Here is a 144,179-nt window from a genome sequence, read left to right on the forward strand (position 1 = left end):
AGACCGCTCCCCAGCATGTTCATACTCACCCTGGCCTCCTCCTCCCCACCTCTGGAGAGACGCCAAACCAGTAAACAAAAGAGTCGTGAGGAGAAAGGAAAAAGATTAAACACTTTAAAAATTAAATGGAGGTGAGGGAAGGGCGTGCATCTAGATGGAATGACCCAATGGGAGAGCAACTAGTGACCCTCTTTTCTACCTCTTGGGATCCTTTCACAGATCTACCCTGGAGACCACAATAAAGCAGTCTGAGAGAAAGAAGTAAGGGACCCATCCGGAAAGATGCTGCACTTCCTCAACTCCTATTGTTTTCAGAAAAAGCACATTAGCTTGTGTGAGGAAATCCTAATAAGTTAAGCAATGGATTACATTAGGAGAAAAGGCAACTAGTATGACACCAGCCTCAGCTAAATCCTGGAGTAGAGAATCTATAGGGGGACAGTTTGTGATGGAGGATCTAAACATTACCTTAGGTAAATGTATAGGACAGTAGAAAATCCCCAATTTTCCTGTCCTGGCCTTCCCCTCTGAATTTAAGCACAAGTGATATGTTTGCTCCTTTAGTGTCCATTCTGCAAGTTAACTACTGTAAGCACATTTCAGTCTAACTAGTTGTTTCTTTGAAAAATTTGATAATTAGCCAACCAAAATAAACTTGAAGTAAGTAATCTTATTGTTAATTCTCCATGGAGAATGTTTCCTTGAAGAAATCTCATGCCAAGATTAGTAGAATGTCAGCAATAAATAGGTAAAGATAGGGAGAGATTTTCTGATACTTAAAAAAATGTAAAATCCCCAGAGAGTATTTCTAACAGGAACTCTGTTCTGAAAAAGCTAAGAAGCTGCAAAACAAAGTAATTAAATCTTACCTTAATATGTGGGAAATCAGAATGAACAGCCCCCCCTTTGCTGTAAGTATAAACCCTGAAATCATCAGATAAAAATAGTCTATAAAAAGAGAATAAAAAATGTTTGCATTAAAAAATAAAGATTACACATCACTGCAAGTTTAAAGAGCACCCACACTATTTTCAACATGCTGCAGTGATTTGTATCACCCCTTAGTTTTGTTTCTTGAGTTACAATTTAATGTTTTATTGCTTCTTTCAGACTGGAAAATTGCTGAGCTAGATGAGATGCCAGTTATGTGCAGCCTTCAGATCACATAGATACAAACCCTTCTGAGGATTCCAAGTTCTTCTGCTGTTTGCCAGTCAGCTTCTCAATCTTCTGCTCAAGTCTTGAAACTGAAGAATACATGGATCTCTGAAAATACTTCCTACTACAGAATCTTAGATTCTCCCATTGTCAGTGCACAATACTAGTAATAACTGAGGCTACAGCAAAGAAGATAGAGAAGTATCAGCTTGGACTGTTACAGACTGAAAATTATAACCAATGATTGGAAAAGAAAGGGAAGTTGAAGACAAATTATCCAATATTTAATAAACCTTATTAGAACCTTTTTTGAGCCACATGACTGGCTTATAACAGATAAGAACCAAAGGGTTAGGAACAAAGTCAATCACTTACTGTTGCTTCAGGTGAAGAGTATACGGTGTCCCTCCTATTGTAATGACATAGGACACTTTGTCCTAAACCAGCCAGAATGACAGAGAAAAAAAGAATTCAGTAACACAATATTTTGCAAAGCATAGTAATTCTGCATTTATTAAACATGAACGTAAATTAAAAATGCACCACAAATGTTTCTTAACGGGAAATGGATGGACAGTAACATGGTTATCAGCGCAGTTTTGACATCTCGACAGCTACCAGAACAACTGCCCTGTATCGTTCCAATACTCTGTGCAATGATTGTCTGTGGTTTCCTAAAAAGGCTCATCCACCACTCTTCCTTTGACTGACATACACTGTATTCCACATGTTCAAGATGCGTGTCTGTGTTTTATGTCCAACACATAGGAGAAATAATTTAATAGCCAATTCCATCTCAAGATAGCCAGATGTGTGCAAAGGCAAAAAATGCCAGTGATAGTGACCAGGTGATGGACATTGCAGTAAATAAAATGGAAACTGATACATCATAGCTTCGACTGGTGAGGGAATTTGCTGAAAGTATTATAGACCGCTGGAATCTAGAACCTGGAATCCAGTGGACAAATAGGATGGAAGTAGAAATAACACATTTCATCTAATTCAGAAGAGCATCATTCTGAAGTCACATGAAGGAATTCATCATTTTAGAATCAGCTGCTGCTTCTTACTTTTGTGAACAAACACTTGAAGGCTCTTGTTAATTTGGAGGGAGAATTACTGAAGATTCTTGTTCAAGTATAACATGATTTAAGACCCCTTCCTTAAATCTCCAAGACATGTATGTAAATATAAGTTTTCATTGCCACTCTCCTATTGTTATTAATAAAAATAAAATGGTGTACGTCAACAGAACCTTTCATCCCAGGATCTCGTAACTGTTTATAAAAATTCAAATAGAAAAACTGAAGCACAGAGTTGACATGACTTGCCCCAAAACAGACTATACAAAGAGAATTTAGAGCCAGAAATAGAACCTGGGAGTTCTAGCCTGTCTCCTACTCTGACCTCCAGGAAGGGTGAATAAAAATCAATGATTTTTTAAAAAAAAAATTAAAAATCTGATTTTTTTATTTAAATCAGATTTTTTGATAAAATGCTTTTTGAGGAAAAAAGCTATCTAAAGATAGTTTTAATTAAGATACATTATAGCTCAAAGACATCATGGAATAGGGATTATACATTCTGATTCTATAGTATGAGACAATATATTCAAGTAAAGTCTAAGAAAAGTTTTGTAAATGAGTTCCAATAGTTCATGGATTAGGGACCCAATCCTATAGGGTTCCAGGGGCTTCTGTATAGATTATTTAGGTTAATCTTTCTATCTACCCAGTGGGACTCAGTGCTCAGTCTAGAAGATACCATCAGAAATGCTTAGTTTTGCAGTTCTCAAACTGTGCATTTGGGTCTCCAGAGATAACATGCTTGTTAACAGCAAAAATGTTTTAAAATAAAATAAATAAATAATATATAGACGTGAGAAATAACAGACCTCAACCCTACTGTCCCTCTGCAAATTTGTGTAGACAGAGTCAATCCCTTACCTCTCTCTAAAAATGCAATGTTTCAAAAAGTTCAATGAATAGAAGATTGTTGGGAGCAGAATAGACAAGAAGAAGTCTGGAGATAAATGTCAGAAGGGAGGGACAGGCAGTAGAAACAAAAGTGAAACTGTTGGAGCAGCATATTCCAGAAGTCTTGAGGTCTTTCTGAGTGTAGCCTTCATTGATTTGAGATCTACCATTCTCTCACTAGAAGGGAAAACCTATAAAGGCAGCAGGCCGTAAAAGAGACCCAGTTTGGGAATATTTTAATGAAGTTCCTCTTCCTGTAGCATGCATGCAAAATGCAAACCGTGCAACAAAGAAATGCCAGGCCTGACTGCCCAAATGAAACAACATCATAAGAAGTGTTCCTTCTCAGGAGGAAGCTGCACTGAAGATGATGAAGGAAACATGTCTGAACATGGTGATGCAGGATCTTCAGGTTGTGACTGAAGACTTTTTTATTTCATACTTCTTTCGAAGGACTGCCTGTCTTCCTTCTGGACTATTCTTGAATTCTCATGTTGGAGCAAAAAATATAGTTGTTACTCTCTGGTACTATCATTTTAGATGCAGCTGTGATAAAAAATAAATAGTTGAAATAGGCAGATCTTCCTTTTACAATTTCACGTTTAAAGTAGTACTGAGTGTCAGTGAATGCAATGAGTAATACTAAATGAGCAGTATGGTAATAATAATTAAATAACTGCATTGACTTATTTTGTTTAGGAGAATCCATCCTCAACATACAGGATTCTGAAGACTATCCACCTTCAAGATCACCATCATTTTCTGTAGTTTCAGAGTTATCTGCCAATGACAGTGTTTCAGTCACATCATGTATGTCACATAGCCATAGCATATCACTTGTAGCAAAAAGAAAAAAAACCACTCCATCATCCAGAAAGAACCATAGATAAATTTGTGATAAGAACCAGCAGATTACAAAAAGAGGTAATTGATGAAAAAATTGCCCGGTTTGTTTATGAAACAAACTCTCCTTTCCGTATGATTGAGAACCCACACTTTATTAACATGTTTCAGTCATTAAGACCAGGATACAGTCCACCCAACAGAGCAGATGTCGCAGGCAAATTGCTGGATAAAGTGTATGAAAGAGAAACTGAGCAGGGTGCAAGAAGTGTAGAGGATGAAATTGTTAACCTGAGTCTTGATGGGTGGAGCAATGTCCACAATCATCCTGTTGTATGTGCTTGTGTGACAACAGAAGAAGGGAATGTTTTCCTTACAGAAACAATTGACACATCAGGAAATGCACACACAGCAGAATACTTACAAGAAGTAGCAGTAAAAGCTATAACAAACTGTGAAAAAAAATTAAAATGTCTAGTATGCAGCTTGGTCACAGACAATGCTGCAAATGTATCCAAGATGAGAAGAAATTATTTAGAAGAGAGTGAAGAGCGTCCCAAGCTAATAACATACGGTTGCATTGCTCATTTGATGCACCTCCTAGCCAAAGACTTCGGTGTTCCAGAAATAAAGGCTAATGTTGTTGAAATTGCAAACTACTTCTGTAACAACTACTTTGCAGCAGCTGCTTTGAAAAAAGTGGGAGGAACCAAGATAACCCTCCCACAAGATGTGCGATGGAACTCAGTAGTGGACTGTTTTGAGCACTATATCAAGAACTGGCCTAATCTGATGACAGTTTGTGAACAAAATTGTGAAAAAACAGATTGCACGTCACAGCCAAAGTTCTCAACACTGGACTTAAGAGAAAAGTTTAAACACGTGCTGAGTACCCAGTAGCCTATTTCTGTAGCCTTGAACAAAATGCAGGGGAATAGCTGTTTTATGGCTTATGCTGTTGAAATTTGGAAGGAACTGAGTGAGATCTTAAAAAGGGAAATATGCAACGACAGAGATAAATTAGAAGCATTAAAACAAATGGGACAAACACTATCTCCAGCTCATTTTCTTGAAAATATTCTCAATACTTGGTACCAGGGTCAAACCTTAACTGCTGAAGAGGAGGAGTTGGCTATGACATGGACATCCAGCAATCATCCCTCCATAATGCCAACTATAATGAACTTCAGAGCTAAGGGTGAACCATTCAAGAAATACGTTTGCTGATGATGTTTTAAAGAAAGTCATATCAGTGAGCTGGTGGAAGTCACTTAAGCATTTGGATTCAGAGACTGTTGAAGCGATAATCTCACTTTTAACAGCAGTAGCTTCTTCTGCCGGTGTAGAAAGAATATTTTCTTTCTTTGGACTAATTCATTCCAAACTGAGAAATTGTTTGGGACCTGAAAAAGCAGGAAAGCTTGTTTTTCTTTTCCAGATTATGAGCAAACAGGAAAATGAAGGTGAAGATGACTGAGTTAGCTTCAAAAGCCAATATTTTAAGTTACTCATATTGACCTGGCTGACATAATCGGTTTAATTTTTTTTAAATTCATTGAACTATTTTAGTTAAAAACAATTTTAACAAAAACAAACCTGATTTTGAAAAACTTGAATGTTTAACTAAATTCAAAAATTCATATGCTTGTTTTGTTAAAATATTATATGTTTGCTGTCGAAGAAAAAAATCCAGAATACATAACGTTGTTGTTTTAGTTAAATAAAACAATTTAAATGTCTGTCTGGTGATGTTCTCCTCCTAATACAGAATGGCAAGAAAATCCCCCAAATATTAATGATTACCCTGTTGAATTAGAGATAGTTCACCTCCCAATGACTTCATAAATATCTGCTTCAATTACCTTTGGTAAATGAAATAACCAAACAATCATTCATTTTCTGATATAGTTGTAAAACTAATCTGAAAGGTTCTCAAAATAAATCACTTTAAAAATGTATAGTGTGTACCTTCTAAAAATGAAACCTACATCTATCTCTGAATTGTGAAGAATATGTATTAAGGTTATAAAAACCAACCAGAATGCACTTGTATGTAGAAATCCATGATTAAATCGAGTCTTCCTGACTTGCTTTCTGCAGAAAATGACCGAGGGGTTACAGTGGACGAGAAGCTGGACATGAGTCAACAGTGTGCCCTTGTTGCTAAGAAGGCCAATGGCATTTTGGGCTGTATAAGTAGGGACATTGCCAGCAGATCGAGGGACGTGATCGTTCCCCTCTATTCGGCATTGGTGAGGCCTCATCTGGAGTACTGTGTCCAGTTTTGCGCCCCACACTACAAGAAAGATGTGAAAAAATTGGAAAGCATCCAGTGGAGGGCAACAAAAATGATTAGGAGGGACAGGACTTATGAGGAGAGGCTGAGGGAACTGGGATTGTTTAGTCCGTGGAAGAGAAGAATGTGGGGGGATTTGATAGCTTTCAACTACCTGAAAGGAGGTTCCAAAGAGGATGGATCTAGACTATTCTCAATGGTAGCAGATGACAGAACGAGGAGTAATGGTCTCAAGTTGCAGTGGGGGAGGTTTAGGTTGCATATTAAAAAAAAAAAAATTCACTAGGAGTTTGAAAAGAAAAGGAGTACTTGTGGCACCTTAGAGACTAACAAATTTATTTGAGCATAAACTTTCGTGAGCTACAGCTCACTTTATCAGTTGCATTCAGTGGAAAATACTGTGGGGAGATTTATATACATAGAGAACATGAAACAATGGGTGTTACCATACACACTGTAACAAGAGAGTGATCACGTAAGGTGAACTATTACCAGCAGGAGAGGGGGGCAGGGAGGACCTTTTGTAGTGATAATCGAGGTGGGCCATTTCCAGCAGTTGACAAGAACGTCTGAGGAAAAGTGGGGGATGGGGGGGGAATAAACATGGGGAAATAGTTTTACTTTGTGTAATGACTCATCCACTCCCAGTCTCTATTCAAGCCTAAGTTAATTGTATCCAGTTGGCAAATTAATTCCAATTCAGCAGTCTCTCCTTGGAGTCTGTTTTTGAAGTTTTTTTGTTGAAGAATTGTGACTTTTAGGTCTGTAAGCGAGTGACCAAAGAGATTGAAGTGTTCTCCAGCTGGTTTTTGAATGTTGAAATTCTTGACATCTGATTTGTGTCCATTTATTCTTTTACACAGAGACTGTCCAGTTTGACCAATGTACATGGCAGAGGGGCATTGCTGGCCAATGATGGCATATATCACATTGGTAGATGTGCAGGTGAACGAGCCTCTGATAGTGTGGCTGATGTGATTAGGCTCTATGATGGTGTCCCCTGAATAGATATGTGGACACAGTTGGCAACGGGCTTTGTTGCAAGGATAATTTCTTGGGTTAGTGGTTTTGTTGTGTGGTGTGTGGCTGCTGGTGAGTATTTGCTTCAGGTTGGGGGGCTGTCTGGAAGCAAGGACTGGCCTGTCCCCCAAGATCTGTGAAGCACTGGAATGCATTACCTAGGGAGGTGGTGGAATCTCCTTTCTTTGAGGTTTTTAAGATCAGGCTTGACAAAGCCCTGGCTGGGATGATTTAGTTGGGGATTGGTCCTGCTTTGAGCAAGGGGTTGGACTAGATGACCTCCTGAGGTCCCTTCCAACCCTGATATTCTATGATTCTATGAAATCAAATCCACCCTGCCTGCAGGTATCACCACCTGTAACGTTTGGGGTATTGTGACTCATTACAGGAAAGACACAGAAACCCAAATTTAAGATTTAACAAACTTGAAGAAAAAACTATTTTCAAACCTTATGTAGCCCATGCTGCCAAGTTACATATTTGAAGCCTGAGCTAAAGCAAGTCAGTGAAGAGACTCCCATTGACTTCAATGGGCTTTAGAATGTGCAAAAAGTTATACACATTTAAGTCTTTGCAAGAGTGGTGCCTTAAATTGTACATTTATTTATCAATAGATTATAATAACTTGCCCTTTTATTTGTAGTTTTGAGTCCAAATGTTTTATTATTGATTTAGCAACCAAATTATTTTATAAAACATTTGTAGTTCCACTTTAAGGTTACTGCTCTGAGTGCCCAAGCACTTTGCCAAATATACATCTCTTCTCAAAGACTCATTGGCCCAACAAGGGACTGTAGGATGTTTCACTGCAACATTGGAAACACCTTATACACTATAGCCACAAATGTGCTACAAGGCTTGTAGCATTTAAAGGATTTTAACAGATTCTCACTGTACCTCCATCGGCACATATTTAGGTTATATAATTTAATATCTAATTATATATATAGGAACAACTGTATTCCTTAACTACAAGTACCAGATCTCCAGTTATATTTGAGGATATTCTCTGTGGATCTGTGATGTGCAAAAATATTTGAGAACCTAAAGGAGGGAAATATGTTAGTTATTATTTTTATGTAATAATACCATTACAAACATACCTAAATATTTGAATCAGACTCAAAGCTCCACTGTGCTAAGGGCTGTACAAGCACAGACATAAATAGATTCCTGCCCCCAAGGAATTTTTCAGCCTGCAAAGATTTACATGCATGCTTAACTTTAACAAAAATTAAGCACGTGTAAGTTTTGGTAGGATCAGGGCCTAAAAAGATAAATGATGGGTGTGGGAGAGATACATTCAAATACATCCACTTTGTAAATATATTTGCTTTGAAAAAGTATATCTATAACTCCGTAAACAGCTATCTATCCTCCACTGCCCCTCACTTTAGGCTATGTCTACACTACTGCCTATGTTGGCAAAATTTGTCACTCACGGGTGTGAATATTTCACCCCCTGAGCGACACAAGCTACACTGACATAAGCACTAGTGTGCACAGCACTAACGTGGCAGGAGAGCTTCTCTCCTGTCCACACAGCTTCTGCCGCTTGCAGGGGTGGTTTTTTCCTGCCGACGGAAGAGCTCTCTCCCATCAGAATAGAGTGTCTTTGCCAGATGTGCTGCAGCACCGCAGCTGCATCGTTACCGCTGCACATGTACATGTGACATTAGCTTCCCTTTTAATTTTACAGAAGTGCTTCTTTTACCTTTTTTCTTTCTAATAAAGTTCTGTTCCTTTTAAGAGCCTGAACGATTTCTCTATTGTCCTAAGACCCAGGCGTTTGGGTCTGTGATCACTTTGTAACCAATTGGTTAGGATATTATTCTCAAGCCTTCCCAGGAAAGGGGGTGTAAGGGCTTGGGGGGATATTTTGGGGGAATAAGAACTCCAAGTGGTCCTTTCCCTGATTCTTTGTTAAATCACTTGGTGGTGGCAGCTTACCCTCCAAGGGAAAAAGAGTTTGTGCCTTGGGGAAGTTTTATCCTAAGCTGGTAGAAATAAGCTTAGGGGGTCTTTCATGCGGGTCCCCACATCTGTACCCTAGAGTTCAGAGTGGGGCGGGAACCCTGATGGGGCGACTGTGGGGTAGTCTCACGTTAGGGGAGGCGGGGGTTCTCTCCCGTTGGAGGTAACTAGGGAGCATCTCTCCCAGTTTGGAGTGATTGTGAGAAGGGGCAGTGAAGCAGGTGACTATACGTCAGGGGTCAGTGACTGTGGAGGGGGTCTTTCCTCTTGGGGTGGCTGGAGGGTGGTGTGTGTCTGTGAAGGGTCTCTTCCTTAACGGATAATGTGGGGCAATGCAGGAGTTGATCAGGAGCTGTGGGGGTCAGCGCAGGGGGGGGTCTCTCCATTGGGGGGGATGGGGGATCAGTGCAGGGGACTGTGGAGTGCAGGGCTGTGGGGGGCAGTGCAGGGCTGGCTGGGGGGGTCTCTCCCTTGGGGAGGTGATGCAGGTCAGTGCGGGGTGTGATGGGGCTGTGGGGGATCAGCATAGGGGTGTCATGGTGTTGTGGGGGTCAACAGAGCGGGTGACAAGGGGCTGAAGGGGGTCAGGGAGCAGTCAGTGGAGGGGGATCTCTACCTAAGGAGGTGATGGGGTGTCAGGGAAGGGGATGATGAGGTGGGGGGGGTTAGGGGACTGTGGGGCAGGACAGGGGTGACGTGACGGGGGGGCCAGCACGGGGGGGGGTTGACAGTGGGCAGGTCGGGGGGGTGATGGGGCAGGAGGCAGCTGGGGGTGACATGGGGCAGGGCAGGGGGCAGCGGGGGGTGACGGGGGGCAGCGCGGGGGGTAACAGGGAGCAGGGCGGGGCGGGTCATGGGGCGGGGGGCAGCGGGGGGTGACGGGGGCAGCGCGGGGGAACAGGGAGCAGGGCGGGGCGGGGGCAGCGGGGGACAGCGGGGGGGGGGGGTAACGGGCCGTGGGGCAGGGCGAGGGGGGGTAGCTGGGGGGCAGCGCGGGGGGTAACAGGGAGCGGGGCGGGTGACAGGGCGGGGGGCAGCGGGGGGGGTGACGGGCCGTGGGGCAGGACGGGGGGGGTAGCTGGGGGGCAGCGCGGGTCCCCCCCCCTCACCGAGCCCGGCGAGCAGGGCCGCCAGCAGCGCCAGGCGCAGCCCCCGCCCCATGCTGCGCGCGGCCGGCGGGTAACGGCCACGGCCGGGGGGAAGGGGGGTCCCGAGCGCGAGGCGGACCCGCCCCGGGGCTCCTGGGCGGCGGGGGCCGGGGCCGGGCCCGGGCGGGAGCCGCCGGCTGCAGGGCTCCGGGGCGGCTGCGGGGGGCGCGGGCCGGGAGGGGACGCGGCGCCCTGGGGCGCTGCGGGGCAGCCAGGCCGGGCCGGGCGCGGGGAGCCCGAGAGAGGCAGGACAACGCGAGGCAGCGGTTTTACAAAACTGGCATCTTTAATTATTACTATTAAAAAACAAACAAAAGCCCCAGGCAAGAGAAGCCCCTTCCGTGTGGCTCGGGGGGGGGGGGTTTCTGTCACCCCGCCCAGCCAGCACGAGGTCCAAGCTCCCACCGCGCCCCGTGGGGTGCAAAGGGTTAGACAAGCACAATTTACCAACGAGACTAAGGCAGAAGTTCTGATGGTTCAAATAATATTCAGACACGAGGGCTGTTAGACTTACACATGACAGCAGTGGTCATCTTCAGTATTCACCGTGTGCTTAAAATGTGAGGAGCTACTTTATTCCCATAGACACAGCGATCTCAGAATGAGGCTTATTGCCTTACTGCCCTAGTCTGCACATAGTATTGCTAATGGTATGCTAGAAGTGTGAAAACGCTATTAATATTAAAGGCACACAATTTAACACAGCGATAGCATAGGCATTCACAAGTTTAAATACAATTAAGCAGGCCTTTCTCTGGGGATATTTTCATAACTTAGGTTCCCCTCCCACCCTGTACATTGAGTCATTCATGTCATGAACTGTCTACAAAAGACCTGGGAAGAAGTGTACCTTAGGCAGACAGAAAGCCTGGTTAACTTTAGATAAGCAACCCCCCATAAGAGAGAAGAGAAACAAGCCAATGGTAATCCTAAAAACAAACAACCCACCTTGCGCTATATTTTGATGAACTAGTACATATTTTAATAGCGTTTAAATCTTATTCTTTATGTTTATGGGGAACCACAGTAGTTCAAGTATTTTATTATTACAAATACAAACTTTATATATATTTATATAAGTATATATACAGACAGATTTTTTGGCAAATATGGGGAAATTTACAAAACGAGTTTGTGCTAAGTGGCTAAGACAAAACGAGAAAGCTTAGCATTATTTTTAACAGTAATTGTTTTTCACCTTCTGTAATTTGTGTAACACATCACCGTGGCAGTCCCGCATCTACGACACTGTGTCAACATAATCTAGTGGAACATAATCCAACTGCACCTGGGTTAACATACCTCAATTGACATCCAAGAGCATCTTTTTTCAGATACAGATTTAAATCGGATTTTAAAAATAACATGCTTTAGCCAGTGTCAACATCCTGACTGACACTAAAATCAAAATTTGAAAAGTAGGTTAAAATTATGTACATTGGGGTCAGTGGGGTGCTAGGGTATAAAGTGCTCAAACAATTTTCAAAGGGCCTACATAAACATATGCATCATTCCTCCTAATATTTTGCAATGGCTCTTGCTGTCAGACTGTCTATAACGTAATCAAAACTCAAGAGCACTCCCTTCCTAAAACAAGAAAAGGCTACCATTTTTCGTACCTTTATTTTAATATCCCATTTAAAGTATTAGTGGTAAATTAGTAGAGGTTTCTCGTCTAGCTACTTAAAACTGTGTATTTAAAAAACATTTAAATTAACTGCCCTAGTATCCTTTATTGTCTATAGCCTAGTGTCAGTCAGCATGAAGTTAAAATTTTCTTTGTTGTTTAAAAAGTGTGTTTATATTAAACACACCAGTAAAAACATATACACAAACATGTTTATAGGGTAGTTCATCTTCCTTTCAAAATATACTGACATCTTATTTCACTTGTGCTCTTAGTTGCATATACAGGAATAATGGTTTCTAGTCCAGGCAAAACAAGAACATGTAAACAATATTTTGTTAAATCAAGTGGCCTGATTTTCACGGTTCCATTTTTTGACACCTGCCCGGGTAATAGGTTTTTTACTTTTTATTATGCATATAGAAAGACAATACGCCACATGGAATATTTAATGATTGTGTCTCATCATAAGATGGGGGAAATAAAAAGGAACTCCCAAGTGCTGTACTTTAAACATTATTTTACTGCAGACTGATCCACTTCCAACTGGATAGTCCAACTTCAGTTTGCAAAGCCACAATACTCACACACGGAGCTAAGAACAGACTTGATGTATTCTGTTCCTGTGGCTTTCGTAGAGGTATCTTTGTTTAATATCTTACATTCCTTGTGTTTCCATCTCATTTTCCATATCCAGTACTGCAGAATGACGGCTCTCTGGGATAGCATGGGCCATTTGATACAAGAAGGATAAAGAATTTCAGCTTGGTTTTAGTGAACAGGTCATCTTGTGAGAGGGTAAAAGAGAAACTATATGGGAGGTAAAGGTGCAGGTCGAGAAGGAAAATAGTGTCCCTGAGGTACGTTTTTCTGTTGTGGTGGAGGCGGCCTGTACGGGGGATGAAGATGTCAGTTTAGATTATTACATCCATTATATGCAGATAGAGAATGATCCCTCTTCCTCCTGCTCTGTGTTAGCGTCATGTCTTTGATGGTCTCTCCCTGTGCCTCCTTCCCATAATTTCAGCTGCCACCTCTGCCCTAATGACTCCCATCTAACGCTCTCTCTCTGCACAGGGTTTTTTCTTCTATACTATATGAAGCCTCTAACATTTCCCAAGTCACACTGCTTTCCCTAATTAAGCATTCTGGAGTGAATTTTTCCTCTACCAAAACCAATTTAAAACACAAATTACTATACAGTACAAACTATTTTATATAATGACAGGTTTCAGAGTAACAGCCGTGTTAGTCTGTATTCGCAAAAAGAAAAGGAGTACTTGTGGCACCTTAGAGACTAACCAATTTATTTGAGCATGAGCTTTCGTGAGCTACAGCTCACTTCATGCATCCGATGAAGTGAGCTGTAGCTCACGAAAGCTCATGCTCAAATAAATTGGTTAGTCTCTAAGGTGCCACAAGTACTCCTTTTATTTTATATAAGTGTCTGTTTGTGCTTTATTAATTAGCACCTTAAGGACACAGGCATCAATACAACATTTTATACATTTAAATAAATGGTTAAACCAAAAAAGTTGTATATATATATTTTATATATTTTTAGAGTGAAACTAAACAGAAAGATACAACTGGTGCTCAAAGCTGATCGAAAGCACCCACACTTTTTGTAATAATGTACCTACCATCAAGAGTGTAAGAGGTGTCATCAGAGAACATACATGTTTTATAAATTTCATTGCACCCCTTTTTTATTATAGCCCTTTCATTCACATGTGTAGCTTTATTATTTGGCGTATACATGATATGAGAAAAGCCCTTACACACATGAACCCAAAGACAGGGTTAGAGTCAGAATGACAAGCTATGAGTTTCCCCAAATTGTGTGCTCAAGTTCTCAACTTTACATTTGATATGTATTATAAAGGATTTTCCCCAGTAACAAAATTGTCATTACAGACCTTGCAGGTATCTTATACTGCTGCTGCTCCTGGTGTGGCTGAGGATAATTGTAAGGCTGGTGATAAGCTGGTTGATGATGATTAACTGCATAAGATGGCACAGTGAATCTGTTTGTTGGCATGTCCTATGAGGAAATAAAGATCATCAGATATTAAAAAAAAAAAAATCACACAAACAGGAACTGGAGGAAGATTTGCTTCTTTAGTAATTTCACTGGAATGTTGGGCCACTCACTAGCAGATTTGGAGATATAATGGGGAAATACAGAAATGCTATTTCATGCTCATCAGCTAAATGGTATTACGTCAGTTCCAGACAGCTTAAAAGTGACAGAAGTTTAGAGTACTGTCGTTTGAAAATAGAGAAATGCTGATCAAGAACATGTGGCTCTCTATCTAAGAGACACTCTGATGACCCTATGTCATTTAACGGTGCTTTGATTTACCCCTCTCTGAAATGGAGATAATGCAGAAGGGGAAACCTGAGGTGCAGAAGAGTCTGCTCTTGGTATGGTGAGCCACAGTGTCCCTGATCAGCACTCTTTCATTTTCAAACTACAATACTTTCTAGACTGCTTGTGGTTTCAGAGAATGCACTTCCAGTTGGCTCTCAAAGACAGTTTAAGCAACATAAACCATAAGAGTCCCATTCCCCCTCCCTTAAATTTAATTACTAAGAAGTTAAGAAAATAATCCATTTCCTCACTGGCAACACCCCTTTCTATTACAGTTAGTAAGGTACTACATTCAATATGTAGTTGGCCTATCTATTGATATTACAAAATGGCAAATCCTGATGTGCTTTAGAAGGTTGCTGCTTGAGAAATGTTGAACGGATAAAACTAAATCATCTAATCCTAGTCCTTCCCACCACCCAAAAAAAGTTTTACTTTATTTAAAATAAAAGCCTCCTGATTAAAATAACCTCATTTCCTAGCAACAATCTGATGTGGTATGTAACAAAAAGGGAAAAACATTACTATATTTTGATTGAAGACTTTGCAGTCACCTTTAATAGTTTGTCACAATTAGATGTAGGAGTGCATTATAGGTCAGTAGAAAAATCTAGACAAGATGTTAGTATGTACCATCTCTATTTTAAAGCACATTTTATATATAGATCTTAAACATTTAATGAGACTGCAATCTCTCAGTTGTGCTTCCAAGATGGTATTTTTACTGTAGCTTTGCAATATCAATAATGCACTATACTTGGAATTACTTATATATTTTCTTCTTTGAAAACTTTTGGGCTTCAGAGGATATCTTCCTCATTAATATTATTGGTTGGTTCAACAGCACCATAAGGAGTACAGACAAATAAGAAAGGGATTCATCATGCATAGCCTATATATAATTTATAGGCTATTACTGTAAAATTTTAGATCCTACAGCAAGTGTAGTCATTAGCATTTCTTACAATGTATACATTACAAGTGGGGGCGGGGGGAAGAGCTGAGAAACGAGATTATATTGCTTTAAAAATCAAAACAAAAAACAAAACAAAGAACCCACCAACCAAACACAGGTAGTAATAGTTTTGGAGTAATTCTTGCTTTTATTATCCATTTACCAATTCAACCTTCTATCCACTCTGTTAATTTCAAAACAGACAATAATTGCTCTCCAAGATTGAAGTGAGAAAAAACAAGTCTCACCTACCATGGGTACACTCCTCGAAGTATAAGGCATGTTCTGCTGGAAGTTTCTTCGGTCCGTCTCTGTGCGAGGAGGAGGAGTTGGCATGCTTGTATGTGATCTGGAATTAGATTTGTATTGACATGGACTGGTCAAGCATCTTACTAGAATTCAATAGGATCATCATCAACATGTTATGACACTTCTTACAGATACATACTGGCTGGATTTAAGTGTGTGTTTAAAAACTATTATTTTATTCCCTAAATTCGTCAGTAAAATGTATGTCACTCTTTACAGGTGCATATGTCCAGACATATTGTGAGCCTCTCTCTTTCAAGGAATAGATAAACAATGTTCCTTTGTCCCAAAGAATGTGCCCAGAAAACAGAAACAGACAACATCAAATGACACTTAAAGAAATGGCCTGAGGTCCATTGATATCAGGTCACTTGCCTCCTGTACTGCAACTGCATGAAATAAACCTGCCTGATCTCCACTCGTGGGGATCTCAGGTTTACATCTCAGGACTACTGTCACTCAAGTCTTTGGAATCATCTTCTGTAGAGGACTCTGTGGTCAGTTCATGAAGTATCAGGGGTAGGGGTGGGAAATCTACTTACCGATGACAATGTGACAGCGTTCTCCTGAACCACTGCTTCAGCGCCTTTCTCTTTGCAAGTGCCACAGCAGCAGCTAAAAGGAGTGGAAGAACCAGGAAAAAGAATACCAGCAACCCATCTCTCAAGGAGGTGTCTTTGTCTGGTAGGGAGAGGGTGAGAAAGAAAATCCGACAGAATTAGTTTTCATAGTACTATCACTACTAAGCACTGCAATAGTGCTGGGTTTTGAAAGGACTGATTCTACAATTTTCCACCATTCTGTAGAAAAGAAAAGCTAAAGTTGAGTATAATTGCCAGGTGCATGCCCAATGTGTTATTTTGGTGGTCATTTCAAAAGGGACAACATGTCAAAGAAGAGTAAAGCGTACGTTCTCCAATATTCCTGTGCTATAATAGTGTAGCACAGTAATATAGTAGTAACAGACTCTCTTCCATGTATCATCCTGAAGGGCCTGTCACCAGCTCAAGTTAAATGGGGCTGATACAGAGCTCCCCTCTTCCCCCACTCCCCTCAAATCCTCTTCACATATTGCTGTGGGAAAGACCACTATCCTCCCTTAGCTCAGGTTCACAACCTTAGAGTCATCCTCCCCTTCTCCATTCATCCAGGCTGTCCCCAAGGCTTGTGGCATCTTTCTCCACAACATAGTGTATGAAAAGTCATAGAATCATACAAATGTGGGACTCAAAGGGATCTCAAGGAGGTCACTAGTCCATCCCTCTACACGGAGCTTTTATGCCCCTTCCTTTCTCTCCTGATAGTTCACACACTTTTCTATACTCTAGAGAGTGATTTTTCAGCTCAGTAACTACAACTGACTTCCCCTAGACCCCTATTACTCCATCCAAAAGAGCTGTCAGTGTTATCCTCCTGACCTATTGCAAACCATGTCACTCCTGTCCTCATCTCTATCTCTGCTGGCTCCCCATTGCTTACCATGTCAGGTCGCTCCTTGCCTTGAAGGTACTGCACCAGTCTGCCCCAGGCTACAACTTGGATCCTGTTTCCTACCACATCCCCCTTGCCCAGCCATGCAAGCAAGCAAGCTTCACAACTCTCTTCAGTTCCTTTTCCAATAGTCTCTTTTACACATGAAATGCCCTCCCAACCCCAGTGCACCAGACTATCACTCTCTCATCATCCATGTCCCTCCTAAAGACATACTTTTTCTGCTAGGCTCCAGACACTAACCCATGTCTGTCTAAAGCCTGAGATTTCACAAAACAATAACCAAAAAACATACTAAACTGACCAAAAGGTCTTTGAGGCAGGGACTGCGCTATATTTGTGTTTAGTGCAACATGAAGCACAATCTGCACACAGATAATAAATGCTAATTAAATGGTAATGTAGTAGTATGATGTTCATAGTACCCCAACTCCCCTTCATGACGCATAAGTCACACATTTACACTGCAGGTGTATATGCCTGCAGGAAAGAGAACACCCCCCTCCCTCCCCCAAGTATTATGGGTGTTTACTCAGACTGTGCATGCAATTGTACATAAAACAGCTGTTTCCATCTGCCGTTATTTCTAGAAACAGGCCTTCACATTTTGAATGTATAGATTGGAATCGACAGATTCAAACTGGCCCCGCCTTACAAATTTTAGTTCTAGGTTGGATTCAAAACTGGAATGGGTCCCCACTTCCAGTTTGGACACAACTACTCTTGAAAGGTTTTGGCCCAGGATGACAGAAGTCATCTAAAAACAGCTGGGACTGCAAGATTTCCAACATTCTGGAGGACAGAAGTCTCCAGTACTACAAGATCCAAAGCCTAAGCTCTTGTGCTCGAAAGAAATCTCACTGCAGTTTCAACCACCAGCACATCAGCCAGTCTCATTTCCCAGGACAGCCAGACAACTAGGCACTGTATTTGCACACTCTGTCCAAATAGCACCAACAGCAAGAAGGGCATGCTGCCCTGAAGTCACCTTGTCACTACTTGCCATTATAAGGAGGTCCACTGTCTATGCTTCCTCCATATCCTTTCGTGTCACAGTAGGGAGGGGCCCAACCTGAGTCACAGTGACAGTTCTTGTTGCTATTGCACACCTTTAAATTAAAAAAACAAAAACACCCACATATTACTGCCATTGTGACTGTAACTCCACATAAGACTGATCCAGCAACTGGCAGAGGAAATGTTGCAAGGTGTCTTCAAAGGTTACAGCCCAACTTCTGAAACAGAAGGTTCCAAAAGAACGGGAAATGATTGACTGAAAAACAGCTACTGCATCAAAAAGAAAGGATACTTAGCTTGCCGTTACTAGAGTTTTTTGAGATGCGTGGTCCCTATGTGTATTGCACGGTGGGGTCCACATGGGTTTCATGGGTCGGGGACTGGAAAAATTCTTGGTAGCAGTTCATTGGTCTGCACCTACACCCTGTGCAGCTTTGTGCTCCAAACAGAGGGTATAAGAGGAGGCACGGACCAACTACCTCTCCAGTTCCTTCTCTAATGCAAATCACTCTAGGAAAGGATATGAAGCAGAGGGGAAGGAGGGCAGGTAGAGAGGAACTGGAGGGTATCCCCTAATGCCCTTGGTTCAGAGCACATGGAGGCAGAGGCGCGGACCAATGCACACTACTAGTATAAAGTGTCTGGTCTCAAAGTGCATGTGTGCCCTACCGTGGAATACACACATAGGGGCCATCACTTGAAGAAGAACTAGTACTTCGTTTCTATACACAGAATCGTTCCCCACAATCTGCTCAATGTGATCTTAAAACCAGTTGTACTGGACTGAAAGCCGTCCTTGGTGCAGCAGTAGGTTGTGAAATGCTCCCACAGCCTCTAAGCCACCCCCTCCAAGACTATCATTCCAGCAGCAAATGACACTGTAGCAAAGGAAGGTTGTGAGATAAGTTATAAACATGTTATCTGTTTACTATACATTTGTGAAGCACGGGGACATAATTTGCTGATAAGCCAATGTTTCTGATTAACTAGAGAACGACTGAGAAGGCAAAAACAGTTGCAATGTATGAAAAAGAAGAGTTTAATTTAAAAAGAACTAAAAATCCCCAAACCCATGCCCTTCTGAAGCTTTAGCCACTGTTACAGTAACCCAGAGTACTAGAACTTCTCTTCCAACAATGTTGAAGTCCCTGCTTTCCAATCAGTTCTGCATGCTTATGCCTATTCTGAACCAGACAACTGCACTTTCAGCAGCAAGTGCTATGCTTCATCAATACAAAGGCAGCTTCCACTTCGACAACGAGGGTTATAGTTATGTAGCTCGTGAGATAGTGGCAGACATTTCTCAAAACTTTTTAAAAAATTCATTATAATGTTCATTTTTATACATACATTTATTTTTGTTCAGTAAGAGTGTATCTAAGTTGCAACAATTAGTCTCTGAGGTTTTCATAGATTTTAAGGCCAAATGGCATCGCTGTGATCATCTAGTCTGACCCTGTACATAACACATGCGAGAGAATGTCACCCAGTAATTCCTGCATCCAGCCCAATAACTTGTGGGTGAGCTACAGCATTTTTTAAAACCAAGATTGAGCATTTTTCTAAAAGATAAACTCCATTTTATAAACTCTGTTTAAACAAAATCATTTCTGGACTAGGCAGCCTATAAACAGTTGTATTAAAAAAACAGTTTTGTAAACAGTAATGCTTGGGTTATACTAGCCAGAAAAAACATTGTATTAAAACAGGTTTTAAAACCTGTTCAGCTCACATTATTTAATAGCCAGTGAAGATGGAACATCAAGGTGACTTTCATGTTAACTGCACAGAAAAGCAACTTCACATAATAAAGCCGGCCCTCTAGGGCTTTCAAACAAAAAGCAATGTTTCTACATTAAAGAGCTTTCTGTTAGTTCAGGGGTGGGCAAAATTTTTGGTCCGAGGGCCACATCTGGGTATGGAAATTGTATGGCGGGCCATAAATGCTCACAAAATTGTGGGTTGGGGTGCAGGAGGGGGTGAGGGCTCTGGCTGGGGGTGCAGGCTCTGGGATGGGGCTGGGCATGAGGGATCTGGGATGCAAGAGGGTGCTCCAGGCTGGGACCGATGGGTTTGGAGGGCAGGAGGGGGATCAGGGCTGGGACAGGTGTTTGGAGCACAGGAGGGGGTCAGGGGTGCCAGCTCTGGGCGGTGCTTATCTCAAGCAGCTCCCAGAAGCAGTGGCATGTCCCGCTCTGGCTCCTATGCGGAGGCACGGCTAGGCGGCTCTGCACACTGCCCTGTCTGCAGGCACCACCCCTGCAGCTCCCATTGGCCATAGTTCCCGGCCAATGAAAGCTGCAGGGGTTGTGTTTGGGGCGGGGGCAGCATGTGGAGCCCCCTGGCTGCCCCTACGCACAGGACCCAGAGGGGGAGACATGCCACTGCTTCTGGGAGCCACGCAAAGTGGGGCAAGTTATTTATTTTTAAGGTCAGGCTTGACAAAGCCCTGGCTGGGATGATTTAGTTGGGGATGGGCCTGCTTTGAGCAGGGGGTTGGACTAGATGACCTCCTGAGGTCCCTTCCAACCCTGATATTCTATGATTCTATGATTAAGTCCCCTACCCTGCTCCCCAGCTGAAGCGCCAGAGCAGGGCAAGCCCCAGACCCTGCTCCCCGGCGGAAGCTTGAGGGCCAGATTAAAACATCTGGAGGGCCGGATGCAGCCCCCGGGCCATAGTTTGCCCACCCGTGTTAGTTACATTCTTTAGGTAGAGAGCAATGAAAGGTTTGTAGCACTAAAACAGCTAATTATTAAACACAAGTTACTGGGCTGAATACAGAGGTGAGTGAAATTCCATAAAACAAAGTCAGACTCAATGATATAGTGGTCTGTTCACACCTTAAAGATCTATGAATCTGAGCTTTCTTACTGAAGAGCACCCCGAGAAAACGATATTGCCCAATATGAGAAACACCCAAGAAATACTGCAAGACTTTCAGACCAGGCTGGATCAGAACAGAAAGGGACTTTTATGCCTGACTTACCCCATGTCCGTGGCATTTTTTCTCCACATCGCAGTCATAGTTCAGAACAGAGACACTTACACACTGGAAGTGCCTACAGACCTAGGGAAGTAAAGAGACACAAGAGTACCCCCAATCCAAATAAGATGGTTTTGGACTAACTAATACTATCACCTCCCACACTTCCTCCCCTCCCGTTCTCCAACACCTGTTTTATCCCGGACTCTTGCTCAGTTTATGAGTTCACGGCCTGTGCTACTTCCACACTACCTTCAATTAGTGCTCCACGGCAAGCTCACACCACTTGAAGAATGCACATTCTTCTCTCACCCTGGAAGCTTTAAGACTGATATAAACTTGTTTGCTGTAATAAGGAATTTATAAGGTTTGTTGCAAATGAGCTGCATTTTCATCTAAAATCCTTCCCACAAGGCCTTAATACAGAGCAGTAGTATCAGAATCATCCATGGTACAAATGTACAGATAGCAAGGTACCAGACCACTGCCGGGGAAGAGTTAGGTGCAGCCCCTATGCTGAACTATAGGAAGGAAATAGTTCTCTCTCCTTTTCAGCCAGCTTGATAATTACAATGTATGGACGCAGACCTGAATTTCCACCCGAGGCCTGAAAAGCAGTTTTTGTATAGCTAGTTCTTCTTGATCACCGATTTCCAGAGATCCTTATCCAAACTTAACACTTGCTTTTGTTTCTTCTAAAAAGAACTTCCGTTCAAAGAAATTTATTCACAGAGTCCATTTCCAGGGAGAGTGTTACTCACTTAGTGTTGGGGAAGGAGGAGATGGGGAAGTAATGAATTGTTAAGTTTGGCATTAGTTGCATGCACCAACATGAATTAATATGTATGTGTATGCATGTAAACAAGGAGCTGCAAATGATATACACACATCTAACAACTCATTTAGGTTTTTCCTAGGAATCTTTTAAAGTTATTAATTTGTTATTGCTTACTTTTCCAGTATCACATTTTGTGCCTTCATTCACCATTCCAGGATCTGGAACATCTGATCCTAGCTGGAAATCCACACCCCAACACGTAGTGCCTCTGATGGGGGTTTGAATAATTGCAGGTTCAATCCCAAAAACAGGCATGGTTTTCACATTCTCACACTGCAGCTTCCCACACATGGCATTCCTACAACAATAGTATAATTTAAGGACTGTTATGATTCTGGTGTTTAATTCTTTCTGCCTTCCTTTCCTAATGGACGATTATTAAAGATCAGATGAGATACACTCCCAAATACTAACATCACACTGAAGTGAAGAGCAGAACAAAAGTGAGCTGTGCATCAGTCTAAAACCACAATGAGGATATGGATTTACCCCTGCTCTTGGCAAAAGTTTGTGATCCTCAAACAAAAGCAAATACACCCCTGCACCACCATTATGTAGCTAATGGAAAAAAAAAAAGTCAGCGAAAGAGCATGTCTACATGACACCATTATTCAAAGTGCAGGTTCGTTATTTCCAAGATGCCTCTTTTTATACATTAATTTATTAAACTTTACAGCAAGAACTGTTTGAAAAATTCATGCCCATTTAGATAAAGACTAATATTATAATAGAGCTATAAAGTAATTTGAAATTTTTTGTACATTTATGTATTTGTAACCTAAGCTCCAATAACGCAGATTCAAAATTTAAGGCTTTAAAAGAACTTTTCTAAGCTACTCTATTTTGGTTTTTGAAAGACACACACAGCATTTGTGAAGGCAGATGATGGGGCAGTGTGTGTCTATGACAAATCTCTATTATCAAGCTGTGCTATATATAAAGATTTGACCGCTGGATAATTCTAAGGCCTCTGAATGTGGATTTTTGGAGACTTTCTGAATGATACCTGTTATACATTCCCTCCCTCATTAAACCGAACTCACCAGCTGGAACACTTTTTGTAGTCATTGCCATGGTAACCACAGTTGCCAAACCTGTCACCTTTGGAATTCACTTCAGCAAAACAAATGTTAGGGGCAGCCTTTGCTCCTGCAAAGACAGAGGGGTAACTAGGTCAGCTAACAGAGAGTCAGAGAAGCATCTCACACTGTGCACGTACTTCTCTCTAGCCCCAAAACCCATGTCGCATCTGCAGCATGAATAGTTGGAAAGCTTGACCAAAATACACAAATGGGGTAAAACTGTTGGTCCGGACAGGTTCCAAGCTAACAGTACTGAGAGACAATACAGTCACTTAGAAAGAAATATTATTAGCTGGACATTAAGTCTTGATGAATAGATTTAGCCTTATAAATAGAATCTGACAAGGTGAGTATATCATAGCAAGGAAATTAGTAGTACTTGAATCCACAGCACAGCAACGAATTTTATGGGACAACAAAAGTTAATTTGTCATAAATGCCAGAAAGAGTTTAAAATCCTTTGCCAATTCCAGCTGGTCTTTTCTTATAGACTAAAATAACCTAAAATCCATATTCGTAAACAAATTGGGTGTTTTCTCTCTTTTAGCCATGGCCCTCCGAAACATTACAATCATCATCCTTACTTGAGCCGAAGATAGCCTGACACTGCGCATCGTAGTACTGGCAAACCCCATTGTAACAATAGGCTTCATCATTCTGGCACGGGTACCCATTCTGAACAGTGACGTCTTGCTGACAGAACTGGGAGGTCCCATTGCAGTACTCTGGGAGATCACATTCATTGGTACTTGCCCGGCACACAGTGCCTCCTGGAAGAAACTGGAAGGGGAGGAAAAAGGAAAAATAAAATCCCAAGTGAAGATGTAAAAAGCCATACATCAATATACATTCTGAAAATAAATCCAAAAACAGCCTAACAACACTGAACATGCACTTTGCTGAAGTCACACTTTTGTGCTGGACACATGCAAAAGTCTTCCCAGCTCAACAGAGACTACTTCCCTCCTGGACCCACTAATCAAGCCTGGCACTCCTTTTTCCTCAGAGTCAGTGGAGAATGCTTTAAGCCATGAGATTCTTCCAACACCATCCTGGGATCCCTTACCTGACATTTTTTACAGCAGTCGCCATACGCACATTCAGCCCCTGCTCGGAGTTTGCAAGTATCTGATTCACAGCAAGGATCACTTTCACATTCCTGTAAATTAAAGAAATAAGAGTAATTTAGTTAATGATAAACAAATCATATCTGCACCCGTGCAGAAATGCAGGCAGACTGCATTTAACATAGAGTCACGTGAGCAACATTGGTGAACTGAACCAGTTACTAACCTTTGGTGAACCGCAGTCACACTCCTCCCCAGCATCCACCAACTTGTTGCCACAAAATGGGATGCTATAGGTTTCATCAGGGTTGGGAACATTAAGCAGGCAGCTTCCACCTTTGTTCAGAGTTAACTTCTCAAAGTCTTCTGCACTGCAGCTGCTGAAATTTCTGGACCCTCTGCAACAGAATATATTAGCAATTCTTTACACTATGTTTACTTATGAGTTATTCTTAACCAGCATTCTTGTGCTATAAAGAGTCAGTCTAGCAAAAATTAGAGCCAACAGCTAGAGACAGATGAGGACAATATAGTAAGATACCTCTAAATGTGAAATGAGGCATAAATCTTTCTGCTACATTCATAAAGCAAAAATCTTTACTTAAAGGAAAACTGACCACCCATTAAGAAAATATTTAAATAGTACCATGAGTTCAATTATATAACCTCCTGATGACAAAATAACGAACAGAGTCAAAATCAGAAAAATAATACAAGGGAACAAGTGTCATCTAAACAAAGGTCTGGGATCCATGAACTCCTGAGTTAAGTCATGTAACCTTTCAGTTCCCAAACACAAGGATAATATAGGGTTGTCCACAGAGCAAGCTAATGAAAATAAGCTAGGGTGTGAATTTAAAGTGTAGTAGCTATTCCACACTAGCTCCCCCTGTGGACATTTCTTATTCTGCACTAAAAGTGCCTTTGTGCAGTTTTACTCCTGGTGGAATTCTGCGCCACTGCACATGTGCAGAATTTATGTCCCGTACAGATTTCTTTGCTTCCCCACAGAAAAATTACTTTCTGACGGGGAGGCAAAGGGAAGCCACAAGAGCAGTCATATGACCCTTTCCAGCAGTATGCTTTGGGTACCCAGGGCAGCCGGCAGAGAGACAGACCACTGTGGGGCTGGGAACGGGACTAGTAAAGACCCAGCTGGTGCCTCCTACCCTGCACTGGGCTCAGCTGCTTGTCCCAGCTGGGCTGGGGAGGACTGGACTTCCTCTTCCCCTACACAGCATCTGGGGCTGTGTCAGACCCACCCCCAGATTTCTCCCCCACTGCAGGAGCTTCCTGCACCCACTGCTCCTAAGCTGCAGCAGGAGGGATCATTCTACAGGGAGCTGCTCCCGCATCTGCCCCCACCTCATACTCAGACCCTCCCGCTGAGCCCCAAACACACCCCACACCCAGAACCCCTCCGACAAGCCCCACTCCCCCTGCACCTGGACCATCCCAACGAGCCACTCGCACCCAGATCCCCACCCTACCGAGTCCCAACCAGCTGCACCTGGATCCCCACCCCATTGAGCCCTACTCCCCCAGCATCTGGACCTCCCCCACTGAGCTCCCCACACCCCAACCTCCCTGCCGAGCTCTGTCTCCCCCCCCCCACAGACCTCCCCATTGAGCCCCAACCACCTTCACCTGGACCCCCCTGCAGAGTCCCATTACTGTTGTACCCAGAACCCCTCCACAAGCCCCTGAGAATCCAGATCCCCCCCAACAACTGCATCCCCCACTGAGCCACCCACACCCAGATTGCCCCACACAGAACCCTCTCAACCCACACCTGGATCCCCCCACACTAAGCTCCTCCACACTTGGATCCTGCCTTGCTGATCCTGCCTGCCCACTCCTGGTGCACCTGGCACAGAAGAGCAGGGCCTGGGGTGTTTCTGGGGCAGGCCCAGTCTTTGCGCCGTGTCAGGATTGGGTGCAGCCTCACCGTTAAGTCCATGTCCTGGGGGCGGGGGGAGCTGCACAGTGATCTCCCACCAGCACCAGTGGCCTGTGCTCCCCAATGCCATGCTGGAGCCTCCACATTTATTTGACAAATAAAATTTGCAGAATTTTAAAATACTGTGTGCAGAATTATTAATTTTTTGGTGCAGAATGGCATCAGGAGTAGCAGTTGAGCTTAGTCCACTTTAAGTGGACATCTTAGTTTATTCTGCATTAACTTCATGTGTAGATAACCCCTAATATTTGCCTTTCTCCTAAGCATGTTGTGAAAATTAATTAGCTGTTTATAAGAATGTTTTCAATAGTAACGGTGTCCTATAAATCTTTGTTCATCGTCTATGAACATATCCTCCAACCTGGCATAAAGGAAAGTTACTTACGATGCTCCAGAGTTCATAATACAGTTTTCTGCTCCACATTGACAAACTCTTTCATCATCATGGTTCATTCCCAGGTTATGACCCAGCTCGTGAGCAACAATTGATGCAAACATCTGCACACTGATTTGCCCAAACTACACAAGACCAAAACAAAAAGAGTGAATTACCGTCGTGTCTGTACTAGGACGAAGCCCATGTTCCCCCAGCCCCTTCAGAAACTTAGTACCAGGCTTAGTCACTGCATTAACGTGATCTTCAGAGTCAGGTACCTAGACGGTTTATGCTTTCTAACTTATACAAGTACATAGTTGACCGTAGATTGGTAATAGAATATAGAGGCTTGTGTCTCTAGCTTAATTGTTCTCCAGCTCTGGTCCAGGACCCCTGGTGGCCTGTGGAGCACCTACTTGTCTGTCATGCGGTGTTCTCTCTTCTCTGTTTCTAGCTGCTACACAGCATACAGAAGTTGAACTATGTCGAATAACTTACTATTACTTTTCCATATACACCATTCCCAGAGATGTCATGTGATCATGGATGGGCAGAGTCATCTTCACTCTATTAGATCTGGTGCATATTATGGGAACGTTTGAGAATCTCTGCTCCAATTCAACAGTTTGAAAGGCAACTCTGGCTAATTTAGTTGCCTACTGAAATAAATTGGGAGATCCCAGTTCAATTTCCACTGGGTAGGTATCCACATTACAAAAACCTCAAGGCTGTCACTTAGTGCCAATTGTGATCGTTAGTAGAGAAGCTACCTGAATGTAGAGCTCACAGTGACTAAGTGCATGAGCAACAACAGAGGAACTGAACACTACTGCAGCTACAAGGCTGTTCTATAAATCCAGGAGTGACATCAGTTAGACTAAAAACACATGTGGTATCCATCTGCCACCAAGTCTGCACTATGGCACAGCTAAAGTTCCAGAACACCGGGCATTGCTGTTTACACCAGTGGGGCATCACACCTACCCATGCAGAATTAGACAGATCATCAGCCACTGCATTACTAGCCCAGGAACTAAACAACTGCCTTTTCTTCACCCCCAGACCAATGCACACCTCCTTTCATAACCACGCAAGCAGCAATTTGAGTATCTCTGGTGCAAGTTTTCTGTAACTATTCCAAGGAAGTGAGATTGCACAGTGATGATTTTGGTGCTGGCAAACGGTCTAAATGAGGAGTTCTGTTAATTGACTCCTTATTGAAATCTGCTCCTGCTGCTGCTTGTGGAGTGGCTGAAAAGCCCACCTGCATATCGCTTTAGTTTCTCACAGTCATAGCGCTGTGAATCTCTAATTTTCACAACAGTGATACTGAAGTTACACTGCAGTTTCATGCAACAGGACAGTTGCCTAGCTAAATCCTTGCCCTCTGATTTGGGAGTGCTCTTTGTGAATCCAAAAGTCATGCACAGACTTGGGGATAGATTTCTAGAGGAGCACTTTGCTGTATTAATTTAGATGGGATATATGGGTCCAAAGAGTGAAAGGTGTTAAAACAAACCAGGCACTGTCCAACATGAAAAGGTATTAAACAAGGTTCAGAGTGTGGTACACAGAGACCTCAGCCTGCTTAGTACCATGGCAGAAGTCCTTTTAATTTTTTATTAAAGATACAGAAAGGAAGGAAAAACAGTTAAAGCACTTGAAATGTGAAGTATTAAATAAGACATTCATTTTAACATCATTCCTTTTTCTTCTTCCTTTAAGCTGGGTAAAGTTTTTAGAAAGAGAAAAAAAAAACCCTTGTTTGACAGTCTTTCAGATCGTAATGGTAATAACTACTTGTCCTTTTGGGGGGAAAAAAGAAGTTAATTTAGATGGGCTGGAGCGGTCATTGTTGCTGTTGTTGTTAAAGTCCAGTCCCATTTCCTAGAAGGAAAAACAAGACATAACAAAGGGAGAGAAAAGAACAGCGAAGATAGAAAATGCAGTTTCTGTCTTTGGTATCGTCTTTCACTTGCAACTTCACAGCTGGAAAAAAACACAGGCCCAGCGCACAATTTTATTAGCCACTCTGAGACCTGGCAATTTTGTACCTGCATTGGGTTGTTTACAGCACTGCTTTTAGCTGCTTCTTTCTGGTTACTGGCTTACAGCAGTATTGCAAAATATAGTTTTGGCAACCTAAGCTGGACTTATTAAACAAAAGAGGAAAGAGACAGAAAAGAGAAGGCATAATGTGGGGAAGGAAAAGAACACACACGGGGAGGGATCAATGACAAACTTTCACATCCCAGGTGATGTTGGGGATTCAGCCAGAGCTGAAGGAGGTGGCCAAGTCATCTGGCTACTTTTTTCTGGCCCAGGCTGGTCAGGACATCTTTCAGGATTGGGAAAAAGAAGGTCTGGGGCCCTAGGATACAGTTGAGTTGGCAGTCATGATGGCGAAGCTCGCTCCTTCCTCTTCTCTTTCAGTCAGCCCAGTCTTTCCCTAGCAGCCTCTCACTCTCTCTCTCTCCCCCTCTCTTTTTTTTTTTTTAAGGCCCCCACCAATTAGGTCTAGTTTCTGACACACCAATTTTGGTGAATTGATTTCCGGTCTCATACTGTTGTTGTTTACCAGACACGATCTAACAATGTCCTTGAATTATACCGAAATACCATTTTTTTTTTGGACTGATTCAGTCTGTCCCTTTTTTGCACCTTTTCCCCATCAGCATGTTAGTACAAGTTATCGTGACATTTTCTGAACTTTCACTTTTTACAGTTGAGCTCACAAGTAGGGTAAATGTGTAGATCCAATTATCACAACAACCCATAGCTCCCACTGACTTCAACCAGAGATATGGGTGTTCAGCACCTCTCAGAAAGGAGCAAGGCCTTTGACACTCAATGCTGCCTGCAGAGGAAGGGCACTGACAGCTCCTAAGGTCTTAGAACGTGACCCAATCTGGGACTCTGAGTTGCAGTACGTATACAAAGGGGAGAGTTAAAGGAGGCAGAAAGCAGCAGCTAGTAAGAATTCTCTTGCTTCTAGAGGTTAAGTCAGATCCTTAATATTGTCTCCTTTGATATTAAAGACACAGAGTTCACATAAAAGTTTTATTTAAAGGGGTATTAAAGATATCCTACCACATTAATCCCTCCTGCATGGCTTTTGGAGCATACTGTTCCAACATAGGCCATTCCTGCAGTTCCACCAAACCCCTTCTTCCTAGAGCACATTAGACAGAAAAAAAATTAAAGAAGAGTCAACATAACTGTGCTGGAGGCACGACAGCCTAGAATACCACGACCAGCTGTGCCGCTGCTCAGGGCATCTTTCTGTGCCACATAAAAGCAGTCGTGGTTCTGCTTCTGCTTTTCAGTTACCTGACAGGAAGTACAGTGCCACGAGAGCACGACGGATATTAACACCATGCTTTTATTTAGACACTGGTTTGTTTTTTAAAACTGGGACCATATAATTTAGAGAGAGTCAATGCCCACTCCACCCCAAAATATAAATGTAAGTAATATACCAACCCTATTTTTTTCTTTAAGTTTCTATTGTAGTGGTTTCTTTGTTATTCTCCATTAACTTCCCTTTCCTCAGCTTCCCCTTTAAATTTTGTTTCTCCAATATTCTTATAGAAAGTCTGAGTGTAATACTACAACATGTACGGTGTTCAACCTTGCATAACAGGCAAGAGTACAGCGAAGTCTTAATATCAAACTTTATAATATCAAGCTTTTTTTGTGTGAAATAAATCTGCTGGAAGGAGCTACCTGCCAAACTGCCCTCTGACACATTGTAAGTTACCAAGCCTACATCGTGTGATCTCAGTACAGTATGCTACAGATTATTTTAGTAACAAGAATGTCCCACATGTGGCTTCCAAATATTAAACAAACTCCAGCTTAAGAAAGGGATGCTAATAGTGCAATGATGCAAAAGTGCCAGTGACATGGAGAAACAAGCTAATTCTACACAGTAAGGCTCAAACCATGTAACTTGCTTCTGGACATTGATGACAGAAACAGCTTGTGCTCCATTAAACCACAACATTCAACACTCCACAGCTGTGATAATTATGGACTTCAAGGGAAAAGCCCTAGATCTACAAGTCTATCCAATAAATGATGTGACAAAGGCTTATCTGTGAAGTCACCCACAGCTGTGAGCTTTGTAATAAGAGAAATTAAGCAGCATCAAGTTTGGAACAATCCAAAAATTGTTCTAATTTTAGGAAAAAGAACAGGAGGACTTGTGGCACCTTAGAGACTAACCAATTTATTTGAGCATACAGCTCACTTCATCGAATGCTCATGAAAGCTTATGCTCAAATAAATTGGTTAGTCTCTAACGTGCCAAAAGTCCTCCTTTTCTTTTTGCGAATACAGACTAACATGGCTGCTACTCTGAAACCTCTAATTTTAGTGATATCCCCATTTGTCAGGAACAAGTTGGTGCTGAATGTTCCCACTGCTTCAGTAAACAGCACGTGCAGCAGATTGTTTCCGACCGCTCATAGTAAAGCCGTTACCATGGAATCTTCATTTAATGTAACCTTTATGTCTGCAGTTACATGTTAATACAAATAAGCAAACTCTCCTGGCAAAGCCCTTTCTTAAAATTATTTCTGGATGGGGAAAAAGATTCCCAGCACTTACAGAACAAACTGGGCACTGTCATGTCGTCGACGCGTGACAAGATTCTTCTCTCGCCACTGTACAAAGTTCCCCAGCACATCGCCTGCACTTCCGTCTGTGCTAATTAAGTTTTCATACTTCCAAATCTCCAAGCCAACCAGCACGATGCGAATATTCAGCATAATGTACATCTGAAAAGGCAAAGAAAAGGGGAATGTAGAGCAAAGCTGAGAATGGCCAGATCTGAGCATGCCATAGGATAAATTGTTTTTTAATATTATATATAATCACAGCACCAAAATCTAATTTTTCAGTTTTCCGATGTAATACGAATGTCAGTTTTCCAAATCATATATGTCCTGCTAATAAATTTTAGTAGGCTAAAGGACTAGTGCCTATATACCACAGCGATAGGGTGCTATAGAAAAAACAAAAAGATAGACAAATAGAAAGGATCCTGAACATGAACCAATAGTGTCCCCAGCAAACCAAAGTCAAATTAAAACAGAACACAACAGATCCATAGTTCTTAAGGCCTGAAGAGACAACTGTGATCATCTAGTCTGACCTCACCTGGATAATACAGGTCATCACACTTCCCTGAATTAATTCCTGCTTCAAAACCAATAGTTGTGGTTGAACTCAAGAATATCTTTTATAAAAACAAACAATCTTGATTTCAAGATTTCCAGTTATGGAGAATCCACCTCAATCCTTGGTAAATAAATACTACCACCACCTTACAGCTCCCTCTAGCTCCATGGTGAGATGTTGTCAGTTCAACAGTGTCATAAACAATACAGCTAAGGGTAGCATAAAATCCCTCCTTTACCTGTAAGGGATTAAGAAGCTCAAATAAGCTGGTTGGCACCTGACCAAAAGGACCAAATAAGGGAAGAAGATACTTTCAAATCTGGGGGGCCAGGAGGTGGGTTGTTTGTGCTCTCTCTGTTGCACTCTCTTGGGACAGAGAGAGGGACCAGGCAGGAAAAAAACATCTCCTAAACCCGTACCTGAAATAAGCATCTAAGATTACAAAATTTGTAAGTAAAGGCAAGGAAATGCATTAGATTATCTTTTGTTTTAGCCTGTGAATTTTCCCTATGCTAAGAGGGAGGTTTATTCCGGTTTTAGTAACTTTGAAGTTGAGCCTAGAGGGGAAATCTTTTTATAACCCTGTAAAATTACCTTCCATCCTGATTTTACAGAGGTGCTTCTTTTACTTTTTTCTTTATAATAAAGTTCTTCTTTTAAAAACCTGGTTGATTTTAGTGTCCTAAAAATAAAGGGTCTGGTCTGTACTTTTATTAAAGGCAATTGGTTGGTATATTATTCTCAAGCCTCCCCAGGAAAGCGAGTGAAAGGGGTTGAGGGGATATTTTGGGGAAATCGGAACTCCAAGTGGTCCTTTTCCTGAATCTTTGTCTAAATCACTTGGTGGTGGCAGCAATACCGTCCAAAGACAAGAAAGGGATTTGTGCCTTGTGGAAGTTTTTAACCTAAGCTGCCAGAAATGAGCTTAGGGGGTCTTTCATGCAGGTCCCCACATCTGTACTCCAGAGTTCAAAGGGGGGGGAACCCTGACAAACGGTAACTCCAAGGGAGGAGTGCTTCCCACTGAATCATCAACATCACTTCCAATAGGACACTGGATTTCCCTTGTTCATTCACTTACTAACCAGGTCCTGACCCTGCTTAGCAGGATTCTGACAAGATAACAGACCAAGGTGGTCAGTTTATAAAATTAAATACTTAAGTTGCAAGGCTACAACATTCAATAATATTGCCAATTTAGACACAGTATAGCTTTAACTTACACTATCCAGGTAATTTGCTAGATGCACCATCTCTTCTCTCACAGCAGTTTCACTCCTACCCAACAGTTCATACTGCAATATAAAGAGATTTATTAATGGAAATAAGACGTGATTGACATGATTATAAGACACAAGAGGAAGAACAACATATTTTAAGTATTATTGTCAGGCTCCAAGTTTCATGTTTGGAAGATAAAGCCTGGAACTGCTGTCAGAAAAAAAGCACCAGAAGAGGGCAAACTAGTAGGCAGCACATTTACAGATGGAGTCAGATCATCATCTGTTCAAGAGAGGCAGAACAGGAAGGGAAATATTCTCCTTTGACCATTAGGATCCTTGACTGTAAAGCTCTGACCCGCTGAGGTTTTACTGTATATCCTATTTTGCAATGGTAGTAACATTGTATATATTTGAATTGTCTAGGTTATGTCTGGTATTGTCCTTTAATAAATCCATTTGTAATAATGAGGGCTGAAAGAACGTTTTAGTACAAAAAGGTACATTATTACTCTGCCTTAAAACGTTTTATAATTATTTGGGGTGTGGGTGTTTAAGTTACTTCTGAGCCCTCCACCATAAGCAAAGAACTAAGGAAAAACCAATATATAATCCTACCCTTTCTTTGTCCACAACTATGAACAGCTCCACATATCTTGTCTGGGGCAGTATAGCTCTTTTCCTCTGCAAACAGGAAGAAAAAAAACACATTTTCTTTGTAGTCAACAAATTCATCTGTATAAACAAAGTGAGCTCATCCTAATCCATGCTCATATTTCACACTCAGTAAAACAAGTGCTTTACGAATGTAATCATAGAATCATAGAAGATTAGGGTTGGAAGAGACCTCAGAAGGTCAACAAGTCCCACCTGCTGCTCAAAGCAGGACCAACCCCTACTAAACCATCCCAGCCAGGGCTTTGTCAAGCCAGGGCTTAAAAACCTCGAAGGATGGAGATTCCACCACCTTCCTAAGTAACCCATTCCAGTGCTTCACCACCCTTCTAGTGAAATAGTTTTTCCTAATATCCAACCTAGACCTCCCCCACTGCAACTTGAGACCATTGCTCCTTGTTCCGTCATCTACTACCACTGAGAACAGCCGAGCTCCATCCTCTTTGGAACCCCCCCTTCAGGTAGTTGAAGGCTGTTATCAAATCCCCCCTCATGCTTCTTTTCTGCAGACTAAATAATCCCAGTTCCCTCAGCCTCTCCTCGTAAGTCATGTGCCCCAGCCCCCTAATCATTTTCGTTGCCCTCTGCTGGACTCTCTCCAATTTGTCCACATCCTTTCTGTACTGAAGGGCCCAAAACTGGGTGCAATACTCCAGATGTGGCCTCAAATCTCTTCCCTTGATCTGCTGGCAATGCTCCTATTAATGCAGCCCAATATGCCGTTAGCCTTCTTAGCAACAAGGGCACACTGTTGACTCATATCCAGCTTCTCATCCACTGTAATCCCCATGTCCCTTTCTGCAGAACTGCCGCTTAGCCAGTCGGTCCCCAGCCTGTGGCAGAGCATGGAATTCTTCCGTCGTAAGTGCAGATCTCTGCACTTGTCCTTGTTGAACCTCATCAGATTTCTTTTGGCCCAATCCAATTTGTCTAGGTCACTCTGGACCCTATCCCTACCCTCCAGCGTATCTACCTCTCCCCGAAGCTTAGCGTCATCCGCGAACTTGCGGAGGGTGTAATCCATCCCATCATCTAGATCATTAATGAAAATGTTGGCCCCAGGACCAACCCCAGGGCATTCCACTTGATACCAGCTGCCAACTAACATCAAGCCATTGATTGCTACCCATTGAGCCTGCTGATCTAGCCAGCTTTCTATCCACCTTATAGTCCATTCATCCAATCCATACTTTTTTAACTTGCTGGCAAGAATACTGTGGGAGACTGTATCAAAAGCTTCGCTAAAGTCAAGATAGATCATGTCCACCGCTTTCCACATATCCACAGAGCCAGTTATCTCATCATAGAAGGCAATCAGGTTGGTCAGCCATAACTTGCCCTGGGTGAATCCATGCTGACTGTTCCTGATCACCTTCTTCTCCTCCAAGTGCTTCAAAATGGATTCCTTGAGGACCTGCCCCATGATTTTTCCAGGGACTGAGGCTGTAGTTCCCCAGATTCTCCTCCTTCCCTTTTTTTAAAGATGGGCACTATATTTGCCTTTTTCCAATCATCCGGGACCTCCCCCGATCACCACGAGTTTTCAAAGATAATGGCCAACGGCTCCGCAATCACATCAGCCTACTCCCTCAGCATCCTCGGATGCATGCATCCAGCCCAATGGACTTGTGCATGTCCATCTTTTCTAAATAGTCCTTAACCTGTTCTTTCACCGCTGAGGGCTGCTCACCCCTCCCCATACTGTGCTGCCCAGTACAGCAGTCTGGGATCTGAACTTGGCAGATGTGGTCACTAAGTTGCCTCTCCCATTCAGTAAGAGTCCCACACTTTCCCTGACCTTCTTCTTGTTGCTAACATACCTGTAGAAACCCTTGTTACCCTTCACATCCCTTGTTAGCTGCAACTCCAATTGTGCTTTGGCCTTCCTGATTACACCCCTGCATGCTCAAGCAATATTTTTATACTCCTCCCTAGTCATCTGTCCAAGTTTCCACTTCTTGTAAGCTTCCTTTCCGTGTTTAAGCTCACCAAAGATTTCTTTGTTAAGCCAAGCTGGTCACCTGCCATGTTTGCTATTCTTTCTGCACATCCAAAACACACCCAAAAGACAAAGCCAACTAAAAAAACATCATGCAAAGTAATAATTGCTCTGCACATGTTTTTGACTAAAGACTGGCCACATAACCAGTAAGTCCTGCTAAATTTTTAAAGTAAGGGGTTTTTTTTATTCCCATTCATGTTTTTTTAGAAAGGCAACACATATTTCTCTGCAGATTAAGCAGGGAAAATGGCAGTAGCTGTGATAAATACTAACTGTTAGTAGCTGCTAACAAATGCTGTAAAGAGAACAAACATACATGTTTTTCACATGCCTCACACATTTTATCGCTCCCATCTTTTTAGTCAAATTTAAACTAAGTGAAACAAGAAACCCCGAACAAACTTTGTTACACCATTCTCATAACCATCAAAGTAACAGTCCCAGTTTCAGCAAGGCCAATGCCGTTCTAGCTTCTGACACAGAACTCTGTTGATGAGCCTCAATCCGGACAGCCGCATTCCTGCCCTCATCATCCCGTCATGCAGCTCTGTCAACAAACCTCAATCTCTCCTACAGCAACCTTGCTACTTCTTTTGTACGAATACAACCTGGAGGAAACTGTAACCGTTTTGTTCAGATATGAAAGAGCTATGGAGTTCTTACAGCAGGTAGAAAAATGCCTGTCAGAATCCTCAACTGTAGTCACCTCTGAGAGAAACCTGATACACCATTTCTGTCTTATTAGTTGAACAGTCATAAAAGCAATTCCAAATTGCAGTGTAGAGAGGACACTAGAATACTCACTCGCAGCAACTGAGTCATGCTGGGAGGGTGCTCATCCTCTGTGTGTTCTCTTTCAGGGTCTGTGTTGTTAACTCCACACATCATGGGCTCCTTCTTCACATTCTCCATTCGATATATAATGTGTTTGAGGCCAGAGGAGGACTCCATCGGCTCAATTCCATACGTGACATTTTCCACTTGCAGCAGTCCCCTAACAATCGGATGAATACACATTACTGCCAAGCAACTACTAGACTAAATGCAGAGGCTGCCGTTATCCAGACGTTTGGGAAGGATGGAGGAGGGAACAACAAACATATTACAGAAAGAAATATAGAATAAAAGCTTGGCCCCACTCCTATAGACGCTTGTGTGCTGTGCTTAACTTTAAGCATGCAAGCAGCCTCATGACTTCAGTGGAACAACCCACGTGTGTCATATTAAGCATATTCATAAGAGTTTGCAGTATCGGGGCCTGAATCACAGACTCTGAAAACAGAAATGTTTCAGTTCAGTTAATGTTGCCAAAGCAGTAAAGAGCAGTGATGTGAATGTCAATAATAGACAAATCAAGAAAATCCGAAGGGTGCTGAAATTACCTCAAGTCAAAGATTTTTTCAAATTAAAGTTGATCATAAAACACTTTAAGTGTCAAGTCTCAGTAAAATTGCTAATCAAGATTTTATTTAAAAACTCCCTAACACTAAATAATTGCATACAATACAAAAATGATCATTTAAATTAACTTTCTATACAAGGTTGTAAAAATACTAAGAACAGATGCAACAATTCCTGTTGGATTTACTGATGGCTGAACAGTGAAGTCAGTTGTTTTGGAGGGGTGGGGAGAAATTCTGGATTGGAATTTTTGAGGACAAACGGTTATAGTCCCACCAATCAAATAATTTTGTCCTAATCAAAGTATTTGTTCGTTTTGTATCAACAAAAGACTGCAAAAACATGATGGTATTAATTAAACACAATACTCTCATGCAGCCCAGCACCAACAGATGAAATACAGTTTGGCTCAAAACTAATTAAGTCAAAGGGAGAATAATATTCTGTTTCAGAGAACTGAATTATAACAATGCATAGTTGTGATAACTACATACACAAGAAGAGTTCTGTTACCTGAGTCCAAAGCAAGTGCTGACAGTTACGATGGAATCTGGTATCCCCTCCACATATCCCTGATAATGGCAGTGATCCTAAGGGAAAAAATAAAGAAATGAATTATGTATTATTTCTATACATACACAATGCAACTGACTACAACTGCTGCTGCTATTGTTCACCTTGCTGCACTAATGGTAGGAAGAGATCTCCTTCCCTAGCCTGAAGAAATGCGTGCATGGGATGGTACCATACATGTGTTTATCCTCCACATAGGTAAACATGGGGAGTTATTAATCTAAATACCAGGCACTCTAGGACTCTTGTATTATTATTAAACACAATGAAAGCCAGCCTCCTTGTACCATAACTGCAGGTCCATTTCACAGCCCAACAGGACCAGCAATTCAGCACTACTGAATTGTCTAAGGGCACATGTACACTTAAAACACTACAGCAGTGTAGTGACACCACGGTAGCACCTCAGTGTAGACACCACGTACAATTCTCCTGTCAGTGTAGGCAGGGCTTAAATTCATCTGGAGCCATGTGGAGCAGAGCTCCGGTAAAGATTTTCAGCCCCCCTGGAGTTTTCATGGCATGGGGAGGGCTCTGGGAAATACTCTATGAGAATTTAAGCCCTGGGTGTAGGTAATCTACCTCCGCAAGAGGCAGCAGCAGCTAGGTTGATGGAAGAATTCTTCCATCGACCTAGCGCAATCTCCACAGGGACTTTGGTCAGCTTAAATACGCCACTCAGCCGTGTGGATTTTTCACACCCCTGAGCAACATAGTTATGGCAATCTAATTTTCTAGTGCAGACCAGGCTAAATCCCACCCTATTCGCTCGCTTACCTGAACAGTAGCAAATATACTCTTAGGCCTGGCGGCCTCCACTAGAAAATTACATCAGCATAACTACATCACTATGGGGTGCGAAAAATCCATCCTCTAAGCGGAGTGGTTAAGCCAACCTAAGTCCCTGTGTAGACAGCGCTAGGTTGACAGAAGAATTCTTCTGTCAAACTAGATACCACACCTCAAAGAAGTGGATTAGCTACACTGATGGGAGAATCCTACCTGTCAGTGTAAGTAGTGTCTACACCAGTGGTTTTCCATCTATGTCCTCTAGACTCCTTGGGGTCTGCAGATGAGGTCTAACATCTCCACAGGGGCCCGCGTCTCCATCTGAAATTTTTTAGGAGTGTGCAAACGAAAAAAGATTGAAAACCACCTGAAACACTACAGAGGCACAATCACAGTGGCACAGCTGTGCTGCTGTGGAGTTTTAAGATTTTACAGGTCTGTCTACACTGAAGTCTACTCTCCTAATGTATGTTCTAGTATTACTCAACCAGGCTCAGATAAACCGTCTGTGAACAGTCTCTGGACTTGAAGCTGAGTTGTCCAACTTCAACGTTGTTTGTTCTCCCCTTCCCACCCTACCCCCCATAAATATTTTAAGCTCAACCCAGTGAGCAGGGCTTAAATTCTCCCCGAGTATTTCCTGGAGCCCCAGGGCACCGAGACTCCTGCAGGTTTGAAAATATTTACTGGAGCTCCGCTCTGGTCAGCTCCAGCTGAATTTAAGCCCTGCCAGTGAGCCATTCAGCCTTCCAGGAATGAATTTTGCATGATACACCCTTTGGCTTGTTTATAGCTTCTCTCTGGCTAGAGCGAGGTAAACATCTGCTATTACTGCCAATGGACAGACACTCTGTGCTGCCTAAACACGCCTCAACCAGCCCTGACGAGGCACTGTCAGGAAAACAGAACAATGCCAGATGAAAGCCATTATCCACTCAAGCTTGACTTCCAAAGAGATCCCAGGACAAGACACAAAACGATCCATTCTAATGCAGCAATTCCATCCCCTGGGAGTGAAACATGTGGTTTCATAGCCCACTAAATACACAAGATTTACATCACACCCCCATCACAAAAACCCATACAGAAGCATGTCCAACATGCTCTGTACTCTACCTGGCCCGGTTTTGTAAATTATCCTCGGGGGCAAGTACAAGGCAAATGCATTTCATTCTGTGCCACACAGAATGTTCACTGCATTGCAGCTGTAGCTCTAAGGTTCTCTAGCAGACATATTTTTGGAGATCACTGTAGTTGTCAGGCAGCTGAAATCATTTGTTCTTTGGCCTGGTGCCTTACAAAGTTCTTAAAGCATGTAATAATCCCCCAGAGCAACAGGGCTTGTCATAGCCGCTGGCTGAACTAAAGCCTCGCTATAAGCACAAACTGTGTTCCTTCTCAGATTCAAGTACCTGCCTTTCCATAGAAAGGAAAAGGGGGGGAAAAAACCCTAAACACTCAGTTGCTCCATTTCCAAGCAAGAGATACTGTGCATTACACCAGACACACAAACAACAGAGCAGACTTATTTTAAACAAGGGGAGGGTGGAGAAAGTAAAATGTGCATATATTTGTTATGACATGAGGCACCATTTGTGTTTGTTCCATGAAACCAGTTAATCATTCTTTGAAAATGTAATGTCTAATGGCCATGTGGTGAAGCAAGGGGGGTGGAAGCTGTCGCAGCAGCAGCTTGCCCGTATGGGGAGAAGAGTTGTGCACACTTTTTCTAGTTAAGCAGTTCTGATTATAATCCAGGGACCACTAGTGCTATAGGATCCCAAACATTTAATGATCCAAGCAGTTGGGGGAGGAGTATGGCTAAGAGGGAGACGGTCCATGGAAGTCATTATATTCTATATCTGGTTTTATACTGCGTCAAAATGCCATAAAGAGTTGTATCTGAGAGTCACTAAAGTGAACCCCCAACAGGGTGTTTTGCCCCCCTTGATTGCTCTGACACCTGACAGACAGGACTAGCGCCCTGCAAGGGGAGGTGGCATTCAGCGAACAATAGAAATATTACGTTGCTCTTGTATTTACAGTTTTGAAACACCAGTATAACCAGAATATAATCAGAAAAGACGCTCAGTGGCTAATCAAAACAACTATTTCCTTTTTTAATTAAAAAAATTAAGATTTAAAAAAAAAACCCACACACAAACAGGAAAAATTCAGTTTTTTAAATAAAACATGAGCGCACACCCACCCACCCGCCTACCCTCCCGCCCATCACAGAAAAGTGTGATTTTTCTACTGTTACGTGCAAGCGGCCAAATTCAAGGCATCTTCCCAGATGAGGAGTGAAATGCGTTGTGCATTTTACAGATTAGAACCTACTCCTTTAGAAGACGCTCCAGTCAGTTTCGTAATACATTACTCTTTAGTAATGCAGCTGTATGAAGTTCTAATCGCCCTGCTTCAACAAGGACACAAAAGAAAGAAAACCCACCTGCATGTCCGGATTTTCAGACTGCAACTTCCCTTCCTCGCTGTAGGTATACACTGTGAAATCTTTGGGTAAAAATTCTCTGAAAAAAGGAGGGGAGGGGAGAAATACAAAAATGTTGATGCAACAAGAAAACAAAGATCCTCATCAATAGTGGCAGTATTGAAAAATCTGTATTGAAATAAGGAAACTGATATAAAAAAAAACAAACCCACGAACCATTGAGGAATTATGCAGTTACTAGGATCTATTCCTCTATGTAACTATACTATGGCAAAACTCAAGGTACTGAAATAGGATATTTAATGCAAGAATCTACCACCTCCTCAGGGATGAAACACAAAAAGACAAGAGGAAACATCAAAACAGAGCTAAATGCTCACTAGCTGGAAGGCAGGGAATAGAAAAGTGCAGCAGTCAGAGGCCAACTGGCTGCAGCTGGCTTCTCTATCTCCAGTTTTGGAGGAAAGCATATTGGGAAATATTTTTTTAAAGGGTGACCCAGTACTGAATTCAGAGATGGCCAAGCAGCCAGAAAGCAGAGAAGTCAAATTCCCATGCTTCTGAGGACCAGGGATCTGATGAATGACAGCCCGAGACCCCACAGCCTAGTGAATTTGACCACATTGTCTCTTTTGTTTATTATTACAACATGTTGATTATGAGGAAGATCAACTTTAAAAAAAACACACTTTTGACTGATTTTAACCTATTGTTATTACTAGTAACCCTTAAAAATCACTGTACAAGGACTAGAGAAAAAAAAATCTCTATGTTCAGTGTGTGTTTACTCTGAACATTATAGCATTGTGTGTATAGCCAGATTCCTCATTTGTGTGGACCTTTAGCACAGCAACTAGGGAGAGAATTTAAAAATAAAACTGCAGAAGTCACAAGCCAGCAGCTAAAAAAGGTAGGTGTTTTGTTTGTTTCTTTGAAGTGAGATCATGTCCTTTTAATCCCTGCCCAGATCCCTTTTGGGCAAGTCACTTCCTGTACTTGAGACTGATCATCAAAGCAGCTCAGAAAAATGTTTAGTTGGTACCCTACTGTGGGGAGATGGGAGGGAGGGAGAGTTAGTCCACTTTCAACTGTTTTCCTTTACAGGTTTAACAGAGCCAGTGTGCAAACACCACCTCCAGGACTGAAAACAGCATGTTACCTGGAAACAGCATCCAGAACTGGAAACAGCATGTACAAATCTAATGCAGTTGATAGGAAGTGAATAATCCCAGGGCAGAGTTACCAGAAGTCAGAGGGAAAGACGAGTCACTTACTTGTTTTTTTCTAGGTGAATTATATGTTTCCTTCCCTCTACGTGAATGACATATGACACCTTGTCCTGAGCACAAAAAAGAGAACACTTACACATTGTACTAACAAAAACACTCTCTCAGCCATCATCCAAACCCTGGGGTAAACATCACCCACATGCCCAGTTACTCTATATGTGCCACTAATGTCACCGCCATCAGCCCTGCCATTAAGACCTTATATTCAACTGCTATAACTCAGCCGTGAGGGTTTACTTAAGGTCATCACTATGCACGTTCATTCTTAGTTCAGATACATTTAGTTCCCAAACACCCGTGAGGCAAATTACTGCCTGCCTTGGCCATTTCTACACCCACAAAACCCAAGGGACTAAGCTAATAAAGAAATTCCCATTCTTTTTCATTTTGCTGATTTCAGACTGCAGGCATAAACAAAATACCGGTGATCCTATTATGTCACATGACACTCCAGACACAAATCCCAGCGTGGTTCTAACTCACTCATTTCAAAATTAGCTTTCTGCGTTTAATTATTCCACCAATAGCATGATCCTAAGTCTCCTGGAAAGAAGCTTAGTGCTTTTCATATAATCTCCTCAGCTGGGAAAGGACAATGTGGTTTTTATTACTGCATCCTTCCGCATGTATGTTCTGGTCATTCATGGCCTATTCTCTCCACTGCCTGGTACTATCCCAGTAGGTTTGGATTTGTTTATTTAAAGGGACAGTTCAAATTCACTTGTGACTACATTAATTATCTCAACATGAGCAAGCACTGGCTTACCACCGCAGTCAGCTGCAAGTCATCTGTGATACAGCATCATGCTGTGGTCACAGAAATCCTGTTAATCCCAACAAAGTGACAGTCAGTTTAAGCCTCGAGTGCCTTAAAGTGCACAGACTCTGTCCTACTCTGGGCAAGTTACATGGCTTGATGGGTCTACAACACACTAACCACCATCATCTGAAAGCCAGCACAATGTCTTCCATATGTTGTGGGAGGCTGAATACTTGAAATCATTTGCAGTTACATTGTTCAGGGGATGGACTAACTGAATTTAGAGCCAACTTTAGACGAACCTGATTCAGAAGCAGAGAATGATTTTAAACACTTCCAAGTACCTGTACTGAGGAGGAATTGGAGGCCGCTCGCTGCTCTCTTGTTAACCTCTGTGGATGTATAATTTCATAGGAAGACAAATGAGAGGTCTGCTGGAAACCTAAAAAAGAAAAAGCAAATGCCACCACATTCATGTCACTAAGGAAATAAAACAGACAGACCATGCTCGTGGAACAAAACAACTTCTCTTTGAAAGAATGGTCCACGGGTTAAGGTGCAAGTTTGGGATTTGAGAGACCCAGATTCAATTCCCTACTCTGCCACAGACTCCCAGAGTGACCTAATACAAGTCACTTAGCCTCTCTGTGCCTCAGTTATCCATTGGTAGAATTAGGACAATAGCACTGCCCTACCTCTCCTGGGTGTTAAGAGGATAGACACATTGTTAGGTGTTCAGATACTACAGTAATGGGAGCCATATAAGTACTGTAATAAATGAAGTGGGGGATAGCTCCCTTTTATGAACACCCAGCCAGCCAGTTAGCTGTAAAATCCCTCTTGATGTCTGTTCTCTGCTTGCTTTACCTGTAAAAGGTTAACAAACCCACAGGTAAAAGAAAAGGAGTGGGCACCTGACCAAAAGAGCCAATGGGAAGGCTAGAATTTTTTAAAATGGGGAAAGAAACTTGTCATGTTAAAAGAACAGGAGTACCTGTGGCACCTTAGAGACTAACAAATTTATCTGAGCATAAGCTTTCATGAGCTACAGCTCACTTCATTGGATGCATGCAGTGGAAAATACAGTGGGGAGATTTTATATACATAGAGAACATGAAACAATGGGCGTTACCATGCACTCTGTAACAAGAGTGATCAAGTAAGGTGAGCTATTACCAGCAGGAGAGCGGATGGGGGGGCGGGGGGAGGAGGAGAACCTTTTGTAGTGATAATCAAGGTGCGCCATTTCCAGCAGTTGACAAGAACGTCTGAGGAAGAGCGGGGGGTGGGGGAGGGACACATGGGGAAATAGGTTTCAGAGTAGCAGCCATGTTAGTCTGTATCCGCAAAAAGAAAAGGAGTACTTGTGGCACCCTAGCAAAATACCAAATTTATTTTAGCATAAGCTTTCCTGAGCTACAGCTCACTTCATCGGACGCTCAAAAAAATTTGTTAGTCTCTAAGGTGCCAAAAGTACTCCTTTTCTTTTTTCATGGGGAAATAGTTTTACTTTGTGTAATGACCCATCCACTCCCAGTCTCTATTCAAGCCTAAGTTAATTGTATCCAGTTTGCAAATTAATTCCAATTGAGCAGTCTCTCCTTGGAGTCTGGTTTTGAAGTTTTTTTGTTGAAGAATTGCCGCTTTTAGGTCTGTAATCAAGTGACCAGAGAGATTGAAGTGTTCTCCAACTGGTTTTTGAATGTTATCATTCTTGACATCTGATTTGTGTCCATTTAGTCTTTTACATAGAGACTGTCTGATTTGGCCAATGTACATGGCAGAGGGGCATTGCTGGCACATGATGGCATAGATCACATTGGTAGATGTGCAGGTGAACGAGCCCCTGATAGTGTGGCTGATGTGATTAGGCCCTATGATGGTGTCTCCTGAATAGATATGTGGACACAGTTGGCAACGGGCTTTGTTGCAAGGATAGGTTCCTGGGTTAGTGGTTCTGTTGTGTGGCGTGTGGTTGCTGGTGAGTATTTGCTTCACGTTGGGGGGCTGTCTGTAAGCAAGGACTGCCCTGTCTCCCAAGATCTGTGAGACTGATGGGTCGTCCTTCAGGATAGGTTGTAGATCCTTGATGATATATTGGAAAGGTTTTAGTTGGGGGCTGAAGGTGATGGCTAGTTGCGTTCTGTTATTTTCTTTGTTGGGCCTGTCCTGTAGTAGGTAACTTCTGGGTACTCTTCTGGCTCTGTCAATCTGTTTCTTCACTTCAGCAGGTGGGTACTGTAGTTGTAAGAATGCTTGATAGAGATCTTGTAGGTGTTTGTCTCTGTCTGAGGGGTTGGAGCAAATGCGGTTGTATCGCAGAGCTTGGCTGTAGACGATGGATCGTGTGGTGTGGTCTGGATGAAAGCTGGAGGCATGTAGGTAGGCATAGCGGTCAGTAGGTTTCCGGTATAGGGTGGTGTTTATGTGACCATCGCTTATTAGCACCGTAGTGTCCAGGAAAGTGGATCTCTTGTGTGGACTGGTCCAGGCTGAGGTTGATGGTGGGATGGAAATTGTTGAAATCATGGTGGAATTCCTCAAGGGCTTCTTTTCCATGGGGCCAGATGATGATGATGTCATCAATATAGCGCAAGTAGAGTAGGGGCATTAGGGGACGAGAGCTGAGGAAGCATTGTTCTAAGTCAGCCATAAAAATGTTGGCATACTGTGGGGCCATGCGGGTACCCATAGCAGTGCCGCTGATTTGAAGGTATACATTGTCTCCAAATGTGAAATAGTTATGGGTGAGGACAAAGTCACAAAGTTCAGCCACCAGGTTAGCCGTGACATTATCGGGGATAGTGTTCTTGACGGCTTGTAGTCCATCTTTGTGTGGAATGTTGGTGTCGAGGGCTTCTACATCCATAGTGGCCAGGATGGTGTTTTCAGGAAGATCACCGATGGATTGTAGTTTCCTCAGGAAGTCAGTGGTGTCTCGAAGATAGCTGGGAGTGCTGGTAGTGAAGGACCTCAGGAGGGAGTCTACATAGCCAGACAATCCTGCTGTCAGGGTGCCAACTGCTGGAAATGGCCCACCTTGATTATCATTACAAAAGGTCCGTCCGTCCGTCCCCCCGCTCTCCTGCTGGTAATAGCTCACCTTACCTGATCACTCTCATTACCGTGTATATGGTGACACCCTTTGTTTCATGTTCTCTGTGTATATAAATCTCCCCACTGTATTTTCCACTGAATGCATCCGATGAAGTGAGCTGTAGCTCACGAAAGCTTATGCTCAAATAAATTTGTTCGTCTCTAAGGTGCCACAAGTCCTCCTTTTCTTTTTGCGGATACAGACTAACAGGGCTGCTACTCTGAAACTTGTCATGTTAAGTATCCTCACACCTTTTTGTCAACTGTCTAAATGGGCCATCTTGATTATCACTACAAAAGTTTTTTTCTCCTGTTGATAATAGCTCATCTTAATTAATTAGCCTCTTACAGTTGGTATGGCTAATTCCACCTTTTCATGTTCTCTGTATGTATATTTATATCTTCTTACTATATATTCCATTCTATGCATCCGATGAAGTGGGCTGTAGCCCACGAAAGCTTATGCTCAAATAAATTTGTTAAGTCTCTGAGGTCTCCAAGGTGCCACAAGTTCTCCTTTTCTTTTTAAGGTGCCACAAGTACTCCTGTTCTTTTTGTCCTTTCTCCGTTGTTCTCTGGAGAAGCAGGGACAGTGCAGCAACGCCATAAGCAGTAATGCTGTGTAAAGTTCGAACCAGGTATGAAAAATTATCTTCCATACCTAGAAGGAATCATTTGGATAGGTCACGTTTAGATAAACGCGATCAGGTTTATTCTGGCTTGTGGATCTCCTCTGTGCTAATCCCAGATGCTTTTGTTTGCTTGTAACCTTGAAGCTGAACCCCCAAGAAAGCTATTTTGGGTTCTTAATTTTGGGGATTGCTCTTTTAAAATCTAGCAACAGTCTAAGTTCCAGATGTATTTTTTTTCTTTTTGTTTTAATAAAATTTATCTTTTTTAAGAAGGATTTGGATTTTTGTGTCCTAAGAGGTTTGTGCATATGCTGTTTGATTAGCTGGTGGCCACAGCTAATTTCCTTTGTTTTCTTTCACAGCTCTTCCCCTGAAGGGGCATGAAAGGGCTTGAGGGTTCCCCACAGGGAGGAATTCCCAAGTGTTCCGGATCCAAGGAGGGGTTTTTTTGCATTTGGATGGTGGCAGCATTTACCAAGCCCAGGTCAGAGAGAAGCTGTAACCTTGGGAGTTTAATACAAGCCTGGAGTGGCAAGTATTAATTTTTAGAATCCTTGCTGGCCCCCACTTTCTGCACTTGGAGTGACAGAGTGGGTATTCAGCCTTGACAAGTACCTATGATAAATCTGGAACCAGATTGACTCTTATAACTGGCTTTCTATCTAAGACCCTTTATTTTTAAATTGATACAAAGGTATCAACAACTGACAGCATACTTAATATCAGGTATGGTATCTTCTTCATACAGATATAGGATACTATCCAACCTTATGCATCAAAGAGGGACAAACTAGGAAGCTTATACTCAGCATTTAATGGAGAGGAAGAAAATAAATTCTGCCAACCAGCCTATTGTTCATGAAAGTATTGTACTACCAAGGCAGCAACATATCTTTAAAGAGATCAACCCCCTTCTGAAGAGGGTGCTTCTGACAAGTGCAGGGGAGCACAGGTCAGAACACCACCCAGCCAGATAAAAACTTTCAGGCCACAAAATGACTTCCAAATACGCAACTGCCACAAAATACAGTGATCACCTGAGAAGTGGACAGTAATAAACTAAGTTATCCAGACTGTTTCAAATAAGAAGCTCATTCAAGACTTGACAATCCGCGATAGTCTCTTAAAATACAAACAACACCTTACACCTTTCATCATGTTTCAAAGCACTATACAGAGGCATCAGTATCATTAGCCCCATTATGACATGTGGGGAAAATGAGGCACAAAGAGGGGTAGGAACTTGCCCAAGGTCACCCAGCAGACCAGTGGCAGAGCTGGGAATGGAACCCCCCCCAACTCCTGAATCCACGTCCAATGGTCTTTCCACTAGGCCACACTGCCTCCCTAGATTATACTAGAGAGGCTCCTAAAACCTACTTTTCTCCCTCCCCATGGTGTAGCAGCAGCAAACCCAGGCAACAAGTCCTACAAAATTCAGCAATGCCAGTCAAAGCTTTTACATGTTAAAGGCTGTTAAAGCACAGTAAGTCACGAAAGGGCATTTTAAGGACTTACTGAATGCATGCAATATATAATGAAGACGTAGTCTCTTTCATAAGAGAGTCTAGCATAGAATATTGTTGTTACATACAGGATTTATACCAAAAAAAAAAAAAAAAGGAGTACTTGTGGCACCTTAGAGACTAATTTATTTGCGCATAAGCTTTCGTGAGCTACAGCTCACTTCAGCATCCGATGAAGTGAGCTGTAGCTCACGAAAGCTTATGCTCAAATAAATTTGTAAGTCTCTAAGGTCCCACAAGTCCTCCTTTTCTTTTTGCGGATACAGACTAACATGGCTGCTACTCTCAAACCAGGATTTATACAGGCCCGCCAGCAACATGATGCAGATGCTTCCTGATAAGGACTGCTGGACAACTGAGCTGTTTAAGGAGAATCAGTTACACACCAGTTGTGGGATAAAATGCTTCTAATGCATTTACACTATAAAATAAGGTAGCACATGTGGGTTTATGATCAGCCAAAAAAAAAAAACAGGGTCTGTGCTTAAGCCAATAGCCACTCCCCTTGGAAAAAGAAAAGGAGTACTTGTGGCACCTTAGAGACTAACCAATTTATTTGTGCATAAGCTTTCGTGAGCTACAGCTCACTTCAGCATCCGATGAAGTGAGCTGTAGCTCACGAAAGCTCATGCTCAAATAAATTGGTTAGTCTCTGAGGTGCCACAAGTACTCCTTTTCTTTTTGCGAATACAGACTAACACGGCTGTTACTCTGAAACCTCCCCTTGGAAAGATGGTTATGGGAGCTACAAAGGGTTTTAAGTACAACAGATTTTACTGGCATATAACGGTGGAATCAATGAGCTCACCAGAAGGGCACAAGCTTTAAAACCTAAAATAAAGAGGGAGGGAAATACTTCTATTTCCTGTAACAATTTCCAAAACTACATTGCAGTTCTTGTAGTTTATCATCACTGAGGATATTCCACAAGCTACAGTCCAACTGGAGCTCACACTAGCTGTTTGCCACAATGGGAGGAAAAGGGATAGAGCAGCTATTTACCAATACACAGCACTTATTTTAAAGCAGCAGCTCAGCTTTGAAGAACAACTCCACTTTCTACGACAGATGTATTTACTGCTTTGTACGTCACACTTTGGGTCATCACCATGACTTAAGCACTCTCCCACTGGAGGCCTGCTCCATCACTTGAGAGTAGGCTGGAATTTTCAAAAGGCATCTAACAGAGTTTGAAATTCAATGGGACTTGGGTCACCAACTCTTTAGGCTCCTTTAAAAATACCATCCCTCATCGTCGTCAGTGCAAGCAAACTGCACTGAAATTTAAACATCTGGGGGCGCTCTTTGCTTGGCCACTTGCTGCAGGGATTTTGAGGAAGCTGGGTGAGACAGTCTCTCCAACAGGGATTTGCATTAAAATAAGCCAAAACATGTCAAGTTATTAAAGCACCATGCCAGTTTAACAGTGCCTCTCCATGCTAATACTGCACACACGTCCCAAAAAAACCTTTTATTCCAAGCACTGCTGTCCTGTGGTCCAGCTGATGGAGCTCAGCAGGTACGGTCCTTTAAGAGGACAGCAAATTTTTAACTCTGGAGTACCTTTCCAGTTCAAGTATTTGGCTCTGAACAAATAACAGTCAGTTTGGGGGGTCAGGGTCCATGTGTGTTATACACAGACTAGTAACATTTTGCATTGACAACACTGCCTTGTGTCACCATGGCTACTCTCTAGATCTAAGTTGGGTTCCCCTGAGACTGCTCTTGATTCAGCACAAGTGTCCCTGTAGAATTATGAGGCCCTTCACACTTGAGCTATGTCTTCACTGACAAACAAGTTGTGGTTTTATCATGGCAGCAGCAATCCTGCTGTCAAAGCATACTGGAGACAAGGCTCTGTAGTTTTACCATGAAGTAAACTAGGTGAAATCCATCACAGACAAAGGATATAGGGTTCAGCCTCCCTAAGTACTTTACAGTAAAAGCTACAGGTGCCTTGTCTCCACTTGGTTATCTCATTATAAAATCCTAAGGCATGTCAGTTCTCATTAAAACCAAGAAGGCTTTTTGTCAGTGAAGAAAAAAGTTTGTGAGAGTTTTTCTTAATAGTAGATTCCTGCACCAGTCCTGCTGTTCTCTGACTGCTCAGAGCACTCCGCACTATACAGACAGAGAAGGACATGGATCTCTCCTTCAGGGAGCTCTGTCTATATTAACTTATGCACCACAGTTCAGACATTTCCGACACAAGACAGGGGGGAAATCAACTTACCCATGGTGCAGCTTTGTGCTTCTCTCTAGTGTATCGTTGTTGAAAGGGTTGACAAAAAGGAGGGCACCCTTACTATGAGATACTTAGCTCTGCCTTGCAAACCTAGAAAGGAACTGTACCATATGTTTAATAATGGATACTTCACTGAGAAGAAAGACACGAACATAAACCACCCCCAGTTTTAAACCAGAGAGTTTATCCAAGTCTGTTTTGCCCACACAAAATGATACTCTGCATGTCTTTGGCCTTTTTAAAGTGCTCTCAGATAGATGGGTTCTTGCCTCTCTGTACAATGGCAACTAGTTAAGTGCTAAATTAAACTTTGGCTTCCATGGCCCAGCCCATCTTGTACTCCTCTCAGTGTGTTGACGGAGTTTGGCTTCAGGCAGAGAATAGCTGAATACATCTCTCAGTGGACTGTCTGCAGTTGGCTCGGCCCCTCATGAGAGAAGAGATCTGAATATGAGGGACTAATCTCAGAACCAGGACTCCAGTCCCCACAATGCAACACCTCAAACTGCCACTAGACTGACAGGCCAATCCAAATCACATTTGTGATACTGCCATTAATAATAAAATCTAGCTCATATATAGCACCTCTCATCAGCAGATCTCAAAGCCCTTTCAAAAGAGGTCAGTATCATTATCCCCATTCTACAGATGGGGAAACTGAGGCACAGAGAATTGAAGTGACTTGCTCAAGGTCACCCAGCAGGTCAGTGGCAGAGCGAGGAACAGAACCAGGTCTCTCAAGTCTCAATTCAGAGGTTTTAAACATTACCAGAATCCCATCTTATTCTACAATACTGTATTCTGGAAGCTAACTCTCCACTGTACTGTGATCTTGTGAACAAAGTGCTGGTTAAATTTGCCATCAGTAAGACCCTACATAACTCCAGCCCTGGCTATGTATTTGTCTACAGCACCATTCACCCTCTCTGCTGTCAGCAATGCCAATCTAGATACCCCCATTCATCTACTTTTCCCCACAGACTCGTCCATGCATTCTTTTACTGCTCTCCCTAAGCCAGAGACACCCTCCCAGCTCCAATCCACTGAGCCACCCTTTCACATCTCTCCTTAAGATTCAGTTTTTCTCCAGTGCTCATGAGAGGGGACCCAATAAATCAGCAGTATATTTATTGGTTTATAAAGTCTTCAAATGTGCACACATCTAAACTGAGCCACCACATGATCCTGATACAGTAGCCCTTATGGAAATACAGCTACACTTCCTCATCCCCTCCTCTTTTCCTATATTTATAGGCTTGCTCATGTCTAGATGTATTGGCTTTAAGCTCTCTGGTTTTGTTTCCGCAAGGCATCTCGCACATCTTTGGGCACAGTTACAAAACTAAAACTTACAGTGATCTACAGAGGTACTGAAAAACAAGTCCACACAAAAGAAGACCTGCTTTGCCTATCTTAGGTGGCAAACAGCATCTGGAAGACTCTTCATAGCCCTGAAAAGCTAATCATTTTACTCACCAATAACTGGGCTTATGCCCAGAATTAGTTTTAAGGACCAGACAGGTTCTGTATTGACACTGCTGCAGTGACAAATAAAGACTGGAGCCCCAGGCACTTTTCCACCAACAATATCTAACGAAAAGCAACTAGAGTATTTTCAGTTCCGGTCTCCCACACCCTGCTATCCACTCAGAGAGTATCAAATCACGCTAGCGAAGTGTAGCCACTCACAGAGCTACACCACTTCTTGGGGAAAAGGAAGGTGTAATGCATGTACTGCAGTAAAACACTCTTTAGTTACTCTGATTTATTGATTGGAGGATATGCCAGAAGACTACAACCCAAGCTCACAATAGCCCTTGTTCATAAAGTCTAGAGAGGGTAAAGAACATCTGACAGTCACATCCTCAGGCAGAAGATAACAGAGGGAAGGGCCACTTCCTTCCCTGGGATAAGCCACCACAATCTACGCTCTCACAAGTGACAACTCCCCACTTGCCATTTCTAGCACTTCCATTTGCAATTGCAGAGGGATTCTTCTTCACATCCTGTCCCAGATTTTTGTAAATAATTACTGTCCACTGTTAAACAGCTTCCATATCCCACACGAAGAGGTGGCTGCATTTGAGTGGTGGGTGAAGGGAACCCCATATACTTTGTGGAACATTTTCGGACTCCTTCAGGATAAAACATTAAGATTCCATTAAACATGGCAGATTTCACAAAGCTGCATGCTATGCTGAAGGCACACAGAACTGAAAGATGAGGGATTGAAACAACGAGCAGAGCTAGAGTAACTGAAGGACGTAGGTGGACATCCGACTCTCGTGGGAAGCTGCATCTCAATGGATCTGGAAGACGAGGAGGCAGCGATAAGAAAAGGATGATATAATTTTCTACTACATATCCCAACAGGCACTTCTCTCCCCTCACCTTCTGTTCTCCTTCCTCCCCACGTCACTCCCCAATTTGGAAACGTACCTTACATACACTGCACTAACCTTCTCTCCCCTTTCTACTTTGAAAGGCGTGTATTTTCTGTACAGTCTGTCATAAGAAGTTACGTTCTCTCATTCCTGTCTAGCAGAATGCTTACTATCAAAATGTAAAATTAAAAAAGCAAAAAACTGTTTTCAAACAATTGTCCAAAAATAAATAAATTGAAAATCTCTTAGAAAAGACATATTATAGGTGTTATGATGATACTCTCTAATATAGCCCACGAAAGCTTATGCTCAAATAAATTTGTTAGTCTCTAAGGTGCCACAAGTACTCCTGGTCTTTTTTCTCTAATATGGTAACACCCTGTTACATAGAAAGATATGATTACTGTATTCCTGTATGTCTCTTTAAACAAAAGAACAGTTGTAACTATTGTTTTGTTTCTGATATTTACACAGCAAAGATATGTAAACTCGTTAAAAACTTTCTAAATTTAAAAAAAGTTAAAAAGATAAAATATTGATGTTTAATTAAATCAAAGGATCCTACTTTTTGGAGGACAGCTTGACATGAACTTTACATAAATTTGCATTAGACTGCTTCTACGCTCCTCCTTCAATATGCATTTCCTCCCACCACCCCCCACCCCAAACCCAGTTTACTCAGTATTCCCCATTTGGTTTTAAAGGCTCAATCCAATAAGAGACAAAAAAATACACATATCCACCACTATGTACAAGATTACCAGAGTTTATATGGCAGGAATCTCCTCAGGAAACAAAAACCAACTCTGGACTTGCTGAAAAAGTGAAGCATTTAATCCCGAGGCAACCCCTGAACAAAAGAGTTGATTCTAGCACATACAGCCATCGCATTTACTCAAATACTTATAAAGAGTCTGACTAGCTACTATCTGAATTCCCCATACAACATTTCATCCACATTTAACAGTCCTAGACTGGGCACTAGATTCCAGGGATTTAAAATTCAGTCAGGAAAATAAATTAAGAAAGCAACTGTTTCATATATAAGAGGACTGTGAAAGGGTAGAACTACGTTTATACTCTCTCCAATGTAAGTGATTTTACGGATAATTTTCTTATTTTTTTATAAAGCATCATAATTTGATTGTCTGCAGCACATTTTGCAGTCATCTGCAGCACTGCCTCTGTATTCTTCTAATGATGTTGCTTCCTGCCATTGGATCAGGCTGTTCTCTCTAGTCCAGGGGAGGGCAAACTATGGCCCGCAGGCCAAATCCAGCCCATCAGGGCTTCCAATCTTGCTCCCAGGATTGCCAGCCCTTCCTGCCCTGGCCCCGCGCCGCTCCCGGAAGTGGCCAGCATGTCTGGCAGTGGCTCCTGGGGGTGGGGCGGGGCAGGCAGCTCTGCCGCACGCTGCCATCGCCTGTGGGTACCATCCCCGAAGCTCCCATTGGCGGCGGTTCCCCATTCCTGGCCAATGGGAGCTGTGGGGGGCAGTGCCCGAGGGCTGTGCACGGAGCCCTCTATCCCCCGCTCCCCAGGGGACGCAAGGACGTGGTGCTGGCTGTTTCCAAGAGCAGCGCGGGGCAAGGGCAGGCAGGGAGCCCCGCTCTGCTCCACTGCCACCCCGGAGCCGCTCAAGGTAAGCGGCGTCAGGCTGGAGCCCACACCCCCCCTGCAACCCAACCCCCTTCCCTGAGACCCCTAGCCCCCCTGCACCCCAATCCCCTCCCACACTCTGCACCCCCTTCTGCACCCCAACCCCCTGCCCTGAGCCCCCTGCTGCACCCCAACCCCCTGCCCTGAGCCCCTTCCTGCACACCACACCCCCTCCGACAGCCTGCACTCCCTCCCGCACCCCAACCCCATGCCCCAGACCTACATTCATGGCCCTTCATACAATTTCCCCACCCAGATGTGGCCCTCGGACCAAAACATTTCCCCACCCCGGTCTAGTCATTTGTACCACACTCCTCCTCATATCTAACCACCTGTTTTGGTCATTCTTTCTTAAGTGTAATTTCAGTTGTGACCACATTCACAAGCAGCTGCACCCATTGCAATTATTTTGTCTCATTAATATTATCCTAATGACTTTTTCAATTAACCCGGCTCCAATTGCCAAGTGGAAGGTGTGGGAGGGGAAGGTGAGTCACAAGAGGAACTTTGCAAGTGGTCCACTGTGTGTGAAAGTCTGAGAACCATTAAAATATAGCACACAATCACAGAAGCCCTGTACAGTTTTAAGGCAGCATTTTAAGTAGTTAGGGCCCTTTCTGCTCCAGCAAGAGGATCTGTAGATGATAACTAGTATCATATGACTTCTCCCACCCCAGCCTTTACAACCTAAACACATTTACAGATCTTTCCATGGTTTAATTGCAATCAGAACTACAACACAGCATCATATAGTCTGTGTCTACATTAGAAGATATGCCCTGATTGTGATACATTGCCAGTGACTCCCAACTCCTCCCCCGTTCCCTTCAAGTGGTGTTAAAGACCCTGGTGTGAACAAAAAGTCAGCTCAAGCTTTGTTACGATGGGCAACAAACTAGCAGTTAAAACCAGATCGTTTTCCTAGCATAGGTCACACCAACTGTGTGATCCATTAGTTCAGGCTGCTGCTAGCCAAATCAGAGCAATAAAGGCACGTAAAAAACTCACCCCACCTCTCTAAACAAAGAGATCAATGGATGCAGAGATTCTGTCACTGAGAGAAGACCCTACTCCTGGCAGCATCCCTGGATCCAGCAATGCAGCGGAAGGACCAGCAATAACTGTACTGCGTGACTCATGCACAGGGCTCCCCTTTTCCTGGGAACTTTTGGCTCTTGCTGTGTGGATTTATGTATTTAACTCTGGGTGGGTATATCACCACCTCTTAAAGGGAGAGAAGAGACTAGACTTTGACTCCAGCTGATTTTGCTTGCTCCTTCGCATGGTTATTATGAACTTTACTACACAGAAGACTTCCATTAATACTGCAGCAACTGGGTTTCCCTACTTCAAAGTATCCTACTGAATTTCCAATTCACAATACTGAGCCTTCTGGGAGAAAAAAATGTCACATGGAAGCACATGGAAAAAACAAACAGCGTTGTTCAGGTGTGCATTGGACTTGCTGTGGGAGTACCTCCAACCCAGGAATTAGCTCATTTACCATAAACTTGAATGACTCAGATGCACAATAAATTAAACCTAGCAACTCAGAAAACATCACAATTAGCAATAATAATGAGTTCTAACCTACTCATGATTATTAAAACATTTATAAAAAGATACCTATTACTGTAGTATCTGGGTGCATTAAATACTTAGAAATATAATTAATTACAGTGAGTAACAGGAAAGGTGAACTGCACAATTCATTTTATGCTCATGCACAACAATCTTTTCGGTCAACAACATTAAAGCACTGTGGGGGCGGGGAAGGGGAGAGACCTTAGAATTTTACTGCATTCGAGGCCTTCTATGGGATTAGAATACAAAGAGTGTACTTCACGGCAGAAGCAAGTTTTCATCTTTCATGGCTTTGGGGAAATTAAGATGTTTCAGCTTTGTTTTGAAGATATTGCTTGGGCTCACTTATGTATTATTTAGAGATTAATACAAACCACGTCCTCCTTAATGCAAATGCCAAGCTGTGTGGGAGAGCTGTACACAATCTAGGATGCAGACCCAGAATGCTGAGAGTTTAACCAGTGTTGTTGAGGAGCCTACGTGTCTCTTGGTCTTCAGCAAATGTGCGATCAGTCTACAGAAATGCACGTAGCATGCAGGACGGTGGTTTGTGCGGAACAAGTCTACCACCAAAGATCCGCCCGTTTCATTTAAAGTCACCATTTCCTGCAGCCATTCTGATCCTCAAAGCTCATACTTCATAGGCTAGACTGTGCCTAACACTTATGCTGTGCTGCTCTATCTTCAAAGCACCATAGAAACAAGTCAGGCTCTCCCCGTGCCAGAAAGAGATTCCTCATTGTCCCGCCCTCAAACTTTAATTTTTTTTATCCTAGACCAGAAATCTAGGGAGTCTTCCCTGACCCGAAACTTTCTTATTTCTTGCAGTATTTTCCCTGGTCTACTCATGTCTTCCTCCTTCAGAAATAATGCTAGAATCCATCTTTACCTCACTCCTGCTGAAATCCTGATCCATGCCTTAAATGGTAATAGTCTAGATGGTGTACCATGCCTGCTTCTGGCCTTTCTTAATTCCTACGCTAATGTCCAGAAGGCACCAGATGACTACTCTCTTGTACAGGAAGTGGGACTCTTTGCCACCTTCCCTGGCTACCAAGCCACCTCTAAATCCAATTTTTTTTTTAAGTTTTCATCCTGGTTTTCATAACATACCAAGTACCTGCTCCACTGTCTCTGACCTTAGACAGTCAGTCTCCAAGCTACCTAACTTAGACTCTCATCTCCCCCAAGCCCATCATACTAGTATCTCAGACAAATTAAGTATGGTGGCCATTTTTGGTTACCAAAACAAACTAGACTTCATACAAGTTGAACCACAAGAGAGGATATATTCCAAGATATTTAATGTTAACCACAGGTTTCAGAGTAACAGCCGTGTTAGTCTGTATTCGCAAAAAGAAAAGGAGTACTTGTGGCACCTTAGAGACTAACCAATTTATCTGAGCATAAGCTTTCATGAACTACAGCTCACTTCATCGGATGCATACTATGGAAAGTGTAGAAGATCTTTTTATATACACACAAAGCATGAAAAAATACATCCTCCCACCCCACTCTCCCGCTGGTAATAGCTTATCTAAAGCGATCACTCTCCTTACAATGTGTATGATAATCAAGTTGGGCCATTTCCAGCACAAATCCAGGTTTTCTCACCCACCCCCCCCCACACACACACACAAACTCACTCTCCTGCTGAGTTAACCACATAACTCAAAGTCCCATACAGCTCAGGTAAAGCTGGCAGTTAACGTTTTTCCAATGTCAAGCTACCATAAAGTAAATTTTCAAAGTTTTTTTTTTTTTTTTAAATAAGCACTGAAAGAACCAATCTTAGCTATTTTTAAGTTTATTCTTCCTCCTTTTATTCCACTACAGGGGAAAACAACTTCCTATGCCCTGACTCTTCTGCTGAGTTCTGTCCCCATATGTGTTGCTGAGATGGAGGAAGCTCTCTAAGGCAGCTCAGCAATTTTCAAGGATTAAACAAGAGAATTCTCAGAACTGAAGATTGCAACTGCCAGGAAAATTCAGAGCATAAATGTTGAGATGCGCTTTGAAAATAACTTTTTAAATTGATAAAATATGTAGTTAGAAAGTCAGAATTGGTATAAGACTCTAAATATCAGGGAAAAAACTAAACCCTGAAAGTCAGAAACTCTAGTAAGCACAAGGCATAGCTCCTCTCCCACGCAATGTTAGAACATTTTATTACTATATTAGACTAATACTTGATCTTTCTAGGGGTATAGGTAGGGAAAATAATGCCCAACATACATAACTGATGGCATTTACTAATTAATGTACATCTTTTTGTGATAATGGCTTCCTCAGTGACTTATCAGTTTCCAAGTGACGCTCCAACTTCTATCTATTTATTGGGGTGTTTTCAAAATAATCATAGAATATCAGGGTTGGAAGGGACCTCAAGAGGTCATCTAGTCCATCCCCCTGCTCAAAGGAGCACCAATCCCCAATATTTGCTCCAGATCCATAATTGGGCCCCTCAAGGATTGAACTCACAACCGTTGGCAGCTGTGCCCCAGGAGTCCCCATGGTAGGGGTGCTTCTATCACAGAAAGCTCCCCCTTGACCAAAGTTTTAGGCATCTACATGAAGCTCGGGGTGTGGAGGGGAGCTTGCTTTACAAAATGCTCCCCTAGCCAGAGATTGGGGAGTGCCAACTGTGGGATTCTGATACAGAGTGCTCCCCTAGCTGAGGATTTAGAGGTCTGGATACTAGGGTTTCCCTGAAGAGGGGAACTCCTGTCACTGAGGTTTCCCCTTTGCCTGAAGTCTGCATGCCGAAAGCACCTCCAGGTTGGGTGATGTGACTGTAACAATTCAGTTCAATTTTATTAGACCACATATGACATTATGTCTTTTGCAAATACAAAAAAAACCATACACAAACTAAAAAGGTGACATCCATGTCATACTATTAAAATATCAATCAGAATGCAATAAAAACCTCTCTTCTTCAGCACAATGCTAAAAGGGCAAAAAACTGCCACCTATTTAATTACTAACAGGGACTAAAATACTAGAAACATTACCTTTTGAGAGGGTGATAAAGATTCTTTTTCATACAGAAGAAGAGGTAAAACCCAGCATACTCTCAAAAGTCAGAAAACTCTATAATCCAGAAGATAATGAGGTAGATCAGCAGTTCCCAAACTGTAGGTTGCGACCAACGTTCCCTCTAATTTTTGACAGGCCGTGTGTGCAAAAAATTTCTTCTGTGCAAATTGTTGTGCTTCTGTGCAAATTTTTGTGTGCAGTGTTTCGCCGTGTGCGCAGGGTTTAGGATTTGTGTGCACACACACACGCGCACTGCTTAGAGGGAACAGTGGTTGCAACTCTGTTTTAATGGGGTCACCAGGGCTGGCATTAGACTTGCTGGGGACCAGGGCTTCACCCCTGTGTCACGGGGCTCAGGTTACAAGCCCCCCGCCTGGGGCTGAAGCCCTTGGGCTTCGGCTTTGCTCCCCACACACACCCGGGGAGCTTTGGCTTTGACTCACACACACACACACACCTGTCCAGGGCGGCGCAGGCAGGATCAGGCTTCAGTGCCCACTCCTGGAGACACATTAAGTAATTTTTGTTGTCGTGGTGCAATGAAGTTTGAGAACCCCAAGACAGAGCTTCCAACACTCCAGGTTTACATGGGAAAAAATGTAGATGTGAAGGATCTTTTCCATATCTGCCTTTAAGGGCACCAGTTTCCCTGGTTTGAAAACTTAACTGAGTACCTGCCTTCCCTAAATGAGATTTTGACAACTCGTTCAAATTCGGTTCAAAAACAAGGGCCACTTTCAAAGCAGAAAACCAGAAGGCAAACTGGGAATCACGAATCACAGCTAGATCTTTTGGTTAGGTATATCCCAAAGGCCTCCCCCCTGTCCCAGCTCCTGGGGTCCCCACATTTATTGCGAGCGCTCTCTGGGCTCGGGCCCTGCTGCCACAGGCCGCCCCGGGAGTCAGGACCTCGGCGAGATGCCCTAAGCCCTGGGAAGAGGAGGCAGGGGCAGGCGGCTGCCACACGGCGCTGGCCCGCGGTTTGGGAGCCCATGAGCTCCGTGGGGTCCCTCCCCTGAAGCTTGGGGTCTGTGCTGGGTTCAGGACCTCCCTGGGCTGGGAGCCCGGCGGCGTGGGGGGGCCGCTGCCCCTTACCCAGGCTGGGGACTCGATGCTGCGACCCCCACGGGGTCGGGACCCCTGTGGGCGGGGAGGCGCGGCCAGGGGCCCCCGCCAGCCCCGCCGCGGGCCCTTCCCGGGAGCCGCACTCACCTGGCCGCTCCGCCGGCAGGCCCGGCCCCGCGAGGAGCAGGAGGACGAGGCCGCTCCCCGCGGCCCGGGCCCAGGCCATGCCCGTCCCCATCCCCGGCTCCAGCTCGGGCGGCTGCGGGCCTGGGGCAGCGGCCGCTCTGCGTCCTCTGGAGCCTGCGCGCCGCGGCCTCCTCCGCCCGCCGCCCGCCAGGGGTGGAGCTGGGGCGGGGACACCCCAGGGCCGGGGGCGGGCCGCTGGGGGCGGGAACCGGGGGGGCTGCTGCCCCCCCCCCCGCTTGAAGTGGCTCCCCTCACACAGGGGTCGCCGCTTGGTTCAGGGGCTCCCCCACTGCGCACATGGTTCCCGCCCCCCTGCCGGGGCAGCGACCGGCGGGGGCCAGGCACAAGGAGCTGGGGTGGGGACACCCCAGGGGCAGGGATCCAGGGGTGGGGGAGGCACCAGGAGCTGGGGGAGGGCACATCCTGGGGGCAGGGTGGATTACACTTGGGAATTTCGGAAACAAATTCACACATAAGGTGTTGCACGTTTACCTGTGTATCTGTTGAAATTCAGACCGGTGAACTCCGGATAAGAGAAAATCAAAGAAAACTACAGTAGCTCTCGAAGTGTCAGGAACTTTGTTATCCAAAATTAAATCGAGGCTCCTTGCTCACCTCTGCAAAACAATGCCTACAACAAGTGGTTTGCTCGACACAGGTAGAAGAACGGATGAATGAGTCTTCCTATGGCTCAGACTTTGGTATTATAACAAAACAAAAATCAAGGGATATGAGAAAAGCATTGAAGATGAAGACTTTGCGGGAAATTCGTAAATATGAAACTAGGACATGTTTAATTTCTGGGTTCTGGGATTTAAATACAGGTTGTCTGATGCCCTCGAAAGGGTGGGAGTCAGAAGCTGGAAATGTCTCAGGGAAGTGACGTTACGAAGGAAATATGTATGTTAAGAAAAGTGCAGTGTGCATGTTGGAAATATCATTCCCCCTCACCCCACAGGAAACCATAGCCGGTGATAATATGAAACTAAACCACACGGCACAGTGACTCCTCTACACAGGCAGGTTTTACCATGCCATAAACAGGAGCTGTACCTTGCACTATAACCTAGTATGTTTGCTAGCTTTCCTGGACCTTATGTAAGACCCTGACTAACGGCTTAATGTTAAACATTTCTTCTTGGTTATGTTTTCTCCCAAAGTGGCTACTATAATTGATTTATTTGGGGGATATTATCTGACACCTTTGAGAGAAAACAATAGCCCCAGTCTGCTTTACTATAGTGGGTAACATCCTGGTTAATGGTCGTAGAGCAAGAGACTCCAGCCTTAAAACCTAAGTGATGGCCCAGGAGACCTGAGGGTCCAGTGAGGGCACAAGGATGAAAGCATTATCAGATAACTGGATCCTTCACATGCCGCAATTGTGATTTTATAAATACTTTAAAGAAAACCTAAGGAAAAAAGACATTTGTATTTCAAATCCCCATTACTGGGTAAAGTGGGGTACTCTCCTGTATGTTCTTAAAAATATTTTTTTAAATGAAATGTTAGGTCTTTGGTTTTCTTGGAAGGCCAGAAATCAATTAAATCCCTCGCAGAAGCTGTTGCTGGGAAACACCATCAAGGCATGAAGAACATCTATGACAGAAGATCAGACAGCAGCATATAGTCACGAACATTGGCCCTGATGCTGCAGTCATTAATGTGTAATTTAATTGATAAAATAACACAGGAGGGGGGGGACTAAGGCTTGCCTCTGCACATTCCTTAATCAGAGGGATCCTGGCTTTTATTAGATAAACAGTTCTCCATGAGGCAGCCTAGGGAAACTTAGGCGCAAGTATGTTTTAAAACCAGTATGACCTCTCATCATCCTCAAAAAGTGGCGATCCATCAGCTAGGTTCAGCTGAGGGATTGAAGTAGGGAGAGGTAGGGCAGGGAGGAAATTAGGGTCCTCTCTACTTTGACACCTCTTGTAAGAAAGCTGTAGAAATAGTAAGAAAAGTAAGTAAGTTCCCATGATTATAGCTAAGCATTAAAGCTATTTTATTTTCTGATGAACAGATGGTTCAATGGGAAGCATGCTTCTTCTGGAGTCACTATCTCAACATGGTAGCAGGGGTGCTGTAAGGTGGTGGTAGTATTTATTTACCAACAGTTGCAGTGAAGGATTTGCCTTCACTGGAAATCTTTCCATCACTATTGGTTGTTTGTATAAAAAATATTCTTGAGTTCAACCACAACTACTGGACTTGAAGCAAGAATTAATTCAGGGAAGTCCTATAGCTAATGTTATGTAGGGAGTCAGACTTGTCAGGGGTTCTTGCAACAAATTTTTTGGTGGCCTCAAAGTGCGGCCACCAACTCTTCCGGGTGGCCACACTGACACTTTTTCCTACAATTATTTATTTTACCTAAAGTTAATAAAATAATATGCACACATATATACATCCAAATCATTGTAATTAATTAATGTAAGGGGTTTTTTTGCGGGGTGGTGGTGGTGGCAGACAATAATAAAAATCACACACAGTTCTCTCTATTCTTTACTGGACCTAACAGAATAGAAACACAAATCAGGTGCTTTGCACGTTCTTGTCTTTATTATTATTGTTTCTTTTGCTTTATGGTAAAAGAAGTGGTCTGTATAACAATTCTGAAGTAAATTTAAAAATGCTTTGACATAATAGAAGTCCATATAATAATGAAAAACACATCTGGGTGGCTTAGGTCTGGGCAGGGGACAGACAGCTGTGGCTGGCCCGGGGCTCCTCTGGGCAGGTGGCGGGGGGCTCAGGGCTTCGGCTGGCCCAGAGCTCCTCTGAACAAGCGGGGGGCGCAGGGGAAGCACTCCGGGTTTTGGCCAGCCTGGGGCTCCTCCAGGCAGGTGGGGGGTGGGGGTCCATGGGGCTACAGCCAGCCCGGGGCTCCTCCGGCCACAGGGGTGGGGTGCTCGGGGATTCTCTGGGCCGGGGGCTTGTGGCTCCAGGCGCAGGGGGTCTTGGGGGTCCAGCTGCTGGGAGGGGAGCATGGGCAGAAGGGGTGGAGTGGGGGTAGCCTCCCCAAAGGGGGGCTCCACCTGCTGCCCATGCCCCCACTGCTCACCTCCTCACCCCCCGCCCGCCTCCTGTGTCCCTCCTCACTCCACCCCACTCCCCTGCCACAGACACCCCCCTGCCCGCCTTGTCTCTCCCCTGCTTGCAGCCAGACCCACCCTGCCCACCTCATCACCCTGCTGCTGGCTCGCTGCTTGCCTCCTCACCCCCTCAGCCTCCCCGCTGCTCGCCTCCTCACTCCCCCACTCACAGCCAGCCCACCTGCCCATCTCCTCACCCTGCTGCTGGCTTGCCACTCACCTCTTCAGTCCCCCGCCAGACCCCTCCGCCTGCTGCTCACCTCGCCACTCGCCTTCTCATCCCCTTCCTCACCGCCTCACCTTGCTCCTTAAGCGTTGTGTGTCCCACCTGTGTCTCCAGAGAGGCCGCACATGCAGGAACAACAGGGGCGAAGGGGACGGGATGAGGGAAACCCCTGGTGTCCGCATTTGAGAAACCGTGCACTAGTTCACATCCGATGAAGTGAGCTGTAGCTCACGAAAGCTCATGCTCAAATAAATTGGTGAGTCTCTAAGGTGCCACAAGTCCTCCTTTTCTTTTTGCGAATACAGACTAACACGGCTGTTACTCTGAAACCAGTGCACTAGCTGATCACAATAGTCTTCTGGCCTTAACATCTATGACTCTGTACTTGAATATCTTGGGTACCAGCCTAGAAGAGATACCAAGGACCCGCTGAAAGCCCCAAGTCACAGCAGGACTTGGGCTCTGAACACCCCAGCTGGGCCCTAGGATCAGGGTCCTGGGTGAATGCTACTGACCCAAGTCAAGCTGCTTTGCTTTGTGTGTGGATGGAAGGAGCTTGGGGCTGAAACCTGGATCACTGTACAGTGTAGACACATCCTCAGGCAACAACCACTCCATTCACCCAGAGCTTGTGGCCTTTCCCCGCCCCCTCCTCACCCATTGGTCGCCAGGGCCGGGGGAGGAACCAATCTTGTTACCGTGTGCAGTAGTACCGCCCCTCTCCGCCAGCCAACCCAGCTTGCTTCATGCCTGTCGCTGATTGGCCGGTAATGTGCGGATCTATTGGTGGAGTGGGCTATTCGTCTCGAGATCCCGCCTCCTCGGAAACATTCAGGACTCCCATTGGCCGGGAGGAGGTAGGTTGCGCTCTCGCCGGTGTGGCCTAGCTGGCGTGGTTTCTGGCGGTGTTTCCTAGCAGCGCAGGCCGGGTGGGGGCGCCGGGGAGGCGGGCAGGGCGGGCACGATGGTGCCGGGGGTCGGGTGGCCGGTGAGTTACGTGCTGCTGTGCGGGCAAGCAGCGCTGCTGCTGGGGAACCTGCTGCTGCTGCAGGGCGTGTCCCGGAGCCACCAGCACAACGCGACCGGGGACCCCGGGGAGGCCGAGCCCGAGCAGCCCGCGGGCAGCCCGGCCCCGGCCTGTGACTACGGGGACCCGCAGGCGCCGCTTGTGCTCTGCACCTACCTGTGAGCGGGGGCAGGGGCTGCTGGGGGACTGATGGGGGGGGGGGGGGGCAAAGTGGGGGGCGGGAGGAGTGGAGGGGCTGGGGGCGGAGGAGAAGGAGGAGGTTGGGGGGCAGAGGAAGAACAATGTGGGGTAAGGAGAGGGCTGGGGAATGATGTGGTGCTAAGGCAGGGAGCTGGGGCACAGCGGAAAGGGCAATGCGAGGAGCTGGTCTGGTGCTGAGAACAGGGTTATACTGGGCAAAGAGACTCCTGCATAGTGGTCAGCAGAAGGGGGCATTCAGAAAGGGATGACAAGTGACCGACTGGGATAGATGGGGTGATAACAGGAAATGGGGCACCTACAAGAACGGGTGACAGGGCTAGGTGAAGGGGAAGATAGAGGACCTCAACGTGATGTTTTCTCTTATAAATTACCTTATTCTCCCTCTCCCCCCACTTTTAACTGTGTGAACATGATGGGTTTTGATCATTTACAGGCCAGAGGAGTTCATTGAATGTGAGGATCCAGTAGACCATGTTGGAAATATTACTGCACAGCGAGAATTGGGTTACGGATGTGTTAAGGTGGGGTGAAAAAAGATGATTTTGTAACTTCTCAGAGAATATTCACACACTGGGGTGGTCTTGGATATCCATGGACCTTTAGCCTGAATGGAACTTCTCCTTAGAAGCAGCGGGTGGTTTGTAATAATTGCACACCAAAAGTGCTATGCCAGCATAAGGGAATAGAATACCTCCCCCAAGAGCTTTCTGCTGCAGCTCTGCAGCCAGTAGATTTGCGGATGTGCTTCTCCCTCACCCACAGAAGTTTATGGATTGTGGAAGTTCCCTCTCCTGGCAGAAGCAATATTCAGGACGTGAAAGGAAAAGGTTTCCAAGGCACTTGCTCCTCCTGATCATGGAACTCTTAGGGAAGACGTAAAGGTGCAGGGTCCACTTTTCTATCCCAAAAGCAGTTTTGTGAGGGTGAAAACTACTCTTTTCTTTCTCATCCCTCCACGGTAATCTGCTGTGCTTCCTATGGGGAAAGCAACAGCATTGAAGCACTTGAGGTTTTTCAGTTAGCTGATGTACAAGGTGATATATTGTGGACTGCTAGCCACTAGGGCACAGTTAAATCTTTAAAAAAGGAGTACTTGTGGCACCTTAGAGACTAACCAATTTATTTGAGCATGAGCTTTCGTGAGCTACAGCTCACTTCATCGGATGCATACCGTGGAAACTGCAGCAGACTTTATATACACACAGAGAGCATGAAACAATACCTCCTCCCACCCCACTGTCCTGCTGGTAATAGCTTATCTAAAATGATCATCAAGTTGGGCCATTTCCAGCACAAATCCAGGTTTTCTCACCCTCCATGCCCCCACACACAAACTCACTCTCCTGCTGGTAATAGCCCATCCAAAGTGACAACTCTCTACACAATGTGCATGATAATCAAGGTGGGCCATTTCCTGCACAAATCCAGGTTCTCTCACCCCCCTCCAAAAAACACACACACACAAACTCACTCTCCTGCTGGTAATCGCTCATCCAAAGTGACCACTCTCTTTACAATGTGCATGGTAATCAAGGTGGGCCATGTCCAGCACAAATCCAGGCTTTCTCACCCCCCCCCCCCTTTTTTTAAATCTTTGTCCACTGACAGAGAATTCACAGCGATATGAGTGTGTGGGGAGAAGCATAGAGTGTATGTTAATGAAACTTGCAGATCATACTAAACTCGGAGTTATAAACACCAGGGAGGACAAAAATAATGTAGTGACTGAACAAGACTGCAGGCATTTACTGAACCAACAATAAGTATTAGACACTTAGTACTGAGGGCCCTCTCCCCTTTTACTTTGTGATAAGAAAATATCCTTTTAACTGTCCTTTTTCTCCCTCCCTCAGGTAAATAATTTCTCAATTGTGTGTGTGATTTGTTTCCCCTCTGACAGTTTGGTGGCCAAGCCTATAGCGATGTAGACCACACTCCAGTGCAGTGCAAAGCACTAGATGGTATTGAGTGTGCAGATCCTCGGACTTTCCTACGAGGGAATAAACCATGTATAAAGTAAGGTTTATTTCCTTCAGAAATGTATTACATTTTGGAAGATAGGGTTGGTAGCTAAGACATCATTGTAACTTGCTGCTTCAACTATTGGCTGGGTTGTTGTAACTTTGTATGTATTTTTATCCTTCCTTTGCTTAATGGATTTTCTGCCTGCCTCAAGATACCGTGGGAACTCCTTTGTGTTTTATTAGATTGCATTGTTCATTGGCCCATAGTTTCATAAGAGTTATAATATGTAAATTCCCCAAAGTCCATTAGAGGGAGCTATACTGTAAAAATTGAGGCAGTTGACACAGCAAAGGCTCAAGTTTATGAAAGGGTGTCTTCTCCTTTCCTCAAATGAAACTGTATTTGAAGTTTTAATTTATTCATTCTTCATTTATTGTAGGTATACTGGCCATTACTTTATAACCACTTTACTCTACTCCTTCTTCCTGGGTTGTTTTGGAGTGGATCGATTCTGCCTGGGCCATACAGGGACAGCAGTGGGAAAACTACTAACTCTTGGAGGACTTGGTATCTGGTGGTTTGTTGACCTTATTCTCCTTATTACTGGAGGGTTGATGCCTAGTGATGGCAGCAACTGGTGCACGACTTACTGAACAAAAAAATACTATTTGAGAATTGACAGCGGGAGAAGTTCATGTGGCATCTGTCCCTATACGACTGGTTACAATTGTTCTGCAGAGTCAGAACAGCCTGTTTTTCTGCATTTTTTTTATTTTGTATAAATACATTCTGGATTTGCAAAGTGAATGCAGTTGCAGAACAATGCTATGCCTAACTTCTTTGTACATCCCCCAAATTTCATTTACAAAGAAAACTACTCACTGTATATTCTTCCTATTCATGGGGCAATTTTTTCTCCAGAATAACAGATTTGACACTGCAGTTAAGTATTGTACCTTTCCTTTGGATGTTCACTTTCATGCTAATGTTTCAAGATAGCATGCGCCAAAGTGCTCTTTTTAGCCTCTCCACTATAAAGTGTAGCTATTCCCATTACAGTAGATTTCAGAGGTTCATTGAATTATAGAAGTACACATGATGAAATTTTCCTTAAATGACAAACATCAGTGTGCTGTGGAAGTGATCATTTACTTAACGCAGTGATGTGCATAAATGGGAGAAGCTTTGAGCAGCACAACTTTGTAACTTTTTGAACATTGGTTCCTAGGTCTTATACACTGCATTGTACAAGAATACTTTAGAGCCCTGAACCTTCTCGCCTTCGTAAAAGGCGCAGCATCTACAAGCACAGAAAGTCAAGCAAATGTCTTAAAATAAAAAGTATGTGGAAAAACAGGTGCTGCTGCACTATCTTAGTTGCTGTAGTGGGTGTCAGTCTGTTCAACCTTCTCTGCAAAGCTCCACTCGCCATAGTTTGTTTCATTAGCTGTAGGGTAAAAATAGCTAAGGAGACTGTGTGTGGGTAGTTGGACTGAAATTAACTATTAAAGCTACTGGAATTCAAGGGAGGAAGTGAGGTCATTGGTATATGTGAATGAATTTGCTGTGCTTTTGACTTGTGCTAAACAAGGTGAAGGAAAGGTAGAACAACTGTAAAGTAAGTTATAGAAATCTACTGCACAAATACAAGCACTGATTTGTAAATTTTGGCTAGGGTCACATTCACCAACTGCAGTGGTAACAGGAACTTTTGGCAGTGATTTCTCGGGGAAGCTGAAGCAGGTTTTCTAGGCAAGTGTGTGTTCCGAAGACAGCTGTAGAATTCCACTTATTTTCCAGGAGTGGAGGGGAAGGGGAGGAATATACTAGGGCCAAAAAGAAAAGGAGTATTTGTGGCACCTTAGAGGCTAACATTTTTTTGAGCATAAGCTTTCGTGAGCTACAGCTTATTTATCTGATGCTCAAATAAATTTGTTAGTTTCTAAGATGCCACAAGTACTCCTTTTCTTTTTGCAAATACAGACTAACATGGCTGCTACTCTGAATACTAGGGACAGTATAGCTAAGGGCCAAGTCCAGGTTTCTCTTCAGGATATTTGTAAGATAGTGCAAGTGGAAAAGAACATATCTTCCCCGCTGTAGCTCTGTTCTAAAAGGCAGTATCTCTAGCAACCTGTATGCTTAGTTAAAAACATGTATGTTAAAGGTTCACAGCAGTGTAATACACAAATATACCACAAGTGTAATTTTGAGGAGGAATGGGGAGGAGGGTACAACTGGTGGAGGAGTAACGGTAAGGCAGGGGTGGTAGGAGGACCACCACAGCAGAAACTAAGAACACAAAAACAAGCGAGGGAGACGTGAGGTAGCATTAAAGAATGTATGTAAATGGAATCTGGGCATTTTAGTAGTACAGGAACCACTGGTCCAGTCTCTGAAAAGCATTCCCACATCTGTGTTTTTACGATAGTCCACCATTATGACCTCACACAGAGTAGCTGATATTTTCAAACGTCCATTCACACCTTGGGAGTCAAACATTTTTCCCTCATGCTTTATCAAGGGAGCGTGGTCACAGTTTCCAAGAGTGACAGTAACTTGAGGCTGCCTGTGGTTTTGATAGAGAGTGAAGGGGCCTGACTGCCAGGGAGCATGTGCCCAGCACTTTCTGAAAATCAGGCTGTTTCTGAGCACCCAAAAAATTAAAGCACCTAAAAATTTCAGCTCAGTCTTAAAGCTTCAGAAACAAGGAAACAGCTAAACTCTTAGCTATGGATGCACTATACATGTGGAAAACTTATCTCCTGGAAAGTGCTATTTTTCCAAAGTCAGTTTTTTATATCCACAAAATGCTACAGAAAAGCAGATCTAGAACAAGTGGTAGCTAACTTTCAGCAAAAGCTCCAAAATTCATTCAAGTCCCTTTGACTTCAGCCAGAATTTGACCAGGCCCCACATTCTCAGTAATAGGCGATCTGCACTTAACTTCAATAGTATTTCAAGTTTAGACAATAGAGTTAGCTTTGTCCACATTCTGGACTAAAACCCAGTATTTTTTGGCTAGCTTTAAATATGGAAAAGGAGGGGGGAAAAAAAACATACTTCAGTAGTCACTTTCAAAAATTGTTTGAAGTAAAATACACTGGAAAAAATCAGTTTGCTTTCTCTTAGAATTTAAAAAAAATCCTACTTATGTCTAAATACTGCTTTCTGGACCACCTGTGAAAGTTTTCCCTACATTATACTAGAAAAAACTGCGTACAGCATAAGCTTTGTCTTAAGCCACATAGTGCAGGTCTGACTTTGTTTAATTAAACTATTTCTGATGGAAGTCAGCCTTTAATCAATTTCATCTGGAATTATATTCAAGATCACATCTTCATTTCCTCGATGAACCACAATTGAAAGAACATCATTGTTTTTAACAGCTTCACTTACATCCTCTGTCGAGGTGACTGTTTTTCCATTAATGCTGATAATCACATCACCATCTCTCATGCCAGAGCTGCAACAAAGAAACCAGAGGACTTTGAATCAGATGATAAAGCAGGGAGTAAGCTCCAGAACCTAATCACCTCCTGCCTTCATCACAATGCTGAAATCTATGTAAAAGGCCAGTGCTGTCTGTGTAAAGATACGCCTCAAAATAGGTCTTGAATACAGGTGGTGTCTACATAATTAAGGACTTTAAAATTCAACAAGGGCAACTTAAGTCAGTCCACTACTCTAGAGGTAGCCACTGTAAATTAATTCAGATAATCTAGTTATTAGAATTACACACAAACAGTATCACTATGTAACTAACGCAGTCATCAACTTCTGCATACAAGAGAAGAGGGAGAAGAAAACACCTGTAATAGAAAACTCTCCATGCAAGGAGAATCTGCTATGTGCTGATTCTTGCTTGTGCAGATTGCCCACACTTATCTCAGGGACTCCAAAATTCCTCCCTTCTAGAGTGTATGCAGCATTCACAGGCTTGCATAGTTCACACCCCAGCTTCTAACCATCTATATCCAAATGTCAGCGTTATTGTCTCAGAACTACAGCATATTTCCTTGAATGATCATTTATCTTTTTAGCATACACATTGGGGATGGGTTTATTAGAGTCACTGGGCTAGCCCCAAGCTGCTAGATATGATGCAATACAACCCTCAGAAAAGGCCCTACTACATAGAAACAAGGCATGCAAAGAGCTGTTGGTTGTTAACTAGGTACCTATTCAGTGTACTCAGCAGGACTCAAAACAATAGAGAGCTGCATTGTGGTATTAAGTACCACTATGCAGGGGGACAAGAAATTTTAACCAAGGTTCCAATTTTTACTAATTAAGTTAATGGAAGTTTTGACAGACGTGTACACCCAAAGAGGTACCTGCTGGAAAGGGAAGCAAGAGGGGGAGCAGTCCTTTTAGTTATAGGTGATCTGAATTGTCTACCATGGAGCATGACTCCACTGTAGGACCACCCATGCCCCAGTTCAGTGATAGACGTCAGAAAACAAAGCTGGTTCACTTGAGCTCGGCCTTCTTATGAAGAGGTAGAATGCTCAGCTCCACAGTCAGACTCATTAGCTCTGGGCATCAGCCTTCACTGGAGTCACAGGACCAGGGGGAAGTGGAGAAGGATGCATAGGAAACACTATCAAACTGGGACTGTGGATGAACTTCTTAAACAAAAACAAAAAAACCACACACACCCCCAACAGATGGCTGGGTTTATTCTCTTGAGTTTTAGCATGGGACAGGTCTGGTGTCTAATATTCTCCCTTCCTTCACCCCCAGCACTGTTCTAATATAAACATAGTCTTAGAGAAAAGACTAAAATTGTAATGTGACATACACACAAAATGGGGAAGCTTTCTGACACATATGCTGTAAACACTCTCAGTCAAGTAAAAATGGGAAAGGAAACTACAGTACAAATCACACAGATCCCAAAAGTCAGACATCAATACACATGCAAGAAGTTCAGCAATTTTTAATGTGAAATAAAACACTACAAACCTTGGAAGAGTTCCAAATTGCAGACCTTATTGTTTAGCAGGCTAAATTCTGCATTAGCTACTACTGTTGACTTAAATGGGAATACACATGGAATCTTAATCAGCCTAGAATTTTGCCCATCATATTTAAATCCTGTGGTTTCCTGTACTAACTTAATATTTCTGGGGAAGTGGGTTCAAATCTCATTTAGGTCATAGGTGATCTGAGCTTGGCAGTCTTGAACTAGTCCCCTGGTGGTAGGGTAGATGTTCACATCATAAAACCACCACACGGTTTAGTCCAGTGGAACAACTGGACTCACCAAAGACTTGTACTGAAGTAAATCATGTTGCAAGCCAAAAAACTAGGATATTGATAATGCAGATGGACCTATGCACACAGCTCTAACACCTGCCCACATTCAGGCTATAGCTGCTGCGAACAGAAAACCTGATCTTGCAAGCCTGCCTTATATGAGACTCCCATGGATTTCACTGGGATTTCTGGCATGTGGTGCAGACTCACCTCTCTCACTTACCTTCACAGACTATACCTGTTCTACAGTCAGAGGTATGATTGCAGCAAATATGCATACCATGCTGGCTTTCATTTAGCTAGATCAAAGCCAGTTTGAGTAACAGCAACAATGTGGCCATGGCAGTAAAGGCAGCCACAGAGGCTAGCTTCTCAATACATATCCAGGGTCCTGGGGCAGGTTGTTCTCAGGCTAGTTGGAGCTGGGCAACTACACTGCTATTGTTACTCGTATTCTAGATCAAAGCTAACACAGGTGTGCCGACACATGTTGTAATCACACCTCCCAATTGCAGTGTAGACGTGCCCAAAGAGGAAAGCAGTAGCATTCATGTGTTTTTTCTCCCCATTGTATATGGTATCAGTCTGCATGTGACTGATTCAGCACTCCCTTAGCAATTCTTCTTGAACTGAAACTTTGGAAGTCATTCTGCATTTCTGGTTTAAAGTACAACAGAATCTACTAGCCTTGACATCTAGACACTTAAGACTGGAAATAAGGCATGAATGGTGAGAGTAATTAACCATTGGAACAGTTTACAAAAGGTCATGGTAGATCTTCCATCACTGGCAACTTTTAAATCAAGTCTGTAAGTTTTTATAAATGATCTGCTCTAGGAATTATTTTGGGGAAGTTCCCTGGCCTGGGTTATACAGGAAATCAGACTAGATTATCATAATGGTCCCATCTGGCCTTAGAATCTATGAATTTATATGATTCTACTCTTCTGGTCTCAGCAATGCCCTGAACGCTGGCAGCATTCTGTAGTCAGGGTATACATGTATACATACAATATATAATTATAGCTCCAACGTGTTTGTTTTATGACTTACTGCTAGTGAGCACCACCCTCAGTCTGCTGGAGATTATAAGGATGAAAAAAGCTATGAAGAGTTAAACTATATAAATTCAACCCTTTTCTACTCAAGAACACGTTATACAAGTCTCAGTATTTCTAACAAAAATACAAAAAACCAATACATTTGATAAATCTGTCCTGATTTAAGGCACAATCCTCTACTCAGGCAAGTCTCCCATAGACAACAGCCAGAATTTTGCCCAAGTACAGAAAGCACAACAGGACCTTTCATCCCAAACACACCAAAATCATTTGGTCTTTCAGATTTGAAAATGCTCTAGGTATTTTTAGAACAAGGAGAGGGGGGAAGGAGAAATGGATTCTGACTTGAACTGATCTTGTACTTGTGATGGCCCCTCACAGAAAGCCATCCTGGTGTGGACTGTGTGAGTGAGCAAAATATCAGCCTCCATTTAGAGACCATAGCATTAAAGAAGGTTGTATAGATCTCTTACATGAACACTGCAACAGGAGCATTTGAGAGGCCCCTGCAATGCCCATGAAGAGGCAGACGGTGCAGCCTTCATCTTTAGGTTCTTACCTTGCAGCAGCAGTTCCTTGAATCACTTCAAAAACATAGACTCCGGAGTTCAGGTCCGGGAAATCTTTATCATAGATTTAAAGTTCACGGATGAGACTGAGAAAAGAAATCATGGTGGTAAAACTCTTCAAGTGAAATACTAATCAGCCCATTACTGCCTAATCCATTAGCTCGCAGAAGGCCGAGGAAAAACAGTGTCTTTTTTAATATTGCCAATTCAGAAATGGATCTTATTCTCTCCTGGTATTGGGACAAGACGACCCAACAGATTTTAAACTGGCATAGCTATAAATGCACAAACATTCCTGTTTGTCCAGAAATGCAGACACTTAAAAAAATTCATCCTACAGCAAGGCTGTCAACATTCAGGGATGTTTTTTGAAAGCATAATTAATTGACGCAATGGCTTGCTGTCAGCAAGTCTCAATGCAAAGTCCTAAATACAAACAAACATTCACAATAACAACTGGATTCTTATGCTCGAAACAGTTTTTTTAACCCCTTTCAGACATACTATTTTTAAAGTTGTTTTAATAACAACCAGCACAGCATGGGGAAGAGATGGCCAGCCCTCTGTGGAGAAAGAAGTGGTTCGGGACTATTTAGAAATGCTGGACGAGCACAAGTCCATGGGGCTGGATGAGCTGCATCCAAGAGTACTAAAGGAGTTGGCGGATGTGACTGCAGAGCCATTGGCCATTATCTTTGAAAATTCATGGCGATTGGGGGAAGTCCCGGACGACTGGAAAAAGGCTAATGTAGTGCCCATCTTTAAAAAAGGGAAGAAGGAGGATTCTGGGAACTACAGGCCAGTCAGCCTCACCTCAGTCCCTGGAAAAATCATGGAGCAGGTCCTCAAGGAATCCATTCTGAAGCACTTAGAGGAGAGGAAAGTGATCAGGAACAGTCAGCATGGATTCACGAAGGGAAGGTCATGCCTGACTAATCTAATCGCCTTCTATGATGAGATTACTGGTTCTGTGGATGAAGGGAAAGCAGTGGATGTATTGTTTCTTGACTTTAGCAAGGGCTCCATGGGTAGTGATCAATGGCTCCATGTCTAGTTGGCAGCTGGTATCAAGCGGAGTGCCTCAAGGGTCGGTCCTGGGGCCGGTTTTGTTCAATATCTTCCTTAATGATCTGGAGGATGGTGTGGATTGCACCCTCAGCAAGTTTGCAGATGACACTGAACTGGGAGGAGAGGTAGATACGCTGGAGGGGAGGGATAGGATACAAAGGGCTCGACAAATTAGAGGATTGGGCCAAAAGAAATCTGATGAGGTTCAATAAGGACAAGTGCAGAGTCCTGCACTTAGGATGGAAGAATCCAATGCACAGCTACAGACTAGGGACCGAATGGCTAGGCAGCAGTTCTGCGGAAAAGGACCTAGGGGTGACAGTGGACGAGAAGCTGGATATGAGTCAGCAGTGTGCCCTTGTTGCCAAGAAGGCCAATGGCATTTTGGGATGTATAAGTAGGGACATAGCGAGCAGATCGAGGGGCACGATCGTTCCCCTCTATTCGACATTGGTTAGGCCTCATCTGGAGTACTGTGTCCAGTTTTGAGCCCCACACTACAAGAAGGATGTGGATAAATTGGAGAGAGTCCAGCGAAGGGCAACAAAAATGATTAGGGGTCTGGAACACATTAGTTATGAGGAGAGGCTGAGGGAACTGGGATTGTTTAGTCTGCGGAAGAGAAGAATGAGATGGGATTTGATAGCTGCTTTCAACTACCTGAGAGGTGGTTCCAAAGAGGATGGCTCTAGACTGTTCTCAGTGGTAGCAGATGACAGAACAAGGAATAATGGTCTCAAGTTGCAGTGGGGGAGATTTAGGTTGGATATTAGGAAAAACCTTTTCACTAGGAGGGTGGTGAAACACTGGAATGCGTTACCTAAGGAGGTGGTGGAATCTCCTTCCTTAGACGTTTTTAAGGTCAGGCTTGATAAAGTCCTGGCTGGGATGATTTAGTTGGGGATTGGTCCTGCTTTGAGCAGGGGGTTGGACTAGATGACCTCCTGAGGTCCCTTCCAATCCTGATATTCTATGAAACTTATTATTTGGTGTCACTTTCCCCTCAGAGGTATGTTTGCAGTTTTCTAAACTGAATATCATGCTACTATTTCTTGCTGACGTTTGAAAGTTCCTTAGGACCCCGGTATCCCTCTGGATTCCCTTGTCACCTGCATAATCGCCATTATTATTAATACTGCTGCAGAACTCAGAGGCTCCAATCTAGATCATGACCTCATCTTTGGCATTGTACAGATGCCTGTGAGAACAGTGCCTGCCCCCAAAAGCTTGCCAACTAAGTGACTGAGGGTGTGGCTCAATCAATACATATACATACACACAAAGCAATTATATCTGTTCTATTATAAATAGATGAGGTGTTGGCTTAGCCTACCTGCATAGCACTGCATTGGAGCAAATTCCACTCTGTTAGAGGAAGTTCTATAAATGCACCAGAATCTCTCCAGCTCCCAGGAAGAGAGTTATGGCTGAACTACTTATTGACTATCTGCTAGGCTGTCTTGAGCCCTCTGTCCTTATAGTGAGGCTATGTCTTTGGGCTGGGGGGCGGGGTGGCGGGATGACACACCTGCACTAGTTTTGATTGAGCTAGCACAATAGCGTCTAGCTATGGTGGCGTGAGCAGTGGGAGGGGCTAGCCGCCCCTAGAATGTAGCTGGCCAAGTAGCTAGGCACAGACTCAGGGCTGTTAACCCATCCGGCTGCTTGTGTCACCAGAGCTACGTTCTGTTTTTATTATGTTGGCTCAATCAAAGCTGGTGCAGGTACGTCTCCTCGAGCTGGGAACACCCCCCCACCTCAAACAATAGACAGTGTGAGAGACTGCATGAAAGCTGGTGACAAGTGCAGAAAATAAAGCTTACTTAAAAGTCAGGGGAAGCATTCGGAATCCCATGTATTTCTTCTTGGGTCGAATCGTCCCTAGAAGGACAGAGTCAACATTCATGAAATCAAGTAAGACACAGCACAACCGTACCTCCAGAAACATCAGGCATTTGCTTGGAATGTCCAAGGGGAAAAGGGGGTTTTAGGAGCTGACAAAACAGCTCCAATTTTAAAATTCTGTGGGGTGATTGTTATCCTTCTAAAAGTTACTCTCACAATGTTAAATAGAAAAGCCACATTTATGGTATAGTTTAAGTTTGCTCAAATGTTTACATCAGAAAATGGAACTATGGGCCCACTGACGCCACGAGAACGGGGAACAGCTATGTTCTTCCACGGACTTCAATGGGCTTTGGATCAGAGCCTTCAACAGCAAACCTCACCCTGACGGGCCTCGGGAACAGGGCTGTGACTGGACATGCACATATGTGTCGGTCACAGGAGATGCACAGTAGTAGAGGCTGCTTATAGGGACAGAGAGCGGGATTCTGACATCTCTTTACAAGTCTCTGTGAAGGCTGTCACTGTCCACCTGTGAATGGACTGATGGAAGGAGGTTTCTGGCAGTTCCAGCTGTGACTCACTCATACACTCACACAGTGAGAAATTTTATCCATGTAGATGAGTCAATGAGCTAATAAAAAAATATAAATCCTAGAACTAGCAAGTGAGGTTGCTCTTTGCATGTTACATGAGATGGAAACTCCTCAAGAATGGGACAGAGGCACAGAGCATAAGTGGAGGGAGTGGCTTGGTCGGGTGACTCTAAACTAACATGCTTGTGAGGAACCTGCAGAATTCAGCGTGCAAAAGGTGCCTAATTCTACTAGAATGAGGGCCAGGTTAAACACCAGCCACTAAGAGAGCATCATATCTCACTGCAGCACAGAGAGTACCCAACAGGCAGTAGGGGGTTGCAATTTTACCTTTATTCCCATTTCCCACAGATGTCCCGCACGGCGATCTCTCCAGAAAGAGTCCTCACTTAGCCCCCTCTCCTTCATTCCCCTAATGCAGCTGCCTCCTCCTTACCATTCCCAATGCTGAATACAGACTGATATGCATCTGAGGAAGTGAGCTGTAGCTCACGAAAGCTTATGCTCTAATAAATTGGTTAGTCTCTAAGGTGCCACAAGTCCTCCTTTTCTTTTTGCGAATACAGACTAACACGGCTGTTACTCTGAAACCTGTGAAGAGAGGGGTTCCCTCCCTGCCTCCACCTGTAGGGCACAGCATGATGTCTAAGCAGCCTGGGAGCACTGTATAGAAGGGAGGTATCCAAACACCCCTCAGTACGTTGTGTCAATTACCAAGCTGAGCTGGGAGCTCAGCTCCACGGTGGCAGCACAGCATGCTATCCCGTCACTCCACCCCAGACTCTGATCGTAAGTTAGCAGGTTTGTGAACAGTGACCCGAGTGCTTTTATTCCAAGGTCTCCATTCCCAAGGAGATTAGACAGCATCACAAAAGGTCTCATCATCTGCTGAACACAACACTCCTACCTTTCATCTGCTGGTCGTGAGATTCTTCTAGGAACTGACGGACTCGGTCAGAGGGGATTGCAAAGGAAATGCAAGCCATTACCTTCAGTGTATTTATCCCTACAACTTCACCATCCTGTTACAGAGAACGTAGCAAGAGTAACCAGGCCTGGCTTATACAACACCTCTTACTGGGACACTTTTGGTGCAAGGTTTGCAAGAGCCAACAATGCACCATGCTACAGGGGTGGCAAACACTTTCACAGCAAAATTGACTCAGTGCTGGCCAGAATGGCATTGGAAAATTAGTTGATCATATGACCATAGGGACATATAAAGGGACCAGAGTAAAGCTATCTACACTGCTGAGTTTGTTAACACTACTGACAGTGACACAAGTGCAAGGGAAGAGTAACTAACCCCGTTTCCCCCACCATTTAATTCCAATTAGTGAATACAAATGTACAATTATAAAGACTCCAACCTGAAAATAAAGTGAGGAGAGACTCAGATCCAAGGACCCCGGAACACCTAAACACTGGGCTTTGGGAAGTCTGAATACAGATCGTTAGGGTAAGTGGAAACCATGGTATTAGCAAGTTCAGAATGGTATAACCAGAGTCCAGACCCCCAGCAAAGTGTTTGATGCAGCCTAGCTGGAATCTTACGCTAGCAAACCATGTGGCTGCAGTAAGAACGCAGTGGAGTGCTAATCCTTTCCATGTCTTCGCCCTGCCGTTTACAGGGGAGCCATTCTTTCTGCCTTATTAGCACCCAGGATCTCATCCTGCAGAGTGACAGACAAGTTCTACTCAGTTAATGGGAGTTGTGGGTGCTCAGCATCTGGCAGGACCGAACGCATGTGGAGTACCACAACAGCATCCTGCCATTGCTTGTACACACCAAGAAAGGTGACGGTATTTGAAGCGGAAAGTTTGCAGGTTGTGTTAGTTACAAAGGCTGCCATGGTTCAGAGGGTGCAGTCTGTCAGCTGTGTATTAAGCACATTCAGGGCCAGATTTTCTAAACAGCTCAGCACATGGCCGCAGTTGTCACAATCAACCTCAGCCTGGACCAGTCCACACAAGAGATCCACTTCCTGGACACTACGGTACTAATAAACGATGGTCATATAAACACCACCCTATACGGGAAACCTACTGACCACTATGCCTACGTACATGCCTCCAGGTTTCATCCAGACCACACCACACAATCCATCGTCTACAGCCAAGCTCTATGATACAACCGCATTTGCTCCAACCCCTCAGACAGAGGCAAACACCTACAAGATCTCTATCAAGTACTCTTACAACTACAGTACCCACCTGCTGAAGTGAAGAAACAGATTGACAGAGCCAGAAGAGTACCCGGAAGTCACCTACTACAGGACAGACCCAACAAAGAAAATAACAGAACGCCACTAGCCATCACCTTCAGCCCCCAACTAAAACCTCTCCAACGCATCATCAAGGATCTATCCTGAAGGATGACCCATCACTCTCACAAATCTTGGGAGACAGGCCAGTCCTTGCCTACAGACAGCCCCCCAACCTGAAGCAAATACTCACCAGCAACCACACAACAGAACCACTAACCCAGGCACCTATCCTTGCAACAAAGCCCGTTGCCAACTGTGTCCACATATTTATTCAGGGGACACCATCACAGGGCCTAATCACATCAGCCACGCTATCAGAGGCTCGTTCACCTGCACATCCACCAATGTGATATATGCATCATGTGCCAGCAATGCCCCTCCGCCATGTACATTGGCCAAACTGGACCATCTCTACGTAAAAGAATAAATGGACACAAATCAGACGTCAAGAATTATAACATTCAAAAACCAGTCGGAGAACACTTCAATCTCTCTGGTCACTCCATTACAGACCTAAAAGTCACAATATTACAACAAAAAGACTTCAAAAACAGACTCCAATGAGAGACTGCTGAATTGGAATTAATTTGCAAACTGGATACAATTAACTTAGGCTTGAAAAGAGACTGGGAGTGGATGAGTCATTACACAAAGTAAAACTACTGCCCCATGTTTATTTCGCCCCCCTCCCCCCCACACACTGTTCCTCAGACGTTCTTGTCAGCTGCTGGAAATGGCCCACCTCGATTATCTCTACAAAAGGTTTTCTCCCCCTTCTCCCCCCGGCTCTTCTGCTGGTATTAGCTCATCTTAAATGATCACTCTCCTTACAGTGTGTATGGTAACCCCCATTTTTTCATGTTCTGTGTGTATATAAATCTCCTCACTGTATTTTCCACTGAATGCATCCGTTGAAGTGAGCTGTAGCTCATGAAAGCTTATGCTCAAATAAATTGGTTAGTCTCTAAGGTGCCACAAGTACTCCTTTTCTTTTTGCGAATACAGACTAACACAGCTGCTACTCTGAAAGTTGTCACAATGGTCACTTCTGGGGGCTGAGCTCTTTAGTGTCCACTCTGTAGTGGGGATGGTGACAATGGAACAAATGAGGTACAGTAGTCAGATTCTGCTTTCTCACACTCTTCTGCCCATCGGTTCCCACAGGTGCTCCTTGAGTTTAGATGCAGAGAGTCTCCCCGGGATAGAATAATGTTTGTGATGGGTAGCTACATTTTCAAAAGCATTCCCAGATTAAGACAAGGGCTTTCTCAATATTTCAAATAGCAATAGCTCAGTTCAGTTCACTTAACTCCAGGGTGAAATAGACGCATCATGTGTGTTAGACTGTAAACTACAACACTAAATAAATGTAGAATCAAAAGGGGAATTTAAATTAGAATGGGCGGGGGGAGGTGGAAACCTGATTCTCTTCTTGCTTGCCACGTAATCCCACTAGATTAAATGGAGCTATTCCTGATTTATGACACTGTAGGTAGGGCTGGTGGAAAGTTTTCTGTTGAAACTGTTCTTCAAAACAGAAAATTGGATTTTCAATGAAACAAAGATTTTTCACAGAAGAGTCTATTTTCTGTGGAAAAAAAATCTTTTCACAAAGATTTTAGTCAAAATCTTTTGGTTTCCAGTTTATCAGTTACAATTCAGAAAGTTCTTTGGAACTTTTTGATGTAAATGAATAGGGGTTTTTTGGTCCAAACTTTTTGTAAAAAAAAAGTGAGACCAGGTTTAACTGTAAGTGAAAAGAGAATTCAGCCTTTATGGGGTTAACGACTTTGGGCTTTACTTCACATAATAATGCCATCATTTAAGTTACTTTATTCTACTAGCAGCTACAGTAAATAAAATAAAAGCCCACATAGGACGCTTGGCAATAAATAGGAAATTGAAAGGAACTTTAGAAATAGGCAAAGATTGGCAGCGAGGAGGAAAACTTACCAAGTTCACCAAGGGCCCACCTGAATTTCCATACTGCAAGAGAACACAATTGGAGAGGACATTAGTCACATTAAGGCCACCACTCCCTGACAAAATTTGCTGGAGTCTGAGGAAGGCACTTTTGTATTGAAATAACCCCGATACCCATAATTTGCTGGGGGATTATTAGGGAGAGTTCTAGACATCAGTGAGAAAATACCCCAGTGTGTAAGGGTGCAGAATAGTTTAGGAACTACAAGGCATACGAACATGAGCCTTCCCTTCTTGCAAGAAACTCCTCCCCCTTGGCAGCTGCACATAGGAACAGTCAGGCCAAAGGCCCTTCTGGGCATCCTTGCCAGGAAGCATAACCCCTTATCCACAGGTAAATGAGTCCTGAAGGCATCAGACCCTTTAGCAAGGTCATTGTGCAGGTCGAGTCTCTTTACTGATGAAAAGATCTCACAGAACTGACAGGCTATGGGAGGGCCTTGGTCAAATTTGCTGCACAAAGATGGTTGCATCTAACTCCCATTCATGTCAGTCACTCATGAGCCATCCCCCAATGAGAAGCACAGACTATAGCTCCAAGACACATTTAGGGGGATAATGGAGTCTGTGTGCATTGCAGCAGTTGCGTGGCCTGGACTCCACTTAATGGCAGTGAGGGAAGCGAAAGCCACACTCAACACTTCCCTAATGCTCCTTTCCCCCATAAGCCACTGTTGTGGTTAGCACAGAGGTGGGCAGACTACGGCCCGCAAGACCCTCCTGCCCGGCTCCTGACCCTAGGGGCTGGCCCCCAGCCCCTCCCCTTCTGTTTCCCCCTCCCCCGCAGCCAGCGCAAGGCTCTGGGCGGCAGGGCTGCAAGCTCTTGCTGGGCCGCGCAGCTGCAGAGCTGCAGCCTGTCCTGGTGCTCTGGGCAGCGCGGTGGGTGGCTGGCTCCAGCTGAGCGCGCGGCTGCCTGACCTGGTGCTCTGGGCAGCCCGGTGGGTGGCTGGCTCCAGCCGAGCGCGCGGCTGCCTGACCTGGTGCTCTGGACAGCACAGCTGTAGCGATGCCAGCCACTAGTGCTCCAGGCAGCAGGGGGCGTTAGATAGAGGGCAGGGGAATTTGGGGTGGTGGGCAGGGGTGTGGATAGGGGTTGGGGTGGTCAGACAGCAGGGAACAGGTGGGGTTGAACTGGGGCAGAGGTCCCGGGGTGGGGGCAGTCAGGAATGAGAGGAGGGGTTAGATGGGGCCATCAGGAGCAGGGGTTCCAGGGGCAGTCAGGGGACAGGGAGGGGTGGAGGGGCCAAGCCACACCTGGCTGTTTGGGGCAGCACAGCCTCCCCTAACCGGCCCTCCATACAATTTTGGAAACCCAATGTGGCATCTGTCTGAATGTATGCCATGTCAGAGTCCTTCAGGCCAAGCTCCTTGCTGCCTCTCTGAGTGCTGCTGACAATTGCTGTCGTTACGGTGTTTTGTAAGGAGAAGGGACTACCCAGCGCCACCACAAACTCCCCAGGCCGGAGGTCAGAGGATCTTCCCAGCAGTAGTACAGAGAGGGTAGTCTGGGGAGGAGGCAGAACAATGAAACTGGTCACCTACTGCTAGACACTGATTCCTTAGACTAGTACAGAAGCCCACAGGCTCCAGGAGAGGGAGTTTGCTCTGCTGCCTACAGAGTAGATACTCAAGTGTTATTAAACACTCTGAAGTTCAGGATTCCTAGGTTTAATCACTGAATGCTGACATGAAGGAGAGGTCTTCATACGGCAGGGTTCATTCAGATCAGCACATACTTTGAATCCTTGAGGGCATGTTATCTAAGGGCTAATTGCTCCTGGCACATGAGTGTATAGGAGGCAGCAAATAGCGATTGGATACCAGGATGTCAAAAGAAACTCTGAAACCTATTCGGTTGAAATCTAACAGCCGTGTTAGTCTGTATTCGCTAAAAGAAAAGGAGGACTTATGGCACCTTAGAGACTAACAAATTTATTTGAGCATAAGCTTTCGTGAGCTACAGCTCACTTCATCGGATGCAGGGAATCTGTCACTCTCACCTAGGGAGCATTAGGAAATTCTTTCAAAGACTTCCCGCTAGCAAAATATGTGAGGTGGGGCCTAATGGAGGAAATGGAGCAATGGGATTGGACCCATTGAGGGTCACAATTTTTTGGAAATTGTCCACAGAATGTCTTTTTACCCATCTAAACCTATGTTTGTACTTGCGAATTGAGTAGACCTGCCTCTGATCCGTGCTGTCCTATAGGTACGTGTGCTAGGAGTATTTCCATGTTATTAGTGAGAAGGCAAGTATTTGGTTGAAAAAAGAAAAGGAGTACTTGTGGCACCTTAGAGACTAACCAATTTATTTGAGCATAAGCTTTCGTGAGCTACAGCTCACTTCATCGGATGCTGTAGCTCATGAAAGCTTATGCTCAAATAAATTGGTTAGTCTCTAAGATGCCACAAGTACCCCTGTTCTTTCTAGTAAGACCTGTGTACTGCCTCCCATGGCCCTGCCAGAAATATTAGCCATTCTCTTCTTTTCACAGTTTGGAAAGAAACTCTGCCCTGCTGTCATTAATGGGATGGCTGTAAATCATTGCACTGCATGCATCACCTCTCTTCTTCACTTTACCAGTATTTCAGTGTGACATGCTGTGGCCATATTGACTCTCCTTTCAATTCAAAGGGGCATTCAGCTTAAAACAATCAAGGTCACAATGACTCAAACCAGCCAACAATTCGGGATCAGGAATTTTTAAATACAGCTCCAAAGATAGTTCTCTTATGAAAAGAACATGAACAATTCCTTGGGGTAGATTTACTTCCCCCCTGTGGCTTTGCAAAGAAGATGGTTCCTATTTTTTTTCCTTTTAAGTAAAGAACAAACAAAACACCCCCAACTAATTCCCACAGAGAGACACAGAATCCCTTACAGACACACAGCTCATACAGAAATACCAACTGGGCAGCAAAATGAAAGTTTACTCCAAGCAGGTGGAAGGTTTGGAGTGTTTTGTTGTTGTTGTTGTTTTTAAATACCTATTTGGAGTAGAACTAATTCTTTTATTAGTGTAACTAAAAGTTATTTGGGAAAAAAAACAACAGTATCTTCCTGCAGCTACTAAATGAGAGCCACTTGTAAACAGAGAAATAAGGCATGTACTCGAACTGGGCAAGACCAACCTCTCTGCGTTGGGGCAGCTCCTAAACCCTGTGCCCAGAAAGGTTATAACTATGCTTTTTCCAATACCACTATCAGTCTTATGGAGAAAAGACCACTACATACCGAACACATAAATACACCTGTTTTGAGTTTACACCCGAGTTTATTTTCTGCTTCCCTGCCTGATGGTCCTCTCCAGAGAGCTGTCATACTCACATCAGGATATATTTTGATGAGGGCTATGTCCAACTTGTGGTCGACGTCTTTGACTTTAGCTTCGTACTGCTCCCCGCTCTTGAGCTCCACTCTGATTCTCTGCTTATTGGTGAGGACGTGCGCATTGGTGACAATCAGTCCTTCCTCTGACACTATGAATCCGGAGCCACTGGACACAAGAACTTCTTGGCTTGAGTAGGACACCCTGTGCAATGAACGAGTTATGTTGTTGCTGTAAGTGAGTTTGTACCAAGTTTCACACTGAAGAGGTGTGCTTTCTGATATAAGCCTCACAATAGTAGCAGAATGTTAATCTTCATCCTAATCCTCCCCCCCCCTTTTTTTAAAAAAAAAAAAAAAGAAGGAACAGTACTGGGAATATTTTAAAAGCTACAGCACAGGTTGCCAACATGAATGTCCCTTGTTCAACCAGGACCCTGGGGGAGCAAAAATTCTGTGTCACTAAAACTATATTAGATTACTAAAATGGAAAGTTTTAAAATAATGTGTATTTCTTTATAGTTTTTTCCATCACCCTCAGCTTGGTCAATGAAACTGATCGACAACACTTTTTAAAAGTCCATTTCTAATCAATTTTACTTTCTGGTTCTCATGCTGTGACCCAGTGCTGCAAAAGTTGGACTGGAGATGCTGCAGGGGAATCTTTGGGTTTCGGTTTTTTTCTTAAAGTCATAAAAACATTTATAAAAAGAAAAGGAGTACTTGTGGCACCTTAGACATTAGCAAATTTATTTGAGCATAAGCTTTCGACGCATCCGATGAAGTGAGCTGTAGCTCATGAAAGCTTATGCTCAAATAAATTTGTTCGTCTCTAAGGTGCCACAAGTACTCCTTTTCTTTTTGCGAATACAGACTAACACAGCTGCTACTCAGAAACATTTATATTTGTTTTAGGTTTCACAAGTGCTTGTTTATATAAAACCTAACTTTTGGGCCAGATTTGACAGGAGCATCCCTATTAATCAAATAGTAAACAAAATGGCATTGCTTACAAGCATCAGGCTTTCTGATCTTGCATTTTAAGCCTCTCCGGTGACATTTCTATAGGATTGTTTTACTGTCCACAGCAACAGCCCAGGACAGTCTACTCCCCTCTCAGTTTAAATGGTGTTTACATACCTAACTATAATTAATCCTGATGGGAGTTCCCTGTGCCAATCTCAGGCACATCCAGAGGAAGACAATTTTATGGATTTCTTCCTCCACACAGTGGTCTATTTTTTCAAATGTTCATGAATAAGAGCTTGCTTATACCATAGTTCAGAGATATTTGCAAAAAGGGCTCCCAACCACCTCTACCAGCAAATTCATTAGGAAACAGTTTAAAACCAACAGCCTTAATTTGGCATCCATACCTGCGAAAAAGCTCAAGATGGACAACAGCTGGAGCAATCTTCTCCACAACATCAGCAATAAAATTAAACGTGTACCTCAGGCTGTCAGGATGGAAGGAGCCTAGGGGCAAAGGTTTTAATTCCTGTTTATCATTTTCCACTACACATGGAGATCATTACAGTAAGGAGCAGCCACTGACTTGCTTCTCAAACTCTCACCATATAAATCACCATCTGCTCACTTTCAAACAGAACTAGAGATCAGACTGCAAGCTCTTTAAGAGAGACTTTGTCTTCATTTACCTAGCAAAATGGCTCTAGATCTCGACTGGGGCTTTGGGCACAATCACAATTTTAATATTCAACAACAACAAGTTCACAGGTTGTATCTCATGCACAAAGGCTTTTGGGAACCATCTGATCACCAAGACCACCCACTCTCCTCACCCTTCAATATTCTGCCCCGTATTAGTCCTTTATTCCCAGCCACTGACCAGTGTTTATCGGCTTGTTCCCCATGGACCTTTTTGTGCTAGAACAGACACCTTAGCTGCACAGATCACTGCTCTATCTGCTTAGTCTGTGACTAGTTCTCTGCACCTTCTTAAGGAAGATCTGCTTCATGATTTTTATATAGGGTTGATCTTGTTAAATACGGAAATATTCTGAATAGCAGAAAATAAATCAGGTAGACAATTACTTGGACATAAGCAGAAGTTTGTAGCATAGACAGGCTAACATGCCAAGGGTGTGGTTTTTTCCCCAGGCATGTGGTTGTACTGGTCATTATGTTTGAGGTCTGGATGGAATTTTCCCTCTCAAGGGAATGCTGGCAAAGACCCTAGGGATTTTTCACCTTCCCCTGAGGCAGTGGGTGGAAGTATCCGGTGTTATTATTAGATGGATCATATATGGAGAATACAGCATTCAGTTACTCACTTCCACTATATTTATTTTAATATTAAGTCATAGCTGGCAGTGAAGCATAGAGGGATCCTACCGACTGGATTCCATTCAATGCACTATTGAAGTAGAATAACTGTTTAGTTGAACTGGCCCACCTTCAGGCTCTGGGAGATGCAATCTGGATTCCTCCCACACAGCATCTTAATCTTCAGGGAGAAGTGGAGCAAAACATGTATACCGAGAGAGACTAGACCCCAAAGAATTCAATTAAAACTTGGCTTTCCTTATTTGCCATGCAAGAACTCATTGCCAAAGACATAGAAAACGGTTTTCCATCCCACTAGTTTAATCAGCACCATCGTGTTAGGCTTTTAACTCTCCAAATCCTGCATTTACAGATTAAATAGGTAGTCTCTCATACGGTTAAACCTAAAAGTGTCTACCCTTGGAACTTTGTTCCATAATAGCTATTTCAGTATAAGTTCCCATTTGGACACACTTATTCCAGAATAGCTGTTTCATTAAGTATCCAAATGTAGACTAGTCCTGGAGGAAAAGAAAAGAAAAGAAAAAAGAAAAACAAAAACACCCTTTGGATAACCCTGCCGCTGAGCTCAAAACCCCGTGCTGATAAAGTCAAGCCTCTGGTCCTGCACCTGGCTGAATCCTTCGCTCTGGACTTGGCCAGTTACAACCTTAGGGAGAAATAGCATTTACACACCCTCTGTGAAACTGCATTCATTCAGTCATTCCAAAAGTAGCTGCATGATCCCTGCCTCACCCAGGAACAAAGGGAAATGAAAAACAAACCTGATCTCACAGAGAAGGAAGAGACTAGACGAGATTAAAACCGAGAAAGTGACAGGTATTGAACTCTGGGAAGAAAGGAGGGAGAAGGCACCTAGCAGACAGCGAGTGCAGGAGAGAAAGCAAGGAGAAGGGATGAGAAGAGTCAGGTGGCAATAGAGAGCAAGACCAAGGAGAGGAAGAGAGTGAGCAGGAGAAGGGGGCAGGCAGATGGACGCTGCGTTTGATAGGACGGGCTGGCTGCTTGGATGGGGGGCAGGTTTGCTGGTAAGATAACAGGCTAGGTAGCGGAGGAAGGAGCTGACTGGTTACGGCAGCTGGCCGGACTCGGCGTTTCCCTGACCCAACTCCCCGCAGCCGCCCCTGTGCTCGGGGGCAGGCATCTGGGGGGCGCAAGGAGCAGGGCGCAGAGCCAGCAGCAGCCGCAGCGGTCGGGCTGGAGCAGCCCCCCGGCGGCCAGGCAGGGCTGGGGGGCCCGCGGGCGGCAGCGCGCCGGCTCACACACCGCCGGGCAGGGCACCGCCGGGGGCGACCGCGGCTCCCCCAGGGGGGCGGCGAGCAGCAGCAAGGGCCAGCGGAGCCCACAGGGGGGCGGCCCCATGGCTGCACCGGGGAGAGGCGCACCCGGGCTGGGGGCTGCCCCAAGGCTGTCCCGCCGCCTGGCGCGGCCCGGCTCCCTTTAAGGGCTGCCCGGTCGGCAGCGCCTCCCGTCGGGGAGGAGCCCCAGGCGCGGCCCCGGCCAAGCCCAGCGGGCGGGCTCCTGCCGCCGGCCCGGACTGGGCACCTTCCCCAGCGCGGCTGGGCCCGGGCGAGCCTTGGCCATCAGCCCCGCGGCAGAGCGGCTGGCGGTCGGGGCGCTCCTGCCCCCCTCCCGGGCAGGGGTTCCCGGTTACAGGCGGCGCCAGGGCTCTCAGCACCCGCCCCTGGCAGGGGTCCCCCCGTCCCCGTCCGGGCTTGCGGGCTCCTGCCTCGGGGGAGCGGCTCCGGGAGCTAAGGCCCCGGCCAGGCTGCTCCGTTAGCCCTCGCTGGGCTCCCACCCACATCAGCGCGTCTCCGGGCCCATTAGTAACCGCACGGGCCCCAGCGGGGGGGAGTCACGGGGGATGTCCTTAGGTCGGGGCAGTGTTACTGTAGACGCCCTGTTACTTACATCGCCTGTTAGCGGCTTTCAGGAGCCAGGTCCCAGGCTGACAGTTCTATGGAGACACGCACTGGTGAGGTCCACGTGGGGAGCCAAGCCTGGGCACACACACACAAGCGATGTAATAACCGCAGTGGATGCAGCGCAGACATGGCCTAAGCTCGTGCTGGTCCCTGCAAGGTCAGCGTAGGAGTCCTGTGCTCCAGGCCTGTCCTGCCCTGTGGGCAATGACCCAGCGCCCACCTCGCCCAGGGGTTGTTACCTCAGTGAGCAATGTCTGTAAAATGCTTTGAGACCCCTGGCTGAAAGTCTCTGACTGGACATGGTCATGTGCCAGTATAATAATGCCTGCATCTGTAATTTTCACTCCATGCATCTGAAGAAGTGGGTTTTTACCCACAAAAGCTTATGCCCAAATAAATCTGTTAGTCTTTAAGTCGCCACCAGTCTCCTTGTTATGACTGGAGTGGTACTGGGAACATGTGTGGGTTGTAACCCCCTAGTGAGCGGAGTGCCGGTACCAGGTGTGCATACTTTAGGCTAACAGCGGCCTCAGAGAAGCAGTTACGACTTAATTGTGCACTGCACTACCCCATTGTGTCAGGAAGCTCCCTGGAGGCTGTGTGAGATGTGATTTGATCATAGGATCCTGAAGTCTCATTCTTGCAGAGCTACTGCCTTGAGTCTCTGGGAGTTGGGTAAATCACTTGGCTCTCTTCTGCCTTGAATAAAAACCAGGAACTATGCTGTAAAACCAACAGAGCCTGAGATTTTGCAGCATAGTTCCCGGTTTTTATTCAAGGCAGGAGAGAGCCAAGTGATTTACCCAATTCCCAGTGACTCAAGTCAGTGGCTCTCATCTGAACCTTCTTCAATTTATCAACATCCTTCTTGAATTGTGAGCACCAGACTAGATACAGTATTCCATTAGCAGTCACACTAGTACTAAATACAGTGGTATTCCTACTCCAGATTCCCGTCTATACATCCAAGGGATGGCATTCGCCCTTTTGGCCTCAGCGTTGCCCTGGGAGCATATGTTCAGCTGATTTTTCAACATGGCCCCCAAGTCTTTTTCAGACTTGTCACTTCCCAAGATAGAGTCCCCTGTCCTGTAAGTATGGCCTACATTCTTTTATTCTAGATATATACATTTACATTTGGCATTATTAAAATGCATATTGGTTGCTTGGGCCAAGCTTACCATGTGATCTAGTTTTCCCTGTATCAGTGACCTGTCCTACTCATTATTTACCACTCCTCCAATCTTTATCATCTGCAAACTTTATCAGTAGTGCTCTTGTTTACTTCCAGGTCAATTGCCAAAAAAGATAAATAGCTTAGAGTCAAGAACTGATCCCTGCAGGACTCCATTAGAAACACACCTGCTGACTGATGATTTGCTGTATACAGTTACATTGAGATCTATCAGGTAGCCAGTTTTTAATCCATTTAAAGTGTGCCATCTTGATTGTGTATCATATAGTTTCTTAAAGTATAGTGCAGTACTAAGCCAAATGCCTTGCAGAAGTCTATTATATCAATACTGTTACCTTTATCATCCAGCCTTAAACTGTCTTTTTTGATGAGATTACAAGACCTATTTTCCACAGATCTACATTGATTGGCATTAATTATTACTTTCCTTTAATTCTTTATTAATAGAGTCCTGTGTCAGCACTTCCATTATTTTCCGTGGGATCAATATCAGGCTGACAGACTTATAATTACCTGGGTTGTCCCATTTACCCTTTTTAAATATTGGCACAACATTAGCTTTCTTTCAGTCCTCTGGAACTTCCCCAGTGTTCCAAGAATTACTGAAAAAAATCAATATTAATTGTTCAGAGAGGTCCTTGACTAGTTCTTTTAAAACTGTTGGATGCACATTATATGGACCTGCTGATTTTTAAAATGTCTAATTTTAGTAACAGCGGTTTGACATCCTCATTACTGTTGGATTAGAAAATATTTCATAATTATGATATACCTGCACCATCTAGCTTTTTCCCAAATCCAGAAAAATATTTATTGAATACTTCTGCCTCATTATTGACAGTTCTTCATGGATGGTGTTCCATGAAGGAGGAGTGCTGGGCAGAGACGGGCTCCATCTTACAAATAGAGGGAAGAGCATCTTTGCGAGCAGGCTGGCTAACTTAATGAGGAGGCTTTAAACTAGGTTCACCGGGGCAAGGAGACCAAAGCCCTGAGGTAAGTGGGAAAGCGGGATACCGGGAGGAAGCACAGGCAGGAATGTCTGTGAGGGGAGGGCTCCTGCCTCATACTGAGAATGAGGGGCGATCAGCAGGTTCTCTCAAGTGCTTATATACGAATGCACAAAGCCTTGGAAACAAGCAGGGAGAACAGGAGGTCCTGGTGATGTCAAGGAATTATGACGTGATTGGAATAACAGAGACTTGGTGGGATAACTCACATGACTGGAGTACGGTCATGGATGGTTATAAACTGTTCAGGAAGGACAGGCAGGACAGAAAAGGTGGGGGAGTTGCACTGTATGTAAGGGAGCAGTATGACTGCTCAGAGCTCCGGTACGAAACTGCAGGAAAACCTGAGTGTCTCTGGATTAAGTTTAGAAGTGTGAGCAAGAGGAGTGATATAGTGGTGGAAGTCTGCTATAGACCACCGGACCAGGGGGATGAGGTGGATGAGGCTTTCTTCCGGCAACTCGCAGAAGCTACTAGATCGCACGCCCTGGTTCTCATGGGTGACTTTAATTTTCCTGATATCTGCTGGGAGAGCAATACAGCGGTGCACAGACAATCCAGGAAGTTTTTGGAAAGCGTAGGGGACAATTTCCTGGTGCAAGTGCTAGAGGAGCCAACTGGGGGGGGGAGCTTTTCTTGACCTACTGCTCACAAACCGGGAAGAATTAGTGGGGGAAGCAAAAGTGGATGGGAATCTGGGAGGCAGTGACCATGAGTTGCTTGAGTTCAGGATCCTGACACAGGGAAGAAAGGTAAGCAGCAGGATACGGACCCTGGACTTCAGGAAAGCAGACTTCGACTCCCTCAGGGAACGGATGGGTAGGATCCCCTGGGGGACTAACATGAAGGGGAAAGGAGTCCAGGAGAGCTGGCTGTATTTCAAGGAATCCCTGTTGAGGTTACAGGGACAAACCATCCCGATGAGTCGAAAGAATAGTAAATATGGCAGGCGACCAGCTTGGCTTAACAGTGAAATCCTAGCGGATCTTAAACATAAAAAAGAAGCTTACAAGAAGTGGAAGGTTGGACATATGACCAGGGAAGAGTATAAAAATATTGCTCGGGCATGTAGGAATGAAATCAAGAGGGCCAAATCGCACCTGGAGCTGCAGCTAGCAAGAGATGTCAAGAGTAACAAGAAGGGTTTCTTCAGGTATGTTGGCAACAAGAAGAAAGTCAAGGAAAGTGTGGGCCCCTTACTGAATGAGGGAGGCAACCTAGTGACAGAGGATGTGGAAAAAGCTAATGTACTCAATGCTTTTTTTGCCTCTGTCTTCACTAACAAGGTCAGCTCCCAGACTGCTGCGCTGGGCATCACAAAATGGGGAAGAGATGGCCAGCCCTCTGTGGAGATAGAGGTGGTTAGGGACTATTTAGAAAAGCTGGACGTGCACAAGTCCATGGGGCCGGATGAGTTGCATCCAAGAGCGCTAAAGGAATTGGTGGCTGTGATTGCAGAGCCATTGGCCATTATCTTTGAAAACTCGTGGCGAATGGGGGAAGTCCCGGATGACTGGAAAAAGCCTAATGTAGTGCCCATCTTTAAAAAAGGGAAGGAGGAGGATCCTGGGAACTACAGGCCAGTCAGCCTCACCTCAGTCCCTGGAAAAATCATGGAGCAGGTCCTCAAGGAATCAATCCTGAAGCACTTACATGAGAGGAAAGTGATCAGGAACAGTAAGCATGGATTCACGAAGGGAAGGTCATGCCTGACTAATCTAATCGCCTTCTATGATGAGATTACTGGTTCTGTGGATGAAGGGAAAACAGTGGATGTATTGTTTCTTGACTTTAGCAAAGCTTTTGACACGGTCTCCCACAGTATTCTTGTCAGCAAGTTAAAAGAAGTATGGGCTGGATGAATGCACTATAAGGTGGGTAGAAAGTTGGCTAGATTGTCGGGCTCAACGGGTAGTGATCAATGGCTCCATGTCTAGTTGGCAGCCGGTGTCAAGTGGAGTGCCCCAGGGGTCGGTTCTGGGGCCGGTTTTGTTCAATATCTTCATAAATGATCTGGAGGATGGTGTGGATTGCACTCTCAGCAAATTTGCGGATGATACTAAACTGGGAGGAGTGGTAGATACGCTGGAGGGGAGGGATAGGATACAGAGGGACCTAGACAAATTGGAGGATTGAGCCAAAAGAAATCTGATGAGGTTCAGTAAGGATAAGTGCAGGGTCCTGCACTTAGGACGGAAGAACCCAATGCACCGCTACAGACTAGGGGCCGAATGGCTAGGCAGCAGTTCTGCAGAAAAGGACCTAGGGGTGACAGTGGACGAGAAGCTGGATATGAGTCAGCAGTGTGCCCTTGTTGCCAAGAAGGCCAATGGCATTTTGGGATGTATAAGTAGGGGCATAGCGAGCAGATCGAGGGACGTGATCGTTCCCCTCTATTCGACATTGGAGAGGCCTCATCTGGAGTACTGTGTCCAGTTTTGGGCCCCACACTACAAGAAGGATGTGGATAAATTGGAGAGAGTCCAGCGAAGGGCAACAAAAATGATTCGGGGTCTGGAACACATGACTTATGAGGAGAGGCTGAGGGAACTGGGATTGTTTAGTCTGCAGAAGAGAAGAATGAGGGGGGATTTGATAGCTGCTTTCAACTACCTGAGAGGTGGTTCCAGAGAGGATGGTTCTAGACTATTCTCAGTGGTAGAAGAGAACAGGACAAGGAGTAATGGTCTCAAGTTGCAGTGGGGGAGGTTTAGGTTGGATATTAGGAAAAACTTTTTCACTAGGAGGGTGGTGAAACACTGGAATGCGTTACCTAGGGAGGTGGTGGAATCTCCTTCCTTAGAAGTTTTTAAGGTCAGGCTTGACAAAGCCCTGGCTGGGATGGTTTAGAGTTGGGGATTGGTCCTGCTTTGAGCAGGGGGTTGGACTAGATGACCTCCTGAGGTCCCTTCCAATCCTGATATTCTATGATTCTATTTCCATCTAGTAATGGACACATACCATTGTTAGGATTCCTTTTGTTCCTAATATTCTTAAATTCCTTCTTATTGTCCTTAACTCTAGTGGCCATAGCTTTCTCCTTGTATTCTTTTTCTTCCCTTACCAATTTTCTACAATTCTTCATTTAGAGAGAGAGAGAGGCATATTTTATATCTATCCACCTATATCTCTCGATATATGCTTTCACTTCTCTTCTACACCAGGTTGGGTTGTTTTTTTTAACTAGTGTGGCCCTCTCTCTCATTTGTAAAAAGAAAAGGAGGACTTGTGGCACCTTAGAGTCTAACCAATTTATTTGAGCATAAGCTTTCGTGAGCTACAGCTCACTTCATCGGATGCATACTGTGGAAAGTACAGAAGATCTTTTTACACACACAAACCATGAAAAATGGGTGTTTACCACTACAAAAGGTTTTCTCTCCCCCCACCCCACTCTCCTGCTGGCAATAGCTTGTCTAAAGTGATCACTCTCCTTACAATTTTAAATTGGTTAGTCTCTAAAGTGCCACAAGTACTCCTTTTCTTTTTGCAAATACAGACTAACACGGCTGTTACTTTGAAATCTCTCATTTGTGGCTTTTTATGCATCTAGTAAGACGTTCTTAAACAGTTCCCAATCATTATTCACATTTTTGTGTTTAATTTTTTTCTCCCTGATCTGACCCAATTGTTTTCAACTTCGTAAAACTGGCCCTTTCGAAAAGCACCAGCTGTATCTGTTATTGGTTTGGACTTTATTCTTTTTCACATAACACATGTAATCAAGTCAGTCACTTGCACCTAAGCTACTTTTAGTTCTGTGATCAATTACTATTTATCAGTTAAGATGAGGTCTAATACAGAATTATCCCATGCTGGATGTAATACTTTTTGAGTTAGGAAATTGACATCTCTAAAACTTTTAGAAATTCCAAGGACACTTTAATGAGACCTCCAGCATACATCACTCAGATTGAAGTCACTTATGATAACTCTGCTTTTTTTCCTACACATTATGGATGGGTGCTTACATATGTTAGCCATTGCATTTATCTGCAAAAGAGTTTAAAAAGTGATAATGGTAAAATACAAAAACACAAAGCACATTCTTTAAAGATTTCACACAAGTTTTTTTACTACAAAACAAGCAACAAAAATTTTTCACTACAAGTAAAGTGAGAAGCATTGTATCATTAGAAGATTTTTCACGGACCCAAAAGTCATCTTTACACAAGTGCAATTCACAGCTGAGAATTATTGGTGCAAATATCACAATCAAATGCACAAGCAGCTCACAAAAGAATTAAACAAAAGTCCAAATTCTAATGATGTATTGTTTGTTTTCCAAACTTCCACTTCATTCTATCTTACCACATCTGTAACTCAAAACTTCACTCTAAGCAACTGCTTGGGGACTGCTAGGAAAGAGGGAAAAATCTGCAGAAAATATTATAGGCTCTTTACTAATTCTGTCTTCCTGTATTGTCTGTTACCCCAAAATATCTTCAACATCCCAAGCTATGCACCACCTGCTAGCCTGAAAAAATGACTGGAATGTCACATGGAAACTTATTGTTCACACTTTCCTTTGGAAAAAAACCAGTCATTTCATCCCACATTTGTTAATATCAACATGTCACATGATCAAGAGGTCTAGTCTCTAGTCTAGGTGTGGGTACCTCTAAGTAGAGGGACCCTCATCTAAGGGCACTTGAAATACATGGCAAATATTTACAAAAATGGCTGAAGCCGTTTTGGTGCCTTCATATAAAATACAAACAGAAGAAAAACGACGAACATTTTCTCACACCATTCTTTCCATTCAAGTTACCTTAACTCTGCACCCATTTGTCTACTAAATCTGGAGAAACTAATCTTTGTGGTCCACACTTCATTTCCCAGGTGGTCCTTGCAAGACCCCGGTGGTAAATAGCACGACTATGCATCTGTACAAAAGCAAGACTCCGCATAGGGGGCAAACGCACATTTTAAAATATATTAGTTATTAAAAAGTGCTGCAAAGCTCCACGTTGATCAAGCTGTTTGGCCTCTACCAAGTCGTCCACTGCATTTTGTGGGAATTCACTGTATACAAGGGAAGGATACCAGAGCTGGGGTGAATAACATGAATGATGGTGGCACTATTTTAGCACAGTGAACCAGGAATTAGTTTCCAAGACACATTTTCGTCTGCCACTATCCTGTGGCCTCGGAACCAGTCTCAATGCCATTTTGAAGTTATGGGTGGGGGAGAGGACAGAGAAAAGGGGACGTAGCAGGAGTACTAAAGCCGCTGGTAGCTTCTTCCTTGGAGAATCAATCATACCTGTGCAATAAACTCAGACTTTGCCATTCCAGGCCCTTGGACCCCTTTCAGCAATAATTCATTAGAAATACTTAGCATCTTTATGGCAGTTTACATCTTCAGCGCTTTGCACAACCTTAACTATGGTTCACCCTGTAATTAATGTTCTCAGACACAGGGCTCCCTCACGGCAGTAAGTCTGAGTCATGCCACTCAAGGCTTTATATTCACAATCACGTCAAATGGTTACATATAGTCAAAACCGGATGTTTTATTAGCTAAACAGGAGGTCAGCTGAAAAAACAAAACAAAACCCACAACAATATAAAAGAGAAAATCTAGTGCAAATAAAGCCAAAGGGGAAAAAAACCCAATCTAAATGTAGACTCCTACAATTCAATAATATAACTTTTGCTGTACCATTTACATTGATTCCAATTCATATTCATTGTTTCAACATTTCCCACAGTCTCCCATAGAACTAGTTTGAACGGATTGGCATGAAGTGGGGGACTCCATTCAGTATTTTAAATAGGTTGACAGGAAATATAAAAGTATACATTTAGTTGTTTTGACTAGAACGGAAATATAAAAAAAGTAAAAGAATTCGGCATGGATTCCTGAAATCTGTCACCCCAAGCATGTAACATTATTAAAACATGCTCTGGCCAACTGTGTCCACAAAGACAAAAAGGTACAACTACATTCAGGCTGCATTACAGTCGTGTTGACCTATCTGCATTCACCAGATATTACTTTAAAAATTCTAAAACTGGCCTCTCTCTCCAAAAGCAGGGCATCCTCAACACGACTAGAATCTGAAAATATGGGGCTTAAGCAATGCATGTAAGCGCTACTTTCATTTCATTCTGTGCTGAGTCAGTACGTACGGATTTTCAAGCTATCCTCCCTTCTTATTAGGCAAGCCCTCATTTGTCTTTTAAATGTTCATTACAACTCTGAAGAATATGGTGGACGGAGCCAGGGATATGTGTCTGACGTCCATTGTTTTTTTGATTCCCCTCCCCTGCTCCGGTCATAAAAATTGTAGCCTATGATTCTAGTGGTCACTTTTGTTAGTATTACTGTTCCCATCACAGTAGCACACATTATGCACACACCTGATTCTGAACCGTCAGGGCAAAGGGGGGATATGACTGACGTGTATACAATCATGATTGGTGCGGAGAAAGTAAATAAGGAAGTGTTATTTACTCCTCATGACACAAGGTCTAGGGGTCACCAAATGAACTTAATAGGGAGTAGGTTTAAAACAAACAAAAGGAAGTACTTCTTCACACAACTCACAATCAACCTGTGGAACTCCTTGCCAAAGGATGTTGTGAAGACCCAGACTATAACAGGGTTCAAAAAAGAACTAGATAAATTCATGGAGGATAGGTCCATCAATGGCTATTAGCCAGGATGGGCAGGGATGGTGTCCCTAGCCTCTATTTGCCAGAAGCTGGGAATGGGTGACAGGGGATGGATCACTTGAAGATTACCTGTTCTGTTCATTCCTTCTGGGGTACCTGGCATTGGCCACTGTCGGAAGACAGGACACTGGGCTACATGGACCTTGGGTCTGACCCAGTATGGCCATTCTTATGATAAGAGTCAGGGAAATAGGTCTGCAGACTGTGGCAAAGGTTCCAAGTTAATCTTTGAGCCCTCACCTCCAATCCTGGCTCTCAGCATAACATCGATCAGAGCCTAAACACCACAGCGATGGGTGCCCTATGGAAACCTGAGATGACAGATACTGTTGTTCTACACAAGGGTTTTCAGTCTTATTTAACAGCTGTGCTCAAGTATGGTTGAAATGTGGTTTTAGCCAGGGCTGAAATGGATTTTGGCTGGCCAGTGTGGGTTACAAAAAAACTCTTTGGTACAGGTAGAAATGGAAGCAAGAACATATTATTTCAGTTTAGTTATAACATGATTGGCTTCATCCATACTTATGGGCCAAATCATGATAAAGCTCCATATGGCCCCAAACTGAGTTTGGGCCAAGCTTCCATATAGTTCTCAAAACAGCTAAATCCTGTGCAGGCCAGGACAAAACAAGGGATTTTCTCCAGTGGAGTAATATTAAGCAGAGTTTGTAGGGCACACGGCATTGCTTCATGCAGCCAATGACAACCGTCAGACAATAAAAAGAAGTAGAAATCTTTGCTATCTCAAGACCACTCCAAGAGATCCCAAACCTACAGCTGCTGCAGTATGACTGGAACATTTCAGACAGAGGTTTCAACTTCAATTTATTAGAGACGGCAAGAGCATGCACACGTCTGCTTTAGGGCATGAAATTCCATTTGGAGTCTTCGGCAGGGTTTACACTAGCCCTTTTTCCCCTTAAAGATCTCTCACGCTTGCTAACAGGAAGCGGCTAGCCTAGGCAGAGTTCTGGGTCCCCACCAGCTTTTAACCATCTCATCTAACCCGCCTCAGAGCAAGTCTACAGCCCATGGCAACAGTGCTAGTAAGGCTTCACTGGGGGCCATTCTCTACAGCAGCTGCCTTCTGTTCACAACGGTCAGCTTCTTGGAGTGGAGGCAGCACTGAAGCTACAAATAGCTGGAACTTGCAACCCATTCAGCAATGTCTTAGTAATAAAGCAAGGGATGCTTTTAATTACTTACGATGGTTTGAACTTGCTTTAGCCTTGGATATGGGTTTCTAGCTAGATGTGCTGCTTTTTAGATAAGCAGCACCTCATCCTTTGTGCTTACTCAGACAAAATTCCCAAGGAAGTCACTGGTGGGTTTGTCTGAGTAAGGGTGGGAGGAGAGGCGGCTCGGTGCAGAAGCAGCTGGACACACAAGTGGAAAGAATGGAAACTCCCCCCTACGCAGAGGCTGGCAAAAGGCCTGTGAACCACTGAAGCCCTGGAAATAGCGATGTAAGAGGTGCACCTGCCTTGTACAGGCTTTACAGAGTCTTCAAAAAAATCACAGAACAACCTGAGCCACTATTAAAACCCCCCACAGGAAATAAAGAGACAGGAAAGAGAGTTGTGTGATGTCTATCTGAGAGTGATTACTTACCCACTTCTTAGGTGAAAAAGATCAAACACTCTCTGCTGTAAATTGCTTTATACCCTTTGTGCATCAGCTTGTTTTGTTATGGGTTAATGCCACGTTTGCACTGCTTAAAAAGAGTTCTGCTTATTTCTGTGTAAAGGTCGAGAGTGCATGCTGGTTGGATGGCCAAATCATCCAAATTTCATTGTAAATATTCTGCTTTCACTACATATTAATTAATACTTCAAGATTCAGGCATTTTAATTAAATCTTTGTGCCCAAGTGTATGCAATACAAGATTGGATACATACCTGAGAATATTCTTGCCACAGATATTCAGTTACACCTAGTCTGCAAAGAAGTGGTGCTATCCTTGACTCACATTTAAAATATATATATATATATATATAATATATATATATATATATATATATATATATATATATATACACCAAGAAACATGTTTGTTATCATCAACGCATGAAGCGTTACATAAGTCTGAACAAGGAGCTTTCTCCAGAGTCTGACATCATGTAAAGGCCACGGACAGAAAGGAGTTACTACAAAGAAAATAGATTTGTTAATACATTGTTAGTTGGCCACTGTGAAGAGCTGGTCTCCTAGAAAACTGTTTTCAAGTTGCAGTGTTCTTTCTTTTTATAAACACAGCAGATTTCCTAGTGTGACCCACTAATTCCTTTTTGGCCTGTATGGGGGAGACTTTCAAAGGCACAAATGGGAAAGAGTTAAGCATCCATCTCCTACTGAAAGTCCATGAGAACTGGGCACCTAACTGCCCTCTGTGCCCTTGACAATATCTTGTCCTATATTTCCTGCATGATTCCCAAGAATTCAGAACCACGGTATTTGCTAAAGGTAGTGCTGTTTTGTCAGATTAGGCACCGGGGGCTGATGCTTCCCAATTTACACCCTGTGCGGTCATCATTTATGCCTGCACAAAGTGAGCACAAAATGGGTTTAAGATCACCAAGTCACAGGGATGTCCTCCTAAAAAAACAAAGAGCTGCCTTTGCTACTGACAGTTCTCACTGCCTTCCGCCAGCAGCTGCTTCACCACTCTGGCAGCGTGGTTGTACACAAAGAAACCTAATGGGCTGTTAAAGGTGGGCTTTCGGCGACCGACGGGTGAGGAGAGGGGAACTGTCACAAATATGTGACCTCCACTTCCTTTTCTGGGAAAGCAACACTGTCAAGGGAAGTGGTTCTCCTAAAGCTCGTATCACTGGAGAGAGTTGGCAAAAACAGGACAAATTCATCCCGGGCAATTAAATGGAGTTTCACCAGCGATTAATCCGGCCCAATGTGCTTAGCACATGTATCCACACTTGTACTGAGGAGACCAGCTCTTTCAGTCCAAAATCTGATCTGTTTCAGCAGACCGAGTACATCACATTGCAATGGTTATTACACAAGTGGAGTGCTAGGCTGGCTCGGGCTAGCTGATACCACGACACGTGCCTGGGGTAGAATCAAGGTACCTTTGCATTAAACTGCTATCAACAGAGTTCATCATTTAAAAAAAACCTGAAGACGAAAAGAGCCTGGGTTTGGTTACACATCAGAGGTCCGGATGTTCTCGTCGTCCAGGTTAAACACAAATGGCTTCTCTTTAATGTGCTGGGGTTCAGATCTGTGCCGTACACGCCTCTGCTGCATGGCTCCAGCGTCACTCTCTGTGAAGGAGGGCACAAACACCGAGTCTCTCATATACCCGGGCATCTCCTCGATCACGGGCTGCTTCCCTCCTGGCTGCGGCACTGGTGTCCAAGGCTGCCAGGACGGGGTGGAAGGGGTTTTGCAGAGTGCTTTCCTCTCCTCCCCTGGGTGTCTCATTCGGGGCAAGGAGGGGATCAAGGAGCTTGAAAGATTGGAGCCCCCAGGCCTGCTCATAGAAGAAATGGATCTCACGAAAGACATTTCCTGCAAAAAGACAGGCAGAGCAGAGGGGGAAAGGTGGGGGTTAGTTCCTGTAAAAATTGCTCTAAGCATCCTGGAGGACGATTCTAGAGATCAGGACTTTAGCACTGTATATGCTTCAGGCTTCAAGGCAAGGACAAGAGAATTAAGTGAACTATGCAAATCTGAATTCAATTAGCTTTTGCTGTTGCTGAATCTTTTGCCCAGGCTTCAGGGAGCATTGCTGATATCATAGCCAAGCTCGACTGAATGATTTCTCCTAACTTGTTGTTTTTAAAACTTTTTTTGGATGAGTGGTAGACAAATCCAGAGACAGCATGGTCTCATCCTGGAAACTGACTAATTCACTGAACGTTTGCACGAGCCACTAAATAAATCATATCAGCTTAAAAATAATGGATCTTTAGTTGATGCTAAATGTGAAAAGGAAAGGATATAACCTACCCTTGGGCGGCTTTTCAGGGCCTGCATCGCCTCTGTGATTGCTTTGATCCAGCTGTGCATATCCTCAGGGCTGTCTGCCTGCAAAACATACCAGACAAAAATGAGATTTCTGCCTGCATTTTACAAGTCACTTAGAGCAGAAACAGTTCAACCACGCTATCCAGGGGGTCTGGCCAGTGCATCTCTGATGTTAACAAGTACCACATATAGAGCATGGGACGAGCTTTCCTTAGGTCATAGATCTTATGACCTTCTAGTTCAGCCCAGATCTATTTTATAACTAAAAACCCAGTTCAATTTCTGTGAAATTGCTTCACGTGTGTCATTAGGATTTCACCCACTTGGAAAGTCCAGAATGGCTGAAATGTACCAAAAACAGCTTTTTGTTTACATTTATGAGACAATCTTCAGGGGTGAGTAAATCATGCTTAGCCTGACTTCTAAGGTATCCAAACCCAAAAGCTCAGGAAATCAACACATACTGGGCCCTCAGGATGCACTCAACATGCTGCAGGATCAGACCCATTATTAGCAGCTCGTTCCTGTAATTCTTCTGCAGGGTGATTTTTGTCTGATGAGACAACACCATATGGCCAACCTCTTTAAAAACCAAAACAGGGCTACCCCCCCACAAAAAACACAAAATGTAAGTTACAAACCAACTCCACCAGGGGGCAAGAGCTATACAAAGAATGCGGGGAGCAGAGACGTTTCAGTGAGCCTGGCCTCCTCACCAGCGCCTTCCCGCCCCCGCGCTAACCGAGGGAAACAGTTTTTAAAAACATGAGAACCCCCTCTGCCCCCAGCCATCCTGCACCGCCCCTGAAGGAGGGACATGAAGAGACCAAACAGGCCTTTTCCATCTCCAATTGTTGTGGTCCCACGGCAGTCCCGATCTGGGCCAGAGGACAAGTGGCACAGTGCTGTATTTGGCTGTCTTGCAGGAGACCGGCAGTCAGGTCCCACGCTCCCAAGTCAGCAGGGGTTTGGGGCTTTGCAGATGTAGTTTATTCAGTCCCTGCGTGGCAGGAGGCACCTTACATTGCTTTCAGGGAGCAGCTGGAGACCACACTGGAGCCAAAACACACCCACATATAAACCAAGGCTGAGCCTGTCAGCTGAAGCAGAAGCTGATAAAGCCCAGTGATTTTCCAGGCCAAACTGAATTCTGTGCTGCAGAACCTCCCCCATGGCTCTGCACAGGCAGAGGACCTTCCAGGGGGCCCCGAGACCAGGCACTCTCCTGATTACAGTGGTTCCCCCTCTGCCAGGTAAACTCCTTTCTCCCACATACACAAACAATTCCCAGGCGCCCACAGAACAAAATCCTGCACAGCAGCCACAGGAAAGAGCTTTGCATGCTCAGGCCTTCTGGGTTCCCTGGATGCTAGCCCGGCTATGAACAAGGTGGGATCTGGAAGGGCATTTTGGATACCGACGTGTGCACAGAAGGCCGAGGTGGAGAAGGAGGGTGATGTGAACTGGAGAGGCTGAGCAATAGCCTTTGCTGGGCCTTGCCGAGCTCCTGCTTTGCCAAGCCTCGTATTTGGACTCTGGGATAAAAGGATGGTTTGTGAGCCTGCACTTTATGCTTCAGAAACAGAGAGGCTACAGCTGCCAGTCCTCTGGCATTTGGCTTTACAAGCTGAAGCAACAACCAGTCTGCAGAGCAAAATCAGGCAGCTTGTTACATGAGTCCGTGACCTTGTCTATGGGAGGAAACTGCTTGTCACAGCTATTGCAGAACAAGCTATTCTGCAATAGCTCCCAACTGGAGACTATTCTGGAGCAACAGTGGTTTTTGTTCCAGAGTAATCAGCCTGCTTCCAAAACACTTACTTCCAAAGCAGAGTAATAATTCTGGAATAAAAGTGACATTTATTCCAGAATACAGTGTCCACACAGGGAGCCACTGCAGAATAGCTATTGCAGAATAGTTTATTTTGCAATAGGTATGCAAGTCAATTTCCCAATGTAGACAAGGCCAGAGAGAGGGTTTGATGCTCTGTTCACCATGGCAGCCTGCTCTCCACACGTAAGCGTTTCCTGTGGAAGGGTTCACGCAGGGAGAAAACAGAAGATAAAGATGTGCTCTTCTCCAACAAGCGCTAGGGATGATTCCCCTCTTGGTAATCCCCACCATCCAGTACTGCAGAGGGATGCTGGCCAGTGAAAACAAGCCGTGGGTGGTGCTTTCCTGCAGGGAGTTGGCTGCCTGTTTGCTTCTCACATGTAGCTAAACACATTCATACATCAAGAAGGCAACACCAAGGGGTCTCCAGGGAGCCCACAGGATATTTTCTTTTAAAGATGTCACTTGCTTGGTGCGGCAAACACATATACTTATCCACTGCCCTAATCCCCGACATCACGAGCCCACACTCTGCCCCAGCCTTGGGCTGTAGGGAGCACGAACCAATTGTCCCTGCAGTCAGAGGGGAATGGAGTCTCTCCAGCCCTTGGGCTCTCTGCCAAGGTGTCCCACGCGGGGCTGGGTGGAGGTGGTGATTTCTCTGACAGAGTTGCCTGTCTGACCAGAAATGGGGCTGAGACACATCCTGACTCACCTCACCCAGAGGCCCCCGCACAAAGATTTCAGGGTGATGGACATTTATCCCTGGGCTGGACGAGGCAAGGAGAAGCTGGTGGGCACCTCTAGGGGGAGACAGAAGCTCCACAGGACACCCAGCTCTGAACGGAGCAAAGACCACGGGGCGTCTATTCACAGGGCCCTCAGCAGCATCTCACATGAGTCGTTCCAGGCAGCGAGATTCCTTGGGGCATGGAAAGCTTCCCTCAGTAGCTTCTTCTCCCACTGCCCCGAGACCTCTGGGGACTCAGCTCTCCTCTCAGTGCCCCTCCTTCACCCAGCCAGAGGGGGCACTAGATAGCAACGTGGGGCACTTCCTCTCCCCACAGGCTGAGAGCAGCCACTGACCCCATACCAGCCCAGCAGCAAAGTGCTGAGCAGACACCGGGCTCCCGAACTGGCCAGGCGTAGCGTGGGATTTCCTGTCCTCTTGCAGGGGTGAGTGATCTGGATTTCGTCCAAGAGGCAGCTGCAGCTGGCTCAGACCCGCCTGGCTTACACAGGCATTTGCAGTGCTCAGGCCAGATACTGCTCAGTTTGAATTATTTTGTTTTGGGTACTAACTCAGCAAATAAACTAAATACACCCAAAGCCTCAGAGCCCTGAGTCGGGGACAGGAGGCAAGCTGGGGCACAAGCTCTCAGAGGTGCACAGATGGGGGCTGTGGAGCATGTGTCCCCAAGGGCTGCTGCATCTCTTGAACTGTTGTAGTGAAAGAAGACAGCTGGCTGTAACTGCTTGGTGGGTGTGCAGTACACACTGCTTTGCATGGTCTCTGCTGAAAAAAAACCAACACCCGTCTGAAGGCGTGCGTGTGTGTGTGTGTGAGAGAATCAGTCTAAGGGTTTGGGGGAGTGAAGTATTGTCTTTAAACTGATGTTCATTTTGCAATTTCTCTGGCAGATTGAGTCAATGTGTAAATACTACCCAGTGTAGACACACTCCAGCTCCCTACCTGTCAGCCCTTTCTTTCCTGTCATCCCCTGGAGATTCAGAACATATGTCTATAGCTCTGTACGTACAGGGCCAGACTCTTCCTGGCCGTTTACTTCATGTGATCATTAACGCCGTTGCAAAGCAGATGTAAAATACTCCCAAATCGGGATGGTAGCGTTCTGCACTGGTGTAAATGACTGCTCAAAACACAATGTAATGGAGAATCGGGCCAACAGACTCCCAAGCATTCGTTTTGGCTGGCGTGGAAAGAAAGAATTAAGAGGGGCTAGAAGTAGAGGATAACCAGCTGCTCTTAGTGAATGTTTGCACAGTGCCCTGGAGAGGGAAAGGGTGAGATCTGAGCATTATCATTGTGTTAGGATCAGTATTTGCCCTTAAAAGCAGCCTGCACTGCTGCAAGCCAGCCCACCATTCACTTTCCATCCTCCATGTGGCACTAGGAGCTGGGAATGATCAACAGCCCTGGCCTGACTGACAGCAAACTTGAGGACAAGGAAGCTGCAGTCATGACTTTCTCCACTTGGATTCTTATCTAAGTGTTGGTACTTTCGTGTCTACATGTTTCTTCCTGCCCACACAAATAGCTGCAATTATAAATATACAGAACTGGAGAACTGAAACCAGCAGGCAGTTTTCTTCCCGCCCCCTTCTCTGCCCCCCTCAACTGGAGCTTCGAAGCTGAGCTGAGTTGAGTTGTACACAAATTCACCTACTTGTGTTTTCTGGTTGAAAGCCCATCAGGGAGCATCCTGTTTAGATGAATGTGACTCACACCAACTGTCAAGAGCTAAATTTACTGCCTAATAAAGTAAACTCAAAGCAAAACTACGGTCCCCATTATGAGCTCATGTACAGTACAGATTATCTAACCGTTTTAAAGTCCTCTTAAACTAGGAATGATTTTACCTGGATGTAGAATGTCCTGGAGCTTGTTATGATTTCAAAGAGATTGTCCCGCATGAGAAGGTCACTTGAAACAAAAGAAAGAGAGAGGTTACCCTGAATTCAACATATGCAGGATAGACTATTTCCTCTTTATGCTCATATCTAGAGAACATTAACAACAAAATATTCAATGCAGACCTTGGATGTCTTCAGTATTGATCTTAAGAAACACAGACCTCAATTCTATATAACTTATCATACACCTTGTTTACACGCGCACACTGCAGTCTGCAAGCCAAATGATTCTCAGCCCCACTTTATACAAAAGTTCCATTTATAAATAGTTGATAAAGGATAATAAATGATTAATAGGGGTTTTAAATAAATGGCTAATCAATTGTTAAAGTCTAGCAGGTCAAGGGACTGCTTATAACCATAGATTATAACCATCTACAACACCTTCTATTGATGTGCTTATAACACATACTATTCCTGTCTATTTGATTTATTAACTGTTTATTTGGATCCTAAGTGTGACCTAATTCTCTGTCAGTCACATGGTTTTTAGAATCCTATAATATCAGGGTTGGAAGGGACCTCAGGAAGTCATCTAGTCCAAACCCCTGCTCAAAGCAGGACCAGACTCAGAGAGACTGCCGAGACTCATCAAGCCCTCGGATCGGTACCCCTTCCTGCTTATCCACGTGGGCACCAATGATACTGCCAAGAATGACCTTGAGCAGATCACTGCAGACTACATGGCTCTGGGAAGAAGGATAAAGGAGTTTGAGGCGCAAGTGGTGTTCTCGTCCATCCTCCCTGTGGAAGGAAAAGGCCCGGGTAGAGACCATCGAATCTTGGAAGTCAACGAATGGCTACGCAGGTGGTGTCGGAGAGAAGGCTTTGGATTCTTTGACCATGGGATGGTGTTCCAAGAAGGAGGAGGAGTGCTAGGCAGAGATGAGCTCCACCTAACGAAGAGAGGGAAGAGCATCTTCGGAAACAGGCTGGCTAACCTAGTGAGGAGGGCTTTAAACTAGATTCATCGGGGAAAGGAGACCAAAGCCCTGAGGTAAGTGGGGATGTGGGATACCGGGAGGAAGCACGAGCAGGAGAACGTGAAAGGGGAGGGTACCTGCCTCATTCTAAGAAAGCAGGACAAACAGCAAGTTACCTCAAGTGCCTATACACACACATGCACAAAGCCTGGGAAACAAGCAGGGAGAACTGGAAGTCCTGGCACAGTCAAGGAATTATGATGTGATTGGAATAACAGATACTTGGTGGGATAACTCACATGACTGGAGTACTGTCATGGATGGATATAAACTGTTCAGGAAGGACAGGTGGGGCAGAAAAGGTGGGGGAGTAGCACTGTATGTAAGGGAGCAGTATGACTGCTCAGAGCTCAAGTATGAAACTGCAGAAAAACCTGAGAGTCTCTGGGTTACGTTTAGAAGTGTGAGCAACAAGAGTGATGTCGTGGTGGGAGTCTGCTATAGACCACCGGACCAGGGGAATGAGGAGGACGAGGCTTTCTTCCGGCAACTCACAGAAGTTACTAGATCGCAGGCCCTGGTTCTCATGGGAGACTTCAATCACCCTGATATCTGCCGGGAGAGCAATACAGCGGTGCACAGACAATCCAGGAAGTTTTTGGAAAGTGTAGGGGACAATTTCCTGGTGCAAGTGCTGGAGGAACCAACTAGGGGCAGAGCTCTTCTTGACCTACTGCTCACAAACCAGGAAGAATTAGTAAAGGAAGCAAAAGTGGATGGGAACCTGGGAAGCAGTAACCATGAGATGGTCGAGTTCAGGATCCTGACACAAGGAAGAAAGGAGAGCAGCAGAATACGAACCCTGGACTTCAGAAAAGCAGACTTTGACTCCCTCAGGGAACGGATGGGCAAGATCCCCTGGGAGAATAACATGAGGGGGAAACGAGTCCAGGAGAGCTGGCTGTATTTTCAAGAATCCTTCTTGAGGTTACAGGGACAAACCATCCCGATGTGTAGAAAGAATAGTAAATATGGCAGGCGACCAGCTTGGCTTAACAGTGAAATCCTTGCTGATCTTGAACACAAAAAAGAAGCTTACGAGAAGTTGGAGATTGGACAAATGACCAGGGAAGAGTATAAAAATATTGCTCAGGCATGCAGGAGTGAAATCAGGAAGGCCAAATCACACCTGGAGTTGCAGCTAGCGAGGGATGTTAAGAGTAACAAGAAGGGTTTCTTCAGGTATGTTAGCAACAGGAAGAAAGTCAAGGAAAGTGTGGGCCCCCTTATTGAATGAGGGAGGCAACCTAGTAACAGAGGATGTGGAAAAAGCTAATGTACTCAATGCTTTTTTTGCCTCGGTCTTCATGAACAAGGTCAGCTCCCAGACTGATGCACTGGGCAGCACAGCATGGGGAGGAGGTGACCAGCCCTCTGTGGAGAGAGAAGTGGTTCGCGACTATTTAGAAAAGCTGGACGAGCACAAGTCCGTGGGGCTGGATGCGCTGCATCCGAGAGTGCCAAAGGAGCTGGCGGATGTGATTGCAGAGCCATTGGCCATTATCTCTGAAAACTCATGGAGATCGGGGGAGGTCCCGGACGACTGGAAAAAGGCTAATGTAGTGCCCATCTTTAAAAAAGGGAAGGAGGAGGATCCTGGGAACTACAGGCCAGTCAGCCTCACCTCAGTCCCTGGAAAAATCATGGAGCAGGTCCTCAAGGAATCCATTCTGAAGCACTTAGAGGAGAGGAAAGTGATCAGGAACAGTCAGCATGGATTCACCAAGGGCAAGTCATGCCTGACTAATCTAATTGCCTTCTATGACGAGATAACTGGCTCTGTGGAGGAGGGGAAAGCAGTGGATATGTTGTTCCTTGACTTTAGCAAAGCTTTTGACACGGTCTCCCACAGTATTCTTGCCAGCAAGTTAAAGAAGTATGGGCTGGATGAATGGACTGTAAGGTGGATAGAAAGCTGGCTAGATAGTCAGGCTCAACGGGTAGTGATCAATGGCTCCATGTCTAGTTGACAGCTGGTATCAACCGGAGTGCCCCAAGGGTCAGTCCTCGGGCCGGTTTTGTTCAATATCTTCCTTAATGATCTGGAGGATGGTGTGGACTGCACCCTGAGCAAGCTTGCAGATGACACTAAACTGGGAGGAGAGGTAGATACGCTGGAAGGTAGGGATAGGATACAGAGGGCCCTAGACAAATTAGAGGATTGGGCCAAAAGAAATCTGATGAGGTTCAACAAGGACAAGTGCAGAGTCCTGCACTTAGGACAGAAGAATCCCATGCATCGCTACAGACTAGGGACCGAGTGGCTCGGCAGCAGTTCTGCAGAAAAGGACCTAGGGGTTACAGTGGACGAGAAGCTGGATATGAGTCAACAGTGTGCCCTTGTTGCCAAGAAGGCCAATGGTGTTTTGGATGTATAAGTAGGGGCATTGCCAGCAGATCGAGGGACGTGATCGTTCCCCTCTATTCAACATTGGTGAGGCCTCATCTGGAGTACTGTGTCCAGTTTTGGTTCCCACACTACAAGAAGGATGTGGAAAAACTGGAAAGCGTCCAGCAGAGGGCAACAAAAATAATTAGGGGATTGGAACACATGACTTATGAGGAGAGGCTGAGGGAACTGGGATTGTTTAGTCTGCGAAAGAGAAGAATGAGGGGGGATTTGATAGCTGCTTTCAACTACCTGAAAGGGGGTTCCAAAGAGGATGGATCTAGACTGTTCTCAGTGGTAGCAGATGACAGAACAAGGAGTAATGGTCTCAAGTTGCAGTGGGGGAGATTTAGGTTGGATATTAGGAAAAACCTTTTCACTAGGAGGGTGGTGAAACACTGGAATGCGTTACCTAGGGAGGTGGTGGAATCTCCTTCCTTAGAAGTTTTTAAGGTCAGGCTTGACAAAGCCCTGGCTGGGACGATTTAGTTGGGGATTGGTCCTGCTTTGAGCAGGGGGTTGGACTAGATGACCTCCTGAGGTCCCTTCCAACCCTGATATTCTATGATTCCATGATTCAATCCCCAATTTTTGCCCCAGATCCCTAAATGGCCCCCTCAAGGATTGAACTCACAATCCTGGGTTTAGCAGGCCAATGCTCGAACCACTGAGCTCTCCCTCCCCTTGCACAGGGTAAGAAGAGTTTGTTTCATTAAAGCTCTAGCTCATGTTTTCATTTGCACACCTTTAAATCATCCTGGACATGTTCAGCATCTCCACTGCTAATTTGAGTAATAAACCAGCACTCATAAAGGCCTGGTCTTATTCATGGCTCTTCTAAGGCTCAGGGCAAGCACAAATATCACGAGCAATAAATTACACTAAAGATGTTGTGCAGCCTGCCTTTGAAATCACGGTCAATCAATTCTTCATATCTGATCATGTGGGTCCATTCAAAACCAGTGCATCAAAAACCAGTAAACCAGGAACATGACTCAGAAGCAGTGCCCATCACAGGACCCTGGGGGGCAGGGATGCACATGGGGGGAGAAGAGAATGAAGAAAACCAAACCATGTTTGATAGGTCTGGGTGGAGAGGACACTCACCCGCTGAGTACTTTGTCTGCATGTAACCCTAGCTGCCTGTGTCCCTGCCAGCAGCATAGAGGTCTTCGCGTCCTGAGTACTTTCTTCAGTTCATTAAGGACACAGATACTGTTATTCAGCGTCCAGTGCACTGTGCTTCCCTCTCACAATTTTAACTGTGGCAACATCTATATTGGTGAAGATCTAGGATTGTGCCAGCATAAGGTGGGGCAAAAATTAGCCCATGGCTAATGCAAGTAAAACCCAAGCTTGGAGTTCACGCACCAACAGTAACTGCATGTCTGCAGAGCCCCTGTTCATTGCCACAACAGACCATGATCCTCCGTTTAGGAGAGTTGCTGTCCTCAGGTATACATCGAATTCAGTGCTCCAAGGACAGAGGGGGAGGGGATGAATTCTGGCCAACTGCTGAGTCCCCTTGGATGTATATGGGAAGCTGCAGCCCCACTCTAGATCCCCAGAGGGGCACCCACCTCTCTTCCCTGAACATAACAGCGGTTTATTCCACCGTTGCAGCCTGGGTGGGTGGGTGGCTGCTCCACTCGGGAGAGGGTCTCTCTGCACTCTGCTTAACAAGGGTTAACTCAGAGCAGCTCCACCCTCTGTATGTGCAGGGCGTAAATTCACTCCTCCTGAAAAGGGGAGTCCCAGCATCCAGGTAAATAGATGGGATTCCTCAGATGAAAGGTGCTAATTGAAATGGGATGTCTAGATACAGCGTAACTTGGTTGGGCCAGCAATCCGGGCCAGCACAGGGAGCTGGGTCCCAACTCCAGATGGATAACAGGAAAACGAAATAAAGGGAAAATTAGAGGTGCTACATACTGGAAAGATGCCCTCTATGAAAGGCCTGGGTCCCAGCCACAAACCAACCCTGAAAAACTGCCTGAGATCAGCAGCAGACCTGTGACACAGGGGAGGCTGTGAAACGTGACCACTGGGGAAATCCAGTGAGACACAGCGTAACTCAAACACGGAAGGACGAATCTGAGTGGTACCAGAGAACACAAGATCTGAGGAGAAGCAGGTCGTGACAACCCTGGCTGGGAACTCAGCTGTGGCAACTTGAACGACAATCTGCCCTTTGCATCTCTTATGTGCCCCTCTTCGTTACATCCCTTTTTCAGGTGGGGAACAGAGCCACGTAGAGGTGGGGTGATTTCCTGACGCTCACACAGAGAGTCAGTGGCAGGGTTGGGATTAGGACCTACCAGTCCTCACTCATACCCTAGTACGGTCCTCCCAAAGGAGCCCTATGGGCCACTGTGGATTGGTCAGACTCTCTCGTTGTTCCTTAACTTTCCGTTAGTCTCCCCTTCTTTCCTTGCCTACTTGCTCCACTCAGAGGGTCCCCATGTCACCCTCCTCATCCTCCTGACACTTGGTCTCTTCCTAGCTTCAGAGAGCAGACAGACATGCTTGGGCAGTGCCAACCATCTCATGGGCAGAGGCAGATGGGACCGCAGGATGCCTGGCCATTAGGAAGCGTTTTCCATTATTTCTGACTGTTAAAATGCTCTTAGAATGCCAGGGGCTCTCCAGGAGCAAGAGAAGAAATGGGTCCCGAGAGCAGCACAGCAGCAAGAAACAAGGCTGCAAAACCAGGTGCAACAGCCCAGGGTAACACAGGACGCCTTTTCCAGGGGTAGGGCTGCCACTGTGATCTGTTCCAGCCCTGGCTGGAGAGAGAGAGAGAGGCCTGTGATCCAGCCTCTCACACCCCTTGAGCACTCCGTGGTCAGAGTGATTTAGGTCTCTGAAGTGCCTTGTGTTCAGAAAGATCCCAACACGCTTTACCAAGCATAGTCTGTAAACCGGCATTGCTTCAGCTACTCAGCCATATGGTGCAGCATCTGAGCACACACCCTCATAGCCACCTTATGCAGCAGGGCACTGCTACCACCTCCATGGACAGATGGGAAGCTGAGGCACAGAGGAATTACGTGACTTGCCCAAAATCACTCAGGAAGTCTGTGGCAGAGCCAGAAAATGGACCCTGGTGTCCCGAGTGCCCCTGCAAGGCTCTAGCCACTAGCCCATCCACAGCTCAGAGCTGGGTCGACAGACTCCAGCTTGCACTCCAAACAGCCATGTAGACATCACGACTCGGGCTGGAGCTCGGGCTCTGGAGGCCCCCTCCTCCCTCGCCGGCTCAACTTCAGAGCCCGAGCTCCAGCCTGAGCCGCGATGTCTACACAGCTACCGTCAGTGCCGTGGCTGTTGGCCCACCCGGGCTAGCACCTCTGAGGATAAAGTCCTTTCGTGACCACTCCACTTCACTTCTACAGGGACTGAATCCAACAGAAGTGCAGGAAAAGACATTACCCGGATTTGACTAGACATTCGTGGGTCTTGAGGACGTCCTTGAGAAGGATCGAACGCAAGGGCTCCTTGTCCTGGGGAGACACGACAGAACAGAGTCAGTGGGTCTGCATCAACCTCGCGGGCTGCTCTGGTGGCACTGGGAGCCCACTCTAGTGCCCAGGAATTTTGTGAGACCTAAGAGCAACCTTCAGCAAAGCCTCCATGGACAGAGTCCTGGCCCTTGGCCCCCGGCTGGAATAAAGAGAGAGGTCACTGGGTGGGAGCATCCCCAAATGGCGGCTCCATGCAGCATCTCTCACCCCCCCAAGCCCTAACCCAGGCGCAGCACCCAGTGAACAGCAACTGAGAAGGGGAAAGCAGAGGAGCACGGCAAGGTTTTGCGTTTGTTTCTTTTAATCTGTTGGATCGCATTGAATTCGCCCCCTTTCCATTCTTAGCTCAGCACCCTCCTCTCCTGTCTGTCTCCAGTCTTTGAGAGTCCAGTGGGCATCTCACAGGTGTGAGGGGGCACGGCAGTGTACACGCAGTGAAGCGTGCAGCCTGGGTCACTAAGCCCAGGCCTCTGCTGTCGCAAGCAACCCCCGTCATATAATCCCATCCGTAAACTTATCAAGCTGGATTTTAGAGCTAGACTGATTACTTGCCCTCAGTGCTATTGGGAGGCTGTTCCAGAACCTCATTCCTCTCAGTGATGGTTAGAAGCCTTCTTCTAGTTTGTCCTCTAAATGCATCCATGGCCAGTTACAGCTGCGATGCCAGCATGTGTGCGTAGGCGTGCGTGTCGGGGGTATGCTGGGAGGGGAGCATGCACGCGTCCGCGTGGGGTTTCTTGCTTGCAGAAACAGGACTCAGAACTCCATGGTGGTTCAGGCAGAGGAACAGCCCCTGCGGCAGCCAGCTTTGAGCCGCGTTTGTGTCAAAGGCACAGCTCCCCTGCCTGTCCCGAAGACCAGCCGCTGCACCTGCTCCCTGCACTCCTGCAGCGTGTGGGCTCTGTTCTCAGCTTTAGCCCCAATTGTGGGGTTTTCTCCCACAATATTTTCTGCGCTCAAAATGCTGATTGATTTTAACAAAAGCCAAAAATGCAGCCTTGCAAATGCCAAGCCCAATACACCCATGAGCGGAGGGACAAGTGGACAAGGTCACCCAGAGAACTGTGTGCAAGAGGGGGCTGCTTACCTGCTCGCACTTGAAATAACTGATGGTAAAGTCGTCAAGAGCAAAGTACCGGCGTTTCCAGCTCTTCCTCTGAAAAACAGAGAGAACAGTCCCTAATGCTTCCAGGGTTGAGTTCCAGCCTCCCCAGCTCCTCGGAAAAAACAAATGGGTCCTGAGAACCTAGGGGTCGCATCTTCCAAAGAATGAGCACTGGTGAAAGCTATAAGCCTGCTCCACCAGGAAACAGGAAGCTCAGAGTTAGCAGCTCATAACTCAGGGTACTAAATCACCCATCACTGCTCGGACACCAAGACCTGTGCTGCATCAACACGGCCCCACTCCCTCCTCCTATGCAGAGGAACTGTTCACGCCAATGTGACACCTTGGACCCCGAGAAGTGAAAAGCTCCCCTTCTGGGCACAGTGGTGTGGGGGAAGCAAGAGGAGGCTCAGAAGCAATAAAATCAAGCCCCCTTCAAGCCCCCGCACTGCTCTGCTCCATGAAGGACTCAGTGCGACTCTGCAGCACGCACTCACCACATTCCCCTGCTTCACACAGTAGCCACTTTTGAGGACGGGTGGCCCTGTGGATGGCTTGGAGGCAGAGGTGGGTATGTAGCTCTGGGAGCGTCTCAGAAGAGGGTGAGTGGCCAAGTCGCCTCCGTCTGCTCCTTCCCCTCCATTCTGAAACAAAAAAGAAAACAATACTTGGAAACCTGCAAACAGCCTGTGGACGGGAGAGCGGACGGCACATGCATGCTTGAGCCTGGCAGAACAGCCGAAGGAATTTAGCAGCCCACCCTCTAATCTATGCCTGCCCCCTGCCACAAACAAATGACATTTTATTAGCCCAGCTGAACACCACACCTGCCCCATGCAAACACGAGAGCAACGTTTGCAAGTGCCCTGATTTTCAGAAGTGAAAAAAAAAAAAATGCACAAGCTCCGCAAACCTTGGCCTCGGGGGTTGGGATCCTGGTCGGCACGCCGCAGCTTGGGAAATTCAACACAGAGCAACACCAAGGAGCTGGCCTTAGTCCCACAGAACGTGTGGAGTCAAACGCTAGCAGGACGCACTCATATGACGCGCACTTTACATGGACGAAGAACGGGCTAATTGACAGATCTCAAAATGTAGTTGTTGTCAATTAATCAGCTTCAAATGGGGGGGTTTCTAGTGGGGCTCTGCAGGGACCAGTGCTAGGCCCAAAGCTATTTCACCTTTTTACTAGTGATCTGGAAGTGAAAATAAAGTCACTGCTAATAAAATCTGTGGATGACGCAAAGATTGAACATAAGAACGGCCACACTGGGTCAGACGAAAGGTCCATCTAGCCCAGCATCCTGTCTTCCGACAGTGGCCAGTGCCAGGTGCCCCAGAGGGAAGGAACAGAACAGGGAATCATCAAGTGATACATCCCCTGTCGCCCATTCCCAGCTTCTGGCTGTCAGGGGCTCGGGACACCCAGAGCAGTAGGTTGTATCCCTGACCATCTTGGCTAATAGCTTTTGATGGACCTATCCTCCATGAACTTGAATCCAGTTCTTTTTTGAACCCCACTATAATTTTGGCAACATCCCCTAGCAATGAGTTCCACAGGTTAACTGTGTGTTTTGTGGAAAAAGTACTGCCTTTTGTTTGTTTTAAAGCTGATGTCTATTAATTTAATTGGGTGACCCCTTATTCTTGTGTTATGTGGAGAGGTAAATAACACTTCCTTATTCACTTTCTCCACCTCATTCATGATTTTATAAACCTCTATCATATCAACTCTTTTCTAAACTGAACAGTCCCAGTCTTTTAAATCTCTCCTCATATGGAAGCTGTTTTGTTGCTCTTCTCTATATCTTTTCCAATTCTAATATATCTTTTTTGAAACAGGGCGACCAGAACTGCACACAGTATTCCAGGTGTGGGCACACCATGGATTTATATAGTGGCATTACGGTATTTTCTTTCCTAATGGTTCCTAACATTCTGTTCGCTTTTTTGACGGCCGCTGCACATTGAGTGGATGTTTTCAGAGAACTGTCCACACGGCCTCCCAGATCCCTTTCTTGAGTGCTAAGGAGCAGGGAGCTGATTTGACCTCTGCATACGGTGTTGGTGAGACCAGTACTGCAGAGAAAGGCAAAACAAGAACCACTGGCCAGAAGCTGAAGCCAGACAAATTCAAATGATAAATTAGGCACACATTGTTAAGTGAGGGACAAACCACTGAGAGAAGTGGTGCATTCTCCACCTCTCAATGTCTTGCAGAAGGGCATCCAGGCCATGTTTGCTTCAGCCAAACACGTTATCGGGCTCAGTACAGGGATAACCGGATGAAATTCTATGGCCTGTGTAATACTGGAGAGTCAGCCTAGATGATCTAATGATCCCTCCTGGCCTTAAACTCTGAATCCGTACAATGCAGCCAGCACCACGCGCGAGTGCACGGGGTTTATTTGCACCCAGCAATGTCACTCAGAGCAGGGGCTGCCCAGGGACGGCTGCTGCAGTCTGCATGTTGCAAGATCATTGGCGCAATATTGGACACCCATCCTGCTGCACCAAACCAAATCTCTCTCACGCAGAGCTCAGTCTCAGCAGGCCAGGGTCTCTGTCAGGCCTCATCTCATCTCTGGGTGCACTGCAGGCATCTGACACAAACGTGCAGCACCCTGGGCCTCTCCCAGCCCCCGGAAAGTAACACTGGGGATTCAGAGGACTGGAATCTGCTGTCCTGCACTGGATGTCGTTCCTTTCCTAAAGGGCCCTCCTCAGCCCCTGGCACACAGGGACAGCAGGCCCATTCCAACCCCTGCTCCTTAGCCGGACCAGCCACCAGCCCAGCACCGGGTGAGCTGGGATCACAGAGCTGCACATACAGACGTCTGCTCATCCTGCAGCTGTCCCTGCCATTTGCCAGCAGGTGCCCTGCAGGAATCTCGCTGCCAGACAGCTCACAGGAGCAGACGCAAAGGGGCCCGGAGCAGAGAAAGCACATCCTGTTGCAGCTGCCAGGCTGGGACTCTGACACGGCCGCGGGCCCCACTCAGAAGAGACTGATGGATGGGGCACGTCAGCCCAGCCCCCGTGGGCTCTTGCTGGTCCTTAGAGCAGCGTCAGGACACTCGGTCAAACCGGCCGTAGCGTTCCTGTGCTCTGTGGTTTACCTGCAGCACATCCCACACAACAGCAACACCAGGGCAATTGCGCAGCTGGCGGGAAGGGAGCCCAGCTCCAGCAGCCTCCAGCCGCCCCCCTTCGCCGTGCTTGTCCGGGGCTGGGAGGGGCCCGGATAGGTACTTCCTGGGAGACTCAAAGGGCGGAAAAACGTGGTAGAAGTCAGCAGACAGACACGTTTTCCACTGCCTGCTGCCGTGCCATTGTTACTCTGCCCTCATTATATAACCCTGAAGAAACAGGCACTCAGCCTAGCCCCTCCTGCCTCCTTCGTAAGGCAGAACTGAGGAGGAAGGGGGTGGGGGGGGATAAAATGTAACCACTGTGCACGTCTCTCTCTCTCCCCCCATCCCCCTCCTTTCAGCACAAGTTTGAGGTTAGTGAATTGTTAGAGCAGCGGCCCCTGGCTCTTACCAGTTGGCTTGCAGGGCTCGCTCGGGTTGTCCTTATATGGCATTCACGCTGGTGAAGAGGACCGGTGCGGTTAACCAGACAACATGCCCCGATCTCTCACCCTCCGCTGTGCACTTTCGCCCACCCTCCATGACAAGACTTTGATTTTTCCAGGACCAAACTAAATCAATCAAAATAAAGCAACTTGTGCCCAAGCCAGCCCTTCACTCCCTTCCATGCACCCCTGAGCCAGGCAGGGTGTTCTGCAGCCCACCTGGCTGGTAGGAGAGAGAGACGCTTTCGCAGCAGGAGAGCAGCAGCCCCACGCCCCCGTCACTTGGATTCATACAGGCCCTTTGCCATGCATTGCAGCACTTAGTGTTTGGAGAAGGGCGGAGCAGAGGGAAGGATGGAAGGCGCATCGTTAGGGACATTAAACTAGGGAAGACATTTCCCCAGAGGTTAGGCTGTAAGGAGCAATCCTTCACTGACTCCCAGAGAAATGGGCCAGACAGGAGCAAGGCTTTTCCATCCCTCCTATCAATGAGGCCAGGACTCTCCTTTCCTCCTGCCTGGAGTCACAAAGCTGCACCTGAGGCAAGGCAGAGAGGCCATGAAGGAAGGGGAGGAAAGGCCATTTCACCAAGGGCAGCATCAGAAATGCAGAAAACAACTCAGCAGCTGGCATCCTTCCCTCAACCCCCTCTGCAGAGCGAAAGCGACTCTAAAGCAAACAGAGGCTGTGGATGGAGATTTAGGCTTTTTCTGGAGAACAAACTAACCCAAAAGCAAACCCCCACCCCCTCACATGGGAGAGCAGACCAGCATTCACTTGCCACATAAATCACATGGCAGGGTGCCGACTTAACTGCTGCTGATTTGTTTTTAATAGACAGTAAGCTTGACTCCCAAGTGACAAGAGGCCAGAATACACAGCACCATTGTGTGCCCAGCTGCTGCTGCCCTGCTCACGCAGGCTACAGGCTCCCTCTGCACTCCACAAAGCAGCTTAGTGTCAGTGCCAGGCGGAGGGGAACCACTGGCTCGCAGCCACCGGGCCGCAACGAGGAGCCAGGGGAAACACTGAGCCAGAAAGAAGGCTCGGTTCTTTCCCCCCGGGTATCAGGGCTTCACCAGGATGCCCCCGGCTGGGGCCCGCCAGAGCCTTGCAGGGAAACCTGTAGACACAGACAAGAGCTTCCCAGAACAAGGATGAAAAATGAGTCTTGGGCAAGGAAGCAAAGCAGAGTCAGAAACCCAGGCAGGGCGTCAAAGCTGCTGCAGCTGGGCCTGGAAACCTCCCCTTGGATTCTCAGCCTGGACTGCAGCCAAACGGAAAGCATGCGGGGAGGGCCTGGGCTTCCTGCCAAGGACTCGGTGCCCAGGGAGCACAGCGCAAGGTGCATACACCAAGAGCCTCAGCTGCCAGCCCTGGGGATTCCTCTGCACCAGCCTCCAAATATTCCCAGTGTGTGGGAGTCAAAGGGAGCTGCCACCCTCAGGGAGGCAAATGCCACTGTGTCTAGGGACAGGCTTGTTCTCAGTGTAAGCCCGGAGCAGCCATTTGCACCAAGCTAGCATGGGGGTTTTGCACGGAAAGTGGTACCAGACTTGCTGAGCGAGTGTGGGGCCAGTTGCCTTTCTGTGCCTGTTTTCTGGTGTCCTGGTGGAGGCACAGGAGACACCAAGGCTAAAACCCCACGTTCCAGAGGAAATCTCTCATAAACTTCTGCAGTTCTCGAGCGCCTTCCATCCCCAGGTCTCAAAGCACTTAAAAAATGGAAATGCCTCCCAGTGCAGGCCCCTGCAGTGAGGATCAGCACCCAGGATGCTCAAGAGCATAATCCCCATTTTCACAGGCTGGGAAACTGGCAAAGACCTAGGAAGGGACACAACAAAGGTCACAGCACCTAAGATCAATGGTGCAGCCAGGAACATCACCCATGTCTTTTGACTACCGGGCTGGTGTTCTAACCAGCAGGCCAGCGCTCATCCCAACAGCAGTCCTAAAGACACGGTAGGAAGGATGAAAGTGGTCCTTTGAATTGAACACTCTCCTACCTTCCTAGAAATGGTGAAATACATCTCCCTGTAGAGCTGCTCCACTCAGGTAGCGAGCCCCACACACAACCAGGGACTGGGATAGGAGGAACTGCTTCAAAATGGGAGGTGAAAACACCCCCCTGGAAACATATAGATTCATAGAATTTAAGGCTAGACGGGACCATTAGATCATCTGGTCTGACCTCCTGCAGAACACAGGCCAGAGACCCTCATCCAGCGACTCCTCCTTTGAGTCAGAGCATCTCTCTTAGAGAACCAAGCAACTTGGACTTAAAGTGATGAAGAATCCACCACATCCTGAGGTGAGCTGCCCCAACGGTCATTTACACTCCCTGTTAAAAATTTGCACCTTATTTCTGGTCTGAATTTGTCTAGTTTCAATTTCCAGCCACTGGATCTTTTCCTGTCTTTGTCTTCTAAATTAAAGATCCCTTTGCTATCACAAATCTTCTCTCCTGGGAGGTACTAGACCACAATCAAGTCACATCTTAACCTTCTCTCTGATAAGCTAAATAGTTCGAGTGCCTATTCACACAGGATGGAGCTGTACAATTGTCTTGCTCTGCTACTTCCTGCCAGCAGTCTCCCTTAGACATGTACATGGATAATGAGAACATACATGTTGAGTTAGGATTAAAAAACCCAAAACCCTGCTTTATCCCATAATTGCCCCGTCAGGTCTCTTGCACCTTCTTCTGAAGGAGCTAGTGTTCGCACTATCAGAGACAGGCTACTGGTCTAGATGGATCATGGGTCTGATCCAACCCTGGCAATTCCTATGCTCCAATCAGGCCCAATTCTGCACGTCTGTATGGCCAGGGAAGAGTTAAAACCGCCTGCCAAGGAGAACACCGCAGTGACTTAAATCTCCATTCTATTTTTAGGCATGTGACTGATAAGAGCTGAAATTAGGCTGTCAAAACACCAGAAGGTGGAAGTTGCCGATGGTCAGGCACATGCCCCTCCCATGCGTCAAGGGACAGGGAGAGTGGGGCTACTGGAGAAAGGGGGATCTCCACACCTTCTGTGGCATCTCCCAGCTGCTGTTCTGGAGAGCAGCAGCTGGAGCTAGTGGAAACAGGCAGGTGATCTGGCTCCGATCTTCTGTGGGCCTTGAAGAAGTGGGGAATTGAGACAGAGACCAGGCCACAGCTAAGGGGCATGAAAGCTGAGGCAGTTTGCAGCTTTGCATGTGGCTCCATAAACCCCTTTTGGCTCACTGCACTTTGGAGCCAGAGCGAAGTGCTGTGTGCAGCTATTTATAAACCCTGAGTGGGAAGGTTTCACAGGCACAGACCTGGTTTCCTGAACTGAAAGTGCAAATCAATTCCACCAATAGGGGAAGTGTGTAATCAGACTGTGTTACTTCAGAGAAGGTCAGACAGCCTCCTGCCTCTTGCCCAGACAGCTCAGAGCCTAAATGTCAGACTCAGAGATATGTTCCAGACAGATTCCCCAGGCAACAGATGTCACATAATGGGTTAAACCGAAGCAACGACACTCAAGATCCTCCCTCAACAACCACACTGAAGTTCAGTCACTGGAAATGCCTCCAATTTAGCCCCAAGTTCTGCCTCACCTCTGAAAACTGGAGCAAGTTGCACATTTGAAGGGTTCATACTAAATTCTGGGTGAAAAAGTTACTGGCTCGCACCAGAACGTGCAGCTCCCCAGACACACGTGTGCGAGAGAGACGGCAAGCAGACCAAAGGGGTGTGATTTAAGTCCCCAGTTTGGTACTGTCTGAAGCACCTGCCACTCAGTGTGAAGAACTGCTGATTTAGGCTGCGTTACTGAGGCTGCTTAGACACATAGCCCATCAGGGACTTTCTGGTCACACTTTTCAGCTAAACCCATCTCCCTGAGGCGTTTCTGGAATGCCGGTCACCATAGTATCTAGGTGTTGAGACATCAGCCCTGCCACCGATTTCCTGTGTCACATTCTGCTCTGCGTGCCTCTGTCCCAGGACGGCAAGAGATTTTACCACACCCTGGAAGGGCTCTGGGTATATGCCAACGACCAGATTTCATCCCCTGACATATGCCTGCCTAGCCGCACTTCATGCAGCTCATGTGACACTGTTGCTCCAGAATCTTGCCTATCAGTTTCCAGGAGGGATCTGAGGTGTTCTTGGCCTATAAAGACTTAAATGGTTTGGGCTCAAAACAGATGCAATGGGGCGAGGCGCGTGAGCCAACAGTCTCCTGGTTTGAGAGGGAAGGTGTTTTTTGTGAAGGATCCTCAACTTGGACCCCTGGAAACCAGATTTATTACCCTTAGGACTTGCTGCAAGATCCACCCATTTCCTGGGAGAAACACTGGGATGGAGTGGGGCCAGCTGCGGCTCTAGTGGGAGGTTATTTGTTGTGGGCCTCATGCACAAGCTTTACTGTTGTAGCGTGTGAGTTACTATACAAAGCGGCCTAGCTTGCAGTCTGTTGTCTCTGTGTATTAAAAGATATTCCCCCACTTGCTGTATTGCTTCATAGTTCGGGGGCTCAGACAGGCACTTAAAAACGAACAATAATAAATGCGGGTTTCCCACCTCTGGTAGATGATGGATAGTATTTGTCACTTAAACGGTTGGGATCCAGGTATAATTTGTTGCGGTTAACTACACACCTGAGTAGTGTTTATTCTGCGAAAGGCAGGATGGGAACAGCTTGTAGAAGAAAACAGATGCAATGCTTGTTGGCCTGGTTTACAGCAGAGCTTTGCGGACTGTATTAGGAAGGAATTGGAAGAGGAAATAGGCAGGAATATTGCATTTCCTGCTCAAACACATGCTAGCTAAGCAGCAAGGACCCTGCATTTCATCCCAAGGCTGTTTATCCCTCATACCACGTTAATCACACACAGTTGTTTCATAGGTCTCTGGTATGTCTGGTAGAGAAATGATGAGAGGCAGAAGCTAGGACATAAAAATGATGAAGCAGAGACCCAGTCAATGGCACAGACATGGGTCAAGCATACAGCTGGAAGCCTCCCCAACAGTTAAATACAGGAAAATCAAAGAGCAGAATGTGGTATAAATTTCATCACCCTGCTAAGTGTGCAGAGAACTGCCAGCTTTTCCCCCTTACATCCCTCAAGAATTGCTCCTTCGAGCCAGTGAGACGCTACAGTCCCAGAGCATTGTGCTGGTACCAAGAGTATTTCATTTCCACTGCTTGGAGACAGAAAGGCAAGGAGCGAAAGTTAAACTACAGATCGTTTCTATTCACCGTCCCCAAATTGCCAACTCTTGTGATTTTATCGTGAGACTTGCAGTACGTGGTGCTTTTCTTAGAGCCCCAGGCCCCTGGACTCGCGAGAATCTCAGCTTTCTTTTATAAAAAGGAAAGAAAAAGAAGCTTCTAGCCCTCTGGGTTGCCAGAGAAAAAGCTGCAAAATGAGAACCAACAGAACCCTAAGGCTAAGAAACCAGGGGGCAAAGAATAGGCACCTGAAGTTTGTTTTTAAACGTTGATGATTTTTAAGCCAAGCTCATAATTTGGGGTGTGGGGGGACAATGACTGACTGATCGGGATTTTTATCACAGAGGTTGCCGATGCCGCCATCCTCACAGGGCACATTCTGGTTCCTCCCAACTGAATGCACATTTCAGAACATTCTCTGCTATCACAAGCCAGAGGCACACTCTGCCAAGGCAATGCAACGCAGACATGCCCAGCTTACCTGATTGACAGAGATAGGTGTGTGCACAACCACCCCTCCAATGATCTCCGTTTTGTAGGCCACCTGCGGTTTCTTCTCCTGGGCTTGGGGTGTAATGGGGGGCTTTGTAATCTCTGTGGCTGGGGGCAAACTACCACTCTTTGGCACCTGTGAACGACAGAAATGGGGGAGTCAAATCTAGCCCCAAACCACCCATCCTGGTAGAAATGAAGACTTAGCAGGTTTCGGCTTAGGGTCTGCAACTGGGACACTGGCCTGTCCATTCTCCTGTACAAATACAGCAGTGCCCCTTTAAACCCCACCACCAAGACACCCCACATCAAGGTTAATGAGGGTGTGGCTCCATCCCAGGTAGTTTACAGGAGAGCCCGATGACCCGAGGAAAGAAGAGAGGTGGCGGATAATTAAACATCACCTGACACGAGTCTGTGACCTGCCTCTGGAGCCCTCTGCATTTGTGCTCCTTTAATTGTCCTGCTCTCATTACTGCCAGATTTAACCATTAGCTTTTGCAAGTCTAAGCAGGTCGGTGACAGCACATCTACAGCGGTGTGACCCCAGCAGCGGGCAAGGCAGCGGCTGGGACCCAGCTTTGTATTCCGAGCACGCTGAATCATCCCCTCCCGAACACGGACACACCACTAACCAGCAAGAGGTAACAGCAGGACAAGGCCGCTCTACTCCCACTGCAGTTGGGGGAACAGCCCTCTCCGTGTCCTGGGGAAAGGGCACGGATCTGGGCAGGAATCACACACACCCCCTCATGCATTTCCCTGCGTGTACGTGGCCTGTTTCTCTTGCTGTTGTCATTGGTCTTTCCCAAACCAGCTCCTGAGGCTCAGGGATGTTCCTATGTAAAGTTACTTGTTCTTCCTTTGGTTGCAGATGAGACTGCAAATCTGGCTGCTCTGTCAGTCTGCCAATGGGTGTGGCATAATCAGCCACAAATGCTCACGGATCCTCCCCGGGCAGGCTGGACGCAGCCCACAACCCTCTGGCTGAAGCTGAAACCTTGGATTTTTCTGGCTAAAATCAGAGGCTCGTCACCACAAGCTGGTGTAAACTAAGGATGGATTCTCTGAACAGTGCATGAGCCCCCACATGCCAGAAGGGGCTCCCTCTGGAGCAGGTCTGGTCAAAGTGGGTCACCAGGAGCTCACCCATCTTAACTGGGATGGAAGCTAATGGGTGTGCTTCCTCACTGGCCTGCACTCTGTGTCAGGCATGTGTCAAAGGTGCCCTTTCCAGTTGGGTTGTGTTTTACCCACACTTCACACACCCTGAGTCACACCACAAGCAGTGGGGCAGGGGAGAACCAGGCTGCGGTAACTCTGTGCAGGCGAAAGGAAATTGCCAACCAGTTCACATGGGGTATGTCTCTACCGCAAAAAACCCTGCAGCACCGAGACTCAGAGCCTGAGTCAACTGACTCCAGCCCACGGCACTCGGGCTGCAGGGCTAAAAATAGCCGTGCAGACATGCCTGCTTGGGCTACAAGACCCTCCGCCTTCGCCGGGCTTCAGAGCCCAGGCTCCACTCCGCGCAGGAACGTCTACACGGCTATTTTTAGCCCCACAAACCCGAGTCAATTGACCCAGACTCGGGGGTGTGGTGGTGCGGCGGGTTTTCCTTTGCAGTGTAGAAGTACCCAGAGCTGGGGGGAGGGGCGGGGTTACCTGCCTTACTCAGAGACTTTTCAGTCACTAGGGATCCAGCCCTTTGACCCTGCCCTTCGCTCTATTTACCCACACCGTTCACTTCGGCAGTATGTTCGGGGGGGGAACTAACCCACCTGTGCTAAGTATATAGTGCCAAAGGAAAGAGGCTCAAACCCAAGACAACTCCATTTCTACAGCAACAGTTTTGTTATCTGTGTCAACAATCGCTCTCCTCTGCAGAGCTGGTCTAGCACTGGCAGCAGAGAAACTGCAGAGAGAGAAGGGAATGCATCCAGGTCCCTGAGCTGCAATATCGGTATCCAGTTTGTCAAGTGCCTTCACAGGTACAGATCTCCTCCAGGCCTTTTGGCTCCGGAGAGCCCCTGATTCTCATGCATGATTATTCCTTGCCTTCAGCATCCCCCAGACTGAGCAGAACATCCCACTCGACAGCAAGGGGACGGGACAAAGACACTGCACTACGCACTGTAAGCCAAAGGAGAAGATGTTGCTACTGGAAAATGACATGGGACAGTGCAGGTGTCCTGGGAATGGTTCTCCTCCCCCGCATGTGATTTGAAGGTTTCTTGATTGCTAGCACAGGCTAGAGGAAAGAGCTCCAGGCAGGAAGAAGACAGGCACTCCTGAGCTCTAACCATTGCTCTGACACGGACTTGCTCGGTGACCTGGGGCGAGTTGCTTAACTTCTCTGTGCTTCATTTTCCCTTTCTGTAGAAAGTGGATAATATGAACATACCTTTGCAGCAGGGATGTTGGGAGGATGAATTAGTCAAGGTCTGTGCACTGCTCTGAACACGTCAGTTGCTGTGTACAGGCTAGGTACAACTATCATATCAGAAGCGAGCTCACGGAGCTGAGAAACACAGAGTCTCAGAGGATATTCCTGCTATTCCCCTCGTTAGACTCATCATGTACTTTGCATTCAGTGTGCAAATTTGCACTCCTGAAAATAAGGGCTTAGCTACACACATGGTTACATCATTTTTACTTAAGGAGCGATTTAAAACCAGGTTAGTTAAACTGGTGTAAAAGGCTGTGTGGACACTCTTCTTTTGTTTGAGAGCAGGCTTATTTTTGTTTAGCTTAAGACAACTAGGAACAGATAGAAGCTAGCCCGAAATAAAGCACTCCAGAAATGACAGCATCTCCACACAAGGGTGTGGACCAGCTTAACTGAACCAGTTTAACTGAGCTGACTCAAGTTTGAGTGTAGATAAGGACTGAGAAGAGGAGTGAATAGTCCAAGACTTTCCTGGCCAGACCAGAACAGACAGCTACGGTCGCCTACAGAAAGTGATTCAGTGCTGAGCTAATCAACCCACTGGTCAGACATAGATCTGCAGCATGAAAAGGCTCAACAGAAAGTATTTTGCTGCTTTGCTGACAAACATATTTTCTCCAGTTCATCTTTGGAGTAATAATCCAAGCAGTAAACTCCAGGCAGTTCTCAAAAGCCAGGCTTCGCTAACCAAATGAAGTAGCCAGCCTTCAGTGGTAGGGAACAGGAAACATGACCATCTTAACACACCATCGCTTCCTGTTTCAGAAACAGCACAGCTGCTGTGACAGAAAGCAACGAGGCAGAAGGTTCCCACACCCGCGGGAGCCCAGCACTGTGCAGCATGTCCTCAGCAACGTACACCTGTGCAGCATGGTCCGGCGGAACTTTCTGCGGTTGTCACCCTGTGCACCAGGCCGCCAAACACGCTGGCGTGACGAGCAACGGGCCAGATCAGAACCTCTTGCGCAACATGCCGCCTTTCATCTGTCTGCATCTTCTCAAGCATCGCAGAAGGGAGTGCAGACAAGGAGGTCTGTGCACGTCACTGCCGGAGGAGCTGGTACACATGGCCAAACCAACGGAAATGGTTTCACAATGCATACGAAAAGGGAGCGTATAGTAGGGGCCTGAATCTCTGCATGCACTGCTGCTAGGGGGTGCCCGTTCGAAGCCAGCTCACAGCAATCAGCCTGTGAGTCCGTTTTCATCTGCAAAATGGAAAAAATAATTAGCTACCTCTCCAGGGTATCTACTGCAGGTACCTGCCCCAGCTACGACAGTATCTACGCACCTCAGAGCCTCTAATGTACGTATTCTCACCCCCACCACCACCCCTGCGAGGCGGGGCAGTGCTATGATCTCCACTGTACAGACAGGGCTAAGAGAAACCAAGTGACTTGCCAAAGATCACATACGAAGTCTGTGTGAGAGCAGGGAACTGAACCTGTCTCTCAGTCCAAGAGGACCTCCCTAAGAGCTGGACCATCCTTCCTTCCCTGCTGTGAGGGTTAGCTTAGTGCTGCCCATGTAGAGTGCTGAAGAAATATTTTGGCAACCACAAGCAAGTAACAAATCAAGCTTTGCACAATACATATCAAGATGGAGATTTTCAATGGCAAAGGGCAGTCAGGGGCCCAGATCCCACTGAAAGTCAGGATCTCTCCCCATAACTGCAGTTGCACCTTTCAAAACCTCCCCAGAAGTGACTGAGCTGTTCCAGGCTACAGCGGCCCAAGCAGCTTTGAGGATAGTCAGCCGGGACCATGACAAATGCAGAAAAACAATGGCCTCACAGTGGGAGAAGCATGGACTGGAATCTCATGCTTCAGCCCGCAGGGGAGCCCGGCGCTCCTGGCTAGGGCTACTCGCTTGTCTGAGAACATAAGATCGGTCATACTGGGTCAGAACAATGTAGCCCAGTGTCCTGTCTTCCGACAGTGGCCAATGCCAGGTGCCCCAGAGGGAATGAACAGAGCAGGTCATCACCAAGTGATCCATCCCCTGTCACCCATTCCCAGCTTCTGGCAATTAAAGAGGAGAGCAGCCTGTCCTACTTAATAACAGTCCTTCTGAACGGTGCCTCTTCGCAAGCCGGCTCTCTCTAGACAGGCTGCCTCTGCTGTCTAGATGCTGGTGCCATGCTTGCAATTTTACACCCCACACCCTAGCTGGGACAGACAAACCTCTCTCTCTCTTCCAAAAGACGATGAAATAAGGAAATACTAGCCCCGGGCTGAAGTGCCAAGGGAGGTTTAGTATGGAAACAGCCTTTCTTAGAACGTCTGACTCTAGACGTGCTTTAACTGGTTATTCTGGCATGTTCAATACAATATTGACACACACTGACTAATTCTGTATCCTGCACTTCAGAATTCCTCTGCCACCTAAGGCAGCTAAGCCCTGTGCATCAACCTGAGCGTATGTACCATGGGGCCAGGACAAAGAAACTCTACACAGCACACGGGTCTGGAATTGCTGGAGCACCAGTCTCCTGGGGTCTCTTTCCGGTCTCCCATCTAAATGAATTTGTAGCCATATTGATCCCGGAAATGAAAGCAGAAGCGGCATATGCTGTTTGTTGTTGGCACAACCGATGAGCTAGCATTTCGGCACACGGCTCCGATGCCAGATGAAGGGCCCAGCTAGCCCAATACACTCACAGAATCCTAGAATATTAGGGTTGGAAGGGACCTCAGGAGATCATCTAGTCCAACCCCCTGCTCAAAAGCAGGACCAATCCCCTACTAAATCATCCCAGCCAGGGCTTTGTCAAGCCTGACCTTAAAAGCCTCTAAGGAAGGAGATTTCACCACATCCCTAGGTAACCCATTCCAGCGCTTCACCACCCTCCTAGTGAAAAAGTTTTTCCTAATATCCAACCTAAACCTCCCCCACTGCAACTTGTACATACTCTCACCCCCCCACCACTCCCGCGAAGCGAGGCAGTGCTATGATCTCCACTGTACAGACAGGGCTAAGAGAAACCGAGAGATTTGCCAAAGATCACATATGAAGTCTGTGAGAGCAGGGAACTGAACCTGTCTCTCAATCCAAGAGGACCTCCCTAAGGGCTGGACCATCCTTCCTTCCTTGCTGTCATCTGCTACCACTGAGAACAGTCTAGATCCATCCTCTTTGGAACCCCCTTTCAGGTAGTTGAAGGTTGCTATCAAATCCCCCCTCATTCTTCTCTTCTGCAGACTAAACAATCCCAGTTCCCTCAGCCTCTCCTCATAAGTCATGTGTTCCAGTCCCCTAATCATTTTTGTTGCCCTCCGCTGGACACTTTCCAATTTTTCCACATCCTTCTTGTAGTTTGGGGCCCAAAACTGGACACAGTACTCCAGATGAGGCCTCACCAATGTCAAATAGAGGGGAATGATCACGTCCCTCTATCTACTGGCAATGCCCCTACTTATACATCCCAAAATGCCATTGGCCTTCTTGGCAACAAGGGCACACTGTTGACTCATATCCAGCTTCTTGTCCACTGTAACCCCTTGTCCACTGTAACCCCCCTTTCTGCAGGACTGCTGCCTAGGCACTCAGTCCCTAGTCTGTAGCGGTGCATGGGATTCTTCCATCCTAAGTGCAGGACTGCACTTGTCCTTGTTGAACCTCATCAGATTTATTTTGGCCCAATCCTCTAATTTGTCTAGGTCCCTCTGTATCCTATCCCTACCCTCCAGCGTATCTACCTCTCCTCCCAGTTTAGTGTCATCTGCAAACTTGCTGAGGGTGCAATCCACACCATCCTCCAGATCATTTATGAAGATATTGAACAAAACCGGCTCCGGACAGACCCTTGGGGCACTCCACTTGAGACCGGCTGCCAACTAGACACGGAGCCATTGATCACTACCCCACTGTCTGGGTCAATGTATTTGCAGGTCTTAGGAAAGGCAGCACATTAATTCCCTTGCCCATTTTCACTGTATCTGGTCTTTCAGCGGCTATAGGTTTCTACTCAGCACCCGACCACATTGCAGCTTGGTAATGGGAATGGCCCAGAGAAGCCAGACCATGTGAACAGGCACACGGGAGAAAGGAAATTCAGAGGGAGCAGGTGGGTCAAATCTCACACCCAAAAGTCTTGCAAATATTTTTAGCAGCACTGTCCTTTCTAACTGCCCTGTAGAAGGCAGGAGACTCCCCTGCTGGATTTGTCTGATGTGCTGAGCTACTAAAGACCCAGTCAACCAGTGAGTGACGCAGGCCAACTAGCCAATCTAGACACGCCAGAGGATCCAAGAAGGCCCAGCCAACGTTTAATAGTTTGGGTTTTAGGGGTTTAAAAAAATCAAACAGGCTCCTTTCAGCAATAAACAGATGCAATTCTTTCTAAAAGCCGCATACTAGGGGCCCGATTCGCCAATGGCCAGCACCTTGTATCCTCACTGACACCTCTGCAGAAGAAGTGCAGAGTGGAGGTAAAGCTCTCTCAGATCAGAACAGTAGCATTTTAAATTAACTTTCCACAGGTGCAAATGACAAAAGTGTAAGGCACAAGGAGAAACAGATCAGTGTCCTTCAAGTCTAGAGTTAATATTCTACTAGTCACACTTTGGAGGACATTGCCAACAGGGCATTTGCCATTCCTCTGGGGCTGATTTGGGGCTTTTACAAGTGTAACCTGCACCCAGAAGTGAGTGGAAGGTGCAAATCAGAGCAGGTGCAGCCAAGCAGCTCACCCTCCATCAGGCAGCTGCAGGGACCCAGATTTGCATCCTCACTTCACTTGCAGATACAAAAAGGCAAGTGCAATGCACACCAGCAAGAGGCAGGCCAGGCTCCAGCCCTTTGGAAAATGAAATCCTTTGCATTTTATTATACTGCAATATTGTAGATGTATAGCACACCACATGATCAATTGATGCTTGGAGAAGAGAGTTCTGTGCTAAAGATCACTGCTTAACTTGTTCAACATCATTCATCTTGATACATGATTTATAAAAATCTAGGCAATAGACATCAGTGTATGAGGCAGTAAAATCCATCTAGCACTGTGACCATTAGGTATCTCGAGTCCTTCAATTCATCCTTTTAAAATCATATGACTCCTTCAATGGATCTGTTAGGTTCTGGGATGTCCCATGATGAGTCAAGCTTCAAGAACCTTAATCAGAACAGACATTTCACCAGCCCATTTCTACAAACCGAACACTAAATAGACTGTATACGGACAGCTCTATCATTCCGGTTCACTTTTATGCTTAAATTACCATCAACAACAGGGACAGGCACCATCTCTCATTGTAAGGAGCATTAAACAGCCAAGGAGAAGGCAAACCAGGAGTCACTGGGCCACTGTTAACTTATGGCTATATAAATGCACTGGTATATGAGAGGGAAAGACAGAGACATGTCCAGTCACATTCTCTCCCTTACTGTGTCCCACAATACAAAGCGTTTGCTGTGTCAAATCTCATGAGACCAACCATACCAGGAAGGAGAAAAACTGAATAAGCAAATTACTTTAGCACAAGAAATAAACCCTTTGATAGCAGCAGCAAGAAATCAGTTACACACAGATCCCAGGCTTCAATAATTACATTAACACAGTGGCACCAGAACACATAAGGGTGTGCCTATCTCCATTAGAAGCTTCTCTTTTCCAAGGGTTTAATCATGGTCACACGCAGCAGCTGTGCCTGGGAATACGGGAAGTGAATTTATCTTATCTTCGTTTATAAATATAAAAATCTCTCCAGATTTAAGTTACCAGAGAAGAAAAGAAGCCACAGAGATCACTCATCTGAGGCCAGATTTGCAGAATAGCTCACTTACTATAGTTTTCAATGGTAGCTACTGGTCCTAAGGACTTCTGAAATTCTGGCCCACATTGTGGGTGCTGAGCTTAGAACTTAGGTGCTGTGTCTTTTTCCAGCTCTAAAATCTCTTTAGGAAGCTTCATAACCAAAAGATCAGCCCCTTTTCTTGGAGTATTTTCTTTCTTCAATTAAAATCATGCAAGTCATTAAAACTTGCAAAGCAGCAACTAAGCATGCAGAGTGTCAATAACTTCTCTGTACTGCCTGGGAAGTTGCAGCAGTCCCATTCCTTCCAATGGGAGCTGAGGGAGCTCAGGAGCCAATGGCATCACAATTGCTTTATAGCACAGAGCCGCACGATGCTGAATGTGGATGGATCAGAGCAGCTCCCAAGGGGACTGAAGGACAGAGCAGCAGCTAGCTGAGAGCAGGGTTTCAACTTCTTTCCTGGTTTTGTGGCTGTGAATCACAACCTCAGCATTAATTAAAACATGACAGACTCAAAAATCTGAGTAGGAATTTCCTGCAGAGCCAGCAGTGCTAATGCCACATCAAGAGCGGCTCAGCCTCAGAGCACAGCTGGCCCCGGGAGCAGCCCGTTTCTGGCCAGACTCAACCATTACCTTTGAGCAGGTTGCAGAAAGGAGATGGGGGATGAGGTCAGAGCAAGAAGTTAAATACGGCTTTTCCAAACATTTCTCGGACAGCCCCACTGCTCAACAGGGAAGTGGAGAAAGCAGTGACAGCAGCGTTAACATACCGTAATCTTGCTGGCACGGTTCAGAGCCTCCACCCAGTCCTGTAGGTCCTTTTGATCGCTGGCTTGTAAGAAATACCGCTGAGATAAAGCATTGATAACTATCAAAGAGAGGGGGGGGGAAAAAGAGAGGGAACCCCAGTTAGTGCTCAGCATGGTTAAATTAATTCATAAGAATTAATTTATAAGAATTAATTAATAAGAATACCTTGCACATCAGCAGCACCTCTCAACTTCCAACCCCACAGTACCCTGCAAACATTACCTATTTCAGCCTTGCAACCACTTGACTGGAAAATATGCCAGGAACCACCACTGAGCTGCAGCCACCTCTGGGGTGGAGTATGGCAGCTGTTTAACTGCACATTGCCACACTACACAACAGTTCAGGACTGGCTGTGAAGAATACCACAATCCAACTGAAACCACAGAGGGAATTTAGGGGGAGAGAATGGAATGATCTGAATTAGAATTTAACCAGGGCATTCGTGGTAACATGCTTACAAGTGCCCTGGGAGCTGTTATGACCACCAGTGGTCAGAACCACAGTTTTAAGTTTCATCTGCAACGATCAAAGGAGGATCAAATCCTGAACAGGAGTCCCATGGGAGTCTGGAAAGCTCTCTTGGGACACGCATCCCCTCCTCTCCACCCCTGACTTCTCAGCTAGTGTGGCCTTCTGGCTTGCAGCAGCTGGGTCAAAGGAAACATCCTCATAGGATTTCTGCATTGAAAACCTTGAGACATTTTGAATTGCGCAAGGTTTTGTTGAGACCCGTGCCTCCTCACGTCAGCCATCTGCACTTGCACTGCCCTGCCGCCAATGCACTCTGTGCTGGGGTGTCCGGAGTCCCAAGGAGTTAAACCAGAGCACTCCCCATATTTTAGGCACATGAGATTCTGTAGCACAGCACAGCAAAGCAGCAAGCTCAGTCATGGCGTGGGAATATGCTACCTGCTCTGGGTTTGGTACTGATTCATGTCCCCTGCATGCAAGTATAGAAAATTGTGGCACCCCCGCTACCCCCCCCGCCGCCGCACCCCAAGCCCTTTGAGACAGGTATGTGCTGGTGGTGTTGTTTCTGCTGCTTTAACTCGGAGGTAAGTTTAGTGCTCATGAAAGTGAGGAACTTTTGTGGCTTGGGTAAAGCTGAGGGCCACCGGGAAGGGAAAACAATCCCAGACCACCTCTTCTTTGCAATTACAGGCACACAGAAAAATACATTGTATAATGCACTGCAGCATTAGGGTGAATATGGGGGAAGCCTCCATTAGCGCAGAGAAGCACTAGGACAAGGTTGCTCAGGCTAGACAACCACCCACAGTATCCAGGCTACTGGGGGGGACAGGGAAAAACCGAGGTCCCCTCCCACCCAAAGGGAGAAATCCACCCCTGTGCAGAAGACGCCAGCACAAGGATCAAGGCACCATTTAGCCCTATGGGTTTCAGAGGGACTTAAGTGGTGCATAGTCCTTTGTGCTGACTGCGCTGTACAAGTGCGAATTTCACCCTCTCTGAAAACATCCTTCCAGCAACACGCAGTATCTCACACTTCTGGAACACCATATACTAATGAACAAAGAAGGCCCAGGGATAATTGCTGTTTATGAATTCTCATGGTTTATAACAGCACCTAACCATCCAGTCCTCCCGTCAGAGACCTGTCATTATGTGAGCGCTGGGCATTTTGGTGCTTTCCCCCGCCATCATATGTTACACTCACCAAAGCAGAATGGGACTTTTGGTTTTTGTTTTGGGGTGGCGACGCTGACCTAAAGAGAAACAGATTTTTAAAATAAATCACGTTAGCGGCAGTGAGATGGGGCAGCATCTGCTTCTGTTAGAAAGGACACATTGTCTTCCATTCTTCAGCACTGTAATTAAGACCATTTATAAATTATGAGGAAATCAAGCGAGCCTGAGTCAAAGCAAAATTAACATGACAAGTGAGAATGGCTCATCAGCACATCCTTCCTCACATACCTCCTTCGTCTGAGTTGTGTCTCACTAGATGTGCCTTCCTCACCATGGGCCCACATGTACCTGTGTCCCGCGCAAACGTCCCATGGTTAGTGCTAGATAGCAGAATTCCACTTGGATTTCTCCGGGGGAGAGATGTATATGCATATCCACACCACTATATGGCTCTGGTAACTGCAAATTTAGTCCATGGATGTGGCTAAAACCTTGCCTACAAGATCTATGCCTCTGCTGAAGATGAAAAAAGAACTAGCACCTCGCTAGCAAAACCTGTGCTTTACCATGGTTCTGGGGCCTGGCGTTAAGAGAGTAGGTGCATGTTCATACCTGGGCATGCTAACAGACGCAGCTCACCTAGAACGGCTATTTCAGCACAGGGTACACATGCCCTAGCGTGGCGTAATTCCTCTTCCACACCAAATCTATGATGCGGATACACTGCAATGCTACTATTTTACTACAACATTTTCTCTGGCGCAGAGTCGCTTTCTTTTGCTGGAAATAGACCATCACCGAGCATGAAAAGGACTGCCTTGCAGCAAACCAGGCGAGCCTCTGTGTCACAAAACCACCCCAGATATGTTAACAGGCAAAGTGACAGTTGGCCTTTAGCGGCGGATATATCCTGTGCATATCAGAATGAGATTTATGATGCAAGTTCACCACCACTGCTACTCACGACGAGGTGCCCCACAGCTGAGTTAGCTCAGGAACTCATTCATATCAGATTTAATAGAGACCACGTGTGGTAACGAACTCAGCAGCCCCAAAAGAAGGTCACTTCAGAGAGCAGCCTTCATCTGCTGTTCTCCCTCTACTCCAGTGCCAGCCACACTGCACAACAAGGATGCAGATTCTTTTGGGGCCCTGGAAGTATGACTTTCTGTTGGACCAAATGCACTCTGTGCAGTAATTAAGAAAACTGAAGGGAAATAACAGTGGTTGCTCCCTAAAGAATAGGAATCATTTTTGTAAGAGTAATATTCCCGGGGGCTCCAGGCATGGCCTTTATAGAGTATATTTATTTTGACAGGCCGCCTACTTCTGAACCAGTCTGTAATACTTTAAATATGCTTTCTCAAGCAAACCTCCATTTCTCTGGCATGTTTATAATTGGTAGCTAAAGCCATTGGTATAACCCAACCCTGCAGTTTTCGACTGAATCCAGAGCTGTAGCAATTTTCACTTAGTCTAAAATATATATAATTTATCAGTGAAGTTCCTTCTGAAATGGGGAAGACTGCATCCCTCAGCATGGCTTCATCTGAGCTTAATTTATAAATCATGAATCAGCAGGAGCAGAGATCTGCTGGGTCTTTTTCCAACGACAGTAACCAAAGCTGTAACTACAGTAACCCGCCCCAGGCCAAGATCCAGAAGGTCGAACTTCCAAGCACATCTAGGTGGCACATACAATCCCAACTTGCCTGATCAACAGAGCCATGATATTAGACACGTGACTCTCTGTCAAGGGATTTAAAGCACAAGGTGTGCTAAGAAAGCAACATTTCCTACCGCGTATTGTTCCCTGTGCTGTTTGCACCCACATGGCCCACCTTACAGTCTTTCTGGTGGATGCTGTTCCAGCTAATCTGTCTTGGCCCTGTACCACTCGAGCACTGCACATGAATGAAGTCGTAGGAAAAGATGCACATTTTGTAGCTGGGCACAGAAAGACTAAGTGACTCACTCAAGGCCACATAAAGAATCTGGACTAGGGCAGAGGTAGGATTTGAACCCAGGACTCCCACATCTCAGCTAGTGCCTTAACCACAAGGCAGTCTTCCTCTGGGAAGAGATTCTCAATGTTTCCAGAACCGGGGCTGCCTGCTGGCAAACACAGAGGCCACCCTGTGCTCAGCACTAGCTCACACCCACCCTTGGACACTAGTGCCTGTTATATTAAGGCGGGGAGTGGGGATATTGGCCAGGGTACTAGACGTCCCCTCCACTCTTCTCTAAAAGTCCCCTAGTATATTTAACATTCCTTAGGCACGCCCCAGAAATTAGCAGAAGGGACCTTGGTTGGACATATCCAGAGGACAGTGACTGCTCCTGGCACTGCACAGCAGGGACAGCACTGGGCCTGAGCCAAAGTTCTGGCATGAGGACTCGAACCCACAACCTTATGTCCTAGAGGGGGTGACTACAACTGAAGGGAACAGACACTGAAGACAGACATGGGGGATTTGATTCTCTACCCTCTTGCTCTCCGGGCAGTCAGTCACACCAGTGCAGAATGGGTGTGCAGTGCTACCAAACATCCAGGGTGGAGTGTGATGTGTGGCAAAGGACTCCCAGGGGGCAAAGAAGCGGAGAATCAGGCCCTGAAACAACAACACTGCAGCCAGCCACACAGGAAGAGGAGCAGCCTTCAGAATGGGCACTTGGAGACCCTGCCCTCTAAGGTAGGTGTCAATTCCACCTGGAGGAGACACACCCACGCTAGCTTTGACCCAGGTAATGGGCAAAAAACCGAAGCAGAGCTGCTGTGATGCAAGCAGTGGGAGGGGCCAGCTTCCCCGGGTACAAGCCCATCTGAGACCACAGGAAGATACAGGGGGTGGCTGGCCCGTCCCATGGGTCACACCACTGGGGCCCCACAGTTACAGTCAGCGCCCTAGCTCATCCGGAGCTGCTGCAGGCAGGTGTCCTTGAGCTGGAATTTACACTCTGGTTTGAAGCACAGACAGACCTGAGGCTACGTCTACATCGGCGCTGGGGGTGGGATTCCCAGCCCTCGCGGATGTCCGTGCGTTAGCTCTCAAGCTAGCCCACCAAAACTAGCAGCGTGGCCAGGGAAGCAGCGAGGGCTGCCAACCCTCCAGGACTGTCCTGGAGTCTCCAGGAATTAAAGGTTATGTCCTGTGATGAAACCTTCAGGAATTCGTCCAATCAGAACTGGCGACCCTAGAAGCAGCATGGGCTAGTTGTGCCAAGGACAAACCCAGCAGAACCCGGTGGGTTCGTTCTCAGCACAGCCGGAGCCCGTGCCACCGCTGGCCACGGCCCATGCTACCCTATCTACACGGCGCTAGCTCGATGAGCGGGCGGGAGCCGGTATCACTCCCCTAGCTCCAAACGCAGACAGACCCACATTTACACAGGAGAGTCCCGCGCAGTTGGGTGCGGCTTTGAATCAGAAGCTCATTCAAGTCGCCATGGAAGCGTCGCAGGAGAGGCATGTAGGAAACAATGCACCCTCTACTGAAGCTCCTTGGGACAGGGCCTGTCTCTCACTAGCTGTGCAGGGCCCAGCAAAATGGGCCTGACCTCATCTGGGGCCCTCTAGGCCCTCCTGTACTACACATTAAATAACCGCAACACAACTCCCGAGTCTCAGAGAGAGCCGTGTTGAGCAGTGGGTGATGTTTACATGACACCTTGTTACAGATTATTATTTACTTAAACTAATTACAAACCTGATAAAACACATAGTTATGCATGTGAACCAGGTTCAATCGGATGCTGAGTGAGACTGGCACTCTGAGCAATGAAATAGATTTAAAATGCTGTCTTCCAGCCGGGAAGTTTCATCTGCAAATAGCTCACGGCTGGGGCATCAGGCCCGATCAGGACTCTGTACTGGTTGCCCTTACTAAAAGCTTCCGGGTTCTGTGGCTCTGCATTCTTCCTCATTATTGAAATACCTCCTTCCTACCCAGCAATCCTGCTGGCCTACGTGATATCATTTTACAACGGAAATGCAGACCTCTTTGCTACACGAGAGACCTGTCACAGTAGAGCTGGCAGGACTCAGAGGATCCGTTTGGCGGGCAATTCCACAATTTCAAATTTTCGAAACAAAAAAAAAAAATTCAACGTTTCCCAGGAAACAAATTTCTGGAAAAAATGATTCATTTCAGGTCGGTTTGTTACCTTTTCCAACTTTTTAAAACATCAACTTTTTTAACACTAAAAAAATACCAAACCACCTTATGAGTTTAATTTTGAAAAGTTGTTTCTAAATTTAAAAAAACTGAAATGTTATATTCCTCAAAACATCAAGATATTCTAACATTATTGCAATGCTTAGTTCTGGGTTTTTTCTAAACAGTTCATCAAAATCAGTAGATTCTTCAAAAACTTTGAGTTCAGCAAAAAGGACATTTTTGGTTGACAAACATTCTGAAGAACAATATCCTCACCAGTTCTACCCAGCAGTAGTATATAGAGCAAATAACTCTGGACTCCTACAATTTTCTGTACTGGGCAGGCCATTAGCTTATTTCTAGGTCTAGTTCACCTCCCCCCACAGCAGAGCAGTTCTGAGACACCACCCTCCCATTACCTTGGATATATAGGTCAGCGGCAAAGATCCAACAGCTCCTGACCCGAGAGCCAGATTCTGCAAAACAGTCAAGAATGTTAAGAGTTAAACGATAAATAGTCACAAACCAGGTGAGCTAGGCGATCAGCTTACACTTTGTTTACGGAAGGGCACCTTCATACTTCTGTCCTCACCGACAGCCTCTATAAGTCAGCATTTTACCTTGGTGTGAGACCCATCACTATGCATCAGCAAGGCAGTAAGGGGTGCACTAGTTGCTGGGTAGTTTATTGCATGGGGAAAGTTGTTCTGTTCTTTAACATTAGCTAAGGGGCCAGAGACCATGGCACTGGGCATAGATTATAAATGAAAATAAAATAAAATTTGCTTTGAGCTGCATTTACAAAAAACACACAATGAACGCTAGTCCAAATGGTGACTGGTGCTGGTGCACACACAAGAGATTCCTATAGCTCTCCTTTTATTCTTATTATTTTAATCACTGTAGTAAATGCCACGACCACTCCAGGAGCTGCCAGCCACAACAGACACAAAACTCCAGACTCCTGGCTACTGGGTGAGCATATTCTGCATGACCCCATTTCTAGGATGACAGATATTTTAATAATTTTTGTTACTGTCTTTACACTGAGATATGAACTGGAATGGGGACCTAATAATGTCTCACACTGACATAGTACTTTATCATCTCTTCAGAGAATAAATTGTATAAAATATCATTGGCATGGTCTAAGAGAGCATAGTACACACAGAGAAACTGATTTGTTGCAGTTTCCTCTTGCAAAGAAAGAGGAAAGTCTAACAACATACATGGCAGAAAGCATCCTGCATCATTTCATTTCTGAGGCCCCAATTCAGCAAAGCAGATGCTTAACTTCATGTATGTGCCGAAGCCCATTCCTATTCAGCAAAACACTTAAGCAGGAGCTTAACTTTGAGCACATGTCTCACTGAAGTTAGAGGGACTTGAGGCGTGTGCTTAAGTGCTCTGCTGGATTGGGGCCTGAAAGTAGATGCGGTTCATACAAAACTTTACACAGATTATACTATTTAGCAAAATGAGAAAGAGGAAGATACAGCTCCCCACACCCCGCCCCCATTTGATACAGCAAGCAGCAGGCATTTCTGGCTGATACTGACTCATCAGAATAGCTCCGCATTCTAACCACAGCTGTGAACTGCCCTAGGAGTAACATCTGGGAGAGTGACCAATCACTGCACCCCTATGGGTCAGAGCCAACTTTGAAAAGAAACTGTTACCCCACATTCCACCTCCTGCTTTGGGCCTGCGGCTGGTTCACTACCATGGAGCCGAATGGTTCACTGGCTGAGACCAGAAGACATTCTAGTTGTATTTGTCTTGGATTCAAAGTCTAAAAGGGTGTGGAGGGGGAATTCAGGAACATTTTTGACACACGGCTTACACATACTGATAACAGATACTATCCAGTCACATTTCAGCTTCCCTCAGCAAGAAAGCACGGCACAGAGTGACCCATCCCACTTGAAAATGAAGGGCTGCTTCCAGCTGCACTCAGGCTCAACGCTGCTTCAGTGAAGTGACCCAGCACCAGCTTCCCAACAGAGGCCTGATCCAAACGCTCTGAAGCCAACGAGAGCCTTTCCACAGATTTCAATGGGCTTTGGATCAGAAATTCATCCTCAGAGCAGGAAAAGGATATGAGTGAGCACCATACTTAAAAAAAAAAAAAAAAAAAAAGAAAAAAGAGAGAGAGAGAGACCACCCTCTGTATTGCTTACTGAGCATGGTGCAATATATTCACCCCATGTTGTGGCAAGACAGAATATGAAAAGCCACAATAGAATCTGCTATCCCTACCACCACATCCTTTGAGACACTCTCTCCATCCCATAAAGGCATCTCTTCTATGTGACTTAAAGCATCAAGGAAAATTAGTGGTGCGAGACAACTTTACGGGACATGGCTTCCCCAGAAACAGGCATCAGATAATCTGACACAAATGGACATCCAAATGGCGACTTTCCATTATGACACCCACGAGATTAATGATGGGATGTTTTGTGCCAAAACAACCCAATGATTGAACTGCAGAGAGGATTTCACCTCTCCAAGATCCTGATATTTGCAGTGTTATTGTAGCCACGGTGGTCCCAGGATCCTAGAGAGACAAGGTGAGTGATGTAGTGTCTTTTACTGAACTAACTTCTCTTGGTGAAAGAGACGAGCTTTTGAGTTACACAGAGCTGAAGAACTCTGTATAGCGTGAAAGCTTGTCTCGCTCATCAACAGAAGTTGTTCCAATAAAAGATCTTACCTCCCCCACCTTGTCTCACTGGGATCCTGGTAGACTGTTACGTGGCAGTTTTAACATCAGAATGGGAAATAAATCATTCCAGATTGCTGACAAGGACAGGGTTCCGGGCACAAGGAAACCCACTTTCTCCAGCACTGAAGTTGCGGTCTCTGCTTGTCTTAACTAGTGCTCGAAGCTGGTGTAATAAAAATGGGGGGGTGGGGGGAAGAGAAAAATAGGGGGGGTGGGAAATGTGAAGCCAATTAAAAAACGTGATCCCAGTTTCTGGGATTTCAATAGCAGAACCTGTCTAAATAAACCCTGTTTACTCCCATCATTAGAGTCTGAACACCAGCAGCACTGCTAAGGTGTCCAAGGTAACTGGGGAAAAAAGATCTGCATGATGAAAAGCCAGCTCTAGCTGCGAAATCCTAACACTGAACTCTTGTAACAAATGCATCCTCTTCTTAAGAGGCACTGAGTGGGAGGGGCAGATGCAGCATAAATCAGGAAGCAGAAGCCCTTTCAGCTGTGAAGTATGAAAGCCATGGAGATCTGCAGTGCTCCACGGAGCCCATTCTGGGACCTCACCTGGGGATTGTCCATATACCACAGAAGACAATTGGCCTGGGTGTCCAGGATGAAATATCTTCGCAGAAACTTGCCGCAGGTCTCATTTTCTTCAATGTCTAGAAACCCACAGATACGATTCTGTCGATCCACATAAGGCATTCCGGGCTTCTTGTAGCATCACCCTAGAAAACATAAAAGCCTGCCGATGAAGCCAGGGTACTCCCAACCCCTACCCTAAGCAGCCATGGCAGTGAAGTGTTCTTTCCCTGTTCTAGGTTGACTTCATATTCATACACACCTCCCTTTCTGTTTCCCTGTCAAGAGCTGGGATGACAGCTCAGTCACCAGGTTTGGGCATGCAGCCTAAAGCAGCTGAGCGTGAGGAAGAAGATGGTTGGATTGGGTTACATTTGACACACAGACATTATTCTGTTCCACTTTCACATTTAACTGGCCGTTAGCAGGTTGGTCCCGCCACACGTAAACGGAAACATTTGTGCAAATTCCACCTCCTTGAGGTTGCACATCATTTCACAGCCCAAACGTCAGGAAATTAAACAACAGATACCGGGTATTTAGCTTGGTCTAGAGGCTGAGCTCCTCATCGCAGGATGGTTGAAGTAGGTAATAGAAGGTTCAGGCCTCAATCCTGGCAGGCTCCCACACCCACGCAGAACGCGGTTGGATTCAATGGAGCTCCCAGCAGGGTTTCAGCAGCATGGTCAGCTGCAGGACTGAGGCCTGGGATTGTATTCAGTCTGTTATCCAAACTTCCTGGTGCCTCTGCTAGGGACTGGACAGAACCAAACCCTACCCCACCTTTGCATGTTTCTGCTATTAGCAGATAGGCCACCACAAACTGAGGAATTCAAGGTCACGGCGAGACAAAGACACCAGCATAACAATTCTGGACACATTCGGAAGCTGGGTAAATAAAAAAAACAGACCAGAGTGACCAAAATAGCTCAGCTGAGGAACTGCAGGAGTTAAGAGAGCAGGGAGCTTCCAGGAACTACAGATGGCCTTAATCACTACAAGCTGCTCGCTAGCCCGACAGCACTATTGCAAGAGGACTCAGAACACTTCACTGTTCCCCACCTTGTCACAGCAGAAGGGCCACCTGGATGGTCACAGAGCAGCAGCAGGCCAAAGAGAAACAACGGACCCAGGACGGAGCAAGACACCATCCCTTGCAACAGAGCAGCAGCTGGTGATGCAAGGAGGCCTAGGAGGACCCCACCCCCTTTCTACTCCACAGGCATCTAGGAGACAGCAAACTCAAAGGCCCGCAGCCCTTGGCCAAAACAAACAAAACAATAATTACAAACGGGTGAACAGCCAGGAGAGCTTTGTGGCAGGAAAAGCACAAGTCACTCAGCCCCGGAGAACTGCAAAGCCTCAAATCAAAGCGAGAGAGAGCGTGTGTGCACGCACACACTCACTCCTAGGGAATGGAAAATAAACTGCAACTCCTGCAGAAAGCATGTGTAGTTGGGATGCAGAGTCAGCAAGTCAGCAATGATCAGTCCTCTCTGGGTAAAAACGTGTCACTAAATCCACTCGAGCCACAAACACCTTCCAACACTACCTTTGTTCCTCAGGGCCCAGCATCTGCCACCGAGCCTCAGGGCTCCTGTGCCCTACAGGAACATTGTTCTGCAAAGGGACAGAGCATGGCTGAACAAGGAGAGCTCAACAGTTGCAGTCTGAGCAGGAACAAACTGTCCTTTTGGAGAAGTTGAGAGTTTTTCAAAAAGAGCCATAAGAATCTGGGAAGATTCAGCCCTACAGAGAAAGAACCTCCCTCCCTGCTGGCCAAGAGCTCAGATACCACAGAGAGAGACCCCTGAGAAAGTCAGTGAGAGAGAAGAACAAGATGCCAGGTTTGACAGCGTGATGGTTAGAACCCTGGCGTCTGGTCTCTACGAGCACCCGCAACTGGTGCTGGTGCAAGGGAGGAAGATTTGGGACCTAGCTCTTCGTCACCTTGCAACACTGTCATTTACAGTAACTGCAAAGTGGGTGCAAAGCCCCACCAGTCTAGAGTGGCAGAGCCTCACACTCAATCTGCAGGGTGTGAACGACTGGGGCAATGGAGAATCAGGCCCTTTAAGGTGGAGCTCACTGCAGATGTGGTCTATGGGACTGATTCTCCACTGCCTTGCACACTGTCGCCATTTACATACATGTAGAGTTGGCACAAGACGCTACCCACTTTGCACTGGTCCATGTCCCAACACAAGGTGAAGAGCAGTGGAGAATCAGACGCTGTATGTAGGTAGCTGAAAAGGCACCATATCTCAGAAATGCCTTGGGCGAGAAGCCTCGTAATTACTGTGACTCTTGGTGGATGGAATGGGAGGTGACCTATATCTCGTATATCAAATACGCCACAGGTGGAGTCTGGCTGTGAACTAGCAGGAGCGTGAAAGGCAGCCCATGTAAGCCCCACCGAA

At 45.6% G+C, this 144,179-nt stretch overlaps 4 protein-coding genes across 7 annotated transcripts in view; 1 reads left to right on the forward strand and 3 right to left on the reverse strand.

Annotated features, from left to right (window-relative positions):
* Positions 1–10,701: 10,701 nt before the first annotated feature.
* On the reverse strand, positions 10,702–60,387 carry LOC311513440 (disintegrin and metalloproteinase domain-containing protein 9-like). 2 transcript variants are annotated; one of them, XM_084615278.1, is made up of 22 exons: positions 60,220–60,387; positions 43,187–43,284; positions 42,068–42,132; positions 40,794–40,872; positions 37,493–37,569; positions 36,383–36,572; positions 33,520–33,585; positions 32,905–32,976; positions 31,109–31,278; positions 29,588–29,669; positions 26,507–26,640; positions 24,388–24,559; positions 24,161–24,253; positions 23,679–23,874; positions 23,056–23,161; positions 22,127–22,310; positions 21,178–21,258; positions 18,175–18,280; positions 16,223–16,361; positions 15,624–15,720; positions 13,962–14,086; positions 10,702–12,931 (listed from the first exon to the last, which is right to left on the reverse strand). In XM_084615278.1, the coding sequence occupies exons 1-22, from the start codon at positions 60,308–60,310 to the stop codon at positions 12,853–12,855; spliced, it is 2,502 nt and encodes an 833-aa protein (XP_084471404.1). In that variant the 5' UTR covers positions 60,311–60,387; the 3' UTR covers positions 10,702–12,852. The 2 variants fall into 2 exon arrangements, with proteins under 2 accessions (XP_084471404.1, XP_084471405.1); XM_084615279.1 differs by lacking the exons at positions 40,794–40,872; positions 42,068–42,132; positions 43,187–43,284; positions 60,220–60,387 and adding an exon at positions 38,555–38,620 and having other exon boundaries at positions 10,703–12,931.
* Positions 60,388–64,508: 4,121 nt separating this feature from the next.
* On the forward strand, positions 64,509–68,151 carry TM2D2 (TM2 domain containing 2). Its single transcript, XM_084615355.1, has 4 exons — positions 64,509–64,767; positions 65,244–65,331; positions 66,711–66,826; positions 67,215–68,151. Exons 1-4 carry the CDS (start codon positions 64,547–64,549, stop codon positions 67,426–67,428), a joined length of 639 nt encoding a protein of 212 aa, XP_084471481.1. The 5' UTR covers positions 64,509–64,546; the 3' UTR covers positions 67,429–68,151.
* A 1,924-nt stretch (positions 68,152–70,075) lies between these two features.
* On the reverse strand, positions 70,076–88,865 carry HTRA4 (HtrA serine peptidase 4; the record flags this gene model as incomplete). The annotated part of the gene is given in 10 exon segments (XM_084614976.1): positions 70,076–70,241; positions 73,658–73,734; positions 73,738–73,753; positions 76,559–76,616; positions 78,084–78,198; positions 81,397–81,429; positions 82,737–82,931; positions 84,755–84,959; positions 86,131–86,211; positions 88,447–88,865. Coding segments are annotated over 10 exon segments (1,365 nt in total).
* An 11,049-nt stretch (positions 88,866–99,914) lies between these two features.
* The window catches only part of PLEKHA2 (pleckstrin homology domain containing A2), a 50,918-nt gene continuing 6,653 nt past the window's right edge, over positions 99,915–144,179 (reverse strand). Inside the window, exons 1-12 of one of the 3 annotated variants that reach the window (XM_084615265.1) lie at positions 142,822–142,993; positions 141,742–141,905; positions 138,875–138,931; positions 134,327–134,375; positions 132,606–132,703; positions 123,615–123,761; positions 114,847–114,993; positions 114,332–114,400; positions 113,153–113,223; positions 106,295–106,358; positions 101,842–101,919; positions 99,915–101,400 (exon numbers count right to left, since the gene is read on the reverse strand). In XM_084615265.1, coding sequence (XP_084471391.1) covers positions 101,032–101,400; positions 101,842–101,919; positions 106,295–106,358; positions 113,153–113,223; positions 114,332–114,400; positions 114,847–114,993; positions 123,615–123,761; positions 132,606–132,703; positions 134,327–134,375; positions 138,875–138,931; positions 141,742–141,882 — 1,290 coding nt within the window. In that variant the 5' untranslated portion in view covers positions 141,883–141,905; positions 142,822–142,993 and the 3' untranslated portion in view covers positions 99,915–101,031. Of the gene's footprint in view, positions 101,401–101,841; positions 101,920–106,294; positions 106,359–113,152; positions 113,224–114,331; positions 114,401–114,846; positions 114,994–123,614; positions 123,762–132,605; positions 132,704–134,326; positions 134,376–138,874; positions 138,932–141,741; positions 141,906–142,821; positions 142,994–144,179 lie in introns of those variants that run through there. The other 2 variants (XM_084615264.1, XM_084615266.1) reach the window with 2 other exon arrangements.

This window comes from Lepidochelys olivacea (genome assembly GCF_965140295.1).
Source record: "Lepidochelys olivacea isolate rLepOli2 genome assembly, chromosome: 26".
Taxonomy (NCBI): domain Eukaryota; kingdom Metazoa; phylum Chordata; order Testudines; family Cheloniidae; genus Lepidochelys; species Lepidochelys olivacea.

Coding starts and splice junctions, on each gene's coding strand:
- LOC311513440 (XM_084615278.1), bottom strand. CDS start 60,310: ATGGGGACGGGCATGGCCTGGGCCCGGGCCGCGGGGAGCGGCCTCGTC. Junction 43,285..60,219: donor CCTGCCGGCGGAGCGGCCAG/GTGAGTGCGGCT, acceptor TTTCTTTTTTAG/GTTTCCAGCAGACCTCTCAT. Junction 12,932..13,961: donor CAGTATAAGATACCTGCAAG/GTCTGTAATGAC, acceptor TCCCCCGTACAG/GCCGCCTCCACCACAACAGA.
- TM2D2 (XM_084615355.1), top strand. CDS start 64,547: ATGGTGCCGGGGGTCGGGTGGCCGGTGAGTTACGTGCTGCTGTGCGGG. Junction 64,768..65,243: donor CTTGTGCTCTGCACCTACCT/GTGAGCGGGGGC, acceptor GATCATTTACAG/GCCAGAGGAGTTCATTGAAT. Junction 65,332..66,710: donor TGGGTTACGGATGTGTTAAG/GTGGGGTGAAAA, acceptor CCCCTCTGACAG/TTTGGTGGCCAAGCCTATAG.